Source organism: Cnephaeus nilssonii, assembly GCF_951640355.1.
Source record: "Cnephaeus nilssonii genome assembly, chromosome: 24".
NCBI classification, from domain to species: Eukaryota; Metazoa; Chordata; class Mammalia; order Chiroptera; family Vespertilionidae; genus Cnephaeus; species Cnephaeus nilssonii.
The window spans coordinates 4,297,847-4,437,932 of NC_137095.1; the positions used below are offsets into that span (position 1 = coordinate 4,297,847).

The following is a 140,086-nucleotide window of genomic DNA, read 5'->3' on the forward strand; positions in this document are numbered from 1 at the left end:
ATAAAATATATTTAAAAAATATATATATCTCTATTGATTTCAGAGAGGAAGGGAGAGGGAGAGAGAGAGACATCCATGATGAGAGAGAATCATGGATCGGCTGACTCCTGCAAGTCCCCTAATGGGGATCAAGCCCGCAACCCAGGCATGTGCCCTTGACTGGAATCGAACCTGGGACCCTTCTGTCCGCAGGCCTATGCTCTATCCACTGAGCCAAACCAGCTAGGGCAAAATATATATATTTTTATTGATTTCAGAGAGGAAGGGAGAGGGAGAGAAAAACCCATAATGAGAGAGTATCATTGATCAGCTGCCTCCTGCACGCCCCCCCACTGGGGATCGAGCCCGCAACCCAAGCATGTGCCCTTGACCGGAATGGAACCTGGGACCCTTTAGTCCACAGGCTGATGCTCTATCCACTGAGCCACACCAGCCAGGGCTGCACCTTATTTTATACATTACTAGAGGCCCGGTACACGAATATTCGTGCACTGCGGGCCAGAAGGGTTCCCTCAGCCTGGCCTGCCCCCTCTCACGGTCCAGAAGCCCTGAGGGGATGTCCTACTATGGGGAGTGGGCCTAAGCCACAGTCTGGACTCCCTCTGTAGGAGGCGCCGGGACAATTAGGGGAAGGCGCCGCCCCCATCACCCCACTGCAGCTGCCACTGTGGCCACCACAGCGGCCGGCCCTCCTCGGCCCTCGCAGCCACTGCAGCTTTGTCTGGAAGGATATCCAGAAGGATGTTTGGAAGACGTCCGGTCTATCTGATCTAATTAGCATATTACCCTTTTGTTAGTATAGCTAGAGGCCCGTTGCACGATATTCGTGCAGGAGTAGGGCTTCCGTCCCCTGGCTTCACTTCCAGCCGCCTGGGAGCTGGCAAGTCCTCATTCCTGGCCGGAGCACCGCTCCTGTAGCTCCCTCCTGGCCCCTCCCCCCCCAACAATAGCAGGTGTCCTGCCCCTCGCCTGCATATGCAAATTAACCCGCCAGCTTTGTTGGTTTAATTTGCATACTCACTCCTGATTGGCTGGTGGGCGTTGTGAAGGTACGGTCAATGTACCTGTTTGTCTGTTATTAGGTAAGATAAGCAAGGGAGGAGGTGCGATGAAAACCCTTGATTAGGGAGGCGAGGCGGGAGAAAGCAAAAACAGGGAAATCTCTGAGATTAGATAACAAGTAAGACCAAATAGGATACATACTCCTTAGTGTTAACACCTAACAATCAACGTGATGCTCACAAGGCGGGGTTTTGTGGTCTCTGCTCTGGGGCAGTGATTGGGCCCTGAGGGGGTCCGGGAAAAGGAAATGACCCTCACCTTTCAAACTGTAAAGAGGACGATCAATAGGCTGCATGCAGGTAAAGATTGGCCTTTGACAGGGACGATACCAGCCGGGACAGGACTGGCCACCCTGGCTTGGTTTTGGTTAGAAAGTTTTTTGTAAATTTATTTATTTATTTATTTAAATATATTTTACTGATTTTTTACAGAGAGGAAGGGAGAGGGATAGAGAGTCAGAAACATCGATGAGAGAGAAACATCCATCAGCTGCCTCCTGCACACCCCCTACTGGGGATGTGCCCACAACCAAGGTACATGCTCTTGACCAGAATCGAACCTGGGACCCTTGAGTCTGCAGGCTAACGCTCTATCCACTGAGCCAAACTGGTTTGGGCTGTAAATTTATTTATTGATTAAGGTGTTACATATGTGTCCTTATTCCCCAAATCTCCCCCACTCATGCTGTCACCCGCCTGGTGTCTGTGTCCATGGTTAGGCCCATAGGCATGCATACAAGTCCTTTGGTTGATCTCTTCCCCTTACCCCCACCCTCCCCTACCTTCCCTCTGAGGTTTGAAGGTCTAATCGATGTTTCCCTGTCTCTGGATCTGTTTTTGTTCATCAATTTATGTTGTTCATTATATTCCATAAATGAGTGAGATCATGTGGTATTTTTCTTTCATTGCCTGGCTTATTTCGCTTAGCATAATGCTCTCCAGTTCCATCCATGCTGTTGCAAATGGTAAGAATTCCTTCTTTTTTATAGCAGCGTAGTATTCCATTGTGTAGATGTACTGTAGTTTTTTTAATCCACTCATCTGCTGATGGGCACTTAGGCTGTTTCCAAATCTTAGCTATGGTGAATGGTGCTTGAATGGTGCTGCTGTGAACATAGGGGTGCATATGATCCTTTCTGACTATCTCTTTGCATCTAGGATAACACACCCTTGAAATGTCTGGGTAAACTAACTCCCCTTTTTCCGGACCCCTTGGGGCACAACCAAATGTGCTGGGCGCCAGGACAGAGACCACAAATCCCTTCATTGTCATGTTAATAGTTCCTGCACCCACCTAAGTGTGTGTCCATCATTTTACTTTTTATCCAATCTCAGGGGGTCCCGTCTACCCTCCACCCCCCCTCTGCCGGCTTTGCTTTATCCCATTTCCTTAATCTACCACCAATGGATTTCATGGAACCCACCTATGTCCCTCCTTTGATTGCAATGTGTAAATACAGATGTAACCTGCCATTCTCCGGAGCATTATCTCAATTCTTTGAGGTTCTGCTTCCCGGCATATGTCGACACTCTGGCTCCAATAAACTCACAAAAATTCTTTACAGGTTTCCATGTGTTTTTTTTTACGTTAACACCGCCTTTCTGTGCAATTCTCACTGTGCACGTATTTTGCAGCTGAGCCAACTAGGGACTTTTGAAACAGGAGAGCGACGTGAGGCCCTGCATACACGTGGCGTGTTTTGTGCACATCCCTGGAAATCGGTGACGAAGGCTGCAGGAGCAGGGTGACGCACCGCACGCCTAGGGGCTCCAAGGCCAAGCTCGCCCCTGCAGTCCCGCGGGACCGCCTCGAACCCCTGGGATCCGCAGGCCACGTGGACTAGCAGGGAGCCTGGATCGATGATGGTGGGTCCCGTCCAGGCCTCGGGACCCTCGCGCTGCCCACGCCCTTTCCTCGCAAGCCGCCTCGCAAGCACCACGTCCTGGGGGCCCGCGGCCTGCACACACTGGGCCTTTCCCGCTCTTTATCGCCCCACGAACCTCCTCCCTCCCGCACCCCAACACCGCCCAGAATCAGGGGATGGGGGGCGGGGCGGGGGAAAGCGGATGAGGAGTGGCCCCGGAACTACACTTCCCGGGATGCCTCGCGCGGCGCGGCGCAGAGCGCGTGCGCGGCCGGGGGCGGGGCGGTTGGCAACGCGGCTGCGCACTCGCGGCTTCTGTGAGGTGTTTGGGCGCCGGCAAATCGCGCCCGGGATGTAGAGCGGGCGCTGCCCTCGGCGTCTGACGCGCAGCTGGGTGGGGTGGCGAGTGGGGGGCGGTAGTCGGGGTGGTGGGAGAAGGAGGAGGCGGCGGCGGCGAATCCCTATAAATGGCGCCGAAGCAGGACCCGAAGCCTAAATTCCAGGAGGGTGAGTGTGGGCCCCGGGCGAGGCGGCTAACGGCGGCGGGGCGGCGCGGGGCCGGCGGCGCTTTGTGCGGAGGCGCATTGCGGCGCGGGGCCGGGCGCGGCCCGGGGAGGGCGCTCCGTGGGGGTCGGGGGAGGCCGAGGGCCCGGGGGGCGCGGGCGCGGCGGGCCTCTCCCGGCGGCTGTTGTGTGTGAGGCGGCGGCGGCGCGGCCGAGGGAGCGGGCGGTGGGAGGGCCGGGCGCCATGGCGGTGCGGAGGCGGGAGGCGGCGGGCGAGCGGACAACGGCCGCGGGCTCGGGGCGGCGACGTGGGTGGGGGGGGTGGGGGAGGGAGGAGGATGCGGGGCCCTGCGGGGCGGGCGGGGCGCGCGGGCGGGAGAGCGGAGCCGCGAAATGGCCGCCGCAAGATGGCGGCCGGCGCCTCCCGCGCCCCCTCCCCGCCGGGCGGGCGCCGCTTTGTGCTGCCCGCGGGGCCCCGCTCTCGGCCCGGGGCGGCCGCTCGGGGAAAGCGGGGAGGAAGCCTTCCTGCCGCCCTTTTCAGATAACGGGGCGGGCGGGCTCCCGGGCGGTGACATCTGAGGAGCAGTGACTGGGAAGCCCCGTGAGTTTATTTCATTTTATTTTTTAAAATCTGTGTTTTACTGACTTTCTCAGAGAAAGCGGAAGGGGGTGGGGAGAGAATCAAGGGTGGGCCGCCTCCTGCACGCCCCCTGCTGGGGGCCGAGCCCGCTACCCGGGCGTGTGCCCTGAGCGGGACTCGAACCGGCGACCCGCGGGTTCCCGGATGAACGCCGAACCGCTGAGCCACACCGGCGGGGCCCAGGGAGTATGTTTATTCATTGGCTTTTTATAGAAACTTTAAAAAAATACGTTTATTGGTTTCAGAGAGGAAGGGAGAAGTAAAGAGAGAAACATCCATGATGGGAGAGAATCATGGGTGGGCCGCCTCCTGCTGGGGCCCCCTGCTGTGGGGGCCGAGCCCGCTACCCGGGCGTGTGCCCTGAGCGGGACTCAACCGGGGACACGCTGGTTCCCGGATGAACGCCGAACCACTGAGCGACACCGGCCGGGCCCTGGGAGTGTGTTTATTCATTGGCTTTTTTTAAACTTTGAAAAATATATATATTTGTTGATTTCAGATAGGAAGCGGGGGAGAGAGAAGCATCCATGATGGGAGAGAATCATGGATCGCCTGTCTCCTGCACGCCCCCTGCTGGGGACCGAGCCCGCTATCCAGGCATGTGCCCTGAGGGGGACTCGAACCGGGGACCCGCTGGTTCCCGGGTGAACGCCGAACCACTGAGCGACACTGGCCAGGGCTGTTCATTGGCTTTTGGTGGGCAGGGTTTTGGGCCTAGGGTGCAACCTGGCCGCCCCCCTCCCCCACCCACCTCGCAGGGCAAGACAGCGCTTTGATTTCACAGTTAAGGAGGGGAGGCCTGGTCGTGGGCTAAAGTGGCAGTAAAACGCTTTAAAATTCCCTTTGTTGCTGGGCATGTGGGTGTTTGCTTACCATCGAGGTCCAGAGGGCGGCGGAATATGTTCCTAGTCGCGATTTTCAGACTTGGGTGTGCTTTAGGATTGCTTATAGGGTCCTATATCCCAAACCTAAGTATGTTGTAAAACTGAGATATTTAAGAAGTTTTTAAGAAAAATTAAAAAATACATGTTTTTGCCCTGGCTGGTTTGGCTCAGTGGATAGAGCGTCGGCCTGCGGACTGAAGGGGGGTCTCAGGTTGGATTCCGGCCGGGGGGCAGGTGCCCAGGGTGCAGGCTCCATCCCCAGTGTGGGGCGTGCAGGAGGCAGCCAATCAATGATTCTCATCATTGAGGCAGCCAATCAATGATTCTCATCATTGATGTTTCTGTCTCTCCCTCTCCCTTCCTCTCTGAAATCAATAAATATGTATTTAAAAAATACATGTTTTTATTTTTTTAGAGAGGGGGAAGGGAAAGGGATGGAGAGAAACGTGAATGAGGAGGAACATCCTGGAGCGCCCCCTACTGGCGATCAGCTCGCGACCCGGGCCTGTGCCCCGACCGGGAATCCAACTGGTGGCCTCCTGGGTGGATGCTCAACCGCTGAGTTGAGTTATACCTGCGGGGGTTAAGGGCCATTTAAAAAGAAAAAACTTTTATTGACAGACAGGAAGGGAGAGGGATAGTTAGAAACATTGATGTGAGAGAAACAGCGATCGCTGGCTGCCTCCTGCGCGCCCCCTACTGGTGATCGGCCTGCAACCAGGCATGTGCCCTTGACCGGAATCGAACCCCGGGACCCTGCAGTCCCTGGGCCGACGCTCTATCCACTGAGCCAAACTGGCCAGTTTGTTTTTTCTTTTTTGTTTGTTTTTATGATTGGCTCCCTCCTGTGGATTTATTTTTCTTCGTGTTTTAGAGCAGGGGTTCTTAATCTGAGTCAGTGCAGATAATTCAGAAGATTCGCAAACTTGGGCTGGAAAAATATTACCTAACTGAAATTCATTTTAGTATTTCAATTAGGAATGTGGCATCCCACCCTCCTCCCCCAAACAACCCAGTAGTATTAAGTAGTATTAGCGGTATGTTTTCATATTCTTAGTATTAAAGCTGTTGAAGATATGTGCTCCTCATGACTTCAGAATGTTCTGTATAAACTGAATTAATGCCATAAATAATGTGCTGTTTTGCTAACCATGTCAATGTAGGTGGTTTCCTTGGTAATACTGTGCGCTACGTTTTTATGAAACATTCTAGGGAAAGGCTCGTGGGCTTCGTCCGACTGTCAGGGTGAGGGACAAAAACCCCTCCTGTGGGAGGGAAGGCGCAGGAGGCATGGTCTTCCCGAGAAAGTGCTTACATTCTAAGCTACACTGAGTGGCCAGATGATGATCTCTGAACGCATAATAATCTGGCCACTCAGTGTGTGTGTGTGTGTGTGTGTGTGTGTGTGTGTGTGTATTAGAGGCCTGGTGCATGAATTCGTGCATGGGTGGGGTCCGGCCAGCCTGGCCAGTGGGGGTTGGGTGGGAGGGGGACATGGGCGGTTGGCTGGCCTGTCTGCTGGTCGAACTCCTGGTCGAGGGGACAATTTGCATATTAGCCTTTTATTATATGGGATATACACTGAGTGGGCAGATTATTATGCGTCCAGAGATCATCATCATCTGGCCACTCAGTGTAGAGCGATGTAGGGTGAGGGGCGTGGATGACAAAGGAGAATCCCTGTGCTGCTAGAGTGGTGTTTTATTTTTTAAATCCTCACCCAAAGAGTGAGGATATTTTTTCCATTGTTTTTTTTGGGGGGGAGGGAGGAAGGAGAGAGAGAGTCACACACATCAATGTGAGAGAAATACTGGTTGCCTTCCGTAGCACCCCACCAGGGGCGGGGATGGAATCTGCAACCCAGGTATTGCCCTTGACTTGGACTCGAACCCGAGACACTCCCCTGTGCAGGCCTGAACCACCACAGTGAGGCTACAGTGGTGAGTTAGAGGAAAGTGGGAACCAGGTACCTTTAAGCAAGGCTTTGAAAACTCCGAGTCCATCACTTCCAGATGTTTTCTACTCTCGTGTCAGAGCTGAGTTGCATAAGTAGCATTAAGAAATTACAATTGTTTATGTGACAAGTTCAGAGGATACCTTGTAAGGAAAAGGAGCGTTCCAACAGTTGTAATAAAACACTGCCGAAGAATTGACCTTATGTAATGCTGCAAATACGAATGATCAGAAATAGTATTTTTTGTAATTCCTTTAAACTTGAAAGTGTTTTTCTCATTTCATAGTGGTACAGCATATGTTATGTAAGCAGTTTTTAAGCACAGTATTTTGCACCGGACTTGGTCTTCGTGTAAAGAAAACTGTGGGGCCCATTTTCGGGGGTGGGGGGTCCCTGCCTGGCCAGGACTTGGGACATGGCCGACGTTGGCCTCGAAGTGCTGCTCCTGGACAGGGAGCGGGGGACGGCAGTGCTGTGCATGGTGCAGTGGCGAGCATCGGGCCGGACCACAGTTGAGTTGGATACTAGAAAGGATTTCGAGTGGAGAAGGGTTTGAAATCAAACCCGATACAGCGGTTGGCTCCCTCCAATCACCAGGCTTTCCCTCCGCTTCCATGAAAGGGAGGCATTTGTTTTCCTGGGTCCCACTCCTCAGCCAGCTTCCATTGATTTTCACCAAATTGTTAGGGCCCTGCAGCTAGAATGGGGTCAGAGGGCTTTCGCTTCAGTGCAGCTGTCTTGGGCAGCAGTAGCCGAGAGGATGGGGGGGTGAGGCCTATTTTAGGGTGCCTTTGAAGTTTCCCTGGAGAGAAATTGAGACACAGGTCAGATCTTTGGTGCTGCTGCTGACTAGCTCTGTACCTTACCTGTGCCCTGGGCTCCTGGCCCACAGTGCTCAGCGACGGCTCTAGCCCAGGCCTCTCAGCCCCAGGCGGGCACTCAGTGCCTGCTCCATGGCTCCATAGCATCGTCCACGATGGACCTGAACCCCCTCCCCCCTCCCTCCCGTTCTGGTTCGTGCTCAGCAGCCCGGAAGGCCTCCTGCACGCAGTGCTCTGCTTCGCTGTCCTGACTTCTCTCGGGGTTTGGTTCGGGCGCATTCAGCGACCCCGGCTGCTGGAGACTCCTGTGACCGCTCCCTGTCCAGTCTCCACGGGGAGCTCTGAGGGGCCCCCAGCCCCAGGCAGTGTCCTCAGAGAGGACCCCTCGCAGGAGTCACGTAGCGAACGTTAATCAGTAAAGCCACTGAGTCTCCTTGGAGAGGTTCTAGTATGTTCCCTGTGAGGCTTCTGGTCAGTCATTTTAAACACTGCTCCTGGAGATCTGGTCAGAGTTGGGAATCCTGTGCAGAATCAGGTCCACGTTTCATCACGTGACATGGAGGCATTCCGTGGTCTGTAACTTGCACGTCTACCTTTGCACGCTTACCCGATGCTGTAGTGACGGCGCATTGCTCCTACTGAAAGAGGAGTGTCACTCAGTATGTCTCCCTCCACTTGGACCTTTGCCTTGACCTTGGCAGCAGCTCCTCAGTCCCTCTCACTGTTTATGAAGATAGTTAACATGAAACCCGGGGCTTGTGTGAAACCGTCCGCTTACCTATCCCGGCTCCCCATCAGCCTGACCGCGCTACACAGGCAGGTGCACGGAGGACCCGGGTGACAAACCCCGGCTCCCTATCAGCCTGACAGTGCTACACAGGCAGGTGCATGGGAGACACTGGGTGACAAACCCCGGCTCCCCATCAGCCTGACAGCGCTACACAGGCAGGTGCATGGAAGACCCGGGTGACAAACCCCGGCTCCCCATCAGCCTGACAGTGCTACACAGGCAGGTGCATGGAAGACCCGGGTGACAAACCCCGGCTCCCCATCAGCCTGACAGTGCTACACAGGCAGGTGCATGGGAGACACTGGGTGACAAACCCCGGCTCCCCATCAGCCTGACAGTGCTACACAGACAGGTGCATGGAGGACCCGGGTGACAAACCCCGGCTCCCCATCAGCCTGACCGTGCTACACAGGCAGGTGCATGGAGGACCCGGGTGACAAACCCCGGCTCCCCATCAGCCTGATAGTGCTACACAGGCAGGTGCATGGAGGACCCGGGTGACAAACCCCGGCTCCCCATCAGCCTGACAGTGCTACACAGGCAGGTGCATGGAGGACCCGGGTGAAGGTGTTGAAAATGAACAGTCAGGTTTGCTGTGATATTTAGGTTGAAGGTTTTTAAGTTGTAATTTTTGAAGACTTAAAAGCAGCAGTAATGTGTTTATATGGGGAAACTGCTCTAGCCTCTCCAGAATTGAGCGGGTGGGCTGTTTTAATTTAATTTAGACCTAAAGGACCTGAGTGTGTGGGACGGCCTGTCACCGGTGGGTCTGTTGAAACCACGTGGAGAAATATGCTTCTGCTACAGTAACATGTGATGTGGCGCTGCCGGGAGCCGCCTGCCTGAGTGACCGGCCTCCTCCGGTCCCTTACGTGTCAGTCTTGCAAGTCTTAACGGCAGGTTCCCGTAGCGTGTGAGCTCCAGAGGTTGGGATTCTTGTGTATTTTGGGTTCATTGAAGCAGCCCAGTGTCCAGAACATGGATGATTAACACACGGAAGTCATGAACATGAGCCTCTTTAAAAACAAACCCCCAGCCATTTCTGATTCACACGGACATTTTAATGTGTAGGTTGCTTTACTGATTTTAATTAATAAAAAGTCTGGAGGCGGAGCTATAGAGAGAGCATGTGGTTCTACACGTGGATACGTCTTCGCCATTGAAAACACAGCCAGCCGCCAGCAGGCAGGTGCCGGTTGTGTTTGCCTGCAGTGATAGGCGGGTGGTGACTTAAACAGATGGGCATTCGAACACGCTGTGCTTGTGGTTGCAGCAGATACCGAGGTGTGATGTAGGACACTGATTGTTTGTGAAGGCAGCTAAACTACGAAATACTGAAGTTTGCTCCGAAGTGGGGCTCCGGGCACAGCCGCTCCCGCTTCCCTGGCTTTGTGAGGAAATGCCGGGTACAGGTGTGAGGGCTCCGTGTGACTCTTCCGTGTGAGGAGGAGTGACCGCTCACCCCCCGCTCTTCCCTTTGCAGGTGAGCGAGTGCTGTGCTTCCACGGGCCCCTTCTCTATGAAGCCAAGGTAGGCAGCCCGCTTCCTGTCGGGACTTCCGGGAGCTGCTGGTCTGGGCTAAGGCTCTTTCCACAGGCGTGGGGTGTCTCCCTCCTGTGACTGGGCGTCCTGCTAGCTGGAGGGCCTGCCCCCTTCACCCGGGAGTTGGAAGGAGCATTTGAGGAGAGAAGACTGGTTATTGATCTGAGGAGCAAGAGCATTTGTAATTCAAGACTTGTGAGAAAACACTACCAAGATCAATTTTATTTATATATCTTTAAATATATCTTATTGATTTTTTACAGAGAGGAAGGGAGAGGCAGAGAGTTAGAAACATGGATGAGAGAAACATCCATCAGCTGCCTCCTGCACACCCCCCACTGGGGATGAACCCGCAACCAAGGTACATGCCCTTGACCGGAGTCGAACCTGGGACCCTTCAATCTGCCGGCTGACACTATCCACTGAGCCACATCGGTTAAGGCTCAATTTTCTTTTTAAATCCTCACCTGAGGATATTTTTCCATTGATTTTTTTAGAAAGAGTGGAAAGGAGGGGGAGAGGAAAACATCGATGTGAGAGAGACACATTGATTGGTTGCCTCCCACATGAACCCGACCAGGGTCAGGGATTAAGCCTGCAACCGAGGTACATGCCCTTGACCAGAACTGAACCTGGGATCCTTCGGTCTGCGAGCAGATGGTCTACCCACTGAACCAAACAGTCTAGGGTCCAAGGTCACATTTATTTTTATTGTATTTTCCCCCCAAGGTCAATTTTATATGCAATATGCTAAGTATGCACTGAGCTAATTAAATTATGTTAAAGCTAACATTAGGAATGAGTATATTTAACTTTTATTTGTTGTTTTGTTTGGCAAAGTTTGAATCCTAGGGGGCTCCCTTTCCTCGATCTGTGTGTGCTGAGATCATAAAAAACTGATTTTACAGGCAAAGATGAATGGGATAATGCGTTCCAAAGTCAAAGATATTTCTAGTACTTTCTGTTAACTTCTTTAGGACAAATAGTAGGATGTGACTATTTTTAACAATTGTGTGTTGTTGTTTTTTTAAGAAAATGAGTCACGGTACACAAAACAGCAAGCTATATATGTTTAATACTTTCATTGATTATTTTTGAGAGGGAGGAAAGGAGAAGGGATAGAGAGAAGCATCCATCAGCTGCTGCCTCCTGCACGCCCCCTGCTGGGGATGGAGCCCACAGCCCCGGCTTGTGCTCCAACCACCGGAGCCACACCGGTCATGGCACGGAACAGTTCACATTTCTGAGTTCCTCTTTGTAAAGAGTTTTAAATTAGAAACCAGCCTGCTGGTGGGGCTCAGTGGTCGAGTGTCGGTCTGAGAACCAGGAGGTCACGGTTTGATTCCCGGTCAGGGCGCATGCCTGCGTTGTGGGCTCAACCCCTGGGGAAGGGCGTGCAGGAGGCAGCCGATCCATGGTTCTCTCTCATCACTGATGTTTCTCTCTCTCCTCTTCCTTCTCTCTGAAATCACTTAAAAAAATATAAACAATAAATCTAAAACCAGATAGTTATCACTTGTCATAGTTAACAACCTCCTGTGTCCATTCTAATTTGTTTGGCTGGTTTTAAGAACAAAAAACATTTTTACTGTATCACTTTGCAAGTTGCTGATATTCTGCACCCAAACATAAAAAAACTTTTTTTTAATGTATTTTTATTGATTTCAGAGAGGAAGGGAGAGGGAGCTAGAAACATCAGTGATGAAAGAGAATCATGGATCTGCTGCCTCCTGCACGCCCCACACTGGGGGTCAGGCCCACAACCTGGGCATGTGCCCTTGACTGGAATCGAACCTGGGATCCTTCAATCTGCAGGCCGGCGCTCTATCCACTGAGCCACACCAGCCAGGGCCTAAACATTTTATAGCCTTTCCATAAGCTAGGGAAACTGTCAGATGTGTTGTAAATGTTTGTCTTCAGCTGACTGTGGTTTTGAAATTACAGTTTCTGGCTACTTGGACTTTGAGAAAGTGGAGACTAACACTCACGAGCTGTTCTTGGGGAGCTTGTCCAGCCCCTGGTTCAGGGTTAGGGCCCCTCGTGCTTATGGCTCTTCGCTTTGCTAGACTGACTCCAGCAACTGGTGACATTTCGGCAGTTTTAGAATTGTTACTGCTTACAAAGTTTCCATAATGCTCTTGTAGAGAGTCACGTTGTGGGGGTTCATTTTGGCCACCTCAGAGTTTAAGTGTAGAAAGAATCTTGGAAAGATTGGATACTTTAAAATCATCTCTTCTTCTTTAATATCTCTGAGTGACATTTTTTCTTTTTTATTTCAGTGTGTAAAGGTTGCCATAAAGGACAAACAAGTGAAATACTTTATACATTACAGCGGTTGGAATAAAAAGTGAGTATTAGATCTTTAAAAACAATCTTCTATTTATAATTTTTAAAGTAACGTGTATCATAGACTGGCATAAACATGCTTCTTAATTGTACAGTTTTAACATGACATGTTTTGCAGCAAGGGTGAGCCATTGAGTATGATGGAAATAGAATAGAAATTAGGGTGCAGCCATTTTATTTTACATTTTTTGGAGTAATTCTTGTGTTCTAGTGTAATGTCTCTGATCATCATTGGTCAACCAGCTAACCTTTTTTGGGTTTTGGTACACTTTATTTTACATTTATTTAATTTCTCCCCATCACCATTTACCCACTCTGCCCCCCTACAATCACCACACTGTTGTCCATGGGTGTCTCTTTTTTTCTTTTTTGCTCAATCCCGCCACCCTACAACCCTCCCCTTCCCCGCAATCCTCCCCTCCCCTACACCCCCCTCCCGTTTTGGAATATTTTAGGATAGTTTGATACATATATATTTTTTGCCCTTAGCACAAACTCAGTCACTATGTATGTTATGTCGAGCAGTTACAGTCAAAGTGAGTCGGACTTTTCTACCTAGAAAAGGGAAAGGGATAGAGATTGTCTGATATCCAAGTAATGACCAACTTAGGTTGACAGAATGTGATTTCATGTATTTCAGTTTTACCACATGGCTTACTACAGACACGGGCATTTCATTACAGAACTTAACTCTCCACCTTGAAAAGTTAGTGTTGTTTTTAAGATAGAAGATTTTTATTGATTTCAGAGAGGAAGGGAGAGGGAGAGAGAGATTGAGAGAATCATGGATCGGCTGCCTCCCACACGCCCCACACTGGGGATCTAGCTCACAGCCTGGGCATGTGCCCTTGACTGAAATCGAACCCGGGACCCTTCAGTACTCAGGCTGACCCTCTATCCACTGAGCCACACCTGCCAGGGCGAGAGCGTCTTTTTAGCGGGGGTGCGTTGGTCTGAGCTGGGTGTGGACAGTGGGTAGATTGAACACCTAGAACGCCCAGCTGGTGTCCCCTCAGTGACAGCCCTTGCACCCTGGGGCCCACAAACACCACGTCTGATGATTTACTCCTTGGGGTTTTGACTGGGAGAGCTTTTCAGTGACTCAGTCAGTGATGGCGTTTCATCTGCAAAGGGGGGGCTTCGTGTGCCTGAGTGTGCGTGGCCCCCGGGCTCCCCGTGGCACTGCCCCCTGATTGGCTGGTGCTCCTGCTGGGGAGGGAGGCTCTGTGAGGATGCCCGACTGTGGTCTTGTTCCCACAGTCCCCTCTCCAGGGGACCACCCCGGGGGTTAGGTCCTGAGGAACGTTTCCACAAATGCTTTTCGCTGAAAGGAGAAAGCACAGCAAAACAGAAAGCAGACCCTGAGCCTTCCTCCCACTGGTGAAGTCGTAGAAAGGGGGGCACCTAGAGGCAGTTCTGACACATTAGGGAGTCACCCAGGTAACGGTAATGGAATACTTCTAATGATGACAGGAGGTAACGGAACTCAGTGCCTTTCGCTGGGAACACCGCTTCTGAGCTTAACTCTTTCACGTGTAAGAGCTGTTTTGCATAAAACGATGTGTGGGTGTGTACAGCTTAGAGGATGGGTTTTAAGTGGTGTTTATAGTTTAAGAAATTGTGAAAATACCAAATTCTTATAGTTTCTCATTTCACTGCTTCAAAATATATTGAGAACACTTTTTCCTTTGTAATGTTATAGACCAGTTTTCAGCTAATTTTACATCAAATATTAAGTGGTTCTTTGAAATAGAAGAAAAATGGCAATAAATATTAGAGAGCTTTATTAATACCTGTGTAGATACACTGAGGAATCTTAATATATCAAGGTGTGCTTTGTGGTTGATTTGGTATGGAGGTAAATAGGTGTAATTTTGAAAATGTTCATCCTTAGTATTTAGGGGAGCCTTAAGGAAGCCCGTCTGAGGGGGTGGTTACTCAGTGCCCGCGTGTGGGGTGCTCGGTGCTGTGTGCGCAGGGCCAGCCTCACTGGCTTTGTGGGCTCCTCCGAGCGGCCTTCAGAAAACCCCTGAATTCTCGTGCACGTCATCTACACGCAGAGTTTGAGTGTTTGCCCTTTAGCTACGACCTTAATAATTAGCCATCGATGTTCCTCAGAGCAGAACATGGCCTTCCATTTCCCTGTGGTTCAGCGAGGGTGATCAGCTCCTGGCAGACAAAGAAACTCAGAGCTGATTGCGTTCTTTAGATCAAGGTCCTTTTTAAAAAAATTAAAAAACTTTAGGTAGGGGGAGAGAGAAAGAAAACACTCGTGTGGTTCCCCTCACTGATGCATGCACCGGTTGACTCTTGCGTGTGCCCTGACCCGGGATCGAGCCCGTCCCCTGGGGAATCGGGGAGGCTCTCGGCTGCAGTGCTCCCTGGCCAGGCCCAAGGTGCTCCTTGTCAGAGGGGGAGGGGTTTGCAAGGTTCTGAATGAACTTTGTGGTAAGTAAACGGCGGCCAGTTCCCTTGAATTGAGAGAGAATTAGAACAGCTGTAAGTAGAGGTAAATAAAATCCTCATTTCCCAAATGGTTCGTGGGGTATCTCACTTTGAGAACATTATGCAGCGAAAGCTCCACTCCACATTGGAATTTCCTTAAACTGCAGTCAGTGTATCCGTGGTTCTGTAAGCTCGATGGGTAAGATCCCTAAGTCTCCAAGCCTCCCTGGGACTGGTTGACCCCGACGTTAAGTTGTGCCTGAATCTTAAGCCTCGGCTTATTGTGCGCTGGTTACTGAGACTCTGTGCTGTGCTTCTGCATCAGAGGTGCTGGGCGGCCCAGGCGCTCTGAACACGCGTGGAAGACACGTGAGGATATTGTAGCCCTTTTTCCTGTTCCTGAAGGAGCTCCCTCAGTACACCACCCCCTCCTGACCTCTAGGTAAATGCATGTTTTCACCTTTTTCTAGGCATCGTGGAGGGTGGTTTTAGTCCTTCCCCTTTGGCTGTCTTCCCTCAGAGGTCAGGGGGCAGCCACTGACTGGGGGCTCGAGGACACGCCTACCGGTGTCACGAAGGAGCTCCCTCAGAGGAGGAAAGAGGCCCTGGCACGGCTAGCGAGCCCCGAGGGAGGCGCTGCTCCCTCCCCGCGGGCAGAGCGCGGCAGGCCCGGCGCCGTGGCCCCTGGTGGAGCGGCGGCTGTGAGCCGGGAGGTCACCATGCTGTTCCTGGCGGGCCAGGCATCATGTCTTGTTTTTTAAACCATTATTACCTGAGGATATGCTTTTCATAGAGTCCAGAGAGAGAGGAAGGCGGGGGGAGACATCTATTTGTTGCCTCACGCACACACCCAGACCAGGGACCAACCCGGGACCCTTTGGTGCATGGAGTGACGCTCTAACCACTGAGTCCACCCGCCAGGGCAGAAACCCTATTTTGAAGAAGCTTTTTTTAAAAAATATACTTTATTGATTTTTTACAGAGAGGAAGGTAGAGGGATAGAGAGTTAGAGAGAAACATCGATCAGCCGCCTCCTGCACACCTCCTACTGGGGATGTGCCCGCAACCAAGGTACATGCCCTTGACCGGAATCGAACCTGGGACCCTTGAGTCCGCAGGCCGACGCTCTATCCACTGAGCCACATGGGTCAGGGCAAGGAGCTTTTTTCTAGCGGCCAGCACGCCTTAGCAGCCAGCTGTTTCAGCAGAGTGGGCGGGGCTACGTTTTGATTGGAGAAAGCCCTCTTTTCAGTCACACCGTGGAAGCCAGTATATTCCTTTGTGAGTGAAGGTTAGAGGATGTGGTCTGATAAGCCATTGTATGCGATGCTTTCATTCACAGCGTTAGCCCGATCCATCTAGTGGTCATGAATATTGTATGTCTCCTAGTATGTTGCTCACACACCTCGAGTGTTAATTTTTTTTGTGTTAAACTCTCACGGGTTTTACCTGCTGTGGCGTGGGTACTGTTATCCTCATTTTAAGGTGATGGAACGAAGGCACAGAATTCTATAACTTTGCTATTACAGCTAGGAGCCACTTGGTTTTCTTTAAAAAGGCAGCAGATCGTCTCCTGGCTGCTTTCTTTTTTTAAAATTACAGTTCGTTAAGGTATCTTCATTCTGTGAGATAACTGTTTAGGGACATGCCACCTGGTTCCTGAGGTTGCTCTGTGCTGGGCTTCCTAATCCGAGGTGCTGTGGGGCCCAGGTGCGCTTAACACACTGTTACATGCCAGACTGTTACATGCCAGACTCTTGGTATGTGCCAGGCTCTGTTACATGCCAGAATCTTGGTACATGCCAAGGTCCATTACATGCCAGGCTCTGTTATATGCCAGGCTCCGTTACATGCCAGGCTCTTGTTACATGCCAGGCTCTTGTTACATGCCAGGCTCGTATGCTGTTTTGAAAAATGATTGAATAATTTGCTTTGCACTCTGGCAGTTAGAGTTGGAATGTTGCTTTTGAGAATAGGAAGTTTACTTCCTTCACAGAAGGGAGACTTCCACTTGAGTCCCCGTTCACCCAGAGTCTTGCCTCGGGGATTTCTAAAGAGTAACTGGATAGAGTCTGCGTGGAGGTGAAGATGCTTGAATGACGTGGTCTTTTCTCTTTGCAGCTGGGATGAGTGGGTCCCAGAGAGCAGAGTGCTCAAGTACGTGGACACCAACCTGCAGAAGCAGCGCGAACTGCAAAAGGCCAATCAGTAAGTGCGGTGGCAGCATGAGAACAAGGAGATACGGCTTTAGGTTAATGTTTGGGAATGGAGTGAACAGTAGACACCATGCTGGCGGCCTGGCTTCCAGGTGATTCCTGGCGCTTGTCAGTCGCTGTGGGACGGCTTTGGCCTCAGGCAGTCAGAGGCCTCTCCTGGGAAAGCAGGCAGCACAGCTCTGAGTTCCCGAGTCCGTCCTTGGAGGAGGTGGGAACACAGGGTGTCGCTGGAAATTCTCGTAGTTGGCAAACACTGTCATCTGCTCTTGTCGGCTCGGGAAGGCGCAGCTGTGTGGGAGGTAATTAAGGAGAGGGGGCGCCCCATTATTAACCTGCAGCTGTAGAAGCACCCTGAGAAAAGGAACCCAGAAGACGGGCGGTCTATTTTCTTTTCATTTCAAAGCTGAAACGTAGGTCAAAATTGAAAATAAAGAGATCAAATAAAACATTGGGATTAGTGAATTCCAAAACAAATGGAATTTTCAATCATGTGAGATAATCTATACTAATAAAAGAGTAAGATGCAAATTGACCATACCTTCATGACACCCACCAGCCAATCAGGAGCGAGTATGCAAATTAACCCAACAAAGATGACAGGTTAATTTGCATACCCAGGCGCCCGAGCGGCCCAGGGCAGGTGTACCGCACCGCCCCAGCTGCTCCGGGCCTCTGGGCAGCGTGGGAAGGCAGAAAGGCGGCTCCGGCCAGAGCGAAGGCGGTGCCGGCAGCCTGGGGAAGGAAGGCCCATTCTTGCATGAAGCTTGGTGCATCGGGCCTCTAGTCTATTATAATCACCTTCTACATTTACTTTAATTTTGGTAGATACAGAGAGCAAATTCTTAGGCCTTTTAGTCTTCTTGAATGGTTTCACTTCTGTAAATATATCATCTGTTTGTCCAACTTGTGAAAACTATGTATCAGAATATGTATCTATACGCTTGGTATAAATTTCAAAATGGAATCAATTATTTTTCCATCTAAGGGCTCATTTTACGACGACTACATTGCACTTGTTTTGCAGGGAGCAGTATGCAGAGGGGAAGATGAGAGGGGCGGCCCCAGGGAAGAAGACGGCGGGACTGCAGCAGAAGAGCGTGGAAGTGTAAGCCTGGCTCCCTGTGTCCCTGTGCGCACGGCGCTACGTGAGCGGCCTGTCCGTGCCGTCACCCTGTGCTAGGGCTTATGGGTAATAGAAGCTGGAATAGGGTAACTTTCTTTTCTTTTCTTTTTTTTAATTCTCACCTGAGAATATTCTTTTCCATGGACTTTTAGAGAGAGCAGAAGGGGAGGGGCAGAGAGAGAGAGAGAGAAACATCGGTGTGGAGGGGGAAGGGGATTTAACCAGCTACCAGTAAGAGTCCTGTGTCTGAGCAGGAAACTCCTCCTGGCCTGATTTTATCATTCAAGGCCGTATTTCCCTAGGAACTCATCCCTGATAAAAAGGAGTTGGAACAGAGGCAGTTTTACTAGCAATAATTATGTATCTTTTTCCCTTCTCTTTTCAGGAAAACAAAAAAGAACAAACAGAAAAGTAAGCATATTTTGTTAAAATTATTTTACTTTTATAATATTTAATTTTAAATTGATTTAAATTTAAGTTAGGCAAGTTTTTAAAAGTCATTTACTTAATTATTTTAATGTTTTATTAATTTCAGGAAAGGAGAGGGAGGGAGAGATGGAAACATCGATGGTGAGAGAATCATTGAATGGCTGCCTCCTGTAGGCCCGCTGCTGGGGAATTGAGCCCCAACCCTGTGGGCCATGTGCCTTGACCCACGCCTGGGGTCACAATTGTGACCTCCCGGGTCAAAGGTCGATGCTCAGCCACCGAGCACACCGGCTGGGCGTGAGCTTTCGTTGGAGTGAGCTCCTGTTTATCGATGGTCTCAGATGTGACTCATGGTGGTGCAGAGCGGCACCGTGACCTGACACCGTTTTCCAGGGAGGAGCTGAGCAGTATTTCCATCATGGTCATTCTCAGGGACGCGCCCTGAGGATAGCTTGTAGAGGGCAGTGTTACAGATGTTCATAAAGGTCACATTTGTGGTGGGAATGGGATTCTTTTTTTAAAAATATATTTTTATTGATTTCAGAGAGGAAGCGAGAGGGAGAAGGAGATAGAAACATCAATGATGAAAGAGAATCATTGATTGGCTGCCTCCTGTACCCACCCCCCCCTGGGGATCGAGCCCGCAACCCAGGCACATGCCCTTGACTGGAATTGAACCCGGGACCCTTGAGTCTGCAGGTCGATGCTCTATCCACTGAGCCACACCAGCTAAGGCGGAATGTGATTCTTTAACATAGATTCAGTAACACCTATGTCATGGGAAAATGACATGAAGGGTGTGTTATGAGAGCTTTTTCTTAGGAATTTGTCATTTAATCACTTAAAAGTCTCTCTCACCCTCCCGTTTCTAGCACCTGGGAATGGAGACGGTGGCAGCACCAGCGAGACCCCTCAGCCTCCTCGCAAGAAGAGGGCGCGAGTGGATCCGACTGTGGAAAACGTGAGTGTCCTTCATCTGAGCAACAGCAGGTCAGCGTGCTGGTCTCCGCTCCTGTTGCAGCACAGGGGAGCGGCAGGACTCGTCTCAGAGCCCGGCTCGCGGGTGCTCACTGTCATGGAAACACTCCTCCTGTTGGGACAGAGGGGGGGGGTGTGGGGGTGTGTGTGTGTGACAGGGTGTGTGTATGTGTGTGTGACAGGGTGTGTGTGTGTCACTGTGTGTGTGTGCGCGCGCGCGTCAGTCACAGGGTGTGTGTGTGTGTGTGTGTGTGTGTCTGTCACGGTGTGTGTGTCACAGGGTGAGTGTGTCACAGAGTGTGTAATTCTAGGTGTGTCTTGGTTAGATACCCCCCTCCCCCAGCTCATCCGATGTTGGTGAGTGTTGGGTTTCTGCACACGATTAAATGTGTCTGCGGTGTTGGCTGCATCGGGCCTCAATAATGTCCTTTTGTTAAATGGGCGGAGACGCCGTGGGAACGGAACTCCTGTTTATACCCATTTGCCTGCAGTGCAGCTGGTTTTATTTTACGTCGTTTTGCTCAAAGTCGGGAACTTAATGACCTTGAGGACTTGCAGTGTGGATTGAACAGGTCACACTCAATGGCTTAGTGTGGGGCAGGATGGCTTCATAAACCCAGAGAACTATTAATTGTGTGTGTGTAATAGCTTTGAATTCTTAAAAAAAATTTTTTAAAAAATATTTTTATTGATTTCAGAGACGAGAGAGAGGGAGAGATAGAAACATCAGTGATGAGAGAGAATCATCGCTTGGCTGCCTCCTGCACGCCCCCCAGTGGGGATCAGCCACAGCTGGGTATGTGCCCTGACGGGATCAAACCATGACCTGGCTCCAGGGCCTGGTTCCACTGTCGAGTCACATGGGACAGGCAGCAGGGATGTTACTCCTAGCTGACACAGTTTACATTTCTGATGCTACGGTTACATGGCAGTGGTGTTCTTACGCACGGCGTGTTCTGGAAACAGGCACTGTGAGGAGCCATTGAAGGCTTCACTGGTGGTCAGTACACTTAGTTGTATGTTGTGCATTTGAGTGAGTGTGTTTGGGATGGACATTGAATATCAACAAATATGGAAACTTAGGAAAAGCACAGCAGTCAACACACAGAGCGGTCACTTACAGAAGATCAGGAACTCGCTGAGGAATTGTTGCCTGCACATGAAAAAGCACCGAATTAACTAATTTCCTGTCCAGAGGACATTCCTGTTTCCCGGCACCTGATGTCTTTTCATTCTGACTTTGAAGAGACATGAGGCGGCCTCTGTGAGCCCAGGAAGGCTTACACCCAGGGCCTCTCCGGGCGAGGCAACGCCTGTTGGTGGAGGAGCTGCCGGGGCAGCCAGAGGAGACCGTTCACAGACCTTTCTCCTGCAGGAGGAGACGTTCATGAACAGAGTTGAGGTCAAAGTGAAGATTCCTGAGGAGCTGAAACCATGGCTGGTTGACGACTGGGACTTAATCACCCGTCAGAAACAGGTAACGGCCAACGCCTCTGGTCATGATGTGCGAGTGTGCTTCCCAGTGTGGAAGACAACCGCTCCTGAAGGAGCAGGTCGTGTAGACGGGGCTATTGACGGCATCCCTCCTGAATGCTGTAATTGAGAGAGCGTTGGAAGAATAAAAGTACATACATAAAGTTTGAGTTAAAATGATACAAAAAGATGGAGAGGATTCATTTTTGGAAGCCGCTAGAGCAGGAATTACCCTGAAAATTGCTAAAGACAAAGAAGTGCGTTTCCGGTCCTCTTATTGAAAATGGGACGTCCGTACGTGTGTCCCTGCTGGTGAGATGGAACAGGACGCGCACAGTGCCAGCTGCAGGCAGGCACGGCCCCCACAGAACCAGGACCGGGGCCTCGTGAGGAGGTGCCCGTGTCCCCCCACAGCTGCTCCAGGAGAGACTAGGACAGAGGAGCCGGTGTCCTGTGACGAACAACGTGGGGGCGGGGGTGACGCCTGAGAGACCCGGGTCGTGGACAGCATGTGGGCTCCACTCATTCTTGGCGTGGGTCTGGCCACACCGCCAGGGTGGAAACCGTGGCTCCACCATTTACCCTCTGGGGTGGCACAGGTTGCTCAGGCACCTTAGTTCCCACATTTCGGGGAGCAATGGCCCCGGCCTCAGAGCTGATGAAGGAGGCGGAGAAAGAATTGGGCGTAGTGTGCACACGGGAGTGATGGACAGCATGGACGTGCATCTGTGTGCGGGTCCCACATCCAGGGTAGCTATGGGTGTCCAATGGGAGCCACTGGCCACGTTTGGCTGTTGATTTGAAGTTAGTGAAATGACGTTTCCTTGGCCACATGAGCCACGTTTTAAGGGGTGGACAGTGCTTTTACCTATTTTGTAGTAAATACTATTGAGTGATTTCTTTAAAACACATTTTTATTGATTTCAGAGAGGAAGGGAGAAGGAGAGAGAGAGAGAGAGAAACATCAATGATGACAGAATCATTGATTGACTGCCTCCTGCACGCCCCCTTCTGGGGATCAAGCCTGCATCCCAGGCATGTGCCCTTGACCGGAAATCGAACTGGGGACCCTTCAGTCCACAGGCTGACACACTATCCACTGAACCACACCGGCCAGCGCTTGAGTCATTAAAGCTTTGCCAGTATAATTTTTCTGTAAAACAGATAATGCTAGAACAGTGGGTCCTCGGGTTACGTCGGAGGTACGTTCCTACGACAAGACATAACGTGATTTTCGCCGTGAGTCGGAACCCACCTACATAAGCACCTACGTCACTCACATGGAGCACAGACACAGCAGTGATGAAGTGAAACAGTAAAAAAAGTTAATGGAAAGATAGCAATTCCTGACCTTTCCTTGTGGTAAATAAATAAAACATAAAGCACATATGTACACACATCAAAGCGACGGAACTTCCTTCCTATCTAATAATAGACAAATATGCAAATTGACCATACCTCTGACACCCACAAGCCACGCCCACCATCCAATCAGAGCGAGTATGCAAATTAACCCAAACCAAGATGGCTACAGCCACAGAGAGCAAGGTTTCCTAGGTAACAGAGGAAGCCAAGCTTTCTGCCTGCCCTTGCCAGGCCTAAGCCTCCACTCAAGCTACAAAGTTTCAATTATAGAAGGTAAACAAATGGTGGCAGAATGGAGCTTGAGAGAGCAGGCCAGGGTTGCCGCTGGCAACAGGGGAAGCAAAGCTTTCCGCACACCCTGGCCGGGCCCACCTGCTTAAGGCTACAAAGTTTCAATTATAATCCCAACAAAAATGGCTGCCGGCCTCGGAGGGAGCCCCAGGCTTGGCTCCGCTCCAGGCTACAAAGTTTCAGTTGTAGAAGGAAAATAAATTCCAGATACCAGGGCCTCCACTTGGGTTGCCAGGGGACGTGGCCGGCCTGCAAACCACCACAGGCCCCTCGCTCAGGCCGCCCCACACCCCAAGGGAACCCCCACCTGATCCTGGACGCCCTTCAGGGCAAACCAGCTGGCCCCCACCCCTGTACCAGGCCTCTATCCTATCTAATAAAAGAGTAATATGCAGATTGATCATCACTGCAACACACAATATAGCTGCCCCCATGTGGTCAAAGATCCTGCCCCCATGTGGACATAGGATGGCCACCATAAGATGGCTAGCAGGAGAGGGCAGTTGGGAGGCACCTGGCCTGCAAGGGAGGGCAGTTGAGAGGGACCAAGCCTGCAAGGGAGGGAGGTTGAGAGGGACCAGGCCTGCAAGGGAGGGCAGTTGGAGGTGATCAACCCTGGAGGAGAGGGCAGTTAGGGGTGACAAGGCCAGCAGAGGAGGGAAGTTGGGGGCAAACAGGCTGGCAGCAGAGTGGTTAGGGGGTGATCAGGCTGGCAGGCAGAAGCGGTTAGGGGCAATCAGGAAGGCAGGCAGGCAAGCAGTTGGGAGCCAGCAGTCCTGGATTGTGAGAGGGATGTCTGACTGCCCGTTTAGGGATCCGACTGCCCACCGGGATCGGGCCTAAATGGGCAGTCGGACATCCCTCGAGGGGTCCCATATTGGAGAGGGTACAGGCTGGGCTGAGGGACAACCCCCCTCCGTGCACGAATTTCATGCACCGGGCCTCTAGTTTTTTATAAATAAATGGGAGATGGCGACGTAACCACGAAACGACATACATCAAGGCTGATGTAACCCGGGGACTGCCTGTATTTAAGTGCGTTTCTTGTTTTACAGCTCTTTTATCTTCCTGCCAAGAAGAATGTGGATTCCATCCTGGAGGATTACGCAAATTACAAGAAATCTCGTGGGAACACGGATAATAAGTAGGCTTATAGTATACTCATGTGTGAATAATATCCAAAGATACTTCTTTCAGCTTCTTTTCAAATAGTCTTATTTCCAAATACATTACGTGAAATGTGTACCTACTTAAAAAAAATACTATCAAACACTAGCAAAATAGAATTTCACTGGCTTGACACAAGGGTTTGGCTGGCAAGCTTTTTGTTACAGAGCAGATAGTAAAATTTTAGGTAAAAAATATAAAAACCACTTTTAGCCTGAGGGCTTTATTTGTGGAATTGGTTTTTTGGGCTCTTGCTAGATCCCTTTTTAAAACTGTTTAGTAAAGATTTCATCTCATTTTATATATACACATATACATATACATATATATAACATATATATATATATATATATATATATATATCTTTTTTTTTTTTTTTTTTTTTACCCTAACCCTCATCTTATTATCTAACCTTTTACTTAATCCCTGGTACGCATGTTGATTGAATTAATTCCCATCTCAGTTCTTTTCAGTGGCTGTTTTGGGTGTAAATTGTTTTTGCTCGTTTGTCAGGGAGTATGCTGTGAATGAAGTGGTGGCCGGGATCAAGGAGTACTTCAACGTCATGTTGGGCACGCAGCTGCTCTACAAGTTTGAGAGGCCGCAGTACGCCGAAATCCTTGCGGACCACCCTGACGCGCCCATGTCCCAGGTGTACGGAGCGCCGCATCTACTGAGACTATTTGGTAATGCGCCATTTAGGAAACAAAATGCCACTCTTACCTCCCCTCCCCCCTCCTTGAGCCTTTAATTAAAAAAAAATCCTTTTATTGATTTTTTGTTTTTTTTGAGAGAGAGGAAGGGAGAGGGATAGAGAGAAACATCCATTAGAAACATCATTAATGAGCTGCCTCCTGCACACCCACTACTGGAGATGGAGCCCGCAGCCGGGCATGTGGCCTGACGGAATGGAACCGTGACCTGGTTCCTGGGTTAACACTCCTCCACTGAGCCACACCCGCTGGGCCTTTAATCTTCTTTTCTTTCCTCATTGATATCAAGGAGTAATACAAAATAACATTCTAAAACATTGCATTCCCATTTGAACTTGTGCCTATTATTATTATCGAAGTTTAAAAGTAGAGTCTCTAAAGTTACGTCTTTAAAAGGAGTTGGCGATGGTTGTGTTTGCTGCCATGTTTAAAGTAGGCGCGTCGTGCTCCTGGGTGTAACTTTGACGAAGTTGTTTTGTCTGAACAGTACGCATCGGCGCCATGCTGGCCTACACGCCTCTGGACGAGAAGAGCCTGGCCTTGTTACTGAATTACCTGCACGATTTCCTCAAGTAAGTCCGGGCGGGTGCGTGACGTGAGAACCAGAGTGCGTGCAGTCCCAAGTGGCTGGGGGGGACGGTGGGCCTCTCACGGCGGAGGTGGCCGTAATGGGGAGGGACGGCAGCAGCTGGCTGGTCTGGAGGAGACGGATCTCAGATCCGCGCTGTCGTGCGTGAAAACTGGTGAATCGAACACTTCCAACTATTAGGGTAGCAAAGGGGAAAACGTAGCGCAATATTTATATGATTTTTGTGGTGAGAATGGCCTTTCTAAAAAACAATAGAGGAAATGGTTGATAAATTTGACTACAAATACTTCGAATTCTACGTGATGAGACTCTGCTCTTAAAGGTGATGGGTGATGGGGTGCTGCGGAGGAGAAAGGGCCTGGTACCTGAATATACAGAGTTTTGCTATGAAGAGAAGATGAGCGAAGCATGACAAATTCAAAGACATGGAAGTCCACGGGGATGTTAACATGACGACAGTGAAAACATTGCTGGTCAGATTAGCTCAGAGTGAGAAGATTGAAGGCCTGGGGGAGACTGTTCTACTTGTGCAGGTTTTGGGGCGTTTTGGCCGTGCATATTCCGTTTTCACCCGTGCGTCCTCCTTGAGTGGAAAGTCATGCTTTTGGAAGCTTATCCTGTAGAAATATGTGAATGCACCACGATTTCCAAGCAGGTGGTAATGGAGAGGGCGCTGTGACTCCCCTCATTTGTAGAGAAACATTTTCAATCTTTTTTTTTACTATATTTTTATTGGTTTCAGACCGGAGGGTAGAGGGAGAGAGAGAGAAACATCCATGATGAGAATCATGGATCGGTTGCCTACCGCACGCCGCCCACTGCTGACCGAGCCCACAACCCAGGCATGTGCCCTTGATGAGGATCGAACCGGGACCTTTCAGTCCGCAGGTTGACGCTCTATCCACTGAGCTGAGCGGGGTAGAGCAATATTTTCAATCTTTACAAACATCTGGGGAAGTCCAGTTCAACTTGACAGTGGATTATTTCATGGTGTGGTACTGGGAAGAAAGGGTGACATTTTCTATTGCTACTTCATACATTCCTGTATTTGAATTTCCTTAACACCCTAGCCTATATAATAAAAACTAATATGCAAATTGACCTCACTCCAACTCACAAGATGGCCTGCAGGGGAGGGCAGTTAGGGGTGACCAGGCCTGCAGGGGAGGGCAGTTGGGGGTGACCAGGTCGGCAGGGGAGGGCAATTGGGGGCAATCGGGCCAGCAGGGGAGCAGTTAGGGGTCGATTAGGCTGGCAGGCAGGCGAGTGGTTGGAGCCAGCAGTCCTGGATTGTGAGAGGGATATCTGACGGGTCCCAGATTGGAGAGGGTGCAGGCTGGGCTGAGGGACACAAACACACACACACACACACACACACACACACACACACGTGCACGAATTTCGTGCCCCGGCCTCTAGTTTCTGTAATGAGGGATTTGTAACGAGGAACTTGTATTTGTAGGTATCTGGCAAAGAACTCGGCGACTTTGTTCAGCGCCAGCGACTACGAAGTGGCCCCTCCCGAGTACCACCGGAAAGCCGTGTGAGGCGCTTCCCTCCCGCTGGGATCTCGGCCTCGCTTTCTGTCCTTAGTCCTCCTGTACAAACGCTGTACTTCGGAAACGTTAGTGTATAACAGAATCGATGTTGTTTTCTGTTGGATTTTAAACAGAGAAAATAAAAGGGGTTCCAGCTCCTTTTTTCTTTTCCTTCTCTCTCTCTCATTTTGAAGTTGCTGCCAGTGTATCGACGGACAACAGAGAGACGTGCTCTCGCGTCTCCTATGCCTAGTTGACAAAGCTGCTTTAATGCTGGTGGTCCTCCTCCTTTGACACTGCGCACTTTTATAACACGTGTGATGTGACACACGCTGACTCCTAGTGCCAAAGGTTCGCTCCGTGTATAACCGCCCGTCATCCGTCTGTGCTCCTTTTTTTTACGGTGCTGACAGTAACGAGCTTCTCCGCAAGTCGTCCCCATGGTTCCTGGGGCCTGTGTCGGCTCCGATGGCTGAGGATGGTGGCTTGTTCATGGTTTTGTATTTGTGTCTCATGCACGTTCTCCCACGATAGACGCAACGCATTGTGTAGCTGCGGTTTTCTGGAAAAGCCAATCTTTTAGGAATTGTTTTTCAGATCTTCAATAAATCTTTTCTTTAAATTTCAAAGAGCGGCGTGCTTGTGTGGATGCGTTTACACGACCTCCGTGTCTGCATGTTCCCCCTCGTGTTGAGACTGGTCTCAGGTGGTGGTCTCCCTTCCGGCTTGGCCTCCAGGGGCCGAGAAGCGTGGCGTCGGCACCTGCCCCTGACCCGCAGCAGCTCTGGCGGCTTGCGCTCACGTTCTGTTGCGGTCCGGCTCTGAAGTTAGAGGGTCACGTGGCTATGGCTGTGTTTTTCCTAAACTGTCATTAACTTAGAGCAGTGGTCGGCAAACTCATTAGTCAGCAGAGCCAAACATCAGCAGTACAACGATTGAAATTTCTTTTGAGAGCCGAAAACCGACTTCTGGGCATGGGCCACGAAGTTTCAATCGCACTGTACGTGCGCACCCACACGTGGTATTTTGTGGAAGGGGCCAAAGAGCCACATGTGGCTTGCGAGCCGCAGTTTGCCGGCCACTGACTTAGAGCACTGAGGGGATTTTCACTGTGTGACAGCTTGCCGTCAGTCCGTTTGTTTAGGGTGTTGACCACATTCACGGTGCCTGAGATCCCGGGTTCTTCTTCGTCCACTAAGACCCCCCCCACCGCTTAAATGTAGTTCAGAGCAGGACCCTGACAGGTGTGCCCGTTGGTGCTAAAGAAGGCAGTGTCTCCCCTGGACATAAAATCTGTGAAGTGGTTTTAGTATTTTTAAACTTAGTAACCCTTTTTTTTAATTGTTTTTTTTTTTTTTAAGAGGGAGGGAGAGAGAGAGTGATCCATGTGAGAACATCCACCAGCTGCCTCCTGCACGCCCCCTACCAGGGATGGAGTCTCGTCCAGGGCTGACTAGTAATTCTTTTTTTTTTTTTTTTTAATTTTTATTGATTTCAGAGAGGAACATGGATTGGCTGCCTCCTGCATGCCCCCTACTGGGGACCAAGCCCACAACCCGGGCACATGCCCTTGATCGGAATCGAACCCAGGGCCCTGGAGTCCACAGGCGGATGCTCTCTCCACTGAGCTACACCATCCAGGGCTGAGTAGTAATTCTTCACGTGACTCCAGAATAACTTGTGCGATAATAAGAACACCAGAGTTAAATGTAGGTCAAGATGGTCCTCATGTTACTTACCATAAACCGAAATGGGATTCATATTAAAACCATTCTGTGAGGTGCTGACACACTAGTATCAGGGGAACACCATGACTTGATACTGAGGACAGATTGTGACATGATGAGGACGTCTAACATCCATCAACATACATAGTTACAATTTTTTGAGCCATTTTGTTCTAATGTACATTTTTTAGAAAACCTTGGTCTTCTAAATAATTGCACTTCCTAGTATTTGTTAAACTAACCAGCTCGGGTTGCGTCACGGCCATGTTGGAGACGTTCGCATTAGCTTCCTCGCGTCCCGCGATGTAGAATTTGTAGGGTTCAGCCTCCTCCTCGAGCTGGTGATCCAATCGAAGGACAGGGAGGTGCCTTACCGATGACGCGGCTGCATTTAAGACTAACCATCTCTCGGTGTCCACCCCCATCTCGTTACTACTGCTCAGGGCTGCTCACCAGTGATGTTTTCTGACCGTTTTCCTTGCTATACAGGGTGGGGCGACAGGAGGTGTACAGGTGTTTGTGTGGAAAATAATACAATCTAGAATAATAAAAGCATAATATGCTAATTAGACCGGGCATCCTTCCAGGTGACCTTCCAGACGAAGCCAGGGCTGCGAGGGAAGTCCGGGTCCCGGGTGCCTGCCAGCGGACAGAGGGAAGCCGGTGTCACCAGCTGGGGGAAGGAAGGCCTACTCTTTTTAAAATATATTTTATTGATTTTTTTACAGAGAGGAAGGGAGAGGGAGAGAGAGTTAGAAACATCGATAAGAGAGAAACATCCATCAGCTGCCTCCTGCACGCCCCCCACTGGGGATGTGCCCACAACCAAGGTACATGCCCTTGACCGGAATCGAACCCGGGACCCCTCAGTCTGCAGTCCGACGCTCTATCCACTGAGCAACACCGGTTAGGGAGGAAGGCCTACTCTTGCACGAATTTTGTGCATCGGGCCTCTAGTAAATAATAACAGGAATAAGCTTTCACTACTCACAGCTGTGACCCTCCTTCAGCCCCACCCCGGATAGTGGACATACATGGTCTTCGGATCAGGTGTCCCGCACAGGGCGTGCTTTCCCATGTGCACTAACAGGCGGTGTTTGTAAGAGTTAACTTTTCAGACCATGGTTGCTGAAATGGCGCCCTGGGTCGCACTTCAGCACGGTCTTAGTAGCACTCGCTGTACACGCATGTGGAGAAACAGGTGTGTAAAGTCGTAGGCTGTTCGTTTGTCATCAGGGGCGAGATATGCGTGTGGAACAGCGGGGAGTGTCAACACACCCCGTCGCATTCGTGTGTATCCCTGGACTGGTCCCTGTGTCACGTAGTAGGCACTTTTCAGACGTTTTGTCTTCCTTAAGCAGCGGTGATATTGTCACAGGTTTGAAGTTATTTCCTTAAAATGGAGACCTTTTGTTGTTGCTTTTTCAGCCCGTCGCTGCCGTTGGTCCTATGGGCCCTGGTTAGCAGCGGCCCCTGCTCTGCAGTGCGTGCCACAGCCGGGAAGTCACGGTTCCGTGGGTTAAGGCACGTGGTTATCTAACTCAACACCCCCAGCCGCACTCCTCCCACTCTCCAGCCACACAAACATCTGTCCGTTCTCAATCCCCGAGTCTCACTAAGTCTTCTTGTGTGTCTGTCATGGAGTGTGTATTTTTTTTTTAGTATATATTTTATTGATTTTTTACAGAGAGGAAGGGAGAGGGATAGTGAGTTGGAAACATCGATGAGAAACATACATCGATCAGCTGCCTCCTGCACGCCCCCACCTGGGAATGTGCCCGCAACCAAGGTACATGCCCTTGACAGGAATCAAACCTGGGACCCTTCAGTCCACAGGCCATCGCTCTATCCACTGAACCAAACAGGTTAGGGCAGGGATCATGTACTTTTTTTTTTTTTTTTTTCTTATAAGGTCTGGAGACTTGTTTCAGAGCAGTATAGTAGTTTAAGATACATCATTTGTTGAAACTGCTCCAACTACAGAATGCCTAGAAATGCAAGATAAAATGTATTACCTTAAAAGAAAATCTATTTTTTGCCGAAACCGGTTTGGCTCAGTGGATAGAGCGTCGGCCTGCGGACTGAAGGGTCCCGGCTTCGATTCCAGTCAAGGGCATGTACCTTGGTTGCAGGCACATCCCCAGTGGGGGGCGTGCAGGAGGCAACTGATCGACGTTTCTCTCTCATCGATGTTTCTAACTCTCTATCCTTCTCCCTTCCTCTCTGTAAAAAATCAGTAAAATATATTTAAAAAAAAGAAAAAAATCTATTTTTATTGATTTCAGAGAGGAAGGAAGAGGGCGAGAGAGAGAAACATCCATGATGAGAGAGAATCATCGATTGGCTGCCTCCTGCAAGTCCCCCATTGGCGATCGAGCCCACAACCTGGGCATGTGCCCTTGACCGGAATCGAACCCGGGGCCCTTCAGTTCGCAGGCCGACGCTCTATCCACAGGGCCGTACCTGCCAGGGCTATTTTTACTTCCTTGTAAAGATGTAGATGAGCACAAAAAGGAGAGACTAAATGAGAAATGAAACCCCCCCGCACCCCCCAGTTTGTCTGTCCCTAGAAGACACAGGGATATTGTGTATAAAGCCTCTAAAATGTTTGGAGAGAAAAGGATTGTGATCGTGAGGAAGGGAGCAAGGTCGGCTTCCCAGAGGCACCGTGGGAGGGACGGCCCCTTGGCGGTTCCATCCCGCCTCCCACTGAGCGTCCTGGGAAAAGGTGCAGAGTCCCATGAGGTGCCTGAGGCGGTGCAGATGGAGAGGCAGGCTGGGGAGGACCTGGTGGGCCGGATCTGCGGGAAGACGGTCCAGGGACGTGGGCCCGTGTTCAGTGCTGCCTTTATCTCACAGGTGTTTGCCACGGTCACTGTGCGCCTGGCAGGCAGGCGGGCGCTTTTGACAGTCTCACTGGGGCTAAAGGGCGTGAGGTCGAGGGCCCGCCCAGGAATTAGGACCCCTCACGGTTCTCCCTTAGGCCTACGGGTGAGTCGTTATTTCTTCAAAGGATTTGCACATAGAATGTTCAGCGCGTAAGAACAGCAAGGCACGTGAGACAAAGTGTGATGAACAAATTACAAGCATCTCTTTGAGAAACGGGCTGACCATAACAAATTGGTGCTTGAACACCCTAAGTCATCCTATCTAATAAAAGAGTAATATGCAAATTGACCATTACACACTCGCACAAGATGGCCGCCCCCATGTGGTCAAAGATGGCCGCCCTCATGTAGACACAACATGCCCGCCACAAGATGGCCTGCAAGGGAGGGCAGTTGGGGGCGATCAGGCCTGCAGAGGAGGACAGTTGGGGAGGACCTAGGCCTGTAGGGGAGGGTACTTGGGGGTGACCAGGCCTGCAGGGGAGGGCAGTTCGGGGGAACCAGGCCAGCAGGGGAGAGAAGTTAGGGGTGACCAGGCTGGCAGGGGAGGGACGTTAGGGGCAATCGGGCCGGCACGGGAGCAGTTAGGTGTCCATCAGGCTGGCAGGGGAGTGGTTAGGGGATGAACAGGCTGGCAGGCAGAAGCGGTTAGGGGCAATCAGGAAGGCAGGCAGGCAAGCAGTTGGGAGCCAGCAGTCCTGGATTGTGAGAGGGATGTCCCAGATTGGAGAGGGTGTAAGCTGGGCTGAGGGACACCTCCCCCCCCCACCTCGTGTACAAATTTCATGCAGTGGGCCTCTAGTCCTATATAATAAAAGCCTAATATGCTAAGTGTCTGGTCATCCAGTTGGCCGTTCAACCAATCAAAGCATAATATGCTAATTATATATTAACCCTTTGCACTCGCTTGCTTTTTTCTCGATTCCTTTATTCTACTCGGGATTTAATTTTTTAAATACCCCAGATTTTACAAAGCGCGGCAGTAGAATAAAAAACTGGAGTTTCTTTTCATACAAACTTATTTATTGGGATTTTTTTATATTTTAAATTATTGATACATTCAGAGTATAAAAAGAGCTGCTACCGATACTAACCGTGTCGAGTCTCACTTGACATCCGAGTGCAAAAGGTTAAGGCTGCTCAACCGCTATGACGTGCACTAACCACCAGGGGGCAGACGCTCAATGCAGGAGCTGCCCCCCCCCCCCCCCCCCCCCCCGTGGTCAGTGTGCTCCCACAGGGGGAGCAAGAGCGCAGCTCAGCCAGAAGCCGGGCTCACGGCTGGCAAGTGCAGCGGTGGTGGCAGGAGCCTCTCCCGCCTCCGCGGCAGCACTAAGGATGTCCGACTGCGGGGAGCGGGCCTAAGCCTTCAGACGGACATCCTCTGAGGGCGCCCGGGCTGCAGGAGGGCTCAGGCCGGGCTGCAGGACCCCCTCCCACCCCCGAGTGCACGCATATCGTGCTCAGGCCTCTAGTCCTTTAATAAAAGTCATTCAGGTAGTGGAGCTATAACACTTTAAAGATAACGATGCAGCCCTGACTGGTGTGGCTCAGTGGATAGAGCATCAGCCTGCGGACTGAAGGGTCCCAAGTTCGATTCCGGTCAAGGGCATGTACCTTGGTTGCGGGCACGTCCCCAGTAGGGGGTGTGCAGGAGGCAGCTGATGGATGTTTCTCTCTCATCAGTGTTTCTAACTCTCCCTCTCCCTTCCTCTCTGTAAAAAATAGTAAGATTCAAACCTAAATATGTAAATAATTGAAAGTAAATGGCTAAGTGCTTCCATCCAGAGATGGTCGAACTGGTTAACAAACCAAACCAGCTGTTTGCAAGGGACACGTCTGTTCCAAGGGTGACGATGGCAGGAAAAGGGACGGGGTTTAAGTGATGCCTCGTTACCTGTTGTGTCCTTCACCCCAAAACTCAGTCGGCTTACCACGACGCTCTATTCCTCAAGCTCCCGGGGTTTGGCGGGGCTTAGGTGGGCAGGTCTGCCCTGCTCGTGTGGGGTCACTTTGAGCCAGAGCATCCGGTAGACCTATGAGAATCCAGGGGCTGGCCGCCACGTGGTGATGTTCTTGGAGGGCGGGGGGAGGAAGGCAGTGGTCTGGGGCCAGTGGGGATGTTCCCGTCAAGGTCAATGCAACTGGCAGAGCTGCTGGCACTGATTGTCTGGCAGCTGAGAGGGGCCTGCACGCTGGGCCTCTGCATGGGGGGCCCCTCAGACCACGCTGATGCGCTGATGTTCGCCGAGGAGCCCAGGAGGCTGCCTCAAGCAGGGCTCTCAGCAAGGACTTCTCTGCATTATATACACCGAGTGGCCAGATGATGATGATCTCTGAACGCATAATATTCTGGCCTCTCAGTGTATATCCTATTGAATAAAAGGCTAATATACAAATGGTCCCCTTGACCAGGAGTTCGACCAGCAGGCAGGCCGGCCAACCACCCATGTTCCCTCCCCTTGGCCAGGCTGGCCGGACCCCACCCATGCACGAATTCATGCACTAGGCCTCTAGTACACACACACACACACACACACACACACACCTAAATATGTTTCTAACTCTATTCCTCTCCCTTCCTCTCTGTAAAAAAATCAATAAAATATATTTAAAAAAAAAATAGATGAGAGAGAATCATGGATCGACTGCCTCCTGCATGCCCCTAGTGGGGATGTGCCCGCAAGCTGGAATCGAACCTGGGACCCTTCAGTCCGCAGGCCGGTGCTCTATCCACTGAGCAACACCGGCCAGGGCCCTTCAGTCTCTGAATGGGTGCTGTGCTCATGCATTGATTCATAGCTCACCGTCCAGGTCCCCTCTGTCAGCGACCATGGCCACCCCGCCTCCTCCTTCCCCCTGATGCTGGGGGACAGAGATGATCTGGGGCCATGGCTGTCCCTCTGTGTCTGCCGGTGTGGCCCTGGGTCCCCAGGTTCCGGCTCCCGGGCCCTGGCCGCGAGGTCAGCAGCGAAGCAGAGACCTGTTTGGTCTGGGGGCTCCTGCGCCCAGCACCCCGGGGCAGCAGGTGTGTGTGTGGTTGCAATAAAGTCCAGTCTCCCGTTCGCATGCGAGCCCAGCACTGTTCCTGCGGGTGCAGCCCCCCGGGCTGTTCCCTGGGGCCGGGGCTGAGTGCAGCGTGCAGCCCCGTGGGCACCCCGCAGAGGGAGGCACAGCGTTCGGCCGTCCTGCTCCTGCCGATGAGCCCTCTGCCCCGCGGTGGGCGGGGGGCCCGGCTGGGCTGGTCCCAGCGCCCGTCGGGAGGAGGGAGAGCCAGGGAGACATTTCTTGGGGGGTGTTTCTTGCTTGCGTTTCAACATCGAGAAGATTGGGAACAATAACAGCCAAAGAGGAAATGAAAAGAGGAAGGAGACACGAGGGCTCGAATGGTTTCAGAACAGGTGGACGTGGCTTCCGCCTGGAGGGACAGACGGACAGACAGACAAACAGACTGACTGGGTGGCTGAGCCGGGATGCGGTTCCCGCTCCCGGGAGGGGTGGCGCCCGCTGTCTGTGTCCGGTCCGTGTCCAGGCGTGCTTACGGATGAGCACACGGCTGAGCTGTGTGTGTGAGCGTCAGGTGAGGGGGCAGTTTGCTTTGCCCTTGACCTGTGCTCGGCACGAGCTCCGACCTCCCTGCGGGCCCTGTACTGCTGACCCCCAAAGCGGGGACCCCCCCAGAGCCGGATGGAGGGCTGGCCTGGGACTCAGGACCCCGACGTGATCTGGGTGGTGACGAAAGGGGCCACGTGTGACCTGATAGCTCAGGGGGTCCTGCGTGGTGGCCTTGCAAACTCAGAGACCTAACGTCACCCCACAGGATGGTCTGAACTTAAACGTGAGCTCTAACCTGTGTCGCTCAATGGATAGAGCGTCGGCTTGCAGACTGAAGGGTCCCAGGTTCGATTCTGGTCAAGGGCATGTACCTTGGCTGCGGGCACATCCCCAGTGGGGGGTGTGCAGGAGGCAGCTGATGGATGTTTCTAACTCTCTATCCCTCTCCCTTCCTCTCTATAAGAAATCAATAAAATATTTTAAAAAAATAAAGAAAACACGTTCCCTGAACTTACTGCCTGCGGGTGGGAATCGGGCAAACAACCATTCGCTCAGCGTGTGGACCAGCTGGGCGTTGCCGTGTTAGAGAACCTGGGGGGTTGGTTGTGAGGGGAGCCCGGAGTGAGGGTCTCATGGGTTTAATGAGTGTAACAGAAACACGCCTGCGCTCCCGCCGTTGGGGCACCTGCACGCGGTGCACGCGCTGGCTCGCCGTCTGTGGAGGAAGGAGCGTGTGGAACGATCTCCGGGTTTGGGCCTGGTGGCGGTTTTGTGGAATAAACTAAACGCGCTGGAGGGTGTGCTGTGGGGGTCGGGTGCCCGCTGGCGGGCTGTAGTGGCTCCTGGGCTGGGCTTTATCCCACGTCACCCCAGGGCTGAGAACAGAGTGTCTGGCCCTAGCTGGTGTGGCTCAGTGGATAGAGCGTCGGCCTGTGGACTGAAGGGTCCCAGGTTCAATTCCAGCCAAGGGCACATGCCTGGGTTGTGGGCTCAATCCCCAGTGGGGGGTGTGCAGGAGGCAGCTGATCCATGATTCCCTCTCATCATGGATGTTTCTATCTCCCTCTCCCTTCCTCTCTGAAATCAATAAAATATATAATAAAAGCCTAATATGCTAAGTGCCAGGCGTCTGTTCAATCAAAACATAATATGCTAATGAGATGCTAAGGCCACTCAATTGATCGCTATGACGTGCACTGACCACCAGGGGGCAGAAAGTCGACTGGTTGACCAGTCGCTCTGACATGCACTGACCACCAGGGGGCAGATGCTCCGACTGGTAGGTCAGCTTGCTGCTGGGGTCCGGCTGATTGGGACTGAGCAAGATGGGCCCGGACATGCCCTGGAGCCCTCCCATGGCCCCTCCCCCAGTGGGTCCCCATTGGGGGTGGGGCCAGCCAGACCCTACCTGTGCACGAATTCGTGCACTGGGACTCTAGTAAAATATATTTTAAAAAACAAAAACAACAACACGGTGTCTGCACAGGAAGGTGGTGGGAGGGGGGATGAGAGGCCCCAGGCCCCAGGCACATGTGTCATGAAATGCTCTCCCACTGTCCCCCAGCCAGACACCTGGGCAGCCCCTCGTGCCCCCCTCCCTCCCCCTCGAAGGCCGGTGCCCCCAGGGCAGGCCCGTCGGGGTCCCCGTTGGCCCCAGACTGAAGCACACAGCGCAGGCCCAGCCGGGAGGTGCTCGCTGAGCGTTTATTGGGGAAAGGCCACGGGAAGGCCCAGCACGCCCTACTGGGTGCACGAGGCCTCGGGGATAAAGAATATCCTTGGAGCCGGTTAAATCCAGGCCTAAGGCACGGCTGGTGGTCAGCTTTGGCGGGAGGCAGGTGGGCTGGTGGCTGGACTCCTCTTCCTCAATCGGGGGTGAGGACGCAGAGCGAGGGCTGGGGGCTCCCCCACGTTCTCCCCGGCTGGAGCAGGGCATCCCCCAGCGGCCCAGTGCCCGGCGCCCCATCTCCGCTAGCGGTCCCTGCTGCAGCCCACGGGCTCACACCTGCGGGATGGGGTAGGAGGCGCAGGCCGCCAGCCCGCACATGTTCTTCCCGCGCTCGATGAGGAAGTACCTGTGAGAGGGGAGGGCGGGCTGAGGCCTCACCCAGACTTTTCCAGGGTGTCTGCGGCTCCCTGAGGCCTGACTCCACAGATTAGCCCCTGAATTGATGCTAAAACAGCGGCCCTGGGCTTGTTTATTCTCAGGAAATCACTGACCTGACCAGGTGACCTCCACCTTTTTCTCACTTCTCCCAGAATTCCCTGAGGGCCCCCGGAGAGCCCTCCCTAGCTGCCCCCTCCCCCCGTAGTTATTTCATTACCACCGGGTCCCCCCCAAAGTAAGGACATGGACAAAGTCTCCTCAGGGGTCCGGCCGGCGTGGCTCAGTGGCTGAGTGTCGACCCATGAACCAGGAGGTCAGGGTTCGATTACCCATCAGGGCACGTGCCCGGGTTGCGGGCTCCATCCCCAGTGGGGGACGTGCAGGAGGCAGCCGGTCCATGATTCTCTCTCATCATGGATGTTTCTCTCTCCCTCTCCCTCCCTCTCTCTCTAATACAGCGGTTCTCAACCTTTCTACTGCCGCGGCCCTTTAATACAGTTCCTCCTGTTGTAGCGACCCACAGGCTGAGGACCGCTGCTGTAGAGCCTAAGACCATCGGAAAACACAGATATTTACATTACGATGCATAACAGTAGCAAAATTACAGTTATGAAGTAGCAACGAAAATAACTTTATGGTTGGGGGTCACCACCACAGGAGGAACTGTATTAAAGGTTCGCGGCATTAGGAAGGTTGAGAACCACTGCTCTAATATCAATAAAAACCTTAACATACACTGAGTGGCCAGATGATGATGTCTGAACGCATAATAATCTGGCCACTCAGTGTAGATCTATATATATTAGAGGCCCGGTGCATAAATTCGTGCATGGATGGGGTCCCGCCTGCCTGCTGGTCGAACTCCTGGTCGAGGGGACCATTTGCATATTAGCCTTTTATTGTATAGGATCTACACTGAGTGGCCTGATTATTATGCGTTCAGAGATCATCATCATCGGGCCACTCGGTGTTCATGCCTAGGCCACTGGTTCCAGCCCTCCTCTCCCACAGGAGGGGCTGTCCACCACCATCAGGGACAGACTTGCTGCCTGGACCGAGTTGTTCAGATCTCGGCCCAGGACAGGGCCAGGCGAGGGGCTGCTAGAGGGGCCCTGGCGGGGAGGTCTCCTTCTCCGCCCCAGCCCCCCCCTCCCCCGCAGGGCTCCCCGACCTGAGCAGGCCCCTCCCCGTCCCCCCGCCCCCCAGCACAGGGACCTGCCGGCCTACCCGTTCATCCCCCACTGGGGGCCCCAGGAGTTCTTGACGATCCAGTAGGGTTTCCCGTTCTCTTCTCCGTACCCCACAGCCAGCACCGCGTGGTTGACCTTGTCTGGGGTTTTATGGCAGGAAGTGCTGGGAAACAGACGGAAACGGGCTGACAATGCGGCGGGGAGGGGGGATACGCTCCGAGTCAGTTCCAGGAGGGGGGCCTGGCGGTGAGTGGCTCCTCCACTCGGGGTGCACAGACCCTGCTCTCAGCTGTGTGTGCGAAGGGGCGCAGCGCGCAAAGGGGCGCAGCGCGCAAAGGGGCGCAGCGCGCAAAGGGGCGCAGCGCGCAAAGGGGCGCAGCGCGCAAAGGGGCGCAGCGCGCAAAGGGGCGCAGCGCGCAAAGGGGCGCAGCGCGCAAAGGGGCGCAGCGCGCAAAGGGGCGCAGCGCGCAAAGGGGCGCAGCGCGGGAGCCGCGAGGTACTGGCCCCGCCCTCTCCCTGCCTGGCCCCGCCCTCGCCCTGCGGGGGGGGGGGGCCCTCTCCTGGTCCCTCTCCCTGCCGGGCCTCTGGACGGGGCGGGGGGCGGGGGCTGAGCAGGGCGGTCTCACCTGGAGTAGATGCCCTTCCGGTACTGCATGAAGTCGCTGGTCACCTCGAAGGCGAAGCTCACGGGGTTGTACAGGGCCACCGCCTCCACCATGGCCTCCTCGTCATTCTGTGGGCGGACGGGGGCGCACGGGTGGACAGGGGTCCCCTCCCCGCCCCACCTCCAAGCTGCAGCTCTTCCACCCACGGCCGGTCTGTCGGTGGGTCGGGCAGGACCGTGCAGATGTGCCCTTGGGGGGAGGGATCGGGGTGGGCAACCTTTTCTCTCCCAGGGCCTGGATGTCTGTCACATCCCGGAAGGCCATTCAGAGTCATCCCTTAAAGTTACAAAGGAGCCTGGTCCACTGGGTCAGCATTTAACCAGCTCACCCCGGGCCCGGCCTGGGCGGGGCCAGTCCCCCACCCTTGTTTTATTTTTATTTTATTCATTTATTTTAAAATATATTTTATTGATATTTTACAGAGAGGAAGGGAGAGGGATAGAGAGTTAGAAACATCGATGAGAGAGAAACAGCCTCCTGCACACCCCCACTGGGGATGTGCCCGCAACCAAGGTACATGCCCTTGACCGGAATCGAACCTGGGACCCTTCAGTCCGCAGGCCAATGCTCTATCCACTGAGCCACACCGGCCAGGGCTCCCCACCCTTGTTTTAGACCAAGAGGCAGCCACAACGGGCAGCCAGCCGCCCCTCACAGCAGATGTTGGGGGTAGCGTGGGGGCCCCCACTCTTATTGCCGGAAGGGCTAGGTCACGCTGGGTTTTCTGTCTGGCCCCCCCCCTCGCCCCCCCTGCCCCCCGCACTGTTGCTGGGGAATTTGCACCCAGTCACTCCTGACCACTTGCTGGGCCCTCATGAGCCACGGACTGCGACCCCCCTCCCCCCCCACTGCACCCCCACCCCACAAAGCCAGGCTGGGGAGGTCTCATGGGGGACCCAGGGTTACTAGCCAGGAGCTGGTAGGACCTGGCTGAGGGTGGGGGGCGTGCGAGGAGACCCAGCCAGGCCCAGTTCCTGGAGGAGACATCCCCTGTCCCCTTTGGCGGCCGCGGGAGGAAGTCGGAGGCTTTGGGTCCAGGGGTGGAGGGGGGGGGTGGAGCAAGGGGGGTGCGGGGGGGGAAGTTTATAGGAAGTCCCCGAGCCCAGGCCGCAGCCCGGCAGTGTCATCGGCACCTCGGGAGGCACCCTGGGAACCCACGGGAGTCGCTGAGCGAAGGAGCCGTGCCCTGGCTGGGGCTCGGGGAGGGGACTTGGGGGTGGCGGTCAGCTGAGCTGGGGCCAGTCCTGCCCCCCTGGCCCGGACCGGTCGGGGCAGACGGAGGCCGGGAAGGCAGGCGGCCGGCCGGCCCAGTGGGAGCGAGTGCCCGCATTCCTGCCCGCATTCCGGCGGCCCTGCCAGAGGGCCGGATGCCAGCGCTGGCCGGGCCCACAGGCCAGGGACACGGCTCCCCCGGGAACCAGGCAGAGGGGTTCCGCGGAGCCCAGATGCCCCCCGAGCAGGATATAAACACCCCGAGCCGCCCGGCCTCGGAGGGCGCGTCGGAGGGAGTCGGCTGTGGGGTGTGGGGTGGCGTGGGGTGTGGGGTGTGGGGTGTGGGGTGGCGTGAGCCGGCCCACCACAGCTTCCCCTCGGAGCTCGCTCCTGCTCTGTGAGGCGGGGTGACCGTGGCTCTGCCTCCCAGGCCGTGTCCTGGGAGGGGATGTGCGGGGAGGGGGGGGGCACAGCGCCTAGACGTGACCAGCTGTGTGGTCGCTGCTGCTGCTGCACAGACAGGAGCCCCACGCGTCTGTGGGCACGCGTGTGCTCGGCCGGGCGCTCCCGTGTGCACACGTCACGCCTACCAGGGACACACCCATGGAACATGCTCTGGGCCTTCACATGCATCCTCCCCCGCCCGGCGGGGTCACGGGGGGGTCACGGGGGGCCGCTCACCCTGCCCGCAGCTCCCCCGGGGGAACGGGGCGCCTGCACCTCCCCAGCCCCGTGGGTCAGGCCTGGCTGGGAGACTTTGGGGGTCGTGATGGGCGCACCCCTCTGCCCGCGTCCTGGCCCGGCCCTGCCTGAGCCGGGGCGTGCCCGCGAGAGAGGCTGACACCCCGCGTTTGGCCACACAGGCCGGGCCCCGTCGCCGCAGCGGGACCTGCTCGTCCTCTGGGACGCGTTCCTGCTCAGCGAGGTCACGGTGGCGCTCTCCGGCCCGCCACACCCTCACACCCCGTCTGCAGGGTGGCGACGACTGATCCCATTTTACAGACAAGAAAACTGAGGAAACTTGCCCTGGCCGGTGTGGCTCAGTGGATAGAGCATCTGCCTGCGGACTGAAGGGTCCCGGGTTCGATTCTGGTCAGGGCACATGCCTGGGTTGTGGGCTCGATCCCCAGCGTGGGGCGTGCAGGAGGCAGCCGATCCATGATTCTCTCTCATCATGGATGTTTCTCTCTCCCTCTCCCTTCCTCTCTGTAAAAAAATCAATAAAAAATGTATTAAAAAAAAAGAAAAGAAAAGAAAACGGAGGAAACTTGGGTGTGCAGACTCGGTGGACCCGGGGCAGAGCGTCTGCCCACCGGCGGTCCTGCCCCGCTTCTCTCGTGGGCCCAGTCACCACGATTTAAGGGACGTGAGACCGCCGTGCCCGTGGGCCCGATGGCAGTGGCCCCCGCGTGGAACGGAGGGCGCGGTGCTCACCAGGGTGATGTTGGCCACGTCCTTGACGAACGCGATGGCCTTCTCGGGCTGGAACTTGCACTTGCCGTCCTGTTGAGGGCAAAGGGCAGGGGCCACAGGTGAGGGTCTCCCCCACGCAGCCCGGCAACACGGAGGAGCAGACGCTGCGTGGGCCGGGCCTGGGGTCGGCGCGGAGCCTGCGAGGCGTGGGTTTCCCAGGAGCTCACAGTCCGGCGGCAGGAGACTCGGTGGGAGCTGGGGGGGCGGGCGCGTAACCCTGCCCCGGGACACGGGGAGATGGAGCCCAGGGCACGGGGTGGGGGATGCACCAGCCTCAGACCGGGAGCCACAGAGGAGGGAGAGGAGGCCAGGTGATGAGAGGCAGGACCCGGCCCGGCTGGTGTGGCTCAGTGGCTGAGCATCGACCTATGAGCCAGAAGGTCACGGTTCGATTCCCGCTCAGGGCACAGGCCCGGGTTGCGGGCTCAATCGCCAGTGGGGGGCGTGCAGGAGGCAGCCGATCCATGACTCTCTCTCATCATTGAGGTTTCTCTCTCTCCCTCACCCTTCCTCTCTGAAATCAAAATATAATCCTATATAATAAAAGCCTAATATGCTAAGTGTCCGGTTGTCTATTCAACCAAAGTGTAATATGCTAATGAGATGCTAAGGCCGCTCAACTGCTCGGTATGACGTGCACTGACCACCAGGGGGCAGACAGTTGACTGGTCCACAAGTTGCTATGACGTGCACTGACCACCAGGGGGCAGATGCTCCAACCAGCAGGTTAGCTTGCTGCTGGGGTCCGGCCGATCAGGACTGAGCAAGATGGGCTGGACATACCCTGGAGCCCTCCCGCATCCCTCCCCGGTCCCGATCGTGCACCAGTGGGGTCCCTCGGCCTGGCCTGTGCCCTCTCGCAATCTGGGACCCCTCGGGGGATGTTGGAGAGCCGGTTTCGGCCCGAGCCCACAGGCCAGCCCAAGGGTCCCCACTGGTGCACGAATTCATGCACTGGGCCTCTAGTAAAAAATATAAAAGAGGAGGAGGAGTGGCCCTGGGGAGGCAGAGGGTGCTGCGTTCCAGCGGGCGGGGCGGCCCTGGGCCTGAGGAAGGGGTGGGGAGGGATGTGTCGGGGTCGGGGAGGCGCACGCGGAGTTACCTGGCCCTTGTAGGGGTAGGTGTCCTCGCCCATGATGCCCTTGTTGTAGCGGATGTACTCGAAGGCCTGGCTGGGGAGGCCCCTGCGAGAGGCACACACAGAGTGGCAGGCGGGCCTGCAGGCCGGAGCTCCAGGACGCTCACCCCTCGAGGCCCGGCTGGGCCCGGGCACAGGGCATGTCAGGCAACCCTCCCTCCCCACCCGGGCCCTGGCTGGGCCCCTCCCAGGTCCCCTCGGAGCGCTGGGCGGGGAAGGAGGGCGGGGCCTCCCGTCGGGACGTACCCCTGGCAGCCGTGGTTGTTGAAGTTCTGGGCGCAGTCCACCAGCTGCTGCTCCGCCTGTGGGAGCACACACCGGCCGTGAGCGCGGTGGGGCTCCGGCACCCGGCGCCGAGCCGCCCGCGGAGCCACACCCACTGCCTCTGGGCCCAGAGACAGAACACGTCCCCGAAGGCAGGGGCCGTCCCTGTGTCTAAAGTGCCCACCCCCCAGCCGACTGGTGTGGGGAGGGGCTGGGCGGCTGTGGGCGTGCACATGCATGTGGTCACGGGTCCGTGGTGGCACACGGCACAGGGAGGGGTCTGCTCCCCTTCTCCCCTGGCCCAGGTACCCACACGGGAGGGGGGCTGGCACGGCCTTCAGGGTGGGGCCCTCATGCCCAGCTCTGTGCTCTGCGGACAGCCGGGCGGCCTGGCATCCGTCGCTGAGGCCCGGGAGCCGCACGAAGGGCCCACCTGTGCCCCCACCCTGTGGCCAGCCACTTACCAGCGAGAGCATCTTGCCTGTCTGGATGGCGATGGCGGACTCCAGGGCCCCCGTGGTGGAGAAGGTCCAGCAGCTGCCACAGCCGCCCTGGAGGGGGGCGGGGTCCGTGACTGGGCACCCGTGTGAGGCCGGCCCTCGGGACCCGGGCTCCCGCCCACCTCCGTCCCTCTGACCCCCACCGCCACCTCCCATCGCATTCCACCCACAGTCCTAGCTTTAACCGCTCCCCAGGCCCGGCCGGCGTGGCTCCGTGGCTGAGCGTTGACCTAGGAACCAGGAGGTCAGGGTTCGATTCCCGGTCAGAGCACATGCCCGGGTGGTGGGCTCCATCCCCAGTGGGGGACGTGCAGGAGGCAGCCAATCCGTGATTCTCTCTCATCATGGATGGTTTCTCTCTCTCCCTCTCCCTTCCTCTCTGAGATCAATCCTATATAATAAAACCCTAATATGCAAATCGACCGAACGGCAGAACGACCGGTTGCTATGACGTGCACTGACCACCAGGGGGCAGACGCTCAACACAGGGGGAGCGCCGCTCAGCCAGAAGCCGGGCTCACAGCTGGCGAGCGCAGCGGCGGTGGTGGGAGCCTCTCCCGCCTCTGCAGCAGGTGGACATCCCCCGAGGGCTCCCGGACTGCGAGAGGGCTCCGGGGACCCCCCACCCCCCAGTGCACGAATGTCATGCACCGGGCCTCTCAGAAAGATATATTTGAGCCCTAACCGGTGTGGCTCAGTGGATAGAGCGTCAGCCTGCAGACTGAAGGGTCCCGGGTTCGATTCCGGTCAAGGGCATGTACCTTGGTTGCAGGCACATCCCCAGTAGGGGGCATGCAGGAGGCAGCTGATGGATGTTTCTCTCTCATTGATGTTTCTAACTCTCTCTCCCTCTCCCTTCCTCTCTGTAAAAAATCAATAAAATATATATTTTTAAAAAAAGATATATTTGAAAAACAAACAACCCCCATCAACTCCCCACACCCTACCTCAGCCTGCCCAGGCCCAGCCGGTCTGTCTGTCTCCTAGACAACCCCCCGCCCCCCACACACACACCCAGACACCTGACCCCACCTGTCCCGCCCCGTCCTTCCACCCCAGCAGCCTCTGCTGTGGCCCGGCCGCTGCCCGGCCTCCTCGCCCACGGTCCCCGCTCCCCGTGGCGGCCCTGCCCCCCCAGCCCTGTGCCCGGGCGGTGCCGTCCTCTCTGTACCCCGGTTTCATCACCTGTTTAACGGAAGGACGGTGCTTGCCTCACGGGGCTGCGGAGGGGCGATAAGGCCCTGCCCGCCCCCGGTTCGCCACGGGGCTCGGCGCGGGCGCTCGGGAAGGGGTGGGGGCGGGGGGCCGGGCGTACCTGGTTTTTCACTTTGGAGACAAAGTGGCCTTTCTTCCTCCAGTCCACAGAGGCGGGGTAGGGGCCTCGGCCCCGGAGGTAGTTACTCTTGGTGGCCGAGCAGTTCTGCAACAACAAACGCAACCTTTTAAAACATTTTATTTATTTATTTTTAAATATATTTTATTGATTTTTTTTACAGAGAGGAAGGGAGAGGGAGAGCGCCAGAAACATCGATGAGAGAGAAACATCGATCCGCTGCCTCCTGCACGCCCCCCACTGGGGATGTGCCCGCAACCAAGGTCCATGCCCTTGACCGGAATCGAACCCGGGACCCTCCAGTCCGCAGGCCGACGCTCTATCCACTGAGCCACACCGGTGAGGGCAAACACAACCTTTTTCACAGAAATACAGGTCCTTAAAATGGAATCCCCGCCTGCCCGGCCGGCGTGGCTCAGCGGTTGAGCGTGGACCTGTGAACCAGGAGGTCAGGGTTCGATTCCCGGTCGGGGCACAGGCCCGGGTTGCGGGCTCGATGTGTGGGAAGCCGCCTACTGTCTTCGCTAGCAGAGAGGTGTGGACCAGGAGCCCGGAAGGCTGGTGACCCTTGAGCCCTGGCAAAGGTCAGAGCTATGCACCCGCTGTGTAGTGGAGACCACGGTGGCTGAAGCGACTTCCCCACCAGACGGTCACGTAAATCCTTCCTGATAAGACAGTCTGCCTGTTGCCGAAACCGGTGTGGCTCAGTGGATAGACCGTCGGCCTGCGGACAGAAGGGTCCCAGGTTCGATTCTGGTCAAGGGCATGTACCTTGGTTGCGGGCACATCCCCAGTGGGGGGCGTGCAGGAGGCAGCTGATCGATGTTTCTCTCTCATCGATGTTTCTCTCTCATCGATGTTTCTGACTCTCTATCCCTCTCCCTTCCTCTCTGTAAAAAATCAATAAAATATATTTAAAAAAAAAAAAAAAACAGTCTTCCTGTTACTGGAATTGCCTGCCTGAGGGCAATCGGTGGATCCCAAACTGAATAAAAGGATGGTGCTCCCGCCTGGCCCCCCGATTTCCAAATTATTATTTCTTGTCTCTGTTATTTGCGTGCGGCCCCTTCCCCAGATCCCGAACCCAGAACCTCGCGGGACGTGGGTCTACCCAGCGATCCCCAGTGGGGGGTGTGCAGGAGGCCGCCGATCCGTGATTCTCTCTCATCATGGATGTTTCTCTCTCTCTCTCTCTCTCTCTCTCTCTCTCTCTCTCTCTCTGAGATCAATAAAAAAGTATATATTTTTAAAAAGCTCCCGAGAGCCCAGGCTATCCGGACGTAGTGAGTGGGGGTACAGTCCCTCCAGTTAAACCTGGATTTCAGGTAGAGGAAGACTAGCTCTGGGGTGTACGTCCCATCAAGGCTCAGGATACACTTGGTCTAAAATATCATCCTTTTTTCCCTTTTCATTTGAAATTTCACTTTTAGCTGGGCATCTGCCTGTTACCCAGCAACCCTACGTTCAGGGTCCGCGTCGCTGAGGCCGGAGCGTGGGCTGAGGGGCTGCTGGGAGCTGGCCTCTCGGGCCCCGCCATGGACCCGGGCCCCCCCCCCGCCCCCCCGCCAGCGGCGGCCGGGTCAGTGGGGGGTAGAGGGGGACCGTACGGTTATTCCCAAGGTCGGAGCAAAAGGACTCGGGGTCGGTCACGGCGCATGGCACCCACCTGAGGCTCTGACCACAGATACTTGTGCTTAAATTCCGCGAAGGTCATGTCTGAAAATGGGTTTATTCCCACTGAACAAAAGGAGAGAAAAACAAAGGCCAAAATGAAAAATGGAAACAGAAGACCAAGATGTGAGCACGAAGAGAGAAACAGAACGGAAGGAGCCCCATGCTCCCTGGGTCCGCTTTACGCTACGTGGACCCTTGGCTGCGTCACATTTATCAATGTCATAACGGAGAGCCCCAAGGTCAGCTCAGTGCCCCAAGGTCAGCTCAGTGCCCCAAGGTCAGGTCAGTGCCCCAAGGTCAACTCAGTGCCCCAAGGTCAATTCAGTACCCCAAGGTCAAGCCTGGCTGTGCCTCAGAATCCCCCTGGGGGCCCTGGCCAGTGAGGCTCAGTGGATGGAGCATCGGCCAGGGGACCAAAGGGTCCCGGGTTCGATTCCAGTCCAGGGCATGTTCCCTCGTTACAGGCTCCTCCCCGGGCCGGGCCCTGGTCGGGGTGCATGCAGGAGGCAACCCATCGATGTGTTTCTCTCCCATCGATGTTTCTCTCTCTCTGTCTCTCCCCCTCCCGTCCACTCTCCCTAAAAGCCAATGAGAAAATATCCTCGGGGGAGGATGTTTTAAAAAAGAAAAAATCTTATAAAAGATAATAATAGGAAGGAGCGGTGTCACTGATGGGTTTCCTCCCAGCACCCGGGCGTTCCTTCTCCCCCGAGGGAGCCAGACCTGCAGCCCAGCCCCCCCCCCCCCCCCCCCGCCCCACGTCACGTACTTGTAAACGTGTGGTTCCTGGCGTTGTGGGCCGCGACCCTCCTCCGGTTGTTGGCGAAGGTCTGCAGCCTGTGCTGGTACTCGACCGTGCTGTACGCCTTCTGGTGCTAGAACAGAACGCCGCGGCGCTCAGCCCCAAGTCCCGGGGCCGGGTGGCTCAGTCCCGGGGGCCGGGCGGCTCAGTCCCGGGAACCGGACGGCTCAGTCCCGGGGGCCGGGCGGCTCAGTCCCGGGAACCGGACGGCTCAGTCCCGGGGGCCGGGCGGCTCAGTCCCGGGAACCGGACGGCTCAGTCCCGGGGCCGGGCGGCTCAGTCCCGGGGGCCGGATGGCTCAGTCCCGGGGCCGGGCGGCTCAGTCCCGGGGGCCGGATGGCTCAGTCCCGGGGCCGGGCGGCTCAGTCCCGGGGGCCGGATGGCTCAGTCCCGGGGCCGGGCGGCTCAGTCCCGGGGGCCGGATGGCTCAGTCCCGGGGCCGGGCGGCTCAGTCCCGGGGGCCGGATGGCTCAGTCCCGGCGGCCGGACGGCTCAGTCCCGGCGGCCGGATGGCTCAGTCCCGGGGGCCGGACGGCTAAGTCCCAGGGGCCGGGCGGCTCAGTCCCGGGGGCCGGACGGCTCAGTCCCGGGAAACAGACGGCTCAGTCCCTGAACCGACGCGGCTCCCGGAGGGGTTGGCGCTCTTTCCTAAGAGTTTGGTGGATGGAGGGTATTTTTGCGGACAGCCATTCTCAGGCCCGACCCCAGGCAGCTGTGTCTGCCGTCCGGGGTCTCAGATGCCAACATCAGGACGTTAAAGGGCAACTCCCAGCCCCCAGGGACCTGCGGCCAGGATGGAGCCCAGGAGGCCACCTGAACGCCCCCCCACACACCCCAGGGGCCCCAGGACAGGGACCTGCCCCGTGCCGTCAGCCGTGGGCACCCCCGCTGGTGATGGTCAAGTTTACGGCAAAGTGCCCAGCCAGCGTGGCTCAGCGGTTGAGCCTTGACCTAGGAACCAGGAGGTCAGGGTTCAATTCCCGGTCAGGAGCACACGCCCGGGTGGCGGGCTCCATCCCCAGTGTGGGGCGTGTAGGAGGCAGCCGATCCAGGATTCACTCTCCTCATGGATGTCTCTCTCTCTCTCTCCCTCTCCCTTCCTCTCTGAAATCAATCTACACTAATAAAAGAGAAACATGCAAATTACTGTCACTCCGCCACGCTCAACAGCCAATCAGAGTGGGCATGCAAATTAACCTGAAAAGATGGCGGCAGCCCCGCCCCCCCAGCCGCTCCGGGCCTGTGGGAGTTGGAGAAGTCGGGCGCCAGCGCCTGAGGCCCGGGAGACAGAGAGTCCTGGATTGTGAGAGGGATGTCCGACTGCCGGTTATCCCCTGAGGGGTCCCAGATTGGAGAGGGTGCAGGCCGGGCTGAGAGACCCCCCATTCCGCCCGCCCCCCACCCCCTGTGCATGAATTTCGTGCACCGGGCCACTAGTAAAAATATATTAAAAAATGTAGAATGAACCCTGAGGCTTGCAAGGCTGGCTGCCGGCCCACGTCCCTCCTGGGGACTCAGCCGCCGCTTCCCTGCAGATGGGAAGACCCGGAGGCCACGGCTGGAAACCCCCATCCCCTCTCCCCCCCCCCCCCCCACCACTGCCTCCCATCTGGTAGGGCCTGGCCAGAGAACAGGAAGCGCCGAGGCATGAGAAACCTCAGAAAGAAGAAGTTGGGCACTGACCTGCAGCATCCACGACTTAAAGCGAACCGTCTCTGTGGAAAGAGAAAGAGGAGTTAGGCGCGGGCGCCGGGCGGGAGGCGTGTGTAATGATCTGTGTCCTTCTCTGCAGGAGACTCTCAATAAGAAGTTAATTTAAAAAATCTATATACGTCCTCCCAGCCAGCGTGGCTCTGTGGCTGAGCATCGACCTAGGAACCAGGAGGTCAGGGTTCGATTCCCGGTCAGGGCACATGCCCGGGTTGTGGGCTCCATCCCCAGTAGGGGGCGTGCAGGAGGCAGCCGATCCGTGATTCTGTCTCATCATGGATGTTTCTAACCCTCTCCTTCGCCCTTTCCCTTCCCCTGAAATCAATAAAAATACACATCGAGTGGCCAGATGATGATGATCTCTGAATGCATAATAACCTGGCCACTCAGTGTGTATCCTATAGAATAAAAGGCTAATATGCAAATTGTCCCCTCAACCAGGATTTCGACCAGCAAACAGGCCGGCCAACCGCCCATGTCCCCTCCCCCTGGCCAGGCTGGCCGGACCCCACCCATGCATGAATTCATGCACCGGGCCTCTAATATATACACACACTGAGTGGCCAGACTATTAGGCGTTTAGAGATCATCATCATCTGGTCACTCAGGGTATATTTTTTCTTCTTCTTCTTTTTTTTTTTCGTCGAGAGAGAAACATCGATCAGCTTCCTCCTGCACACCCCCCAGTGGGGATGTGCCCGCAACCAAGGTACATGCCCCTGACCGGAATCGAACCTGGAACCCCTCAGTCCGCAGGCCGACACTCTATCCACTGAGCCAAATCAGTTTGGGCTCAGGGTATATTTTTAAAAAAATCTATATACTCCCAACGATGTGCAATTCTTGCGTGGAAAGGATCGAGAGTACGTGTCCTAGACTTTGCACAATCCCCGTGGTCTATGTCACCGCCACTCAGCTCGGCCCTGGCCACGCCGCTGGGTGTGTTCCTGCTAAACCCTATTTACAGCTCTGGCCGGTGTGGCTCAGTGGATAGAGCGTCGGCCTGCGGACTGAAGGGTCCCGGGTTCGATTCCAGTCAAGGGCACATGCCCGGGTTGTGGGCTCAATCCACAGTTGGGGGCGTGCAGGAGGCAGCCAATCAATGTTTCTCTCTCATCGTTGATGTTTCTATCTCTCTCTCTCCCTCGCTCTTCCTCTCTGAAATCAATAAAAACATATATTTTTAAAAAATTTTAAAAATAAACCCTATTTACAAACACGGGCCTGCCCATTGTCTGTGGGCCCCTCCCTGTCTACCCCCATAAGTTCTCTAAAAAGTCATTTCTTTTTAACCCTCACCCGAGGGTATTTTTCCCCCATTTATTTTTAGAGAGAGAGGAAGTGAGAGGGAGAGACAGAAAGAAACATCGATGTGAGTGAAACACATTGACTGGTTCCCTCCTACACACACTCCAGACGGCCAGGGCCTGGACTGGGGAGGGGCCCACAAGCCAACCGAGGTACATGCCCTTGACCGGCATCGAACCCGGGACTCTTCGGTCCACAGGCAGGTTTTGCAGATGCTCTATCCACTGAGCCACACCGGCCAAGGCTCTAAGCATTCATTTCATTTTTATTTTTATTTTATTATTTTAAAAATATATTTTATTGATTTTTTTACAGAGAGGAAGGGAGAGGGAGAGAGAGTCAGAAACATCGATGAAAGAGAAACATCGATCAGCTGCCTCCTGCACACCCCCTACTGGGGATGTGCCCGCAACCAAGGTACATGCCCTTGACGGGAATCGAACCCGGGACCCTTCAGTCCGCAGGTTGACACTCTAGCCACTGAGCCAAACTGGTTAGGGCTATTTTTATTTTTTTTAAAAATATATTTCTTTATTGATTTCAGAGAGAAAGGGAGAGGGAGAGAGAGAGAAACATCCATGATGAGAGAGAATCATGGATCGGCTGCCTCCTGCATGCCCCCCTCTGGGGATCGAGTCCGCAACCCGGGCATGTGCCCTGACCGGGAATTGAACCCGGGACCCTTCCCATTCATTTTAAATGGGAAGACCTACCTGCAAAGGAGACATTCCCGCTTCATGCGCACAGTGACATTGTGAAATCAGACTGACATCACGTGACGGGCGGTGGGCAGTAAGTCCTGGTGATTTAACACCCAGCCCCAGTCACACGGGCAGCCCCTTCCTGGCAGCGTCGGACGTCTTACAGTTTCTCTTCCTCCTGAACCCCATCTGCACCCACACGCGCCTCAGAACTTCGCCCCAAGGGACCATCTGTCTGTACCCGATCTCCGGCCCTCACCTCGCTCCGTGCAACAGGACAAAACGTGTATATTTCCGTCGTGTTTACCACCACCCCCCCCCGCCCCCCGAGACGCATGGGGCTCGGAATGGTATAAAGATTTGCTCTGGGCCCTGACCGGTGTGGCTCAGTGGATAGAGCGTCGGCCTGCGGACAGAAGGGTCCTGGGTTCGATTCCCGGTCAGGGCACATGCCCGAGTTGCGGGCTCGATCCCCAGTAGGGGGTGTGCAGGAGGCAGCCAATCTATGATTCTCTCTCATCATTGATGCTTCTCTCTCTCTCCCTCTCCCTTCTGACATCAATAAAAATAAAATAAAATAACAATAAGCCATGAAAACATTATTGCTTATGTTGGGACCAGGAAGGCCATTAAAAAAATAATTCTTTCTTGTTGAAAATATTACACACTCATGTCTTCTTTTTCCCCCCGTGGACCCCCTCCAGCCCATCCCCACCCCCATCCCCCACCCCAAGCCCTCATCTCCCCACTGTCTGTGTCGGGGGCCATGCATACACCGAGTGGCCAGATGATGATGATCTCTGAACGCATAATAATCTGGCCACTCAGTATATATATATATATATATATATATATATATATATATATATGAGGCCCGGTGCATGAATTCGTGCATGGGTGGGGTCCGGCCAGCCTGGCCAGGGGGAGGGGACATGGGCGGTTGGCCGGCCTGCCTGCTGGTCGAACTCCTGGTTGAGGGGACCATTTGCATATTAGCCTTTTATTCTATAGGATCTACACTGAGTGGCCAGATGATTGTGCGTTCAGAGATCATCATCATCTGGCCACTCCGTGTAAGTGCATACAAGGTCCCGGGTGGATTGCGTCCCTCCCACCGCCCTCCCGCTCGGGAAGTCCATTTTTAGCACAGTGTTGCTCAATGCCAGGCATTCCTCGCCCCGCCCGAATCACATGGCGCCCTAACACTCAGCCCTGCTCCTGGGACCCCATCAGCTGACACCGCTGAGGCCCGCCCTCCTGAAAATCAGCTTCCTTCCTTGAAGCACGGACCCAGCCTGGATCTGTCGAGGGCCCGGAAGTCGGGGGCCTGGAAAGGGACCCCCAGTCTGTGCGGGATCCCCTGGAATTTCCTTACGTCCCCCTGCGGATCCGCGCCCCGCCCCCCGTCCCCCCAGTTTGAAGACCTCTGCTGTTCAGAATCTAGATCTCGCTCTGGGGGTCACAGACCCGTCCCGGAAACCTGGGAGGACATGCACGGCCCCCCGACTCCTGCCCCGAGGCGGGTTTCAGAGGGAGGTCTGCAGGCCGGGTCGCGGGCAGCTGCGGGTCTCAGAGGAGGCTCGGGGCCAGCGTTGGGAGCAGGTGGAACTGGGGGACCACCGGCTGGCGTTTGCTGGCCGCTGGGGGGCTTTAAAAGCAACTCGTGGAGCCCTGGCTGGTGTGGCTCAGTGGATAGAGCATTGGACTGTGGACTGGAAGGTCCCGGGTTCGATTCCGGCCAAGGACACGTGCCCAGGTTGCAGGCTTGATCCCCAGTAGGGGGCATGCAGGAGGCAGCCAATCCATGATTCTCTCTCATCATGGATGTCTCTCTCTCTCCCTCTCCCTTCCTCTCTGAAATCAATAAAAATATTTTTTAAAAAATCAACACGTGGGTGTGAAAACCCGGGACATGGGAGGTCAGTGGGAGAAGCCAGGGAAACCCCGGGGCGGGGCCCCAACCCCAGCTACACCCATCGCCACAGACCGTGATTTAGGGAAGAAGGGGGGGGGGGAGGGGGAGACTGCCTGGGGACGGTCTAGAACAGGGGTCACCAACCTGGCCTGCTTCCTGATTTTATCCCATTTTTCCAGGTCTTTTTAAAAAATCCTCACCCGAGGATATTTTTCCATTGATTTACAGAGAGAGTGGAAGGGAGAGGGAGAGAGAGTTAGAAACATCGATGAGAGAGAAACATCGATCAGCTGCCTCCTGCACGCCTCCCACTGGGGATGTGCCCGCAACCAAGGTACATGCCCTTGACCGGAATTGAACCTGGGACCCTTGAGTCCGCAGGCCGGCGCTCTATCCACTGAGCCACACCAGTTAGGGCTGCATGAGCCTCTTTATTGAAAATATATTTTTATTGATTTCAGAGAGGAAGGGAGAGGGAGAGAGAGAGAGAGAGAGAAACATCGATGTGAGAGACACACACCCACTGGCTGCCTCCTGCACGCCCGCCCCCTGCCCAGGGCTAGGGATGGAGCCTGCCACCGAGGTACGTGCCCTGGACCGGAATCGAACCCGGTATGGAACCAGGTATCGATTGAGCGCTATCCACTGAGCCACACTGGCCGGGGCCTGTGTTGACGGTTTTGGCCAGTTGGGGGGGAATTAGAGTGTGTGGTCCCTGGAAACCATCGGAGAACTCAGATTCCGGCCCCCACAGTGATGGCCGGCGAAGGCAGGACCTCACGCATGTTACCTAGGTCTGTGGCTGGGTTAGGGGGCTGCCCCGGGACCCGCCCCATGGCCCACCGAGCCCCCCATATTTACCCTCCTGCTGGCCTTGCATAGGAGAGGTGTGCGCAGCCCAGCCCTGGAGTTAGAGGGGTGCCTGGCCCCCCCTCCCCGGGGCAGGCCTCCCCACCAGGGCCAGGCACAGTTCTGGGGGTGGGGGGGCGGCTGGGTCCCGGTTTGCCGGATTGGGGTTTTTCTTGTATGAATGGGGTCGCGGGGAGGAAGGCAGGGTCCTAGGCAGGCCGGACCCAGCCTCAGAGATCTCCTCCTGCCCGAGGGGGGGGAGGGGAAGGGGCCTGGGGGTGGGGGTGGCTGAGGCCCAGCGCAGGGCGGGCAGTGGGGGAGGAGGGGCTGGGGGGGGGAGCAGCTGAAAGGGGAGCCCTGGGGCTCGCCTGGACCCCGGGAGCCCTCCGTGTTCAGGGCTGAGCTGCAGTCCCTCCACGCAGCCGGGAGTCCCGCCCCTTCTGCCCACGGGCCGGGGCGCGCCTGGGGATTCCCGGGCGCCGGGTCTGCCGGGAGCGGCCGGGAAGGCCCCGCGGGCGCAGATCGGAGCCCCCCGCCGCCCCCTGCCCCCCAGGTCGGGGTGGAGGGCACAGGGGGCTGCGGGCTCCCTCGGCACCCTCGCCGCTGCACCCCGCTGGGAGGGGGGGCCCTGGGCACCCGTGCACCGCTCCTCGGGTCGCGCACACCCCTCCTCCCAGCGCGGCGCACCCTTCCCGTCCCGACCCAGCGCCCGAGGCCGGCGGGGGCTCCCGACGCGGGGTCCCCCCTCCCTCGCCCGGGGTGCGGGTGTGGATTTCGGGCCCCGGCCCCCTCCCCGCACCCCTCTGTCCCCCGCTTTGCACGCCTCCCCCCCCGCCCCGCACGCACCTGGGAAGCCCACGAACAGCCCGGCGGCGCCGTGGGTCAGGGCGCCCAGCAGCCAGGCCCCCGCGCAGAGCAGCGGCAGCGCGGACCACATCGCAGCGGCGGCGGCAGCTCCGGCTCTGCTCCGCGCGCCCAGGTCCGGGTGAGGGCCGAGCGCGGGGGCGGGGCCTGGCGGGGAGGGCGGGTCTCCCGGCTCTGCTCCGGGCTCAGGGAAGTGGGGGCGGGGTCTGGGTGAGTGGATGGATGGATGGATGGATGGATGGATGGATGGATGGGCAGGTGGGTGAGTGATGGGTGGGTGGGTGGAGTGGAAAGATGGATGGATGGATGGGTGGGTGGATGGATGGATGATGGATGGATGGATGGATGGATGGATGATGGATGGATGATGGATGGATGGATGGATGGGTGGGTGGATGATGGATGGATGGATGGATGGATGGATGGGTGGATGGATGGATGGATGGGTGGATGGATGGATGGATGGATGGAAGGATGGGTGGATGGGTGGATGGATGGATGGATGGGTGGATGGGTGGATGGATGGATGGATGGAAGGATGGGTGGATGGGTGGATGGATGGATGGATGGTTGGATGGGTTGATGGATGGATGGGCAGGTGGGTGAGTGATGGGTGGGTGGATGGAGTGGAAAGATGGATGGATGGGTGGATGGACAGATGGATGGATGGGTGGATGGATGGATGGGTGGGTGGGTGGGTGGATGGATGGATGGATGGATAGATAGATGGAAGGATGGGTAGATGGATGGGTGGGTGGATGGATGGTTGGATGGGTTGATGGATGGATGGGCAGGTGGGTGAGTGATGGGTGGGTGGGTGGAGTGGAAAGATGGATGGATGGGTGGGAGGATGGGGGGATGGACAGAGGGATGGATGGGTGGAAGGATGTAGAGGTGAGTAACCAGAGAGTCTGTGGAGTGAGGAAGGAGTGAATGCAGGAGGTGCATAAGGCTGTCGCTGGAGACCTTGTATGATACATCCCCGTCCCACTTGGAAATGCCCTCCCACCCCGTTCCTCATCAGCTGGCCGGTGAGCCCCTGTCCCACACTCAGCTCCGTCCCATCCCTTCCCTCCTGCCGTCCTCTCCCAGCCACGGGGCACTTCCTCTCCCTGAACTTCCCGACGCCTGCTCCTCGGAGCACACGGTCCCGCGTGCCCTTCACCTGCCGGCGGGCGTGACGCTGAGCTGTACCCGTGTGGCCGCGAGCCTGAGCGGTCCGCGCCTGTGCCGTCCTGGCGGCTAAATATTTTGAAAATCGTGTTTCCTGCCCAGCCAGTGTGGCTCGGGGGTTGAGCATCCATCTATGAGCCAGGAGGTCAGGGTTCGATTCCCGGTCAAGGCCCATGCCCAGGTTGTGGGCTCCATCCCCAGTGGGGGGCGTGCAGGAGGCAGCCGATCCGTGATCCTCTCTCATCATGGATGCTTCTCTCTCTCTCTCTCTCCCTCTCCCTTCCTCTCTGAAGTAAGTTAAAAGCTATTTAAGAAAAAGAAAAGAAAGTCGTGTTTCCTGTATCTTGCCCTCCTCCGTGGCCCGAAGCGGGCAGGCCGCCACCCTCATCCTGAGACAGCTGAGGGGCTCTGGGCGGAGGGGGGGGGGAGGTGCTGCACTGGCCGCCTGACATGCCCGTGGGGCCAGGAGGCTCTGAGAGGGGCGGGCAACAGAGGGACAGTGAGCAACAGCCCCTGCCCCTGCCCCTCCCCCTGCCCCCTGCCCCTGCCCCTGCCCCCTCCCCCTGCCCCTGCCCCCTGCCCCCTGCCCCTGCCTCCTGCCCCTCCCCCTGCCCCCTGCTCCTGCCCCCTGCCCCTGCCTCCTGCCCCTCCCCCTGCCCCCTGCTCCTGCCCCCTCCCCCTTCCTCCCTCCTCTCCCCGCTGCCCCCAACCTCCTCCCCCTGCCCCTGCCCCCAGCCCCCAGCCCCCTGCCCCTGCCCCTCCCCCCTGCGTGAGCTGGGCCTTCCCGCCGCCCTTCCCGGCAGGGAGAAGTGAGCCCTGAGTGTTTCTGGGTCATGAGTCACGCGTGTGGGTCCTAATTGCCCAGCGAACACACCTGCTGGCGTGAGCGATGTAAGAGCTGATAAAGGGCCGCGGGAGGAGACGGAATCAGGCCGGGCCTGAAGGAGCCCCAGCGATTTCGCCATCCCCGCCGGGTGCTGGCACCTGCGGTGACTCCCGGCCACCGGACACCCAGGGCCCTGCCAGCCCCTCCCACCCGCTCCCCGGTCTCACCCGAACCCTGAGCGGGGCTGTCACTCATCGAGTCTCGCCGCCCTCCCCTCCCCAGCCAGGATCCTTGCTGTCCCCCCCCCCCCACTCCCCCACAGGCCCAGTTAGAGACACTTTTCTGACCAGCAACCCCCCTCCCCCCTTTAAAAAAATTTTTTTAGCCCGGCCGGCGTGGCTCAGTGGTTGAGCATCCACCTAGGAACCAGGAGGTCAGGGTTCGATTCCCGGTCAGGGCACATGGCCGGGTTGCGGGCTCCATCCCCAGTGGGGGGCGTGCAGGAGGCAGCCGATCCATGATTCTCTCTCATCATGGATGTTTCTCTCTCTCTCCCTTCCTCTCTGAAATCAATAAAAATATATTATATATTACAAAAAAAACTCGGGCCCTAACCGGTGTGGCTCAGTGGATAGAGCGTCGGCCTGCGGACTGAAGGGTCCCGGGTTCGATTCTGGTCAAGGGCATGTACCTTGGTTGTGGGCACATCCCCAGTAGGAGGTGTGCAGGAGGCAGCTGATGGATGTTTCTCTCTCATCGATGTTTCTAACTCTCTCTCCCTCTCCCTCTCTGAAATCAGTTGCAGAGAGAGAGAGAGAGATAGAAACATCAATGAGTGAACAATGAGAGAGAATCATCGATCGATAGGCTGCCTCCTGCACGCCCCACACTGGGGATGGAGCCCACAGCCAGGGCATGTGCCCTGACCGGGAATCGAACCCTGACCTCCCGGTTCATACGTAGGTCGAGGCTCGGCCCCTGAGCCCCACCCGGCTGGCTCCTGTTGTTTGTTGCTAACTGGGGTGATGAAATCTACGGAACATACAATTAAGCAATCTGAGGTGTGCCATTCAGACTCCTCCCACCGGCTGGCCTGACTGGTGTCCGGTCACGAGGACTCTCCCATGGGCAGAGGGCTACCTTCAGCTCCTTCCCTTATTTGTTTTTCTTGGGGTTCAGTTCACATCACGTGCAATCAAGCATTTTAAAGTGTCTCCTTCTGGGGCGTTGAGTGCCGTCACAGTGTTGTGCAACCACCCCCTCTCTTTATATTTTAAATATATTTTACTGATTGTTTACAGAGAGGAAGGGAGAGGGAGAGAGAGTTAGAAACATCGATGAGAGAGAAACATCCATCAGCTGCCTCCTGCACACCCCCCACTGGGGATGTGCCCGCAACCAAGGTACATGCCCTTGACCGGAATCGAACCCGGGACCCTTCAGTCCGCAGGCCAACGCTCTATCCACTGAGCCACACCGGTTAGGGCCACCCCCTCTCTTTACTTTTAAAAAATATTCACCCCAAAAGAGTACCCCTCACCCAGCCAGTAACCGCTAATCTGCTTTTTTGGGGGTACTTTTTAATATATATATATATATATATATATATATATATATATATATATATATATTTACTGATTTCAGAGAGGAAGGGAGAGGGAGGGAGATAGAAACATCCATGATGAGAGAGGATCATGGATCGTCTGCCTCCTGCACATCCCACACTGGGGATCGAGCCCGCAACCCAGGCATGTGCCCCAACCGGGAATCGAACCCGGACCTCCTGGTTCCTAGGTCGACGCTCAACCGCAGAGCCACGCCTGCTGCAGGGGTGAGCAGGACGACCTCGCCGGGACCCGGTGACCCCGTGGAGGTGGCGGCACGGTGACCTCCGGGGTTCCGGCTGGCACACCCGGGCGGGGCGGGTGCGGGTGGAGGTGACGAGGTCAGCGGGTCCAGCTGAGTGTGAGGAGGCGGAAGGGCACCCACGTGGGGGTGGCTTCCGGGTGGTGGGCAGCGAGGGCCTGGAGCCTGCAGGGCGGTGAGGGCTGGAGCTGGAACGGGGGGCTCCATGCTTTGTGGGTGTCCCCCCTCGCTGGGCACGCGCCCTCGGCGGTCAGGGAGTCAGGCCCGGGGTCGGGTGTGTGTGTGTGCGCGTGAGAGTGCATGTGTGTGAGGGTGCATGTGTGTGCATGTGGGTGCGTGTGGGTGCATGTGGGTGCGTGTGGCCGTGCGTGGTGAGGTGTGGACGCCACACGCAGGGCCTGATGATGCCTGGGTGGCACCTCATGTTCCTGTGACAGCCACCACCTGGCCTCCAGCCCCCAGGGCATGGAGGCCTCCGCAGGCACCGTTGGGAAAGGGACCAGGATCGGTAAGCACAGGGCGAGGCCCGGCCAGTGTGGCTCAGTGGATAGAGCGTCGGCCTGCGGACTGAAGGGTCCCGGGTTCGATTCCGGTCAGGGGCATGTACCTGGGTTGCAGGCACATCCCCAGTAGGGGGTGTGCAGGAGGCAGCTGATCGATGTTTCTCTCTCATCGATGTTTCTGACTCTCTATCCCTCTCCCTTCCTCTCTGTAAAAAAAAAAAAAAAAATTAAGAAAATATATTATTGATTCTAGAGAGGAAGGGAGAGGGAGAGATGATGAGAGAGAATCATCGATCGGCTGCCTCCTGCACGCCCCGACTGGGGATGGAGCCCACAACCCGGGCCCGTGCCCTGACCCGGAAGCGAACCCTGACCTCCTGGTCGACGCTCAACCACTGAGCCACACTGGCCGGGCTAGAAATTGTTTGCAGCCATTAAACTGTGGAGCGATTCTTTTCTGGCCTCACAGGTAACGGAAGCCACCTCCCTGGAGAGACCGGGAGTCCCCACAAAGCAGGACCGTGACCTCGTCCCTTGGGGTCTGGTCCCAATGCCCCCCTACCCCCCCCATAGGGACCTAGTGCCCCCACGTCCCCTGCGGGAATGAAGGACACCCACCCAAACTCACTGTTCACCCTGAGATAGAATAGATTTATTTAGCAAGAGGTAATCAGGAAACATTGATCTTTACAAAAATGGAAAGTTCTTTTTCTGTGTTTTTTTGTTTTTTTCTCCAAACGAGCCGGACGTGGGTAGAGTGTGTGGGACTGGACACAGAATCCTCAAACCAGTGGGTATTGCTCACGCAGGCGTGGCCCGGGGCCGCCACGGCGCCTGCCCCCCCCCATCCCGTGTCCCGTGTAGAAAACAGGGTCGTGTTCACAGGTTCCTGCGAGGGGCCTTCGGGAGGACAGCCGTGGGCGGGCACACACACGCGGGGACGGGTTCTAATCGCTGCGGCGGGAGCTACTGTCACGAGGCAGAGACGGACTGGGAGCATCTCACGAAGCTGGGGGGCGGGGGGGGGGGGCCACGAGGCGTCTGACGGAGGAGAAGTGGCGTGCGCGTGTGCGTGTTCCGGCTTGCAGCGACCTGGGGCAGCGATCGGTCGGCAGGCATCGACTTGGCGATGTGACTGTTTTCCTTGTTGAGTTTCGGGGCCTCGTGCCCGCTGTCCATCCGTCCGTCCGTCTGTCCGGTGTGATTCCCAGAGCGAAGGAGGACAGGGTGCCAGGTGGGGTGTCGGTGCGGCGGAGCCTGGGTCTCCCCGGGTGGGGATGGGGGGGGGACCCCCTGCGTCCAGGCGCCTGGGAGACGGGGAGCGACGAGTCCCCAGGCCTGCGACTCTGGCCGCCCACGGGGAGATGGGCCGATGGCTGGGCTTCAGGGCATGGGCCCCCCGTCCCACCTCCCCGACCCCGCCCCACCCCGTTGTAGCAACTACATGGACATGCTGGGAGCTGCTGGTGGGCCCGGCCCGGCCCGGCGGGGGAGGACAGAAGCCGGACGTTTCTGAAGGTTCGTGAGTGCAGGGCCCTGCTGCCCGCGGGGCCGGGTCAAACGCGAGGGGCTGGGGCGCACGGACCAGGCCCCACAGGTAGACGAGGGCTGGCGGGCGGCGTGGGGGGGACGGGGGGCTGGTGCAGTCACAGTCCGGGAACTAAGACGGGGGCCGGGTCTGTGTTCTTGGAGAAGCACACGGAGGAGGAGGATCCAGAGACGGACGAGTATGTACAGCACGGCCCGGCGGCCTCCGGGGAGCGCGGGCGGGGGGCGGGCGGGCGGCCTCAGGTGGGGAGCTTGGGTTCGATGCGGAGAGAGGACTCGTAGAGGCTCTCCTCGTCCATCACGCAGGACTGGTCCAGCAGGTACTGGGTGACCTGAGGGAGGGAGGGAGAGGGAGAGGGGGTGGCGGGAAGGGCCTCCCGAACCCGTGACCTTGGGCACCAGGGTCTCACGGGAGCCGGGCACTCCTGGGGGCACCGGCGGCCGAAAGGGGTGAAGCGGGGTTTTGTCTTATTATTAATCCTAGAAGCCCGGTGCACGAAATTCGTGCATGGGGGGGGTGTCCCTCATCCCAGCCTGCACCCTCTCCAATCTGGGACCCCTCGAGGGATGTCCGACTGCCCATTTAGACCCGATCCCGGTGGGATCAGGCTTAAACGGGCAGTCGGACATCCCTCTCACAATCCAGGACTGCTGGCTCCCAACTGCTTGCCTGCCTGCCTTCCTGATTGCCCCTAACCGCTTCTGCCTGCCAGCCTGCAAGCCTGGTCCCCCCAAACTGCCCTCTTCTTCAGGCTTGATTGCCCCCAACTGCCCTCCCTTGCAGGCCTGGTCCCTCCCAACTTCCCTCCCCTGCTGGCCATCTTGTAGTGGCCATCTTGTGTCCACATGGGGGCAGGATCTTTGACCACATGGGGGCAGCCATCTTATGTGTTGCAGTGATGATCAATCTGCATATTACTTTTATTAGATAGGATAGAGGCCTGGTGCACGGGTGGGGGCCAGTAGGTTTGCCCTGAAGGGTGTCCCAGATCAGGGTGGGGGTTCCCTTGGGGCGTGGGGCGGCCTGGGCGAGGGGCCTGTGGCAGTTTGCAGGCCAGCCACAACCCCCGGTGACCCAAGCGGAGGCCCTGGTATCTGGGATTTATCTTCTACAATTGAAACTTTGTAGCCTGGAACAGAGCCAAGCCTTCTGCTCACTCTGTGGTGTCAGCCATTCCTGTTTGGATTTATGTATCTTCTATAGTTGAAACTTTGTAGCCTTAAGTGGAGGCCTGGACCGGCCAGGGTGTGCGAAAAGCTTGGCTTCCTCCATCACTGGGGAAATCCAAGCCTCCCTCCTGCTCTCTCTGTGGCTGCAGCCATCTTGGTTGGGTTAATTTGCATACTCGCTCCTGATTAGTCAATGGGTGTGGTTTGTGGGTGTAGCAGAGTGATGGTTAATTTGCATTTTTCTTTTTCTTTTTCTTTTTAGATGGGATTACTAGAAGCCCAATGCACAAAGATTCCTGCAAGAATGGGCCTTCCTTCCCCTGCCTGCCGGCACCGCCTTTCCTCCTTCCCACGCTGCCCAGGGGCCCGGAGAAGCTGGGGTGGTGCAGAACACCTGCATCCTGCCCCCGGCCGCTCAGCGCCTGCATATGCAAATTAACCTGCCATATTTGTTGGGTTAATTTGCATACGCACTCCTGATTGGCTGGTGGGTGTCACGAAGGTACGGTCAATTTGCATCTTTCTCTTTTATTAGTGATTAGTAGAGGCCCAGTGCACGAATTCATGCACAGGTGGGGTCCCTTGGCCTGGCCAGTGATTGGGGCCGATTGGGGCCTGTCTCACCCAGTCCTGATCAGGGGCTAGGAGGTTGGCCAGCCACGGGAGGTTGGCTGTGGGAGTGCACTGACCACCAGGGGGCAGCTCCTGCATCGAGCATCTGCCCCCTGGTGGTCAGTACATGTCATTCTGTTGACTGGTCATATATATATTTGTTGTTGTTCGTCCTCACCCGAGTCTATGTTTTCCATCGATTTATTTTTAGAGAGAGTGCAAAGGAGAGGGTGAGACGGAGAGAGAGAGAAACATCGATGGGAGAGGGACGCCTTGACTGGCTGCCTCCTGCCCACGCCCCAACTGGCGCCAGGGATGGAGTCTGCAACCAAGGCATGCACGCACCCTGGACCGGAATGGAACCTGTGACCCTTCCATCGGTGGTCCTGGCGCTCTAACCACTGGACCGTGCCGGCCAGCTGGGAATCTCCTGATGGCTCCCTTAGAAAAATCACCTCTTGCCTGGGCTGGTCGCACAATGGTTAGAGCGTCAGCCTGCACACTGAAGGGGTTTGTTTTATTATTTTGTCTGGTCAAGGTGCCTGCCTGGGTTGCAGGTGTGATCCCGAGCCTGGGTTTGTGTGTGTGTGGCGACCAGTCGATGTCTCTCTCTCTCTTCCCCTGCCCTCCCTCCTGCTCCCTCTAAGAATCAGTGGGAACAATGCCCTCCAGGGAGGATTAACAATAAAAATCAATTGAATGGGGGCCTTCTGCCTGCGGGCTGGCTGCCGTGGGAGGGGTGTCGAGGTCTCCTGGGCTCAGCGGTTATAGGTCTGCCTGGTGGCTCCCGCCGGCCCCTGCAGGCAGACAGCTCAGATGGGGTCTGAGGAACTCGTAACCCCTGAGAAAGGCGTCTCGCAGCCCTGGGAGGCAGACTCGTCTTTCACAGAGGTCTGCACCCTCCCAACCCCTCCTCAGTAGTGAGCTGGCTCAAGGTCAAATCTCTTTCAAGGTTATGTCCCTCAAGGTCATCTCCCATTAGGGTTCTACTTTAGGGGGTGATAGTCGAAGCTGCCGGTTAAAGGGTCTGAAAGAGCAGTGAGGGGCCCAGGCCCAACGCAGAGCCTGGCGCATAGTAGGTGCTCAGTGAATGTGGGCCGAATGAGAACGAATGAATGCCGAGCCAGGAAGATGTGGCCCAATGGTTAGGCCGGCGATGTTCAGCCGGGGTGCCACAAGAATTTTTAAGCCCGGCCAGTGTGGCTCAGTGATTGAGCATTGACCTATGAACCAGGAGGTCAGGGTTCAATTCCCAGTCAGGGCACAGGCCCGGGTTGTGGGCTCGATCCCCAGTGGGGGACGTGCAGGAGGCAGCCGATCCGTGATTCTCTCTCCTCATTGACATTTCTCTCTCTCTCCTCCCTTCCTCTCTGAAGTCAATAAAAAACATTAAAAACCCACAAAAAAGAACGAAAGCGGACGTGACGTCGACCCCTACCTTCGCCTGGTGCTCTATTTTGTAGGCGGTTTGCTGGAACTGGCGGATCTCTCGGATAATGTGGGATATCTGCGGGGAGGAAGGGGCTCTGGAGGGACAGGCTCCCCTCTCAGTGCCACCCCCACTCCGCCGGGCAGACGGGCACCCCACTCTGCAGGGCAGATGGGCACCCCACTCCGCGGGGCAGACGGGCACCCCACTCCGCAGGGCAGACGGGCACCCCCACTCCGCAGGGCAGACGGGCACCCCACTCCGCGGGGCAGACGGGCACCCCACTCCGCAGGGCAGAGGGCACCCCCACTCCGCGGGGCAGAGGGCACCCCCACTCCGCAGGGCAATGGGCACCCCACTCCGCCGGGCAGACGGGCACCCCACTCCGCGGGGCAGAGGGCACCCCACTCCGCGGGGCAGACGGGCACCCCACTCCGCGGGGCAGAGGGCACCCCACTCCGCGGGGCAGACGGGCACCCCACTCCTCGGGGCAGATGGGCACACCACTCCGCGGGGCAGACGGGCACCCCACTCCTCAGGGCAGACGGGCACCCCACTCCGCGGGGCAGACGGGCACCCCACTCCTCGGGGCAGATGGGCACACCACTCCGCGGGGCAGACGGGCACCCCACTCCTCAGGGCAGACGGGCACCCCACTCCTCGGGGCATACGGGCACCCCACTCTGCGGGGCAGACGGGCACCCCCACTCCGCGGGGCAGACAGGCACCCCACTCCGCGGGGCAGAGGGCACCCCACTCCACAGGGCAGAGGGCACCCCACTCCACAGGGCAGACGGGCACCCCACTCCACAGGGCAGACGGACACCCCACTCCACAGGGCAGACGGACACCCCACTCCACAGGGCAGACGGGCACCCCACTCCACAGGGCAGACGGGCACCCCACTCCACAGGGCAGAGGGCACCCCACTCCACAGGGCAGATGGGCACCCCACTCCACGGGGCAGACGGGCACCCCACTCCGCAGGGCAGACGGGCACCCCACTCCGCGGGGCAGACGGGCACCCCACTCCTCAGGGCAGACGGGCACCCCACTCCTCAGGGCAGATGGGCAGCCACAGCCTTGGCCGCAGGCAGGGTCCTGGCCAAGATTAAAGGCCTCCGCCTCCCTCGTGTCCTGAGGGCCTACTGTGTGCAGGCTCCCAAGAGGCCCCTCTATTAAGGAGGGGAGCCCGATACAGGCGGGGGCCCAGAGTGCAGGGAGGAGGAAGGAGGGACGGCGAGCAGCCAGGCGCCCCCTCACCCCGCTCTGGGGTCCCCTCTCCCCGAGAGCCCAGGCCCAGGCTGCTCGCTGGGACATGTGAGACCTCCGGGCCCTGGGAGGCGCTGCCCGTGACGCCCGCGGTCCCATGCACGGGGTGGACGGGCATGAAGGTGGGGCCGGAATCAGACTGACAGGGTTCTGGTCCTGGCTCTGCCCTGGACGGAGGGGTGCCCGGGGCAGGTCACGCCCGCCCCCCCCCCCCCCCAGCCTCGGTGTGCTGGTCTGTGGGGCGGGCAGCACAGTGGGAAGGCGGGAAGGCTGCCCGGGCGGCCAGATGCCAGCCGCTGGCTGCCCGGATCCCCGGTTCTCACGGGAGGGTCTGGGGGCTGGGGGCCGGGGCCGGGGCCGGGTGGGGCCCCGTGGGAGACGCACCATCCTCATCTTGGAGAAGTTGACCAGGCCGTCCTCCGTGTAGTTGGGGGTCCCCTCCTCGATGAAGGCCAGGTCCGTGAGGTACATGCCCAGGTAAGGGACGCAGGGCGGGTCGCAACTTGGAGGCAAACGGCAGGGACAGACGGTTTCACTTACAAACGGGCCCTCCCAGCACACGAGGCCGCTTCAAGGAGCCGGTTCCGTGGGCTCGGGAACTCGGGTTCGGCCGGCTCGGACCCAGTCGTGCGGAAGGAGGAGCCTCGGGGTTTGGGGAACAGGGACAGCAGAGCGTTTCACGCCCCAGCTCCTGACCCCTCGGGGGCGTTGAGATCAATGCAGTGGGCGTGGACCAGATCAAAATAAAAATATTTTTTTCTAGGAAAATGGTAGAATTTCCCGGCCGCCAGGGCTCTGTGATTGAGTGTCGACCTATGAACCAGGAGGTCAGGGCACACGCCCTGGGTGCGGGCACATCCCCAGTGGGGGGCGTGCAGGAGGCAGCCGATCGGTGATTCTCTCTCATCGATGTTTCTCTCTCTCCCTCTCCCTTCCTCTCTGTAAAAAATCAATAAAATATATTTAAAAAAATAGAAGAGAGGCTGGAGGGAGGGAGGGAGACTTGGGGTGCAGTCTTGGCTGGCAAAGGTGCTGGCACAACACCGAGTATTTTAGGGGAAGGGGCGGGAGGAGGAGTGGGGCCGAGGACTCGCAGGGAGACCCCTCCGGGCCTGTCTGCGCCCACGACGGCCCCCTCCCGCCCTCCGCCCGCTGTGCCCGCGCAGCTCGCTCTCTGGGAAACCGGAAACCGGAAACCTTGGGGCCTCAGGTGGCCCCAGCCTCGGCCCCCTCTGCAGGGCGGGGCGCGTGTCCCGGAAGTGAGCGCCCGTCCGCGCACAGGTCTGGGCGCCCATCCCACGTGCCCGTCGGCCCGCGTGGCAGGGACAGGCGCGGGGAGAGGCACTTACACGGCCCGGGGCCCTGGGGGAGGGGCGGGGAGGTGGGGACGCAGACAGAATGGGGCCCGCGGGCCGCGGAGGCAGAGGCGGCGGCCGAGAAGCCATGTGAAGGAGGCGGATGGAGGCACCGGGGGCGGGCGGGCGGACGGACGGACGCACGGGTGGTGAATGCACGGAGGGGAGCTCCCCACAAGCACAGTCCACGGGGCTCCGGGAGCCCGGGCGGGGGACACACGGCGGGCGGCACGGAGGGGCAACGCGGTCTGAGGACACAAACAGAGCGGGATGGTCAGGCCATGGACACGGAGCCGCGGACAGACCAGACGGGAGGACACGGGGAGGGACGGGCGGACGGACAGGCGGGCCGGGGTGGGGGGCTCAGGGCCACCGTGCGGGCCCAGTGCTGACGGCCCGAGGGGTGCTGATCCCGGAGCGGGGCTCCCCATCGGCAGGCACCCGCGGGCCCCTGGAGAGACGGGAGGCGTCCTGGTTTCCATGGTAACCAGGCTCTCCCCGGGTCTCTCCCTGGCCGGGGGCAGCCCCCTCCTGTGAGCTGGGGCCGCGTGTCCGGGCCCCCCGCTGCCTGGGCTGGCCCAGGGTCCTGGCGGGGGGCGCAGGAGGGGCTGTCCGGGCAGGGTGGCCTCCGGGGGCGTTGGGCATGTCTGGGCTCTCCTGGGGTCGACACTGGGGGCGGGTCGCTCAAGGAGGGGTCGCTCAGGGTGGGGGTCGCTGGGGAGGGGTCCCTGGGGGCGGGGTCGCTCAGGGCGGGGTCGCTGGGGAGGGGTCCCTGGGGGTGGGGTCACTCAGGGCGGGGTCGCTCAGGGTGGGGGATCACTCAGGGCGGGGGTCACTCAGGGCGGGGTCGCTGGGGAGGGGTCCCTGGGGGTGGGGTCACTCAGGGCGGGGGTCACTCTGGGCGGGGTCGCTGGCATCTGGTGGGCGGGGCCAGGAGGCTCCCAGCCGCCCCGCAGGGCACAGGCCCCGCCCCCAACAGGGACCTTCCTGCTCTCGGGACCCGTCTGGGCTGACAGCGCCTCAGGGGTACGTGGGTGACTTGCAGGAGCTGGGGGGAGGGGGGCCTGCAGGCCGAGGGGCAGCTGTGGGTCGAGGGGCGTTGGTTTGATTCTCAGATGCACCGTCTGGGAAGGTACTTTTTTAAATCCTCACCCGGGCTATTCCCCGTTGACCTCGGGAGAGAGCGGAGAGGAAGACGGAGAGAAACATCGATGTGAGAGACGCATCGACTGGCTGCCTCCCCCGCATCCCGGCCAGGACTGGGGAGCAAACCCGCCACGGAGCCCTGGCCAGTGTGGCTCAGTGGATAGGGCATCGGCCTGCGGACCCGAGGGTCTGGGGTTCGATGTGGTCAAGGGCACGCACCTCGGTTGCAGGCTCCATCCCCGGCCGGGTGCATGGGGGAGGCAGCCAACGGATGTGTCTCTCCCACATCGATGTTTCTCTCTCTCTCCCCCTCCTTTCCACTCTCTATATAAAAAAAAAAATCAATGGAAAAATATCCTCAGGTGAGGATTAACCAAATAAATAAATAATCTTTAAAAAAATCCACAACTGAAGTACCTGCCCTTGACCAGGAATCGAACCTTCGGGCCGACGCTCTAACCACTTAGCCACACCGGCCAGGGCGGCGCTTTTGTTTTGAGGCCCGATTCCCAAGTAAAGGAAGTAAAAACACACTCCTATTCAATACAGACGTCGCTTTAAGACGCATCCCAGTGTCAGAAATACTAAAATGTAAAAAAAGAAAAAAAAAATCCCCAAACCGTGCATTTTAGAATCAAGGACTCCGGGGGTCCTCCCTGAGCCTGTCCCCCGGGAAGGGCCCCCAGACTGAAGTCTCTCGGGCAGAGGATGGAGGACGAGGTGGAGGGGGGTCTGGGACACCCTGGGGGTCTGGTGGGGAGACAGACAGACACAGACACACAGACACACAGACTCCTGCTCAGCCAGATGGGTGGGGGGGGGTGGATGCCGCGCGGTGCAGTCCCACGGGGGGCGGTGACGAGGGCGGGACCCACACTCACTTCTTCAGGGCTTCTCGCAGGTTCTTAAACCTGCCGTCCGAGGACACGAGCTTCTGCAGCTTATCGATCAGCGCTTTAGTCTGCGAGGAATTGAAGCGCCACTAGCCCGCGGCCTGCGCCCCACGGTCCCCACGCCGTGCGCCCCACTCCACGCGCGCTGACTCCACGCGCCCCCACTCCCCGACTCTGCGCCCCCCCCACTCCCCATGCCCACACTCCGCGCGCCCTGACTCCACGCACCCCCACTCCACGCGTCCACACTCCCCACTCTCCCACTCTGCGCACCTCCCCTCCCCACGACCCCCACCCCTTCAAGTCTGGCTCCAGGACCACGTGTGCTCTGCCCTCTGTGGGTGGGCAGACTCAGGGGCTCGGGCCTTTCCTGGGCCTGGGAGCCGTGACCCCAAACTCCTGAGGATCCTTGTGCCCACACACATGCCCTCCACACACATACACACACACACACGGAAGTGGGGTGTGGAGGGACCCCGAGACCCGGAGGTTGGAGGAGGACCCGGCACGCAGAGGAAGTGACCGGCTTCTCACACCTTCACGTTTCTCTTTCCCGACCCGCCCACGTTTAGGAATTAAGGAAAAGACGGCAAAAAAAGTCCCCAGACGCTCTGGCTGTGTTGCTCAGTGGTTAGAGCGTCAGCCCTCGGACCGAAGGGTCTCGGGTTCAATTCCCATTCAAGGGCATGTACCTTGGTTGCAGGTTCGATCCCCAGCCCTGGTCGGGGGTGTGCAGGAGGCAGCCCATCGATGTGTCTCTCTCACATGGATGTTTCTCTCTGTCTCTCCCTCTCCCCTCCACTCTCTCTAAGAATCAATGGAGCAACATCCTCGGGGGAGGATTAAAAACAAAACAAAACAAAAAGTCACGGGGCCTTGGAGGCTGGTGGCCTCTGTGGGGCCCACCCTGCCCCCTGCACGCGCGCCCGCTGTGGCCGGGCACCCCCAAGGACGTCCCTGCTTTCAGAACTGCCGCTCGGACCCAGGGCCGGGCACTCAGTCCCCGGGCAGGACCCTCCGACGGGTCTCCAGAACCGGGGTGTGAAGAAATCAAGATCGAGCCCCCATTGAAGATCGCCAACTGGCCGACGGGCAGCCGGGACCCACGAGTGCTCTGGTGGGAGCTCGGGTCCTGAGGAGGTGTGGGCCGGGTCCCCGCGGAGCCCCACGCTGGTCCCAGCTCAAGGAGAAGACTGTTGGGACCCAGAGTCACGGCCTTATAGTCCCCACTTTGGGGTATTCATTCTTCACGTGGGGGCGTTACAGACGCCCGGCTCCTGTGCGCACTGTGGGCCTGCTCCCTGGTCCCAGGCGATGCAGGAGCAGAGGTTCTCCCTCGTACCCGGGAGTGCTGGCCCCCAGCCTGCCCTCCGTCCACCTACGGCTGACCAGTGTCCAGCGCCCTGAACGTCCTGCCCTGGCCCGGCCCACCCAACCCAGCCCGGCCCACCCAACCCCAGCCCCAGCCCCAGCCCCAGCCCCAGCCCCAGCCCCAGCCCCAACCCAGCCCAGCCCAGCCCCAACCCAGCCCGGCCCAGCCCAGCCCAGCCCCGGCCCCAACCCAGCCCAGCCCCGGCCCCAACCCAGCCCAGCCCCGGCCCCAACCCAGCCCAGCCCCGGCCCCAACCCAGCCCAGCCCCGGCCCCAACCCAGCCCAGCCCCAGCCCCAGCCCCAACCCAGCCCCAACCCAGCCCAGCCCCGGCCCCAACCCAGCCCGGCCCCAGCCCCAGCCCCAACCCAGCCCCAGCCCCAGCCCCAGCCCCAACCCAGCCCAGCCCCAGCCCCAGCCCCAACCCAGCCCCAACCCAGCCCAGCCCCAGCCCCAACCCAGCCCGGCCCAGCCCCAGTCCCAACCCAGCCCGGCCCAGCCCCAACCCAGCCCCAGCTCAGCCCCAGCCCCAACCCAGCCCGGCCCAGCCCCAACCCAGCCCCAGCTCAGCCCCAGCCCCAGCCCAGCCCCACCCCAGCCCCAGCCCCAGCCCCAGCCCCAGCCCCAACCCAGCCCAGCCCAGTCCAGCCCCAGCCCAGCCCCAGCCCCAGCCCCAGCCCCAGCCCCAGCCCCAGCCCCAACCCAGCCCCAGCCCCAGCCCAGCCCCAGCCCCAGCCCAGCCCAGCCCCACCCCAGCTCAGCCCCACCCCAGCCCCAGCCCCAGCCCAGCCCAGCCCCAGGCGCCGGGTGCCAGCCGCCGCCCACACCTGCTTGGAGACTTTGAGCCAGGTCTTCTTCAGCCGGAAGATGGCGCTGCGGTTCATGGAGGACGTGATCTCCAGCACGGCGTTGTAGTTGTGCAGGCAGCGGCAGATGTCGGCCACGGCCACCCACTTCTCGATGGCGCTCACCCGGGCGCTGATGTCCTCGTTCCGGATGATTTCGGAAGCAATCAGGTTACTGATCTTGAAGCCCACGCGGTGAGACAAGAAAGAAGGGGGAGAGGAATGAGTGTCGTCAAGATGACGGGTCGCCGTGACCTGCAGACGCTCTGAAGATCCCGAGCGAACGCTGAGGGACAGCTGATGACCCGTCCACAGACAGACGGGAGAAGCTTTCCTCAGGACGAGGAAGGCCAATGAGAGGGCACCATGAGCCTGGCCGGTGTGGCTCAGTGGAGAGACCGTCGGCCTGCGGACTGAAGGGTCCCGGGCCGATTCCAGTCCAGGGCACATGCCAGGGTTGTGGGCTTGATCCACAGTAGGGGGCGTGCAGGAGGCAGCCGATCCATGATTCTCTCTTATCAATGATGTTTTTCTCTCCCTCTCCCTTCCTCTCTGACATCAATAAAAATATATTTTATTTTTTAAAAAGGACACTTGCAAATCACCTGTTAAATGAGTAAGAAACACGTCTTAGAATGTCTCCCCACTGAAATCCTGGGTTACGCTGCTGTCCTTGCTGCCGCTGTAGCTAACTTGACCGTAAGGAACCCACCTTTTAATATACGTAACGTCCCTTTTTTTCTAAGCTCCCCTCATTGTACTGAAAAGTGTAATAGATGCCCGGCCCGCGTGGCTCAGTGGCTGAGCATTGACCTAGGAACCAGGAGGTCACGGTTTGATTCCCGGTCAGGGCACAGGCCTGGGTTGTGGGCTCGATCCCCAGTGTGGGGCGTGCAGGAGACAGCCGATCCATGATGGATGTTTCTCTCTCTCCCTCTCCCTTCCTCTCTGACGTCAATAAAAATGTATTAAATAAAAAAGTGAGCACAGCAAGGGGCCCTCATCCCTGTCCCCCCAAATCTCCTTCCCTCACGCGGGCGGTCTCACCGGGAAGCTGCTCAGAGGAGCAAGATGTGGCGGAGGGAGGGGGTGCAGGGGAGGGTGTGCGGGGGGGGGTGGCCATTCTCCCCCCAGCCCCTCGCGGGTCCTGCCGGGGCCAAGCCAGAGAGAGAGGAGGCCACCGCCCACACTCACGTCGTTGAAATGCTTTGTGGTTTTCATGATGTAGGGGGTCCTCTCGTTCTTCTCCAGTTTCATCCAGCCTTGTCCGAAGAACTCCCTGTGGGGGGGGGGGGGGGCGGTCAGGTGGCCCTCCTGATCCCTTTGCTGTTGAGGCTGTCATTAGGGGGGGTGGGGGAGGGGAGGCCGGCACCCGCCCCCCCACTCACTCGTAAGGGATCTTCTTGAAGACCAGGTGGTCCAGCAGGGTCAGCTGCTCCGCAATCTCCAGGGCGGAGTGGCTCTCAAAGGGCTCGGCCTTCACGCCCGCGGCCTGAGGGGGCAGGTCCCCGTTAGCCCCGCTTAGCCCCTGGGGATCTCCACAGACTGGGGGGGGGGCCGCCTGGCAGACGAAATGGGAGAGGAGGGCCCAGGAGGGCTGGCCTGTCGGGGCCAAGAGCCCGGGGTGGGGGTGGGGAGGCCTGGCTGGGAGAAGGTGGCTGGGCAGGAGGGGAGACTCCGCCCCCTCGGCTCCCCCCTTCTTTTATAACCTACATTCTTTTAAAAAAATGTATCTTTATTGACTTCAGAGAGGAAGGGAGAGGGAGAGAGAGAGACAAGTATCATGATGAGAGAGAACCATGGATCAGCTGTCCCTGCACGCCCCACACTGGGGATCGAGCCCGCAACCCAGGCATGTGCCCTTGACTGGACTCTAACCCGGGACCCTTCAGTCTGCAGGCCGACGCTCTATTCATTGAGCCACACCAGCCAGGGCTTCCTCTGCTCCCTTTGCTGGGGCCTAGGAAAGAGGGTGAGCCTAGGAGCAGAGGCGGGGGGCACAGCCTGCTCCCCCTTTCGCAGGGTAGGGGGAGCCCTCACAGCAAGAAGGCGCTCTGAGCCACCGGGGCTCCTGCAAGCGGGCCAGGCCGCTCACGGGCTCCCAGGGCCCGGGCAGCTCAGGGCACTCGGTGGGGAAGGGTCGCAGGCCTTTGCCCTCCAGGGTGCATAGTCCAGCCAGACCTCATCTGCGGGCAGCTCACCAGCTGCGTGATCTCCTCCAGCGTGATCTGGTTGTCCCCAGGGTCCTCCTGCGTCAGCGTCCTGGGGGCCAGGCGAGGAGATGAGCTGCCTGCACCCACCTTGCCTCCAGGCACCCATCTCCCCCAGGCTGTCCTGCCTGGCTGCTCCAGGGGTGACCGCCCCGGCTGCTGACCACCCCCGTGGGTCAGCGGCTGGCTAATCCCAGCCCCCCCCAGCCCCCCGGCTCTTCCAGCCCGGGGCCCCACCGCACGATGTTGGCAGCCGCCTTCCGCTCCTGGGTCAGCAGCTCGGGGTTGCGCGTCACCTCCTCCAGGAAGCCCACCACCTTGCTTTTGAGCTCCTTGTTGGTCTCGAAGTCCTGCGAGAGAGGCGCCGGGCTGTGGCCACTCCATCCCAGCTGCCCGCGGGGTCCCGGCTCAGGCCCGGGAGGCGGCGGTGGTTTCCAGTCCCACCCGCGGAGGCGCCCCCTCACTCCCTTCTCACGGGGCCTGGCGGGGCACCCCCCCAGCGGCTCCTGCAGACCTCCCGTGAAAGGCACATGGCGCGGCTGCCTGTGCCTGGGAGGCCGGGCCTGGGCCGGGGCCCTGGGAGGTGCAGACCTTCCTTGCACCCCAAGAGACAGGAGCCCAGCCAGCCCGGCTTCCCACGTCCTGGAGGCTGGAGTGCGCCTGCCCTTGAATGTCCCTGTTCCCCTCCCTGGGGTCTGAGACGGCAGCTGGCGCCCTGGCTTCCCCTCCCGCTGCCCCCGCCACCCCCTCTCCCCAGATCTGTGCCCACCCCCCTGTCCCCAGCCCGCGCCAGGCCCGGCCCACCACCGGTCCCCATCTCCGCCGTCCGTGGTCCCCCCCCACCCCGGCCCCGCCCACCCGCGCGTGCTTGGACACCCAGTGCCCGGCCCCGCCCACCTGTCCCAGGCCCCGCCCACCTGCATGTGCTTGGACACCCAGTGCCAAGCCCCGCCCACCTGCGCGTGCGTGGACACCCAGTGCCAGGCCCCGCCCACCTGCGCGTGCTTGGACACCCAGAGCCAGGCCCCGCCCACCTGCATGTGCGTGGACACCCAGTGCCAGGCCCCGCCCACCTGCGCGTGCTTGGACACCCAGAGCCAGGCCCCGCCCACCTGCGTGTGCTTGGACACCCAGAGCCAGGCCCCGCCCACCTGCGCGTGCTTGGACACCCAGAGCCAGGCCCCGCCCACCTGCATGTGCTTGGACACCCAGAGCCAGGCCCCGCCCACCTGCGTGTGCTTGGACACCCAGTGCCAAGCCCCGCCCATCTGCCCCCGGCCCCGCCCCCTGAGCGTGCTTAAACACCCAGTGCCCGGCCCCGCCCACCTGCGCGTGCGTGGACACCCAGAGCCAGGCCCCGCCCCCCTGCGCGTGCTTGGACACCCAGAGCCAGGCCCTGCCCACCTGTCCCGGCCCCGCCCACCTGCGCGTGCTTGGACACCCAGTGCCGCAGCACGTTCAGCACGCGGTTGGTGGCCGCCCTGCGGATCACGAACTCCTTGTCCCCGTTCCTCTGGTCCGGGGGGAACCCTGGCGGCAGAGGGCAGAGGGTCACGGGGACACGGAGCCGGCCTCCCACGCGCCTCACCTTCTGCCCCAGGGCTGGCGGGCTGGGCGGCTCGTCCCGTCTGGTGGGACTGCTGACATCCCCGCCCACCGGGGGCCCCCACGTGCGCGGGTGGGAGGGGGTGACTGGCCCGTGGGTTGCGGGCCTCCCTCTGGACACAGGCTGCGCACGAGGAGAGCGGGTGGCGGAAGGAAGGGGCCCCCCCACCTCCCCCCCCCCCCCCCCGTGAGCCGAGCCCCCCGCCCCGCACCTGTGCTGGCCAGGGACAGCCTCCGGTACTTCTCCTTGTTGGGGGTGCCCTCGTTGGCGCCCGAGGTGGCGATGGCGAAGGCGGAGGCCGCCGACAGGCCGCTGCGGCTGTTGTCCAGCTCGCGACAGGACCGCATGACCACCCCGTTGTTGTAGGAAAAGAGGGGGAACTCTGGGGAGGAAGGAAGGCCAGGGTCCCAGGGCGTGTGCTCTGCACCCCCCCCCCTCCGCCTTCTCCATCTCCCCGACCCAGTCGCCGCTGAGATCCAGCCGGGCACAGGCCGGGCACGGCGGGATACAGAGCCCTGCAGTCGCGTCCTCCCCTCCGTGCTGTGTGGCCTCGGGTAGCTACTTAACCTCTCTGGTCTCAGTAGGCAATCTCTGGATAGTGGGGGTAGGACCCCCCTCAAGGAGGGACGTGAAGGTGAAAGGAGGTATTGGGACCGTACAAAAAGCTCTGTGTCTGCAGATGCTATCAATAATGACTGTTAGGCCCGGCCCGTGTTGCTCAGTGGTTGAGCGTTGACCTGTGAAACAGGAGGTCACGGTTCGATTCCCCATCAGGGCACAGGCCCGGGTTGCGGGCTCCATCCCCAGTGTGGGGCGTGCAGGAGGCAGCTGATCAGTGATTCTCTCTCATCATGGATGTTTCTATCTCTCTCTCCCTCCTCCTTTCTTCCCTCTGAAATAAAAAAGGAAAAAAAAAGGAAAAAAAGAAAAATGGGAGTAACCTGGCCCCTCGATGGGGCTCCCAGGAGTGGCCCTGGGTGCTGGCCCTGCCGTCCCATGTGGGGCGGGTCGCGCATCCCGCCTGGGGCCAGGGATGACTGCTGGGTGTAAGAGCAGGACCCACCCAGCCCCCCATGGTCACCCCGGGTTACGGGGCGTGGGGCACACTGGCGCTCTCTCTCTCTCTCTCTCTCTCTCTCTCTCTCTCTCTCTCTCCTGGGCTCGGCCACCTGGTCCCTGCTGAGCGGTACCTGAGGGATTTTTGCTCTTGACGGGCTTGGGTGTCGTCGGGATTTGGTGGGCGACGTCTCGGGGTCGGCCTCGTCACTCTGGTTCTGCTCCGTGTCCGACTCCTCCCGCACGGAGATGTCGGAGCCTGGGAGGGGCGGGGACGGTCTCACGTCTCCCAGACGGTCCCCGGGTTTTGGATTCAGGCCTGCAGTTACGGATGAAACAGAATTCAGTGGATTCGCCGTGGGGGAAGGCTGAGCGGCTCCTCGGGCCCCTCCGCCCTCGCATGTGGGATGGGGCGCTGTGACCTCCCGGCGGCTCTGCCCTCCTCCCGGGGCCCCTCACACCTGCCGGCACCCCTGGGAGCGTGCCGGCGGCAGAGCCTGAGCAGAGGGCTGGGCCGGGCTGGGCCGGGCCTGCGTGTCTGACAGGCCCCCAGGGCGCCCCGGCTGGTCCACGCCGCACCGGGAGCGGCGAGGGTGTGTGAGAAGCACCTTAGGCACCGGGGCCTGGCTCCCCCACTTTGGGGGGAGCTGACGGGGTACACTGAGAGTCGGCTCCTGCGTGGGGGTCCTGCTCAGAAAGTGGCCTCCCCGGCCCTCAGTTTCCTCAACTACAGAGCGAGTGGAGTTGCACCTGGACGCGTTAGAGAGCGCACGGGACGCCAGGTCTTCTCCTTAGAAAACGGAGTCCAACATGTGTGCACGCACATGCACACACATGCACACACAAACACATGTGAACATATACAATCATTAATACTCATGCACACACAGCACACACATGAACAAGCACACATACACACAAAGCACACACATAAACACACAAGCACACACAAACACGAACACACAAAACACACTGACACATACACAAATACATACATGCACACACTGCCACACAGACATGTGCACATGCACACACATACAAAACACACACGAGTACATACACACACGTAAGTATGTGTGCACGTGGGCACATGTACATGCGGGCACATGCACACACACTTGCATGCACACACACCCAGTCTGGGGGGGCAGGACCAGGTCTGGTGGTGACTGTGGCCTGGCCCCGGATGTGTCCCCTGTGGAGATGGACACCCCAGGGACTCAGAGGGCCCCCCCTCCGCTTGTCCCCCCCCCCGGGGCCAAGGTGGGGTCCCACGTGTCCACTCACTCTGCTTGCCGGGGGCCGGGGGCTCCTCCAGCTTCTCGGCGGCCGCCTCGGCCTCGTCGGCGATCTTGCTGGCGAAGCCGCCGGACACGCAGAGCTTGCCGGTGTCCAGCGCGGCCTTGCCGAGGGGCGCCACGGCCGAGTAGCCGGGGGAGTAGCCGTTGGGGCCGCAGCCGAGCGTGGCCAGGTCCAGGGCCTTGCCGCCGGTGATGATGGGGATGTTGAGGGACAGCTTGCGCCGGCGGCTGGGCGAGGACGTCTTGGTGAGCGACAGCGGGGGCGGCGAGGAGAACTTGCGGGTGGCACGCGGGGACTTGGGGGGTTCCCCGTACAGCAGCTTGTTGTTCTGGCCGCTGGCGAACAGGAGCTCCAGCGACCTGCGGGGGGCGGGTGGGAGGAGGGAGGAAGGTCGGCGTGGCCCCGGGTGGGCCTGGGGTCCCCCGTGCCTGCTGGGCCCCCGGGGTCTCTCCTGCTCACAGGGCCCCTGGGGGGCTGATGCCGAGGTCAGAGCCATCCGTGAGGCCCGAGCAGGTGGACAGTGGGTGCAGGCGGGGAGCGCGGGCGCACTGGGGCAGGGGCTCAGGCCGCAGAGGTGGGGGTCCCTGGTCCTCCTCATGCCTCCGGCTGCTTTCGGGACCAGCCCGGCCTCCCCGGGGCCCTGGACGGTGGGATCGTGCAGGAGGCCCGCTCCCGACAGCCGGGGGCCCAGCTCCAGCCCCTGGGGGGACGGGGAGCACAGCGCCCACACTGTCCCCCAACCTCGGCCGGCCGGGCACCAGTGGGCTCAGCGAGACCAGGGCCCCGGGTGCAGGCACCCGCTCAGCCACAGACTCCTCTCCGGGCCTCGGGGGCGCGTCACAGGCTCAGGCCTGCCGCTCCCCACCCCCCTTCTTGCTGAACGGCCCGGCTGTGCCCATAGGGAGGGACCCCTCTCCTCCTCAGAGCAGGATGCGGGCTCAGAGAGTGGGAATACGTTTCCTGTCTCCTTCCTTCCATCCCTTCCTTTTTTGTTCTTTAAATATTTGTATTGATTTCAGAGAAGGGAGAGGGAGAGAGTGAGAGAAACATCCACGATGAGAGAGAATCACAGATCGGCTGCCTCCTGCACGCCCCCTACTGGGGATGGAGCCCACAACCCGGGCCTGTGCCCTGACCGGGAACTGAACTGTGACCTCCTGGTTCATAGGTCGACGCTCAGCCACGGAGCCAGGCCCTCAAATGGGGAAGGTGTGGAACGCTGGCCCTTGGAGAGGGTGGGCCCAGCTTCACGGAGCGGCTGAGCGGTGAGGCCGTGGAGGACAGAGCCCGGTGCCCGCCTGCAGCTGACCCCACCCGGGAGCCCGAGGGAAGAGGGGTCAGGGCCCCCCGTGTCCCCCCGCTACTGCTCCGCTTGGTTCCGGGGTGCCCGCCTCCCCTGCTCAGGCCACGGCTGGCCTCTCCGGGGCCCGGGAGAGAGCGTGTGGTTCCTGGGGGGGCGGGGGGGGGAGGCGGCGGCCGGGGCGGGCCGGGGCGGGCGCCCACCTGGCGGGGATGGCGCTGATGGGCCGGCGGTAGATGGCGATGAGCTTGTCCAGGACCACGACGGCGGAGGTGAAGACGCGGTAGGAGTGCAGGAAGGTGTTGAGGAAGTCGATGCTCAGGAAGCGCAGGTCGGTGAGCCGCTCCAGCAGCCGGCCCACGCTGGCGTAGCGGATCTGCAGCACCTTGCAGGAGTTCATGGTCTTGCTGAAGCGGATGTCCACGTCGTCACAGTACAGCGAGGCGTCTGACCTGCGGGGGGGTGGGGGGATGGGGGAGATGGGGGGCACCAGGTCACACCGGGGGCTCGCCACGGGCTCCCGGCGGGGGGGCAGGGGGCTGGCTGTGGCCCACCCATCACTCTCTCCCGAGGCACTGACAGCTGGGACGGACAGACAGACGGGATGGACAGACAGACAGGCTGCTGAAGGACTGGCTGCTCACGGAACAAGAAAAACTTTGGGGGAAGGACACTGAGGAAGAAGGGGCTGCAACTTATTTATTTATTTACTTATTTTTGGCAACGATATTCTTAGAAACCGGCCATTATTATTATTATTTTTAAAAACGTTTTTATTGATTTCAGAGAGGAAGGGAGAGGGAGGAATAGAAACATCAACGATGAGAGAGGCCTGGCCGGTGTGGCTCAGTGGATAGAACAGCAGCCTGCAGACGGAAGGGTCCCGGGTTCGATTCCCAGTCAAGGGCACATGCCCAGGTTGCAGGCTCGATCCCCAGTGTGGGGCGTGCAGGAGGAGGCCGATCCGTGATTCTCTCTCATTATTGATGTTTCTCTCTCTTTCTCCCTCTCCCTTACTCTCTGAAAAAAAAAATACACACACACACACTAGTGGCCCGGTGCCAGCCTGCACCCTCTCCAATCTGGGACCCCTCAGGGGATGTCCGATTGCCGGTTTAGGCCAGATCCAGATATGGCCTAAACCGGCAGTTGGACATCCCTCTTGCCATTGCTGGCTCCTAACTGCTCACCTGCCTGCCTGCCTGATCGCCCCTAACCACTCTGCCTGCCGGCCTGCTTGCCCCCAACTGTCCCCCCCCCCCCACTGGCCTTCTCAACCCCAACTGCCCCCCCTTGCCGGCCTGATCACCCCCAACTGCCCTCCCCTCCTGGCCTGATTGCTTCTAACAGCCTCTGCCTCGGCCCCGCCATCATGGCTTTGTCCAGAAGGACGTCCAGAAGGTCTCCCGGTCTAATTAGCATATTACCCTTTTATTAGTATAGATGTATACTTAAAAAAACGATGAGAGAGAATCATGGATTGGCTGCCTCCTGCACGCCCCACACTGGGAATGGAACCCACAACCCGGGCATGAGCCCTGACAGGGAATCGAACCCTGACCTCCTGGTTCCTAGGTCGACGCTCAACCACTGAGCCATGCCAGCTGGGCTCTAATGTTACATTTTAAACAGCCTCATGCAAAAATCCACGGAGCCAAAGCCCTCTTCCAAACAGACATGAACTAGCCCTGAGCGCGCGGCTCAGTTGGTTAGAGCGTTGTCCCCGTACTCCAAGGTCACGGGTTCGGTCCCCGGTCAGGGCACGTACAAGAATCAAGCAACGAACGCATCCATCCATCGGTGGGACAACACATCGATGTTTCTCTCTCTCTCTCTCTCCCCCCCCCCCCCCCACCGCTTTCTCTCACAAAACCCAAACAGATATAAACTCCGAACAGACAACAAATACCCCAAAGACGAGAGCTGGGCGTCGGAGCCAGCACGCCGGCCCAGCCTCCCCGCCGCGCCTCCCCGCCGCTCCCCGTGGCCCCGCGCCGGCCGACGGGCCAGGGCACTCACTTGATCATCTGGGGCACCGTGACCTTGGAGTTCTCCTCGAAGGCGTTCATCATGAGGCCGTTGCAGCGGATGTTGTCCACGCACTGGAAGCACAGGGGCCCCGCGTCAGAGCCCCGCCCCCACCCCCAGCGAGAGCCGTGCACCTGGCCCTCTCTCCCCGGGACGCAGGGGCCCGGCCCCCGAGGGCGCCGTCCGTCCGTCCGTCCATCCGGGCAGGGGCAGGGTCGATGCACAGCCACCCGTGAATGTTGGTCAGAAGTGGGGGTTCCCCCGACCTGCCTGAGCCTCAGTTTGTCTACCTGCAAAATGGGGACAAACTGAGGCTGGGCGGTTTGCAAAGTCTGCTTTGAATGGGAGTACCCACACGAACCCAAAGAAAAGCTACATCTTGGGGTGTGTGTGTGACCTTTCCCCTTTCACTGTCCTCTGCCCAGGCCCCCGTTTCCGCCCGGAGAGGGTTCCTCCTTGGCGGGGGGCCCTGTACTGGGCCACATCCCAGAATCCTCTAGTTTGAGGATGCTCGTGGTGGCAGTGGGGACGTCACTGGGGTGCGGCAGACAGGCAGTGCGGTGGGAGGTCAAGGCTGGGACCCCCTCCTCCCCAGTTTTGCACCCCACACTCCCGGTCCCTCCCCAGCCCGGCTCCTGCTGCACCCTGACATGCATCACCGGGCGGCTGACCCAGAGGCAGGGTTCCCAGGCTCTCGGGAACAGGCGCGGCTCACCTGGCTGATGTCGCTGGTCCAGGCGGCCTTCTCCTGCCGGGACGAGGCCACCAGGATGACGGTGAAGGGCGGGGCCTCCTTGGGCTCCACCCCGATCTTGAAGTCCAGGTGGTCCATGTCCTGGCCGGACCCTTTGGCTTCCAGATGCAAAACACGCAGCCAGTCAGCCCAGTGGGCGTGGGCGGGGCGGGGCCGGGACCCCTAACGCTCTGCCCGCTGGGGAGGCGGGGTGTCCGGGGTACAGGCCTCTGGCTGCTTCTGGGTCCAGAAAAGGGGCTGGCCCCTCCAGCCCCCCATTCCCCACCTCCCTGGGCCCACAACCGGGCCCAGCCTTTGGGTGAGTGTGTATGTGTGCGTGCATGTGTATCTGTGTGTGCGTGTGTATCTGTGTGTGTGCATGTGTGTATATCTCTGTGTGCGTATATTTGTGTGCGTGAACGTGTGTGTATCTGTGCGTGCGCGTGTGTATATCTATGTGTGCGCATGTGCATCTGTGTGCGTGCGTGTGTATATCTGTGTGTATATTTGTGTGCGTGTGCATATATTTGTGTGTGCGTGCGCGCGTGTATATCTGTGTATATGTGTGTGCGTGTATATTTGTGTGCGCACATGCGCGTGTAAATGCACGAGCAGCTCCCACGCCTACCTTCCTCCTCCGTGCTCTCGGGGTCCTCCAGCAGGGTGCACTCAATGAGGGACACCACCCCGTTCTGTAAGAGAGCGACCAGGGCCCGGGGGGGGCCGTGACCGGGGCAGCCACGGTGTGTTACGTTCCGAGTGGCATTGAAAATGCATTTCTATTAACTTCATCCATGGGTGTTCTGTCTCTTAGCAACATCAGTGATGGGAGAGAATCATGGATCAGCTGCCTCCCGCACGCCTCCCACTGGGGATCGAGGAGGGTTTTCCCACGGAGGGGTTCTCACCCCCATTATGTAGATCCGCACACGGAGGCTCAGGGGGGCCATGTGCCGTGTGGGAGGTCTGGGCAGTGACACTGAGAGCCCCGCCCGGCCCTGCCCACCGGGGTCAGGGGCAGCTTCCCCCCTGGCCCCGCCCACCGGGGTCAGGTGCAGCTCCCCATGGCCCCGCCCACCGGGGTCAGGTGCAGCTCCCTGCCTAGCCCCGCCCACCGGGGTCAGGTGCAGCTCCCCATGGCCCCGCCCACCGGGGTCAGGTGCAGCTCCCTGCCTAGCCCCGCCCACCGGGGTCAGGTGCAGCTTCCCCTGGCCCCGCCCACCTTGGTCAGGTGCAGCTTCCCCTGGCCCCGCCCACCTGGGTCAGGTGCAGCTTCCCCCCTGGCCCCGCCCACCTGGGTCAGGTGCAGCTTCCCCCCTGGCCCCGCCCACCGGGGTCAGGTGCAGCTCCCCATGGCCCCGCCCACTGGGGTCAGGTGCAGCTCCCTGCCTAGCCCCGCCCACCAGGGTCAGGTGCAGCTCCCCATGGCCCCGCCCACCGGGGTCAGGTGCAGCTCCCTGCCTAGCCCCGCCCACCTGGGTCAGGTGCAGCTTCCCCCTGGCCCCGCCCACCGGGGTCAGGTGCAGCTCCCCTGGCCCCGCCCACCAGGGTCAGGGGCAGCTCCCTGCCTAGCCCCGCCCACCAGGGTCAGGTGAAGCTCCCCGCCCAGCCCCGCCCACCGGGGTCAGGAGCAGCTCCCCCCCTCCCCCCCACCTTGGTCAGGTGCAGCTCCCCTGGCCCCGCCCACCTTGGTCAGGTGCAGCTTCCCGCCGGAGCCCCGCGTGCAGATGATGAGGTGCTTGGAGAACAGGAAGCACTGCCGCTCGCCCTCCTTCCGCAGGGACAGCGACCCCAGGCGGCCCCGCGGGATCTTGCCCTTCTCACTCATGGGCACCTGGATGAGGGACCCTGCGGGCAGAGGAGAGAGGCCCGGCTGACCCCTGGCTGACCTCTGGCTGACCCCTGGCTGACCCCTGACTGACCTCTGGCTGACCCCTGGCTGACTCCTGACTGAGTCCGTCTCTGGAGTGACCCCTGGCTGACCCATCTCCAGGTTGACCCTTGACCCCTGTCTAACCCCTGACTGACCTCATCTCCAGGGTGACCCCTGACTGACCTCATCTCCAGGCTGACTCCTGGCTGACCCCTGGCTGAACCCATTTCCAGGGTGACTCCTGGCGGACCCCTGGCTGATTCCTGTCTCCAGGGTGACCCCTGACCTCTGGCTGACCCCATCTCCAGGGTGGAGGGGCCCAGGGGTGGAGGGGTCAGCCTGACTGACCCTGGCTGACCCCGTCTCCAGGGTGGCCCTGGCCTCTGAGCACCGTGGGAGTCGAGCGTGGGACTGAGCTTAGGATCCGGGCGACCCCAGTCCTGGCAGCAACCCTGCTCCCGGGCCACGCCCTCCACCCCTCCCCCGCGGTCACTCCCCCCAGCCCCTCCCCCGCGGTCACTCCCCCAGCCCCTCCCCCGCGGTCACTCCCCCAGCCCTGGGGACCCCGCGGTCACTCCCCCCAGCCCTGGGGACCCCGCGGTCACTCCCCCAGCCCTGGGGACCCCGCGGTCACTCCCCCCAGCCCTGGGGACCCCGCGGTCACTCCCCCAGCCCTGGGGACCCCGCGGTCACTCCCCCCAGCCCTGGGGACCCCGCGGTCACTCCCCCCAGCCCTGGGGACCCCGCGGTCACTCCCCCAGCCCTGGGGACTCCGTGGTCACTCCCCCAGCCCTGAGGACCCCGCGGTCACTCCCCCCAGCCCTGGGGACCCCGCGGTCACTCCCTTAGCCCTGGGGACCCCGCGGTCACTCCCCCAGCCCTGGGGACCCCGCGGTCACTCCCCCCAGCCCTGGGGACCCCACGGTCACTCCCCCCAGCCCTGGGGACCCCGCGGTCACTCCCCCCAGCCCTGGGGACCCAGCGGTCACTCCCCCCAGCCCTGGGGACCCCGCGGTCACTACCCCCAGCCCTGAGGACCCCGCGGTCACTCCCCCAGCCCTGAGGACCCCGCAGTCACTCCCCCCAGCCCTGGGGACCCAGCGGTCACTCCCCCCAGCCCTGGGGACCCCGCGGTCACTCCCCCAGCCCTGAGGACCCCGCGGTCACTCCCTTAGCCCTGGGGACCCCGCGGTCACTCCCTTAGCCCTGGGGACCCCGCGGTCACTCCCCCAGCCCTGAGGACCCCGCGGTCACTCCTCCCAGCCCTGGGGACCCCGCGGTCACTCCCTTAGCCCTGGGGACCCCGCGGTCACTCCCCCCAGCCCTGGGGACCCCGCGGTCACTCCCCCAGCCCTGGGGACCCCGCGGTCACTCCCCCCAGCCCTGAGGACCCCGCGGTCACTCCCTTAGCCCTGGGGACCCCGCGGTCACTCCCCCAGCCCTGGGGACCCCGCGGTCACTCCCCCCAGCCCTGAGGACCCCGCGGTCACTCCCCCCAGCCCTGGGGACCCCGCGGTCACTCCCCCCAGCCCTGAGGACCCCGCAGTCACTCCCCCAGCCCTGGGGACCCCGCGGTCACTCCCCCCAGCCCTGGGGACCCAGCGGTCACTCCCCCAGCCCTGGGGACCCCGCGGTCACTCCCCCCAGCCCTGGGGACCCCGCGGTCATGCGGCAGGAGCGGCGGCCACAGCAGCCGGAGGGGCCGAGTGCCCCCCCAGCCCCCCCCGGCCCAGCGCGGGGCCCACCTTGCCGCACGAAGGTCTGGCTGGTGTCGAGCAGGATCTCGCAGCCCTCGATGATCATGCGCTCGATGGCCAGGTTCTTGCGGATGTTCTCCGTCTCGCTCACCTCGTCATGCATGATCCTGCGGGGACGGGCGGGGAGCCGCGCGGTCGGACACAGCTCCGGCGGCCACGCCGGGAGGGATGGGGGCCCGGCCCAGCCAGGTCTGGGGAGAAAGCCTGGAACCCCCAGTTCTCAGCGTGGCCCCCCAAAGGGGTCGGCAGCAGGAAGGAGCCCAGTGAGCTGGGCACGGAGAGGTCCGATCTCACTTTACCTCCCACAGCAGGAGGCGGGATCGTGTGTCAGAGAAAAGGAGACGGAGGTGACAGCTAAGGCCAGGCCTCTGGGATTTAAATGTCTGAAACGTGCCCGGCCGGCGTGGCTCCATGGTTGAGCATCGACCTATGAACCAGGAGGTCAGGGTTCGATTCCCGGTCAAGGGCACATGCCTGGGTTGCGGGCTCCATCCACAGGGTGGGGCGTGCAGGAGGCAGCCGATCCATGATTCTCTCTCATTGTTGATGTTTCTCTCTCTCCCCCTCTCCCTTCTTTTCTGAGTCAATAAAATATATATATATATATATATATATATATATATATATATATATATATATATATGTCTGAAACGTGGGAGGCATAGACAGCAGCATGGGGAGAAAGACGGGCTACAGGAGACATCATGAGCTCATTAATCAGCCCCCCGTACATCCAACCACCAGCTCTGTCCACCCACAGAAGAGACTGACGTTTCTAGTATTTCTGCCCCAGGACCTTTGCACGTCCTGTGCAGTGGCCCTCGACGCTCTCTATGCGGCCGTGTTCGTAATAATGGGCCTGGAGTGGCTTATTCCTGGAGAACAGGGCACTGCAGCCGGCTCGGGGAACACCGACTTCAGTTATTTCTGTGAATTCTGGCTCGTCTGAGAGAGAAATAGGACACAGCCCCGCCCCCCCCCCAACTGTCCCTGTTCTGACGGCTGCAATGCCGCTTGTGTCCACGAGGTGGCGCCATCTACCTGCTTTTTTACAAATACTGCTGGGTAAGTTTGGACTTTGCTCAGAGCCTCCATGAGTTCCCAGGAGCCTTAGGAAAGGAGTGGGTCATTTGTTGGGGAAGCGGGGGTGGGGGTGGGGGCAGAATCCGGAGAAGGACCCCAGGGCCTTTGCACTTGCTGCTTCCCCCTTCTGAGCCCTTCTTGGGGCTGTTTCCTTTATCCTGGCTCTGGGATGGCTTATTGTTGGAGGACCCGGCTCAGGCAAGAATGACTTTAGTTAGTTCTGTGGGTTCCGGTGCGTCTGGAGGGAAGCCGGCCGGCCTGGCTCAGGGGTTGAGCCTCAGCCTAGGGGCCAGGAGGTCACCGTTTGGTTCCCGGTTAGGGCACAGGCCCGGGTTGCCGGATCGATCCCCAGTGGGGGGCGTGCAGGAGGCAGCCGATCCATGATTCTCTCTCATCATGGATGTTTCTCTCTCTCCCTCTCCCTTCCCATCCCTCCTCAGGGCTTCTATACCTGTAGTCCCATCCCCACTGAATTCTCTTATATGGCTGTTTTTAAACTTATTATTATTTTTTTTAAAATATACTTTATTGATTTTTTTACAGAGAGGAAGGGAGAGGGATAGAGTCAGAAACATCCATGAGAGAAACATCGATCAGCTGCCTCCTGCACGCCCCCTACTGGGGATGTGCCCGCAACCAAGGTACACGCCCTTGACTGGAATCGAACCCGGGACCCTTCAGTCCGCAGCCCGACACTCTATCCACTGAGCCACACCGGTTAGGGCTAAACTTATTATTTTTAAAAATAACACTTAAGTTGACTTTTAGAGAGTGAGGAAGGGAGAGGGAGAAATAGAAACATAGATGAGGGAGGAACATCATGAATCGGCTGTCTTCTGCACGGCCCACCCCGGGGATCGAGCCCGGGACCTGTGCCCTGACCGGGAATCGAACCCGCTACCTCTGGGTTCCTGGGTTGATGCTCAGCCGCGGAGCCACGCCGGCCGGGCTCCAGCTGTTGTTTTAAATCCTGGCTCGGGCTTGGCTTATTGTCAGAGGCCAGGGCGGTGCCGCCGGCTCAGGGACAAACCCACTGGGGTGAGTTTTGTAGGTGCTGGCGAGGCTGGGAGGGAACCTGACTGGGTACCACCCCGTCTGAGAGAAGCTGATCAAGTCCCTCTTGTTTCCTTTCTGCCCCTGCAATACCTCTCCTGTCCACATGGTGGCAGCACTCACTCACTTTGGGGAAAAAATCCCCGCACAAGTTCCTGGCCAACTTTGCAATCTTGATTGGTTTCAAGTCTCCTGCCAACTCCTTCTCCGGGCCTTTGTACTTGTCCCCCCACCTGTCCGCAGGCCGACGCTCTATCCACTGAGCCACACCTGTCAGGGCTAAACTGGATTATGACAGGGGGCCTGGCGATCAGCTGTGGCTCAGCTGAGTCTGACCTCCGTGAACTGTAGGGACAGGCAGGTGTGGGAGGGACGCTCGGCACAGCTGGTTCCTAATCCGAGATACAGAGCCTGGGACCCTTCAGTCTGAGGGCTGGGGCTCTATCCACTGAGCCACCCGGCCAGGGCGGTCCCGGCACATTAGGGAGGGAGGGGGTCACCTTAGCTCCTGATCCAAGACGACAGAGTGGACTGCATGCCGGGACCCGGGGGACGGGGTCAGCATCTTAGGCCACATTCCTGGGCAGCTTGGTGCTCCCTGCACCTGTGCCTGCCCTGTGCCTGCCCTGTGTCTGCCCTGTGCCCACCCTGTGCCCGCCCTGTGCCCGCCCTGTGCCCTCCCTGTGTCCTCCCTGTGCCCTCCCTGTGTCCGCCCTGTGTCCGCCCTGTGCCCGCCCTGTGTCCGCCCTGTGTCCGCCCTGTGTCCGCCCTGTGCCCGCCCTGTGCCGCCCTGTGTCTGCCCTGTGCCCGGTGCCCTGGGTCAGGTGTCCCTCAGGGCCAGGAGCCCCCGCTGGAACGGGTGTGGGATTTGGTACCCGGGTTCGTGGCCCCCTCCTCCCTGCACACCCTCCCCTACTCTTCCCGTGGGCTCACCCCACCCTGACTGGACCTGGCTCCGTCCCCACACCTGACCCATCAGAAACCCAGAATCAGACCCCCTGCCACCTCCCCTGCCATCGGTGCAGGCAGCGCCCTCCCTGCTCCCCGGCCCCTCTGCCCTGCGGGAGGCCCCGGCCTCAGGAGCTGAGGGGGCCTTGACTGCTGGGGCTTTGGGCTCACGAGGGCCCGCCCCAGGCCCCCTCGGGACATGCTGACGGGAGGGTGTGAGCCGCGCCTGTCCACCTGTCCGGAAAGGCGGCCCCGCCTCGGACCTGGCCCCAGTGTGCTGGCCTTCCCCCGTGCCCACGAGGGCCTGCGCTGTGAGCCAGGCACTGCCCCCCCCCAATCCTACCCTGCACGGGAGCTCCCCTGGGGGCTCAGCACACGGGGGGCGGGCACCCGGGCGGGGGCTGCGCTCACCGGGACAGCTCCTCCAGCTTGGACTTGGCGTAGTCCAGGCTGTTCCGCTCCACGTGCTCGTAGGGGGTGTGCGCCAGGAGCTCGTGCAGAGTCAGGATGTACCTGGGGATCTGGGGGGGGGCGGGGGGGGAGGGATGGGGAGGGACAGAGCGGCATTGGGAAGGGTTCGCTGAGCTCCGAGGACACCTGCAGGGGCAGGGCCTGGGGGTGCCTGGGGACCAGGAGGGACAGGGCCCTGAGGGAGCTCCCCCTCGCCTTCCCACTACGCCTGCTCTGTGGGCAGCCCCGCCCCCGCCCTGTTCTCCAGCCCCAGCAGGCATGGCAGGGCCGGGCCTCTCCCTGCGTGGCTACGGGAGCCCCACAGGACCCCCGGGCTGGCGGACTGGCTCCCTCCTGGCAGAGGCCGGGCGGCCCACCTGGGACGGGGGAGGCGGGGACGCCCTGGGACGGGGAGGTGGGGACGCACTGGGACCGGGAGGTGGGGACGCACTGGGACAGGGACGAGGGGACGCACTGGGACGGGGAGGTGAGGACGCCCTGGGACAGGGAGGTGGGGACGGGGAGGCGGGGACACACTGGGCCGGGGGGCCGGGGGAGGCGGGGACGCCCGGGCACGCAGGCGCACCTGGAACATGGGGTAGGTGAGGAAGGTCTCCAGCGTCCGCTCCTCGCAGTCGGGCTTGGCCTCGTAGTGCTTGAGCAGCTTGTCGAAGTCGCGGTTCTGCTTGCAGTGCGCCAGGATCTGCAGGCTGTACTGGTGGTTGCGCACGAACTCCTGGTAGATGTTCAGCATCGGCAGCAGGATGTCGAACAGGTCGGCTGTGGGGCAGGGGCCGCGGGGTCAGCGGGGTCGGCGGGGTCAGCGCCTCCCCCCGGGAGACAGACAGGCGCCCTAGGTCCCCCCCCCCCACCAGAGAGACCCTGCCTTTGGAGGGGACGCTGGCCAGGGAGGTGGCCCCCGACGTAGGGGTCCCGTCAGAATCTCAGATATGTGTTTGTTAATCCTCCCCAGAGATGTTTCCTCATTGACATTTAAGAGAGAGTGGAAGGGAAGTGGGGGGAGAGAGAGAAAGATCGATGGGAGAGAGACACATCGACTGGTTGCCTCCTGCACCCGCCCCGGCCAGGGCCGGGGATTGAGCCCGCCACGGAAGCACATGCCCATGACTGAAATCGAACCCGAGACCCTTCAGTCCACGGGCCAATGCTCTAACCACTGAGCAACACCGGATTTTGAGAGCCGGGCCCTGTCGAGTCTGACACGTGCCCCGGGGGACAGGTGTAGGGGGTGCTGTGCTGTGCACCCTGCCTTCGGCAGCACACAGACCCGTTACAAATGCCCGTGGTGAGACCCGAATTCTACATGCAGTGCGTTCGCAATCACGGAAAACGGGGGAAAACAACCATGCTGGGAGCAAACCCCGTGTTTACAGCGGGGTCCTGGGGAGGCAGAGCCAATGGGGGCATTTTTAAACGTCTCCTCCTGTTTTGAGGATTCTCGAGTTTTTACCCATGGGTACATGGACATTATTAACAACTAGAGGCCCGGTGCACAAAATTCTTGCACGGAGCAGGGGGTCCCTCAGCCCAGCCTGCACCCTCTCCAATCCAGGACCCCTCGGGGGATGTCCGACTGCCTCTCGCAATCCAGGACCGCTGGCTCCTAACTGCTCACCTGCCTGCCTGCCTGATCGCCCCTAACTGCTCCCCTGCTGGCCTGATTGCCCCTAACTGCCTCTGCCTCGCCCCGCACCTGGGACCCAGGATTCCCTCCTCTGGCCAGTCGCAGGCACCCGGGACCCGGGCTTCCCTCCCTCTAGCTGGCCACAGGCACCCAGGACCGGGCCGGCTTTGCCAGGGCCAGCCGCAGCCGCAGGGGCCTGTGGGTGAGCGGCTTGTCCCTCTCCGGGGCCACAGCTCATTTGTGCCTGGCTGGCTCCCATTCCTCTCTCCCGAGCTCATTTGTGCCTGGCTGGTCCCCATTCCTCTCTCCCGAGTTCATTTGTGCCTGGCTGGCCCCATTCCTCTCTCCCGAGCTCATTTGTGCCTGGCTTGCCCCCATTCCTCTCTCCCGAGCTCATTTGTGCCTGGCTGGCCCCCATTCCTCTCTCCCGAGCTCATTTGTGCCTGGCTGGTCCCATTCCTCTCTCCCAAGCTCATTTGTGCCTGGCTGGTCCCCATTCCTCTCCCGAGCTCATTTGTGCCTGGCTGGTCCCCATTCCTTTCTGCCCAGGGTTGAGTGTCTGGCCTTATGGCATGAAGGCGTGAGGGCGTGAGGACCATTTGCATATCCGCTCTTTATTGTGTAGGATGGGAGAAGCGGATAAAGAACGAAGGCTATGTCGCCTCCTCCAGTAACAGCTCCATCCGACGTGTCGGTCCTCCCGGGCTCCCTCTCAGGGCTTCCGGGGGCTCCTCAGGGGCCGCTGGGTGTCCCCCCGGAAGGAGGGACGTGCCCTGGCCTGCAGGGTGGCCCTGGAGGGGGGACCCCGCGGGTGGGGGGTCGGGACTCACCCAGGACCAGCGTGGGCCAGTTGGAGATCCGTGCCTTCAGGCCCTGGTAGAAGATCTGGTGCAGGAACATGATCGTCTCACTGAAAGGGAAAGCAGGGGTCAGGGGGGGCCCCCAGAGTCCTTGCCCTGGGGTGCCTCCCCCCCGAGGTGTACACAGCTCGGGGGTCCCGGGGAGACTCCAGCAGCAAACCCCTTTCGCAGCGAGACCTGCTGTGAAAACCCCTTGGGTCCCACGGACTGTAATTTGGGTGGGCCCAGAGCAGAAGGAATATGGGAGCCCCCTGATGAAAAAGGACTAGGAATTTCCAGGGGTGACATCAGAGCGTTGGGGTCACCCGCCTGGGAGGGAGGTCCCCCGAGGGGCTGAGGCAGAATAGCAGCTGGGACCATCACAGGCTACAACTGGGGTCGAACCTGGTTGTTACTAGCTGGCCAGGGCGAGGTTTTTGTTGTGCATCCTCCCCCGAGGATATTTTCCCATTGATTTTTAGGGAGAGAGGAAGGGAGAGGGAGGGACAGAGAGAAACATTGATGTGAGAGAGACACATCTATAGGTTGCCTCTTGCACGTGCCCCGACCAGGGCCCGGGCCGGGGAGGAGCCTGCAATTGAGGTCCCTGCCCTTGACCAGAATCGAACCCGGGGCCCTTGGGTCTGCAGGCCAACGCTCTAGCCACTGAGCCACACCGGCCAGGGCAGTTTTTTCATTTTAATGTACCGATTTGGGGGAGAGAGAAACATTGATTTGTTGTCCCCCCAATGGACACATTCATCGGTGGATTCTTGTCTGTGCCCTGACCGGGGATCGAACCCGAACGCTTGGCGCATCGGACCGACCCTCCAACTGACTGAGCAGCCCAGCTGGGGCTAAATGGTCAGTTTTGACAGAGACCCACTGGCCCACATGCTTACTGCCGGGCCTCTCACGGAAGCTGGGGGGTCCCCGGTCTGTGGGAGGGGAGCCCCTGACTTGTGCACCTGCCCCCATGGCCCTGTCTCTGCCCACAGCCCCATCACAGGCCCGTGGGGACCAGACAGGAAGGACACCACCGCTCAGGTGTGGTGGCTGCGGCCACAGAGGGGCCCGGCCGCGTGGCTCAGGGGCTGAGCGTGGACCTAGGAACCAGGAGGTCCCGGGTTCGATTCCTGGTCAGGGCACATGCCCGGGGTTGTGGGCTCCATCCCCAGTGTGGGGCGTGCAAGAGGCAACAAAAGATCCATGTTGACGTTTCTCTCATCGATATTTCTCTCTCTCTCTCTCCCTTCCTCTGTGAAATCAATTAAAAAAATATGTATTTTTAAAAAGTCCTCAAACATCGACACATGTCCCCTGATGGGGGGAGGGAGGCCGATACTGGCCGTGCTCAGAACCGGCCCTTAGATGTACACCGTGGGGGCTGACCCCCTTTGCCCTCCTGCACCCCCAAACCACATGGTTGGGGGGGGCGTGGCTTCCTCCACGTGACCTGGGCACCGCCTTCCTCCCGGGCCTCGGTTTCCTCCTCTGCACCCACCTCTGCACGGGTGGGACCTGGCTGCAGGCCGGGGTCCCAGGGAGGCCTGGCTCGGGTGCGCCCCCACCCCCAGGTGGGGCGCCCCTGTGGGGGGCGGGGGCCCACCCACCTGTTGAGGAATATGCTGCTGACGTCATCGTGCGTGATGGGCGGCCGCTTGGAGCTGGCGGCCATGCGCAGCGGGCGCAGGAAGTTGTTGACCAGGATGTGCAGCTGCTGCACGTACTCGGCCTCGGCCTCCAGCATGCTGAACACCAGCTGGTTGCGCTTGCGCATGCTGTCGGCGTGCGGCGACCGGATGTAGTCCTGGATGACCGTCTTCCACTTGCGGCGGCACAGCCAGCCGCGCAGGAAGCTCTGCACCTGGGCGCGCACGGGGCGGGGCCTCAGTGCTGCAGGGCCGACGGGGTGGGCAGGGAGCCCCCCCACCCCCCAGAGCGGGACGACCGAGCTGCCTGCCGCATGCCCGCGGGTGCGCGGGGACCAGGGTGTACGCTGGGTCCAGGGCTCGCAGGGAGGCACAGGCGCTGGGGGGGGAGGGGAGGGACCAAGGAGAGCAGGGACCAGGGCGCACACGCAGGGACCAGGGCGGACACACAGGGACCAAGGTGAGCAGGGACCAGGGCGCACACACAGGGACCAGGGCGTACACACAGGGACCAGGGCGCACACACAGGGACCAGGGCGCACACACAGGGACCAGGGCGCACACACAGGGACCAAGGTAAGCAGGGACCAGGGCGCACACACAGGGACCAGGGCGCACACACAGGGACCAGGGCGCACATGCGGGGACCAGGGCGCACACGCGGGGACCAGGGCGCACACGCGGGGACCAAGGTGAGCAGGGACCAGGGCGCACACACAGGGACCAGGGCGCACATGCAGGGATCAGGGCGCACACACAGGAACCAGGGCGCACACACAGAGACCAGGGCGCACACACAGAGACCAGGGCGCACACACAGGGACCAAGGTGAGCAGGGACCAGGGCGCACACACAGGGACCAGGGCGCACATGCAGGGACCAGGGCGCACACACAGGGACCAGGGCGCACACACAGGGACCAAGGTGAGCAGGGACCAGGGCGCACACACAGGGACCAGGGCGCACATGCAGGGACCAGGGCGCACACACAGGGACCAGGGCGCACACACAGGGTCCAGGGCGCACACACAGGGACCAGGGCGCACACACAGGGACCAAGGTGAGCAGGGACCAGGGTGCACACACAGGGACCAGGGCGCACACACGGGGACCAGGGCGCACACACAGGGACCAGGGCGCACACACGGGGACCAGGGCGCACACGCGGGGACCAGGGCGCACACACAGGGACCAAGGTGAGCAGGGACCAGGGTGCACACACAGGGACCAGGGCGCACACACAGGGACCAGGGCGCACACGCAGGGACCAGGGCGCACACACAGGGACCAGGGCGCACACACAGGGACCAAGGTGAGCAGGGACCAGGGCGCACACACAGGGACCAGGGCGCACATGCAGGGACCAGGGCGCACACGCAGGGACCAGGGCGCACACACAGAGACCAGGGCGCACACACAGGGACCAGGGCGCACACACAGGGACCAAGGTGAGCAGGGACCAGGGTGCACACACAGGGACCAGGGCGCACACACGGGGACCAGGGCGCACACACAGGGACCAGGGCGCACACACAGGGACCAGGGCGCACACACAGGGACCAGGGCGCACACACAGGGACCAAGGTAAGCAGGGACCAGGGCGCACACACAGGGACCAGGGCGCACACACAGGGACCAGGGCGCACACGCGGGGACCAGGGCGCACACGCGGGGACCAGGGCGCACACGCGGGGACCAAGGTGAGCAGGGACCAGGGCGCACACACAGGGACCAGGGCGCACATGCAGGGACCAGGGCGCACACACAGGGACCAGGGCGCACACACAGAGACCAGGGCGCACACACAGAGACCAGGGCGCACACACAGGGACCAAGGTGAGCAGGGACCAGGGTGCACACACAGGGACCAGGGCGCACATGCAGGGACCAGGGCGCACACACAGGGACCAGGGCGCACACACAGGGACCAAGGTGAGCAGGGACCAGGGCGCACACACAGGGACCAGGGCGCACACACAGGGACCAGGGCGCACACACAGGGACCAGGGCGCACACACAGGGACCAAGGTAAGCAGGGACCAGGGCGCACACACAGGGACCAGGGCGCACACACAGGGACCAGGGCGCACACGCGGGGACCAGGGCGCACACGCGGGGACTAGGGCGCACACGCGGGGACCAAGGTGAGCAGGGACCAGGGCGCACACACAGGGACCAGGGCGCACATGCAGGGACCAGGGCGCACACACAGGGACCAGGGCGCACACACAGAGACCAGGGCGCACACACAGAGACCAGGGCGCACACACAGGGACCAAGGTGAGCAGGGACCAGGGTGCACACACAGGGACCAGGGCGCACATGCAGGGACCAGGGCGCACACACAGGGACCAGGGCGCACACACAGGGACCAAGGTGAGCAGGGACCAGGGCGCACACACAGGGACCAGGGCGCACATGCAGGGACCAGGGCGCACACACAGGGACCAGGGCGCACACACAGAGACCAGGGCGCACACACAGGGACCAGGGCGCACACACAGGGACCAAGGTGAGCAGGGACCAGGGTGCACACACAGGGACCAGGGCGCACACACGGGGACCAGGGCGCACACACAGGGACCAGGGCGCACACGCGGGGACCAGGGCGCACACACAGGGACCAAGGTGAGCAGGGACCAGGGTGCACACACAGGGACCAGGGCGCACACACAGGGACCAGGGCGCACACGCAGGGACCAGGGCGCACACACAGGGACCAGGGCGCACACACAGGGACCAAGGTGAGCAGGGACCAGGGCGCACACGCAGGGACCAGGGCGCACATGCAGGGACCAGGGCGCACACACAGGGACCAGGGCGCACACACAGAGACCAGGGCGCACACACAGGGACCAGGGCGCACACACGGGGACCAGGGCGCACACGCGGGGACCAGGGCGCACACACAGGGACCAAGGTGAGCAGGGACCAGGGTGCACACACAGGGACCAGGGCGCACACACAGGGACCAGGGCGCACACGCAGGGACCAGGGCGCACACACGGGGACCAGGGCGCACACGCGGGGACCAGGGCCCACACACAGGGACCAAGGTGAGCAGGGACCAGGGTGCACACACAGGGACCAGGGCGCACACACAGGGACCAGGGCGCACACGCAGGGACCAGGGCGCACACGCAGGGACCAGGGCGCACACACAGGGACCAGGGCGCACACACAGGGACCAGGGCGCACACACAGGGACCAAGGTGAGCAGGGACCAGGGTGCACACACAGGGACCAGGGCGCACACACGGGGACCAGGGCGCACACACGGGGACCAGGGCGCACACGCGGGGACCAGGGCGCACACACGGGGACCAGGGCGCACACACGGGGACCAGGGCGCACACACGGGGACCAAGGTGAGCAGGGACCAGGGCGCACACACAGGGACCAGGGCGCACACACAGGGACCAGGGCGCACACGCGGGGACCAGGGCGCACACGCGGGGACCAGGGCGCACACGCGGGGACCAGGGCGCACACGCGGGGACCAGGGCGCACACGCGGGGACCAGGGCGCACACACGGGGACCAGGGCGCACACACGGGGACCAGGGCGCACACACGGGGACCAAGGTGAGCAGGGACCAGGGCGCACACACAGGGACCAGGGCGCACACACAGGGACCAGGGCACACACACAGGGACCAGGGCGCACACACAGGGACCAAGGTGAGCAGGGACCAGGGCGCACACACAGGGACCAGGGCGCACACACAGGGACCAGGGCGCACACGCGGGGACCAGGGCGCACACACAGGGACCAGGGCGCACACACGGGGACCAGGGCGCACACACAGGGACCAAGGTGAGCAGGGACCAGGGCGCACACACAGGGACCAGGGCGCACACACAGGGACCAGGGCGCACACGCGGGGACCAGGGCGCACACACAGGGACCAAGGTGAGCAGGGACCAGGGCGCACACACAGGGACCAGGGCGCACACACAGGGACCAGGGCGCACACACAGGGACCAGGGCGCACACACAGGGACCAAGGTGAGCAGGGACCAGGGCGCACACACGGGGACCAGGGCGCACACACGGGGACCAGGGCGCACACACAGGGACCAAGGTGAGCAGGGACCAGGGCGCACACACAGGGACCAGGGCGCACACGCGGGGACCAGGGCGCACACGCGGGGACCAGGGCGCACACGCGGGGACCAGGGCGCACACGCGGGGACCAGGGCGCACACGCGGGGACCAGGGCGCACACACGGGGACCAGGGCGCACACACGGGGACCAGGGCGCACACACGGGGACCAAGGTGAGCAGGGACCAGGGCGCACACACAGGGACCAGGGCGCACACACAGGGACCAGGGCACACACACAGGGACCAGGGCGCACACACAGGGACCAAGGTGAGCAGGGACCAGGGCGCACACACAGGGTCCAGGGCGCACACGCGGGGACCAGGGCGCACACGCGGGGACCAGGGCGCACACGCGGGGACCAGGGCGCACACACGGGGACCAGGGCGCACACACGGGGACCAGGGCGCACACACAGGGACCAAGGTGAGCAGGGACCAGGGCGCACACACAGGGACCAGGGCGCACACACAGGGACCAGGGCGCACACACAGGGACCAGGGCGCGCACACGGGGACCAGGGCGCACACACGGGGACCAGGGCGCACACACAGGGACCAAGGTGAGCAGGGACCAGGGCGCACACACAGGGACCAGGGCGCACACACAGGGACCAGGGCGCACACGCGGGGACCAGGGCGCACACACAGGGACCAAGGTGAGCAGGGACCAGGGCGCACACACAGGGACCAGGGCGCACACACAGGGACCAGGGCGCACACACAGGGACCAGGGCGCACACACAGGGTCCAGGGCGCACACACAGGGACCAGGGCACACACACAGGGACCAGGGCGCACACGCGGGGACCAGGGTGCACATGCGGGGACCAGGGCGCACATGCGGGGACCAAGGTGAGCAGGGACCAGGGCGCACACGCGGGGACCAAGGTGAGCAGCGACCAGGGCTCGGGAGTGCAAGGTCCCGGGCAACGTGCTGGATGCCTGAGCCTGTTGGTCCCCTGGACTCGAGGCGTGGTCCACGGGCGGGGCAGGGGATCAGGAGGACCCCCACCCCCCACCCCCGCCGCGGGCGGGGGGCGGGGGTGAGAGTGGGGTGAGGGAGGGTGCAGACCTTCTTAATCTTCTTGATGTCGCTGTCCTCGTCGCTGGGGGCGGCGGTGGTCTGGGTGGACTGGATCCGCTCGGTGTCCTTGAGCAGGGACGCGATCTGCGACAGACGCACAGGTCAGCCGCCCCCAGGGTCACGGCCGCGTGGGAAGCTGAGGCCCCTCGCTCCGTGGGAGGTCGCTGAGCCAGACGTCTGCGTGGGCCCCGGTCTGGGGGACCTGCCCAGCTGGGTCCCAGGCCGCTGGGCTCTGGCTCTGAGTGACCTTGGGCAATGCCCTTCGGCTCCCTGGGCTGCAGGCAGCACCTGTCCCCCGTCCCCTGGGAGCCTGGCCTGAATCTGTCCCCGTTGCCTCAACCATGGCTGCCTTTACGCTTGGATTTTCTGGGTTTTTTTTTCTTGTTGTTTTTTAATGTAACATTTAAAAAATATATTTTATTGATTTCAGAGAGGGAAAGAGAAACATCCATGATGAGAGAGAATCATGGATTGGCTGTCTCCTGCACGCCCCCCCACTGGGGATCGAGCCTGCAACCTGGGCATGTGCCCTTGACCAGAATCGAACCCGGGACCTTTCAGTCCACAGGCCATTGCTCTATCCACTGAGCCACACCAGCCAGGGCAATGCTTGGGTTTTTATTGGGGTCAGATGTCTGCAACATAAAGTTTGCCATCTTAGCCGGTTTTTAAAAAATGTTTTTATTGCCCTGGCCAGTGTGGCTCAGTGGATAGAGCGTTGGCCTGCGGACTCAAGGGTCCCGGGTTCGATTCCCGGTCAGGGCACAGGCCCGGGTTGCGGGCTCGGTCCCCAGTGGGGGGTGTGCAGGAGACAGCCGATCCATGATTCTCTCTCATTGATGTTTCTCTCTCCTTCCCTCACCCTTCCTCTTTGAAATCAATAAAAATATATTTTAAAAAAATAAAAATATGTTTTTATTGATTTCAGAGAGAGGAAGGGAGAGGGAAGGAGAGAGAGATGGAAACATCCATGATGAGAGAGAATCATGGATCGGCTGCCTCCTGCATGTCCCCCACCTGGGGATGGAGCCCGCAACCTGGGCATGTGCCCTGACCGGGAATCGAACCCTGACCTCCTGGTTCATAGGTCGAGGCTCAACCACTGAGCCACGCTGGCCGGGCTGCTAGTCTGCTTTCTTAACAATTTTTGGGATTTGCACCTGGCACCCTTTTCCCTTTAGTTGGGTGACGTGTGTGTATGTGTGTGTGCGCGTGTACATGTACACGTGTGTATGTGTCCCGTGTGTGCACGTGTACATGTCCCTGTGTGCGTACACGTGTGTGCGTGCATGTGTATGTATTTGAAATGGGTGCAGTCCTCTAAGGGAGAGGCATTCTAGGACATCCACGCAGCAGGACCAGGGAAAAACAGGTGCAATTAGGCCAGGCGCCCCACTCCGTGCTCAGCAACGCGGGCGGCCCGGAGCCTTAGTTAAGCATCAGGCGGGCGGGCAGAGCTCTGCAGAATGGGGAGCGAGGTGGGGAGGGGGGAGGGGGCCCTCCAGGGGTCTGGACCACCCAGGGCCCACGCCTGGGAGGAGCCCCGGTGAGCTCAGGGAGCCAGCCTTCCTCTCGCCCTGGCAGGCCCCCTCGGGGGTGGATGGGCCGGCTTTGGACCCTGGTTTGCTCGCTTGGCATTGAGGGCTGCCCTGCCGACCTCGTCAGTGGCGGCCGTGGTGCGCTGGGACTGGCTCCCAGCCCAGCTCACCGGCGAGCGCCCGGCTCTGGCTGCCCCGTGCAAATGGGAAGGGCTTTCCAGAAGAGGTTTTGCAGGGCAAATAGGAGCCCGACGGGTGGCTCTGGCACAGGAGGAATTTGAGCAGAAGGGATGGTGTGAACCTGGCGTCTCAGTTGCCTACTTGTCCCCCCCTACCCCGCCCCCAAGACTGGCTTTCTTTTTTTTAATATATATTTTTATCTATTTCAAGAGGAAGGGGAGAGGGAGAGGGAGAGAGAAACATCCATGATGAGAGAGAATCATGGATCGGCTGCCTCCTGCACGCCCCCTTCTGGGGATGGAGCCTGCAACCCGGGCATGTGCCCTGACCAGGAATCGAACCGTGACCTCCTGGTTCATAGGTCAATGTTCAACTACAGAGTCACGCCGGCCGGGCCTAACGTGCACCCTTTAATCCGCCGACCTCCGCAGCGGGGAGAGGTAACTGGCAGGGGGTCTGGGCCCGGCCTCCAGTGCTGACGGGGACCTGTGGTCCCCAATGTCTTCAGAGCCCTCCCAGCTCTGACCTGGTAAGACCTCGTCTTGGTCACGGGGCCGCCTGTCACTCCCCGGCTTCTCAGTGCCTCCTGCCACCTGGCGGCCACTTCCTGGGCCCCGGGCTCTGTGCTTCCGCGTCCTGGAGCCGGGCCAGAGCGGACAGTGCCCTGCGCCCTGCGGGGTGTGTGTGCGAGAGACAGAGAGCGAGGGTAGCCCTAGAGCTGGGCCAGCCGGCCCTGCAGTCTCCTTGAAAAAGAATCTCTGCCCCGGAGGGCGAGGCGCTCAATTGGAAACATTGCTGCCCAAATTCCCGCAAATGGACCCAGCCGGCGTGGCTCCGTGGTTGAGCGTCGACCTAGGAACCCGGAGGTCACAGGTCAATTCCTGGTCAAGGGCACCTGCCCGGGTTGCGGACTCGATCCCCAGTGTGGGGCGTGCAGGAGGCAGTTGATCCATGATTCTCTCGCATCATGGATGTTTCTCTCTCTCTCTCCCTCTCACTTCCTCTCTGGAATCAATAAAAACATTAAAAAAAAGAAATTCCCACAAATGGGCTTCCCCTGCCACACACGCTCACAACCACCCCTGCACCCACCCCTTCTCTGTCCTCCAAACCCCTGAATCCGACCCTGGAATCCCTTTAGGGCAGAAGCAACACCAGCCCACACCCACGTTGGCCTCGAAATGACTCACTTCCGGAGCCGGGTGCCCCTGAGCTCCATTCTTGTGCCAGTGGCGCTCGGTGATCCACAGTCAGACCTCTGCTTCTCTAGTGCCCACCACAGAGCCAGACACCCTTACTGAGCACCTACTATGTGCCCAACACTCTTACTGAGCACCTACCATGTGCCCAACACCCTTACTGAGCACCTACTATGTGCCCGACGCCCTTACTGAGCACCTACTATGTGCCCGACGCCCTTACTGAGCACCTACTATGTGCCCAACGCCCTTACTGAGCACCTACCATGTGCCCAACACCCTTACTGAGCACCTACCATGTGCCCAACACCCTTACTGAGCGCCTACCATGTGCCCAACACCCTTACTGAGCACCTACTATGTGCCCGACGCCCTTACTGAGAACCTACTATGTGCCCGACGCCCTTACTGAGCACCTACTATGTGCCCAACACCCTTACTGAGACCTACTATGTGCCCGACGCCCTTATTGAGCACCTACTATGTGCCCAACACCCTTACTGAGACCTACTATGTGCCCGACGCCCTTACTGAGCACCTACTATGTGCCCGACGCCCTTACTGAGCACCTACTATGTGCCCGACGCCCCTATTGAGCGCCATGTGTCTAATGACACCCTTATTGAGCACCTATGTACCAGACGCCCTTATTGAGCACCTACTATGTGCCCAGCGTCCTTATTGAGCACCATGTGCACAACACCCTTATTGAGCACCTACTATGTGTCTAACACCCTTATTGAGCACCTACTATGTGCCCAACGCACTTATTGAGCACCTACTATGTGCCCAATGGCCTTATTGAGTGCCATGTGCCCAACGTCCTTATTGAGCACCTACTATGTGCCAGGCTGGGGGTCAGGGCAGGGAGTCCCCAGGAGGGGGCCTCTGAGCCTGGGAAGGTTACCCAGGCCTGGACGCATGGGGGTGACAAGGGAATTGCAATTGGGTGCCGGCAGGTCCAAAATCCAAGCAGCGCCCACCCCCGGAGTCTTGGGCTGGTAACGCGGAAGGCTTACTCAATGGGTGTGTCATCACAGAAACTAGGAATCTACCCAGAGGGTTAGATGTAAAAAAGCCCATAAGAAGGGGAGGCACAGATGCCTGGCTGGGGGGCGCGGCTCAGTGGTTGAGCGTCGACCTATGAACCAGAAGGTCACGGCTGAATTCCCAGTCAAGGGCACATGCCCGGGTTGTGGGCTCGATCCCCAGCATGGGGTGTGCAGGAGGCAGCCAATCCGTGATTCTCTCTCATCGTGGACGTTTCTCTCTCCCTCCCTCTCCCTTATTCTCTGAAATCAACACAAATGAGTTAAAAGAAAAAGAAGGGGAGCACACAGAGGTTAGGGGTTCGCTCCAGGTTGCAGGTTTAGGTGGCAGAAGTGGGATCTGAATCCACATCTGACCCCAGGACCTTCCCACTCGGCCAGCAGCACTGGTTTCAGGGGTGGAGGCTGGCAGGGCAGCGGTGGGGAGCTGCCCCCCGGCCCATCCTATAGCCCTCCCCCCCCCCCGCCCGATCCCGAGGAACCGGGGTGCCAGGCGTGGGGCCCGGCCCCGGCCGGCAGTCACCTCTGCCTTCAGCCGCTCGATCTCGACCTCCCCGTCCTCGATCTGCCTCCGCAGCTGCTTGGCCACCGTCTTCTCGGTCTCCACAATCTGCAGCAGGTGCAGGTACTTCTGCATCAGCGCCTCGTGCTCCGTGGCCAGCGTCCGGTAGCTATGGGCACATGGCGGCCGCGGCGGGTCAGACACGGCCCGCTCGGCCCCCGAGGTCCCACCGCTGCCCTCGGGAGGGGGTCCCGCCGCCGGGCACGGTGCTGGGCCTCCCCCGGACGCTGCTACAGTCACCCAGTCCCTTCCCCGCACTCTGACCTCTGCTTCTCCCACGGGCCCTGGCCCCCGGCCCCACCCCGGACACCGCAGGGCCTTTGCACAGACAGATCTTCTGTCTGAAGCATCCTCTGCCCCCCCCCCGCCCCCTTCCCTGGACCAGCTCCGTCCTCTTTCCTCGTTTACCTCTGGGTCCCCGGAACCTTCCCTGCCCCCGCCTCCCGCCCCGACTGGGTGGAGTGTCCCAGAAACACCCTCGGCTTCCACTACCATAGCATCGGCCGGACTGAGACATATTTTTTAAACTTTTCTTTCTTTTTTCCTTATCCTCACCCGAGGATATTTCCCCATTGATTTTAGAGAGAGTGGGAGAGAGAGGGAAAGACAGAAACATCGATGTGAGAAAAACACATCGATGGGTTGCCTCCTGCATGCGCCCTGACCAGGGCCCGGGCCGGGGAGGAGCATGCCACCGAGGTACGTGCCCTTGACCAGGAATCGGACCCGGGACCCTTAGATCCGCAGGCCAACGCTCTATTCACTGAGCCACACCAGCCAGGGCCAGACTTATGTCTGGTTTTTTTAGGGGGAAGAAGGGGGGAAGGTCCAGTTATTTCCATCCTGATGATTAGAATGTGTGACGAATGAGAACGCTGTCATCTCCCGAGCCCCTTCGCATACATGATGTCATGTGGTTCTCAGAACAACCCTGCTGGCCCCGGCTGGTGTGGCTCAGTAGATAGAGCGCCGGCCTGCGGACCGAAGGGTCCCAGGTTCGATTCCTGGTCAAAGACACATGCCTGGGTTTTGGGCTCGATCCCCAGTTTGGGAGCGTGCAGGAGGCAGCCAATCCGTGATTCTCTCTCATCATGGATGCTTCTCTCTCTCCCTCTCCCTTCCTCTCTGAAATAAAAACAAATCTATTTAAAAAACAAAAACAACCCTGCTGGCAGTGCCGGGGAGTCTGGGGTCCATCGGCTGCCCCTGGATCTGGGTCTCCCCACTCGGCTCTGTGGTCCCCGCGGCCAGCAGTTCCCACTCCAGATGGCAGCTCTGATCACCCCACGCCCCTCCACTGGTGTAAAACCTTCGATGGTCCCCACTGTTCACGGGAGAGTGAGCAGACACCTCAGCTGGGTATACAAGCCCAGTTGCCCCGGCCACTCTGGCTCAGGGGTTAGAACCTCGGCTTGAGGCCCAAAGGGTCACAGGTTCAATCCCCGGCCCTGGTTGGGGTGAGTGCAGGAGGCAACCCATCGATGAGTCTCTCTCATGTCGATGTTTCTCTCTCTCTCTCTCCCCCTTCATCTGTCTGAAATCAATAAAAGTAAATAAATAAAGACTGCTTAGGATGGGGTTCCAGGCCAGTGTCCAACCTCATGTACCTTCTTCTTCCTCTTTTTTAGAGAGAGAGTGGAAGAGAGAGGGAGAGACAGAGAGAAACATCGATGTGAGAGAGACACATCCATGGGTTGCCTCCTCCCTGAGTCCCGACCAGGTCCGTGGCCAGGGAGGATCCTGCAACCAAGGTCCGTGCCCTTGACAGGAATGGAACCCGGGACCCGTCGGTCCCCAGGCCGACGCTCTATGCACTGAGCCACACCGGCCAGGGCGAACCTCACGGAACTTCTGATGCCCAGACGTTGTCTCTGTCAAGCTCCCATCGCCCCCCTCTCCTCCGCTGCCTCCCTTTCTCGTCCTAAGGCGTGGGTTTGCCCGATCGGGCCGTCGGGCTCGGGTTCAGCCGCTCATGCCCGGACCCCGGGGCTGAGGGAGACCCACCTGGCGTGAGCGATGGCCGCCACCCACTCGTCACAGTCCTTGGCATCCTCCGTCCGCAGCTCCAAGGCCTTCTGGTTCTCGTGGCTGAAGTTCACGGTGAAGTAGTGCTGCACCGAGGAGAGATGTCCGGTTACCGGGCGTCCCCGGAACCAGCGGCGCCTGCCCAGCTAGCTGTTGGCAGAGCGCTCGCTGCCACCCCAGCCGGGCACAGGTTCCTTCTCCGCGGCTGAAGGGACGCGGGCCTGGGGAGCACGCTCACCCTCTTGATGAGCGTCGACCTATGAACCAGGAGGTCAGGGTTCGATTCCCGGTCAGGGCACATGCCTGGGTTGCAGGCTCCATCCCCAGTGTGGGGCGTGCAGAAGGCAGCTGATCCATGATTCTCTCTCATCATGGATGTTTCTCTCTCCCTCTCCCTTCCTCTCTCTGAGATCAATAAAAATATATTAAAAAATAACATCCTATATAATAAAAGCCTAATATGCTAAGTGTCTAGTCGTCGGTTCAACCAAAGCGTAATATGCTAATGATATAATAAGACCCCTCAACCGCTTGCTATGACGTGCACTGACCACCAGGGGGCAGATGCTCCGACTGGTAGGTTAGCTTGCTGCTGGGGTCCGGCTGGTCGGGACTGAGCGAGTCCTCCCCGGCCCTGATCATGCACCGGTGGGGTCCCTCGACCTGGTCTACGCCCTCTCACAATCCGGGGCCCCTCAGGGGATGTCAGAGAGCCAGGTTCCGCCCAATCCCACAGGCCAGGCCGAGGGACCCCACTGGTGCACGAATTCGTGCACCGGGCCTCTAGTTAACTTATAAAAAAAGAAAAAGAAAAAAGAATGGGGCTGAGGGGCCAGCCTTTTAGCCGAGAGGGAACTGGGAGTCGGGGTGGCCGGCCACGTGCTGGGGCAGCCTGTGGGGGCCCCTGGAGAAACCAGAGGAGACAGGCAGGCAGTGGGGGGCAGGGCGGGACCCTCAAGCCTGCCCAGCCATCCGGAAGAGGTCATGGCGGGGCCATGGGTCAGAGAGGGCGCCATCCTGGTCCCCCGTTTCCCCTGGGTGTCCGGGCGGCAGGGAGCAGCAGGCCGAGGTGGGGCGTGTAAAGTCCTTCAGCTCCTGCTGACATTACTGCATTCCTGTTAATTGTCAGTCTGGGTGGCAGCCAGGGTGCGTGTGTGTGCGTGTGTGTGTGTGTGTACGGGTATGTGTGAGCGTGTGGGTTGCTGCAGTCACTGTCTCTCACTTGTTTCCTGGGAAACAGATAACTGGGGCTACAGCATGAAACGTTGTCCGCTGAGTTGGGGGCCTCCGGTGGGCGCCCCTCCCCCTCGAGACGGAAGCAGGGAGAACACGGGGCTGTAGGGGGGTCCCCAAATGCTCCCCCCTCTCTCACGCTCTCACGCTCGTCTCCCGGGGTCTGTGCATTCCCACCTTCCCCAACTGGAACCGGTATGACTGTCTGAGGCTCAGAGAGGTTGAGCCACCTGCTTAAGGCCACACAGCGAGAAGGCAGAGAGAGGAACCAGGAGGACAAACTTTCCCCGGGCTCCCGCCGCCCTGTCAGGCCCCTTGGGGTGTGAAGGGGAAGGAGGCTGTGGGCAGGTGAGGCTCGGGGTCCGCACTCGGCCCGGTTCCGGGGGGCGGGGGGGGGGCAGAGGGGCGGGCACCGGGGAACTGGAGCGGGGGAGGGGCGGGGCGGGGCGACTGCTTGCTGTCCAGGCCTCGGAGACTCGGGTTCCAAGAGAGCCAGTCCTCGCTGTCGCTTAAGCGGCTCTGATCGGGCTCCCGTTCCTTCAAATGAGATTCCTGACCAGGAATTGCTGCCCGCTGGGCACCCAGCCATGGCCAGGACCCTGGGAGCCTTCACCTGCCGAGCAGCCATTCACCACCACACACAGGAGCCGAACTTCCTCGTTGATTGACAGCAAGAGCCACAAGCAGGGGGCACTGAGGTGGCCCCTCAGGTGTGGGTGGTGACAGAGGCCAGCGGGTGTGGGGCGCCCAGGCTCCATGAACCACGCCTGCCACGCTCAGTCACTGTTCCCAAACTCGGTTCCCCATGGAACCCTGCTGCTTGCATCTTTTTGGAAGATCGATCCCATCGCACCAGTGTTCCCGGGAGTCCCATTGGGGACTGGGGTTCAAGTTTATTATTATTATTATTATTATTTACATTTCTTTATTGATTTCAGAGAGGAAGGGAGAGGGAGAGAAACATCCATGATGAAAGAGAATCATGGGGGTGTGGGATGGGAATGGGGGGATGAGGACAAATATGTGACACCTTAATCAATAAAGAAATTAAAAAAAAAGAAAGAGAATCATGGATCGGCTGCCTCCTGCACGCCCCCCACTGGGGGTCGAGCCTGCAACCTGGGCATGTGGCTCTGGCTGGAATTGAACCCGGGACCCCCCAGTCCATAGGCCGATGCTCTATCCACTGAGCCACACCGGCCAGGGCTTGAGTTTATCATTTAGGTCTCTTCACTCCTGCATTTCCTCTCTTTCACCAATCAGGGAGCTTATCGCCCACCTCGCAGATCATACCGTGAGGTTGGGGGTCGGCGAAGGGGGGATGCCCTCACTCGTGGTCCCCCCTGCCCCTGACCAGGCCCCACTCCAGAGCCCAGGTCAGCCAGGGCGGCCTCTCCCCACCGGTCACCTCGGGGCTGCGGTCCCAGCTGGCACTGCCTCAGCCAGCCCTCTCTACCTGATGCTGCCCCACGTCCCATGTCAGTGTGTGTGTGTGTGTGTGTGTGTGTGTGTGTGTGTGTGCATGCGCACACATGCATATATGTGTGCACGCACATGCCCTGGCCTGGAGTCCCTCTCTCTCCTCCCCCCCTCACTAAGGGGCCATCCATGCGGGTCCTCCTTGCATCCTCCCAGACACCCCAGGTCCCCTGTCCACCTCACCCTTAGGGTCCCAGGGGAGCCTTGTAGGGGGAGCCCATCCTGACCCCAGCCAGGCGCCCCCAGAGCGTCTTCCGACCTCTCACCCCTTTTCCGGCCTGCTCCTCGCTGCAGCCCCTCCCGGCCTGGCCGCCTGCCCGGTGCCTGGCACACAGTGGGGCCTCGGGCACAGCGTGTCCCAAAGGCCTGACCCCTCTGCCCCCCACCCCCCACCAGATATGGCCGCACAGGGGGGCTGGGCCCACTCCATGACCCTCTCCCTCCGCTCGGAGTGGCCTCGCTCTGTCCGCCTCCGAGTTCTCAAGTCTGAGACCCCCCAGCACTCGGCGTCCGAGCTGAGTGCCTGGCTCAGCCCCGTCCAGCTCCCAGGCTCCCCCCGGGTCTGAGCGGCCGCTGCTCTACCCGCCACCCGCCCGGGGCTGAGCCCTGCCGACACCTGACACTCACACAGCGGGAGGAGGTGAGGAGGGGCTGCGATGTGAGTGTTGACCTATGAACCAGGAGGTCGCGGTTCTACTCCTGGTCAGGGCACATGCCCCGGTTGTGGACTCGATCGATCCCCAGTAAGAGGCGTGCAGGAGGCAGCTAATCGGTGATTCTCTCTCATCATGGATGTTTCTATCTCATTCTCCCTCTCTGAAATCAATAAAAACATACATATTTATTTTATTTACTTATTTTAAATCCTCACCCGAGGATATTTTCCCATTGATTTTGAGAGAGAGTGGGAGAGGAGAGACAGAGAGAAACATCGACGTGAGAGACACACATCGATGGGTTGCCTCCTGCACGTGCCCCGACCAAGGCCCGGGCTGGGGAGGAGCCCGCAACCCAGGTACTATGTGCCCTTGACCGGAATTGAACCCGGGACCCTTTGGTCTGCAGGCTGACACTCTATCCACTGAGCCACACCAGCCAGGGCAAAACATCTATACTCATAAAAGGGTAATATGCTAATTAGACCAGACATCTTCCAGGTGACCTTATGGACATCCTTCCGGACAAAGCCACGGTGGCAGGAAGCCAAGGCAGAGGTGGCTAGGGGCAATCAGGCCGGCAGGGGAAGGCAGTTAGGGTCCATCAGGCTGGCAGGGGAGGGCAGTGAGGGGCGATCAGGCCGGCAGGGGAGGGTAGTTAGGGGCGATCAGGCCGGCAGGCAGGCGAGCAGCTAGGAGCCAGCGGACCCGGATTGGAGAGGGTGTAGGTCGGGCTGAGGGAATTTCGTGCACTGGGTCTCTAGGGCATATATATTTTTAAAACGCCCCAGCCCTCAGGGTCAGCCTTGGAGGAGGCTCGACCCACAGCCTGTGGGCCTGCTGAGTGGTCTCATGTTAATGTGTACTGACAACTCCAGACCCCAGATATCACACCCAGCTGGTCCCACGCCCACATCTGCCCGTCTGTCATCCCGCTCACAGCCCGCCACCCCCTTCCTCCAGCCGCCTCTCTGGATGTCTGTGGAACGCACTTGCCTGGACACCTCTACCCTTCTGTGTGTAGAAGCAGGAGATACCGCTCACTCGTGCTTCTAAAATTAATTTTGAACGGCTTTTATTTCCAGGTCTGAGTTGGATTTTCCAATTCGAAAAACATTAAAAACTCCGCTCGGAAGCACCTTGTTGAAAACAATTATCTCACTCTTCAGGGGGAAGATTGGTTCTGCATGCGCTTTGCCGGATTAGTGAGATCGAGTCTTTTTTAAAAAAAATATTTTCACTGCCCTGATCGGTGTGGCTCAGTGGATAGAGCGTCGGCCTGCAGACTGAAGGGTCCCAGGTTCGATTCCGGTCAAGGGCATGTACCTTGGTTGCGGGCACATCCCCAGTGGGGGGTGTGCAGGAGGCAGCTGATCAATGTTTCTCTCTCATCAGTGTTTCTGACTCTCTCTCCCTCTCCCTTCCTCTCTGTAAAAAATCAATTAAAAAATATGTTTTTATTGATTTCATAAGGAAGCGAGAGGGAGAGGGAGAGAGAAACATCGAGGATGAGAGAGAATCATGGATTAGCTGCCTCCCACATGCCCCACACTGGGGATCGAGCCCACAACCTGGGCATGTGCCCTGACCGGGATTTGAACCGTGGCCTCCTGGTTCACAGGTCGATGCTCAACCGCTGAGCCATGCCGGCCGGGCCAGATCCAGTCTTGATTGTGGGTGAATGGCTGAGTTTAGCCGTCGGCCTGGGTGTCCATTCATCGGAAGGCCCGGAACTGGGAGGCCCGGTTCCAGCTCTGACTCTCGGGGCCTGGACGCAGGAGACCCTTCATCCGTGGAGAGATGAGCTCCATCTATCTGAGCACCATGTGCCAGACGAGGGGCCTGTCTCCCTACGCCCCCCAGCAACTGCAGGGTGGCCGTGGTGCCGCCCAGACATGCTCACCCCGATAGGGGTGCCACCTGCAAAGGCGCTTATCTGGGTGGCGGCTGGACAGGAAGGCACGGACACGCACCTGGGGCTCTCACGGGATGTGAACCGGATGCTCCCGCCACTGCCCACGAAGCTCAGCGTGCGGCTTAGTTGTCACTGCAGCAGAACCCAGCCCGTCCTGACTAATACACCTAAGTCCAGATGGGAGCCTGGGCTAGAGCAGTGGAGGGAGAGAGGGCTGTACGTGGGCGCGTCTGAGAGAGACTCAGGAGGTCGGACGAACAGGCTGGCGGTGGTGTGGCCACCAGGGAGGAAGCAGGCTCCCCCAGCACCCCCCTTTCCTCTTGTGGCAGCACCTCGCTCAGACTTTTCCAGAAACCCACGGGTTCTTTATGTTAAGACTAGAGGCCCAGTGCATGAAATTCATGCACATGTAGTGGCTACCTGTCAGGGCCTCCTTTCCACCAGCTGCCTGCCCCTCCTGGCTGGGGCGGGGCTGGCCAGGGGGAGGGGCCATGGGCGGTTGGCTGGCTGGCCCTGGCCCCTGGTCAAGGGGACAATTTGCATATTAGGCTTTTATTATATAGGATGTACCATTCTAGCCCGGCCGGCGTGGCTCAGTGGTTGAGCGTCGACCTATGAACCAGGAGGTCAGGGTTCGATTCCTGGTCAGGGCACGTGCCCGGGTTGCGGGCTCGATCCCCAGTGGGGGGCACGCAGGAGGCAGCCAATCCATGATTCCCTCTCATCATTGATGTTTCCATCTCCTTCTCTCTTTCTCTCTGAAATCAATAAGAAATATTTAAAAGCCCAGCCAGGTGTAGCTCAGCAGTTGAGCGTCCACCCAGGAACCAAGAGGTCACGGGTTCGATTCCCGGTCAGGGCACGTGCCCAGGTTGTGGGCTTGACCCCCAGTTGGGGGCATGCGGGAGGCAGCCAATCCATGATTCTCTCTCATCATGAATGTTTTTTTTTTTTTTCTCTCTCTCTCTCTCCCTTCCTCTCTGAAATCAGTAAAAATATATTTAAAATAAACACACACACACACACAACGTGCCAACCTCTCTTTATGTCCAGGGTCAGGGCTCAGCGTTGACCTGCCAGAGGCCCAGGTGAGCTGCTCTTCCCTGAGGAGGACCCGGTCGTCAGGTGGAAGCTGACTGTGTGCCAGCTGCCGTTTATCGAGAAGACCTACTGTGTGTGTGTTGTGCTGGGACTTGGCAAACAGCACCCAGGTTACTCCTCAGGACAGGGCTGCAGGCAGGCTCTCTTACGGCCTCCATCTCACCGACGGGGAAACTGAGGCCCAGGGAGCTTTGCAGGAGGCGGCAGACGCAGGACCCCAGGCCAGTCTGCGTGGCTGGAGACCCGTGGTCCGAGGCGGAGTAGCGTAGCTGCTCGGGGATGAGCGGGGAGCACAGGCTGTGCAATGGGGGAGGTGTGGGGAGGCGCGGCTGCAGGGCCCGCTCTGAGTGGGGGACGGGCAGCGGGGGCGGCCAGGGCTCCCAGCTGCTCCCTGCACGACGGCGGCCCTCCCGGAGGAGTCTGGGCGTTGGCAGCGTTCTGGGCCCCTGCCCAGTCCGCGGGCACAGCTCCCACATAAACACCGGGGGCCGAGCTCTGTTCTTGGCTGCTTGCACGCGGGCACCGGCTCCAGGCTCCCACGGACTCCGGGCATCGGGACCGGGGGCTGTGGACGCCTCGGCGAGTGTTCCCTAACACTCGTGGGACCCCAGCAGACACAGCAGCCACCTGGCAGAGGTCACGGTGACACGTTTTCCCGGCTGTTCGTTGTGTTTCTCTCCCCGCGCCCCTCTAGGTATCTTGGCAGAGAATGATAAACTCACACCGCGCCCCCAGCCCACGTCTCTATGTGGCCGGCACGTCAAAAGCTCAGGTGTTGGCCCTGGCCAGTGTGGCTCAGTGGATAGAGCGCCGGCCTGCGGACTGAAGGGTCCGGGGTTCGATTCCGGTCAAGGGCACATGCCCGGGTTGCAGGCTCGATCCCCAGTGGGGGGCGTGCAGGAGGCAGCTGATCCATGATTCTCTCTCATCATTAATGTTTTTCTCTCTCTCTCCCTCTCCCTTCTTCTCTGGAATCAATAACAAGATATTCAGCCCTGGACGGTGTGGCTCAGTGGATAGAGCGTCGGCCTGCGGACTGAAGGGTCCCAGGTTCGATTCCGGTCAAGGGCATGTACCTTGGTTGCGGGCACATCCCCAGTAGGGGGTGTGCAGGAGGCAGCTGATGGATGTTTCTAACTCTCTCTCCCTCTCCCTTCCTCCCTGTAAAAAAATCAGTAAAATATGTTTTTTTAAAAAGATACTCAAAACAAAACAACAGAAGCTCGGGCTTTGCAGTCAGGCAGCCGGGGTTCACCTGCGGGCTCTGTAACTGTGGACAAGGGCCGTGAACATCTCTGGGCCTCAGTGTTGTCATCTCGAACATGGGCCAACAGGGATAACCTCCCAGGGCTGTTGGGATGACGAAGGCAGGTGCCGTGTGTCAAACATGCCCTCCGGCGCCGGGCACACAGTAGGGCTGGGCACACAGTAGGTGCTCAATAAATTGTGTTTCCTGGGACCAGGTATGTTGGGTCTGGTTTTTGAAGCGCTCTGCTAACAAGATATACCCATCTAAGCCCGCACTCACGCCCCATCGGGGCTGAAGGGCACATAGAGTTTGGGCGCAGGTGACTTTTTATTTTTTATGTTTTTAAAATATATTTTATTGATTTTTTACAGAGAGGAAGGGAGAGGGGGAGAGAGTTAGAAACATCGACCAGCTGCCTCCTGCACCCCCCCCCCCCACCTGGGGATGTGCCTGCAACCAAGGTACATGCCCTTGACGGGAATCGAACCCGGGACCCTTCAGTCCACAGGCCGGGGCTCTATCCACTGGGCCACACCGGCCAGGGCCGGAGGTGGCTTTTTAAAACTAACAAAGAATGTGCACGTGGACCCCTGGTCCACGCTGCAGTCAGAAGCGGGATGCTCTGATTGACAGGTGTGGCCCGCAGCACGTGCCCTGCACATGCCTCCGCCATGAGTCTGCTCACGTGACCGGGAGAGAGGGGGCGAGCCTTTCCCGCCCTCACGCTGCCCCACTCTGATCTCGCGAGACCCTGAGACCTCACGAGACGGCTCGCGGCCGCACCTGGTCCGGCTGCGTGCGCCTCGCCGCCGCTCCAGCCGCCACCAATGCTGTGGGGATTGCGGGCGCCTGTGACCGGGGTCCCACCCGCTCCCTTCGGGCGCGTCCTGCCGGGACACAGCCCCCGAGGGTCTGCTCCGAGCCCCTCACACAGAGCGGCCCTGCGCCCCTCAGGCCTCGGTCCCTCACTGGCCCTGAGTTGCCTCAGTCGAGGCCGCGTGCCAGCTCGTGCGTGGACGGCCTGCATCCGCGTGAGGAACCCCCCCCCCCCCCCCCCGCATCGGTGAGTGAGCGCAGGGAGGAAGGTACCTGGAGGGCGCCGCGCGGAGGGGAGCAGCGGGGAGGCGGCTTGAGGTGAAGGTGTGGGGAGCGGGAACTTGGTCCGCCAGGGCTGGGGGCGGGGCCAGGCGTGTGGGGCGGGGCCTAGGCCGAGTGGGGGGCGGAACCAGGTGTGTGGGCGGGGCCTAGGCCGAGTGGGGGCGGAACCAGGCTGTGGGGCGGGGCCTAGGTCGAGTGGGGCGGGGCCAGGGCCGAGTGGGAGCGGGGCGCTCCGGCCCTGCTTCCGGTTTTGCTTCCTTTCCAAGGGCTGTGGTAGCCTCTGGTGGTTCGATGCCTGGAGGGTTACCGGATGGGACACGGGAGCGCCTGAATGGGCGGCTGGGTTGGGGGGACAGCTCCCAGCACGTGGTCATTGCTGAGAGGGACCCCCGAGACCCCCTCCCTTGGGAGCACTTTGATCACAAGGCTCGAGGCTTCCTAGTAATGGGACCCACAGGGCCCAGCGCAGGTGTGGCCCCGGTGGCCCCCCAATGTAGTCACACCCGTGTGAGGATTTAGGTGGGGCGGGGACCTGGCATTTCTTGCCCCAGTTAAGGTAAAATGAACCAAGCTGTGCAATGCAACCTGATTTCAGCTCAAGCAGCCTTTGGGGGTGGGTTGGGGAGAGGGGCACCCCACATGGTTAATCCTGGGGACCACAGGCCTTCGGGGCTGGCGTTTCCACGCTGTGTTGCTCTAAGCTCAACCTCTTCCCCTACATTGGGGTTGGCCTTTTCCTCAGTGGCCTAGAGGCTGGATGTGCGGGGTCAGAAAGCCAGAGAATGGCCCTAGCTGGTGTGGCTCAGTGGATAGAGCGTCAGCCTGCAGACTGAAGTGTCCCAGGTTCGATTCCTGTCAAGGGCACATGCTTGTGTTGCGGGCTCGGTCCCCAGTAGGGGGCGTGCAGGAGGCAGACGATCCATGATTCTTTCTCATCATTGATGTTTCTATCTCTCCCTCTCCCTTCCTCTCTGAGATCAACAAAAATCCTATCATGGATAATAAAAGCCTAATATGCTAAGTGTCCAGTCGTCCAATCGGCCAGTCAACCAATCAAAGCATAATATGCTAATGATACGCTAAGGCCACTCAACCGCTCACTGTGACATGCACTGACCACCAGGGGGCATATGCTCCAACTGGTAGTTTAGCTTGCTGCTGGGGTCGGGCTGATTGGGACTGAGCAAGATGGGCTGGACATGCCCTGGAGCCCTCCCTTGGTCCCTCCCTGGCTGGCCAACCACCGGCATCCCTCCCCGGCCGATTGTGCACCGGTGGGGTCTCTTGGCCTGACCTGTGCCCTCTGGCAATCTGGGACCCCTCAGGGGATGTCGGAGAGCCAGTTTCGGCCTGATCTCACAGGCCAGGCTGAGGGACCCCACTCGTGCACGAATTCGTGCACTGGGCCTCTAGTGTGTGTGTGTGCGTGTGTGTGTGTGTGTGTGTGTGTGTGTGTGTAAAACCCGGAGCATACATCTCAGCCACTGCCACCCTCCTCTGTAAACCAGGCACACTCACACACAGCCTTAGGGCGGCTGTCGATCAGAATCCACCAGGGAACCTGTCCTGTGTCCTGTGATGAGGGCCTGGAGTGACTACTTCCTGCCTCAGGGAAAGGCACCCACTGGGTGCACACACAGGAGGCACTATGGGTCCCCCAGCTTCCAGAACCCACAGCACTGCCCACGCTCTGGCTGAGGAAGCTGTCTGTGTCCCCTCTGTCCAACATGAATCAGGGACAGCCTGGGGTCCACATGTGACCCCTCTGGTTGGGGGTGAGGGGAGTGCCGGGGGTCCCCTCCCTGCTAGAAGCTGGGGCTGGAAGGTTTTTTCAGGGGGCTGGCAGTGAGGGTGAGAAAAGCCAGTTTGGGGTAACTCCATGCCAAAGGCAGGGCAAGGGATACCAAGGGTCAACCAGTAGGAAAGCTGAACCCAAACTCTTAAGTTCAGGGGCCTGTGCCTCCAGTATGTGGCTATAGGGCTCAGAGGAGAGGGGGGTCAGCACTGAGTGAACAGGGCCCAGGCCAGGGAGGGGCCTTGCAGCCGCCAGTGGGCACCAGGGCCTGGCCGTGCCAGTCTGGCTCCATGAGGCCTGGGGGTCTCAGACCTGAGCCCAGTTGACCCTTAAGACATAAAATGCAGAATTAGCATGAGATACACCAGCAAGTTCAGTTCAACAAGCATTTCCTGCGCACCTACTGTGCGCTCCATCCCTGACCCACTTCCTGCGCACCTACTGTGTGCTCCATCCCTGACCCATTTCCTGCGCACCTACTACGTGCTCCATCCCTGACCCACTTCCTGCGCACCTACTACGTGCTCCATCCCTGACCCACTCCTCCCATTGGGGTGGCTCCCAGCCACGGTTTGGTTTCTGTTCCTTCAGGAACTGTCCATGGCCCTTCGGGGTAGAAGCTGCCTGTTTACACCTGGATAAAAACCACATCTTGCTAACACCACGTCTTCACCAGATCCTAGCCAGTCCAGTCACATGGTCAGCCTCTTGAAGGCCTCCTGGTGTGGGTGCTAGGCCACGTGCCGGCAGGTTTGGAGCCAAAGGCTTCCTGGGGGCCCCAAGGCAAGGCAAACGCAGCCGGGCATCGGGCCAGGGCTCTGGGCGGTGTGTGTGTGTGTGTGTGGGGGGGGGGGGCGCATGGGGCACCCAGGCCCAGGAGAAACATGGAGCCGCTCACGGCTAGGGTCATCCATTTCACTCCAAGATTGAGAAGGGAACAAGCTGTACGTCTTTGTAGACACACACAGGCAAAAGGAGCCGGATCTTCAGAGACAAGGTGGCTCTGATGGGCATTTGCACCTGAGCTGGGGGCGCCAGGCCATCGCCCACTCTTCCGCCCCCGTTCTGTCCCCGTGCCGCCCGGCGCCCTCCCTGAACACGCCGAACCTCTGACTGGTGGGGTTCTGAGGAGAGGGCTCTGAACATGTGTGCGGACCCTCAGCGGGTTCTGCGCTCCTGCTCCTCCCAGAATCCTCTGCTGGCCGGAGCCAGGGCCTGAGCCCCGAACTGGATGGTTTGGAGTCAGCAGAGGACCTATCTCATCTTCAGGAATTCTTAGACCTGGGGTGGGATCCAGGGCTGCCACTGATGCCCCCTGTGACGCTGGGTAACTCCCTCCGCTCTCTGGCTGCAGTCCCTCTCTGCGAAACGGGAAGGAGGCCTGGCCGGCATGGCTCCGTGGCTCCGCGGCTGAGCGTCATCCTAGGAACCAGGAGGTCACGGTTCGATTCCTGGTCAGGGCACATGCTCGGGTGGCGGGCTCGATCCCCAGTAGGGGGCGTGCAGGAGGCAGCTGATCCATGATTCTCATCATTGGTGTTTCTATCTCCCTCTCCCTTCCTCTCTGAAGTTAATTAAAAATATCTATAATAATCTATAATAATAATAATAAAAGCATAATATGCTAATTAGACCAGACAGCCGAACAACCTTCCGGACGTCCTTCCGGACAACCTTCTGGACGAAGCTGGGGCTGCGAGGGCCGAGCCCCTTGCACGAATTTCATGCACCGGGCCTCTAGTCTATATATAAAAAAATGGGAAGGTATGGTGTGTCTGAGGTTCCTTCCAGCATGTACATTTTGTGCTTGGCCTTTATTCCCTGTCCAGGAGGATATAATTCAGACCCAACTGAGATGGATCTAGATCCAGCTAAAATGCGTCACGAGCGTATGGTCATACGTGTTATTTAATTGTATTCACAACCCCCCCCCCCAGAATGCTAGGTGTGGTGACCCCCATTTTGTGGATTACAAATGGAGGCTCAGAGAGGTTGAGTGTGTTCCCTGAGGTCACACAGCCAGGCAGTGGCAGAGCTGAGCAGCAGACTCAGGCCTGCTCCTGGCTTCCTAGGGGCTGAGCCCCACCGGACCTTAGCCTCCAACGCCCTCTCTCCCTGCCTCCCAGGGAGCTCAGCTCGGGCTCTGAGCAGGGGCTGAGGGCAGAAGTGGGTTCCCGCTGGGGCGGCCGGCCACCAGTGTTTCTTAGAGGTGGGGGGCTTTGGCTGGCAAGGGGTGGCGATGTTCTGGAAGGCTCGGAGGCTGCGGGAGGGGCAGGTCATGGAGAGCCGAGAGCAAGCCTCTCTGGCCGGGCCTGGGTCTGGCTCTCCCCTGGGGGGCCTCTAGACCCTAGTGCGCTGCGCTCTGCTCTGGAAGCAGGGAGCCCCTACCGACCCCATTCCCCAGCCCCCCCTCAAATATTCCTGTCCCCATCCCCTAGGCCCCCCCCCCCCCCAGGCTGAGGGCAGGGGAGGGAGAGGCAGCGTCAGCAATGCTTTTATTTCGGCCAGTCCAGCCCCGCTCTGCCCCCACCCCGTCTGTATGGAGCAAGGGCTTCGGAGAGTTGCTGGCAACACTGAGGCAGCCCCAGCTCCTGGTATGACCTGGGCAAGTGGTGTCCTGGGGGGCGGGGGGGGGGGGGCATGTGCTCACTGGGTAGTGACCGGCCTGCGGGGCTCCTGGGATAACTCGGACCCCTTCCCGCGCCACATGTCGGGGTCCATCCCGGAGGCAGGAGGGCGCGCCCAGCGCCTTTGGAGAGGCATCGAGCTTAAAACTGCTCTCCCCGTCTGGTGGTGCCCGCTCGGGCCTGCAGGTGCTCCTCCCTCCCTCCACACCGAGGGCGCACCCCCAACCCCCACCGGCCCAAGCCCCGCAGATCCAGGCCAGGCCCTTAGCCTGGCAGCTCAGCAAACGCGCGAGCGCAGCCCTGGAGCCGGGACTGCGGCGGTGGCGGCCACTGGTGGCGGCCGCGGAGGTGGAGACGCAGGGGGGGGGGGGGGCGCGGGGAGGAGGGCGCCCACTTGTCCCGCCCGCGGCCTCCGCCGCCGCAGCCCCGGCCCCCCGCGTCAGTGGGGCGCTTGGACCCCCTCGCTGTGTTGCTGGGGCAGGACCGGCTGGGAGACCGTCACCACGCGATGGCGCCCAACCGACCCCTGCGGGCTGCAACCCCGAACTTGGCAGAGCCCGCGAAGGCGCCCCCGCTCCCGGCTGGCTGCGGGGAGGCAGGGACGCGGCGCTCCGTGCATCCATCTCTCCCTTCCCCGCCACCGCGCGGGAGCGGCGCTCCCAGGTCCGGGCAGACAGTCAGGCTCTCCGGGGCGCAGGGGTGGCAGTGGGGGTGGCGAGCACCATTTTGGGCTGGATGTGGGTTCACATTCCTCCTCGCCGTCAGGCCCCCGGACTCCATCTCCCTCACAGCTCCCCGTCGCCATCCCCCGGTCCTGCCTCCCACAGAAGTGGCGGGTGAAGGGCAGCCGCACCCCCTGCCCGCTCCGCGCCAGGGGCACTGAGTACCGGGACCAAAGTTTGGGTTCTGCGGGCCGGCGGAAGGCCCTGAGCACCCCCCTCACCCCTCCCCCCCGCCCGCGCTGGTAGGTCAGGTGCGGCTCGGCCTCACCTGTTTCTCCGGCGGCTCCTTGGCGGAGAGCGCGGGCTTGGGGGAGGGCGCGCGGTCGCAGGCGCAGCCCTCCAGCAGGTAGAGCCCGGAGGGCCTGGTGCTGGAGTCGCTCTCGAAGTAGAAGAGCAGGTTGTGCAGCAGCGCGAACCACTTGGTTTGCCATTTTGTGTTGTCCGCGCTCCGCTTGCTCAGGTAGCCCTTGCGCGTGCCGTCCTTGCGCGCCAGCAGCCCCAGGGACGCGACGTGGCCATCGTTGAGCCGGATCCCCTTCTGCATGGTGCTCGGAGACCAGCCAGACCCCACGCGCTCACATCTTCCCCGCGCAGCCCCTGGTCCGTGCCCGCGGCGCGCTGCCTCTCCCTGGCGCTCGCTGGCTCCTTCTCACGCTCCCCTCCCCCGCCCCCCCCAAATGTCTACACTCCGGGATCTGGCGCCGAGCCACTGCCGCTGCAATCCAGAGGTACCATTCCGCTCCACAGGGCCCCGGGGCCCCGGAGATGCCGCGCGACCCTGCCCCCTGGCACCCGGGAGACGGAGGGAGCGGGGAGCTGCGCTGCGCGCTGGCGAGGGGCAGGCGGAGTCATGTGACGCGCGATCCCTCGAAGCGCCCGTTTCAGCGGCGCGGACAGGGACACACGCACGCAGCCCGCGAGGCGCAGAGCCACGCAGGCTGTACCTTGGCGCCTCCTCCCTCTCCCGGACACACTCGCACCAACGCAAACCCTGCGCACCCCGCCCTCGGCCTCCCTCCCCCCCTCCGGGGCTTAAAAAGCAAATCGGATCCATTTTGGTTAACCTAGCGGCACCCCCCCCCCCCCCCCGAAGGCTCGCCGTCCCAGAGCCGGCGTTCTCTTGACCCTTTGCTCCTATTCCCCAGAGGCTCCCCCCCCACCCCACCCCCGTGTGTGGCTCTGCTCCCAGGTGGATGGAGGAAGGTGCATGGCAGGTGCAGTTAAAGTGCCTTCACTGTTAGTCTTGGCGTGATCGCTGGGCTGGTCACATCCAGGTCGGCATCCAGCCCGCTCCGGCGGCTTCCCCAGCGGCATAAGGACCGTACAGGGGGGCGAGGCGGGAAGGGGGGGGCGCGTGCCTTTATTTTGGGTGTTGCCACCATGACCGGCGCCCCCCAGCGCCCCGAGGTCTGGCTGGCTCTGCGCTGCGGGGAGTTTTCTGCCAATACCCCCCGGAGCCCGAGGGCGGGCTCCAAACCCGGCGCTGGGGACCATGGGAGCCTTCAAATAGCTGCGCTGGCGCAGCGATACCTTAATGATAGATTTTCCGCTCTTATTTTTAGCTCTCACTCGCCTACACAGTTGCAAGGCGTTGATGCGAGAACGTCACGGCGTGCGCGTGCTGCACCGCACCGGGAGGGCTGCGGCGGCCCGGGCGCCGGAGCGGGGCGCGCTCCGCTGTCTGCCGCAGAGGCCGCGCTGTGCCGGGACAGGGGGCACCGGCCTCCCTCCGGTCTGCATGGGAAGGAGGGCCTGGCGCAGCCCGGGAGGGAAAGACACCATTTTCCAGCACCGAACCTGAACAAACCCGAGGCTCCTCTTCCTGGGAGGGCGCGCGCACACATGCACGCGCACACGCGCATGCGCACACGTGTACAACGCGCACACGCACACACGCATGTCTCGCGTGCCACCGGCCACCGAGAGACCCAGCATAGAGGACTTTCGGCTGCCCTGGTCTGGGTGCGATGGCGCAGGCCCGGATTCCCGGGGCGGGCGTGGGGCGTTCTCGGAGAGCTAATGACCCTGTGACCTCGGTCTTTCCTCCGGGTGTAAGGACCCCGGGAGGCTGATCTTCCTTCGGGCATCCGGGCATCCGGGCATCCGGGTGACGGACAGCGAGTTGAGAGCAGAGTTCCCGTATGAGGGGTAGCTGTTCCGAGCATGTGCGGCAGGCCCACCACCCGTGTGAGGAGTTGGTGCGTTGGCCAGGCCACGCTGGGTCCCCCTCTGCTCAGGCCTGCCCCACGCCTGGGGGCTGCTGTCGGCCCTGAGGGGCTTCTGGTTGGCTTTGGCCCAAGCAGAAACGCTTTCCTGGGGGGGAGGGGGGTTTGGTGCTGCGTCCCTGCTCTTGGGGGCGCTGTGCACCCAGCTCTGCCGCTAAGTTCCAGGGTCTGCTCCTCCGCGGCTCCTCAGGACCCGGCTGCGCCTCCCCAGGCCGGAGCGTCATCTCTGGTGGTCTCCCTACTCCCAGCCCAAGCCGTTGCAGCGTCCCTGGTATACACGCTTCTCTCAGATCATGCAGTTCGCTTGTTCACTCCTGGTTCCCGCTGCCCCGGCCCATTCAGAGCTGGTTGGAAAAGCAGCGTGCGTTCCCCCGGCTGCAGAGTTCAGGGCTGGCCAGAACCAGAATCCGGGCCTCTGGGGTCCCAGCGTGCCAGAGGCCCGGATTCTTGCCTCTCCAGCATCCTCTCTCTCTCTGGTTGAAACGTGTTGCCTACACAAGGCGAGGGGTGACTTATAAATGTGGGAGAATATGGAGCAGACGGCAAAGGTTTGGGACCCTCTTCACTGGGACCTGGCCCTGCTAATCTGATCTTTGGAGTCATTTTATTCTTTCCCTCCTTTTTTATTTTTTAAAAAATATGTTTTTTATTGATTTCAGAGAGGAAGAGGTAGAAACATCAAAGATGAGAGGAAATCATTGATTGGCTGGCTGCATCCTGCATGTTGGACCGAGCCCGCAACCCAGGCATGTGCCCTTGACCGGAATCAAACCCGGGACCCTTCCGTCCGCAGGCCAACGCTCTATCCACTGAGCCACACCGGCTAGGGCTATTCTTTCCCTTCTTATTTGTATTTTCTACTTCTTATAATAAGACAGGCAGGGACAAGCACACAGACTTTGGAGAAATGCTTTCAGTCAAAAACTCCCGGTGCTTAAAAGAGTGAGCCAGCTCACCAGCTGTTCAGAGAGTGTACCTGTCAGGGTGGAACAGTTCTGGAGGGTTCTAGGCTGTGCTGGAGGAGTCCTGGTTCAGAGGCCGTAGACGGATTCTGTGCCGTACGTTTGCGGCAGAGGCCGACACAGGAGAGAGAGGCGTTTAAGAGATGGAACTCGGCGGAATTTAAAAATCAACCTATTCATTAGTCTGGGTTTAGTATTTTAAGTAAAAAAAAGACGTGCCCTAGAGCAGTGGTCGGCAAACTCATTAGTCAACAGAGCCAAATATCAACAACGATTGAAATTTCTTTTGAGAGCCACATTTTTTAAACTTAAAATTCTTCAAACGCCACTTCTTCCAAACAGACTCGCCCAGGCCATGGTATTTTGTGGAAGAGCCACACTCAAGGGGCCAAAGAGCCGCATGTGGCTAACGAGCCGCAGTTTGCCGACCACGGCCCTAGATGGTGTGGCTCAGTGGACAGAGTGTTGGCCTGTGGACTGAAGGGTCCCAGGTTCGATTCAGGTCAAGGGCACATGCCTGGGTTGCAGGCAGGTCCCCAGTAGGGGGTGTCCAGGAAGCAGCCGATCCATGATTCTCTCTCATTATTGTTGTTTTTTTTCTCTCTTTCTCCCTCTCCCTTCCTCTCTGAAATCAATAAAAATATTTTTTAAAAAGTGAGGGGATTTATTTTTTTAAGTACGTATATTTTTTATGTTTTTATTGATCTTTAGAGAGAGAGAGAAAGGGAGAGGGATAGAGAGATAGAAACATCAATGATGAGAGAGAATCATCCATCAGCTGATCACACTGGGAATCGAGCCCGCAGCTCAGGCATGTGCCCTGACCAGGCATCGAGCCAGTTACCTCTTGGCTCATGGGTCAGCTTTCAACCACTGAGCCACCTGGGCCGGGTGAGGGGACTTCCTGTTATCAGCGACGGGAACAAGGTGGGTAGCCACGGAATAAATCACTTTTTAGGATGCCCCAGCCCAGTGGTCGGCAAACCGCCGCTCTCGAGCCACATGCGGCTCTTTGGCCCCTTGAGTGTGGCTCTTCCACAAAATACCACGGCCTGGGCGAGTCTATTTGGAAGAAGTGGTGTTAGAAGAAGTTTAAGTTTAAAAAATTTGGCTCTCAAAAGAAATTTCAATCGTTGTGCTGTTGATATCTGGCTCTGTTGACTAATGAGTTTGCCGACCGCTGCCCCAGCCTCCTAACCTTATACCTTGTGCACCCCTCGAGCACAAGGCAGGAGGCGAGTTTTCTCACGGGAATGAGTCCCCTAGTTCTAGCCGCCTCTCGCTGAGTAAGGGCTCGGTTCTCCCCAGTGACAGTCCCGAGGTGTCCGGGCCACGCCGGCTGCCGTAACAGGCGCCTGAGGTTGGTGGCTTGTCAACAACGAGCACTTGTTGCTCACTGTTGTGGAGGCTGGAGGCCCAGGTCCCGGGGGGCGTGTGAGGGCCCCTTTTCCAGTTACAGACTGCTGACCCCTCTCGGGGTCCGCTCATGACGGGGGGCGGGGCACGGGAGCTCTCGGGGTCTCCTGTGTAAGGGCCCTAATCCCATCCCTCGGGGCAGCACCCTCATGACCCAGCCGCTCCCCAAGGCCCCGCCTGACCCTCACTCACATCGGGCACTTGCGCTTGTGCGTTTCGGGGTGCCGACGGTCTGCACCCGTCTTCCCAACGTCCTGTCCCGTGACCCCATCAAGTTGGTGGCCTGACAGTGGCCACGGCGGGAGTATGTACACCACAGACACTGGGGACCCATCCCCACGGCCCCCAGAGCAGGTGGTTTAGCTTTTACCTGCACCCCATCCCCCACAGCTTGCTCCTGCCTCCGGGGAGCCCAGCTCTCTCTGTGGGTGAGCCGCTTCCTGTCTGCCCGGAGCCCAGGCTTTACAGAATCAACCTCCTCGCCACTCCCCGGGCAGCCCCAGATGGAGAGCCAGCCCTGGCCGGTGTGGTTCAGTGGGTAGAGCTTGGCCTGTGGACTGAAGGGTCCCGGGTTCCATTTGCGTCAGGGCACATGCCTGGGTTACAGGCTCGATCCCCAGGAGGGGGCGTGCAGGAGGCAGCCGATCAGTGATCCTCTCTCATCACTGATGTTTCCCTCCCTCTCTCTCTGGCTCTCCTGAGGGGCAGGCGGGATTCCTCTCACTTCGTTTTCTGCACCTTTTTCCTTAAGAAGAGCCTGCGGCGCCAGGAAGCATCGCCGAGGGGCCCACCCGGAGTTCCTCCTGCAGCACCCGGTCTGGGGGGGCTGGAGGGAAGTTGGACAGTCACTGCATTCACCGCCCCAAACTCTCAACAGTCCCCCACGCCGCCCCCGCCCGGTGCACGGCGGCCCTGCCCCGACCTCTTGGCTTCCGTAGCTCTTTATGCACAGACACCGCATGTGCTGTCTGGGAGGCTGGCTGCAGGAAACGCGCATTTCAGACATGTACGCGTCACACGAAGACCGGATGCCGCTGGCTCCAGCTCGTCACGGGGTGGGGGTGGGGGGGCGGGCTCTGAGCTCCCCGGGGGCGCTGGGAGAAAGGCCCCTATGGCCTCAGCCAGGCACCGCGCACAGCGAGGGGGACGGGAGCTCAGGGGTGCGCCCCCCAAAGCCCCAGTCACGGCTGCGTCCTTCTCCGAGGAGACAAGCCCGTGGCTGCTCCCACCCGCTTCCCAGCTCCCCCGTGAGGGGGTCACAGGGCGTGTCTGCAGGGGCCTGCAGGACGGGTACTGGAACGCAAAGAGAAGGAAGGTGCGGTTGGGGAGTGGCTCAGCGAATCCGTGCGAAGGGAAGGAGTGAGGTCTGGGAGAGCGAAGCCCTCATTCCCGCGGGCATTCATGCGCGGACGGATACAAGGATCAGTGCGACAGGATCCCCCTCTCCCAGGGCCCCGAGGCCGAGGCCGGTGGGAGAAGCAGGCGCGTCAGCAGATAGTTTTAGGGTCACACGGACAGAGGTCCAGGTGCCTCCGGGCACAGAGGGATCGGCCGAGGGGCAGGCGAGGCCCGAGAGCCAGCCGAGGGTCGGCCTCTGAGCCTGCGCCCCGATGAGGAGCTGGGCTGCCCGAGGAGGGGGTGCCTTTTTCTGACGGTGAAAAGCCTGTGGGGGGAGCCCGGGCCCAGCCTCAGCACTGCAGCCCATCATTTACATTTTCTCTTTATTTAAACTATATTTTTACTAGAGGCCCGGGGCACGGATAGGGTCCCTAGGCCTGGCTGGCAATCAGGGCCGATCAGGGTCCCCGCCTCCCCTCCTCCTCCTTCCTTCACACAAACTCCGGTCGAACTCCTGAGGGGACACTTTGCATATTAGCCTTTTATACACACTGAGTGGCCAGATGATGATGATCTCTGAACGCATAATAATCTGGCCACTCAGAGAGAGAGAGAGAGAGAGAGAGAGTGTGTGTGTGTGTGTGTGTGTGTGTGTGTATTGGAGGCCCGGTGCATGAATTTGTGCATGGGTGGGGTCCGGCCAGCCCGGCCAGGGGGAGGGGACATGGGCGGTTGGCCGGCCTGCCTGCTGGTTGAACTCCAGGTCGAGGGGACAGTTTGCAGATTAGCCTTTTATTCTATAGGATATACACTGAGTGGCCAGATTATTATGTGTTCAGAGATCATGATCATCTGGCCACTCAGTGTATATAGATTGATTTCAGAGAGGAAGGGAGAGGGAGAGAGAGAGAAACATCAATGATGAGAGAGAATCACGGATTGGCTGCCTCCTGCACGCCCCACATTGGGGCTCAAGCCTGCCGCAACCCGAGCATGTGGCCTGACTGGGAATTGAACCTTGACCTCCTGGTTCATAGGTCGACGCTCAACCACTGAGCCACGCCAGCCCAGGCTCCTTGTATTTTTTGAAATCCATTTCCCCTCTGGAACGTAAGCTCCGTGAGGACACAAGTCATATCTGTCTGTCACCGTTTACCCCCGTCCCCCGCCTGTGCGGGCACAGTGCCGGGCAGGGCGTGGAGAGCCATCCGTGCTGGCAGGAGGGGGTGGGCTGAGGGGAGAGGCATGTAGCTGACCAAGGTCCCCGTGGCCGCTGGCTGCCTGGAGCTCGGAGCTGGATGGCGACGCGGCTGCAGGAGCTGCCCAGGCCCTCACGTGGGCGCATCTGTGCCGACTCCCCTTGCTTGGTGGAACCTCCCGTGTCGCCCCACGTCACCGATGCTCGTCATTTATGGAAAGAATTGCTTTCCCTCGTGATGCAAAGCAAACACGGGAGGCCGCAGGCTGGACACGCTGTCCCTGCGGAGTTTCCGGAAGACAGGGCAGGGTACACAGGGCACATGTGGCTAATGAGCTGCTCGCCTCAGCACCGCCCACAGCCGGAGCTCCCGGGCCTGGCTCCCTCGGCTCGGGGCTGCCAGGGCCTGTGGTGGGCGCGGGCTCTGCCACCGGTGGACAAGGGTTATCGCTGCAGCGAGCTTTTATTTTTATTTTTTATTTATTTTTAAAAATATTTATTTTATTGATTTTTTACAGAGAGGAAGGGAGAGGGAGAGAGAGTTAGAAACATTAATGGGAGAGAAACATCGACCAGCTGCCTCCTGCACATGCCCTACTGGGGATGTGCCCGCAACCAAGGTCCATGCCCTTGACCGGAATCGAACCCAGGACCCTTCAGTCCGCAGGCCGACGCTCTATCCACTGAGCCACACCGGTCAGGGCTGCAGCAAGCTTTCAAGAAAAAATTTTTAAAAATCTTCATCGGAGGATATTTTTTGCAGTGGTTTTCAGATAGAGTGGAAGGGGAGAGTGGGAGAGAGACAGACAGACAGACAGACCTCGATTGGTCGATTGGTTGCCTCCCGCACACGCCCCGACCTGCTGGGAGGGAACCTGCAGCCGACATACTTGCCCTTGAGTGGAAATGGAACCCTGGACCCTTCTGCCCGAGGGGCGGTGCTCTAACCACTGAGCACCCGGCCAGGGCTGCAAAGAGCTTCCGTACCAGTTAATGAGAGGTGTCCCCGTGGGTGTGCGTGGCTCTGGGCCGCGGGGAGCTGGGCGGAGCCCTTCCTGGCGAGGACGTCTCTCAGGCCCCGGAGCGGACCCCACACCCGGCGGAGGGATCAGGTCCCATTCTAACCCTGCGCCAGGCCCTGGCGGGAGGGGAGCATCGTGATTGGCTCCGACTAATCAGGACCCTGGGGGGGCAGGGGAGCAGGTGGAGGGCGCAGGGGGAAGGCGGTGGGGGGGGGAAAGATGGGGGAGGCGGTGGAGGCGGAGACGCCAGCCTAGAGGAGAGGCTGGCCCCCGGGGAGGGTCCCCGAGGGGACGGGAAAGGCTGCCCGCGGGCCTCCAGCGCCACACCGGCCTGGCGTGCTGGGCTCCGAGAGCAGCCGCCTGGGCACCGGGAGGCGGGTGGCCGAGGCCTGGGCACCGGGGGGCGGGTGGCCGGGGCCTGGGCACCGGGAGGCGGGTGGCCGGGGCCTGGGCGCCGGGAGGCGGGTGGCCGAGGCCTGGGCACCGGGGGGCGGGTGGCCGGGGCCTGGGCACCGGGAGGCGGGTGGCCGGGGCCTGGGCGCCGGGAGGCGGTGGCTGAGGCTGCTCCGTGGGAGGAAGGAGCGAGGGCGCGGGGACCGCACAGCCTGTTTCAGACACTCATTACACACACACACACACACACACACACACACACACACACAGCACACACATAGCACACATACTACACACACACCACAATACTACACACACACACCACACACCACACGCACATACCCAACACACCACACCCACACACCACACGCACCACACACATACCTGACACACCACACATACACACCACACGCACATACCACACACACCGTGCACACGCCACACACATGCCACACGCACACACCACGCACATACCACATGCGCACACCATGCACATACCACACACGCGCCACACGCACATACCACACACACCACACACGGCGCACACACATGCAGCCTCGCCACCTGCAGTTGTCGCTCCTCAGGCGGCGCAGCGGCTCCGCCGGAGCAGCACAGGCCCGGTTCCCACCCAGGGACGTGGGGGGCGTGCCGGCACCCACTGTTCTCGTGCGCCCCCGCCTGGACATCTCCCAGCCCCGCCCCTCCGTGCCCCCGCGGCCAGGGTGCTGGTCCCTCCGCAGGGGGTGGGGGGCTTTGCCAGGGCGGCCAGCGGCCCAGAGGACCCAGGAGAGGAAGCTGCAGTCCTAGGCCCCGCCCCCCGAGGGGCCCATCCTCACGCCCCCCAGACCTCTCTCCACCCTCCCCTCCCAACCGGGACACACTGCTGCCCGCTGGCTGTGGCCATCACGGTCAGCCTCCCGTCTCCCGCCACCCCCGCACTGCGGGCGCCACCTCCGCCGTGAGCAGGGTGGTCTCAGGCCGTCTCATTCTGACCTGTGCCCTCCGTCTCCACGGAGGCCCGGACCCCCCCCCCCCCTCGCTCCCGCTGCGCGCCCCCCTCAGCCTCTGCGGCCGTGGGTCCCCCCCGTGCCCAGCGCCGTCGGAGGCCCGAGGCCCAGCGGGAACCCACACAAGACGCCGCCCGCTCGGACCCATCCCACCGACGCTCTGGTCCGCGCCAGCGATGTCCACCCGTCCCCCCCACGCACGCACCAGCTGGTCACGGACATGGGGCGCCCTCCACAGGACGTGGGGTGGTGTCTGCCGACGGGACAAAGAACAGGAACAGCGTTGGTTCATGTCACACCGAACGGCTGCTGTTGTGTTTGCCGTGATCATCTCTTTTTTATTTTTATTTTATTTTATTGATTTTTACGGAGAGGAAGGGAGAGGGAGAGAGAGTTAGAAACATCGATGAGAGAGAAACATCCATCAGCTGCCTCCTGCACACTCCCTACTGGGGATGTGCCCGCAACCAAGGTACATGCCCTTGACCGGAATCGAACCCGGGACCCTTCAGTCCGCAGGCCGACGCTCTATCCACTGAGCCACACCGGTGCGGGCTCCGTTGTCATCTCTTCATCTGACCCTCTAAGGAGAGGTCAGGGCCCTGACTAAGGAGTCAGGCATCGCATGTTCTAGAAGCTCCTGCGGCACACGGTCGGAAACCGCTGCTCCACGCCGCCCGCTTCTCCGTTTTCTCTCCGCCTCTCGATAAGGGGGACCACGTTTGCCCCGGTGCTGGTGCTGATTCTTTTAAAGGGGGACCAGGGTCAGCACCCGGGGCAGATGTAGGAGAACAGACTTCCTCCCTGGACTTGCTCAGATCCACCCTGCGGCCCTGACCGGTGTGGCTCAGTGGATAGAGCATCGGCCTGCAGACTGAAGGGTCCCGGGTTCGATTCTGGTCAAGGGCATGTACCTTGGTTGCGGGCACATCCCCAGTAGGGGGCGTGCAGGAGGCAGCTGATTGATGTTTCTAACTCTCTATCCCTCTCCCTTCCTCTCTGTAAAAAATCAATAAAATATATTAAAAAAAAAAAAAAGATCCACCGTGCGAACGCCGCTCACTGGGAGGCGGAGAGCCCACCTTCTGTTCCCGACTCTGCCCCCAACCCTGTGACCTCGGCCGCGTCACCTTGACTCTCACAGCCTCCCCCTTCTCATCTGTGAAATGGGTGCAGGGCCTGCCCCCTGCTGGCTTCCGGGAGGGGTTGGTGGCGCTGCAGTCCTCAGGCAGGACCGGCCCTTCTGATTCTCCGCGTTTCTCTCATTTCCGGCTCCCGGCTGCTCAGACCTCACGTTGTGCCTGCCCCACGTTGACACCCCGATTTCCTGCCCGCAACAGAGTGCCAACACGGACACAGCCACACGGGGAGCCTCGGGCCGGCCCCCTCCACGCAGATCAGAACCGCCCAACTCGCTGCCATGGCAACGCTGCTGGTGCTCCTTGCAAATGTGCCCCCCCCCCCCCCACTCTGCCCGCATTGGTGTCTTTCCCTGAGGATGTCTCTTTAAGGAATGTGACCGTCCCCCACCTCGGAAGGAGTTCATGATTTATCTCTTAAAAGAACCATTTTAAAGCGAAGTTTTGCCAACACGCCACATAAGGGCAAATACGGATTAAACATAAGAGGCTTAGGCCCGGCCGGCATGGCTCCGTGGCTGAGCATCGACCTACGAACCTGGAGGTCAGGGTTCGATTCCCGGTCAGGGCACATGTCCGGGTTGCAGGCTCCATCCCCAGTGTGGGGCGTGCAGGAGGCAGCCGATCCGTGATTCTCTCTTTGATGTTTCTCTCTCTCCCTCTCCCTTCCTCTAAAAATCAAGAAAAATATATCTTAAAGCCCTGGCCGGTGTGGTTCAGTGGCTAGAGCATCGGCCTGTGGACGGAAGGGTCCCGGGTTTGATCCCGGACAAGGGCACGTACCTGGGTTGCAGGCTCCTCCCCGACCCGGGCCCTGGTGGTGGTGGTGGGGGGGGGGAGGCTCGTGCAGGAGGCAACCCATGAATGTGTCTCTCTTCCATCGATGTTTCTCTCTGTCTCTCCCTCCCCCTTCCACTCTCTCTAAAAATCAATGGAAACATATCCTTGGGGGAGGATTAAAAAAAATCGGAATAAAGATTAAAAAAGAATAAAAGTGCAGGGACCCACTCGGGTCTCATCCATGCGCGGGGGGAGGGGGGAGGCTGTCCAGCTGTGGAGACCGGCTTGGCGCTCAGCAGGTAGGGCCGCACCCCACCCCCGCCTTGGAGTCACACATCCCCAGGGGCTGCCCCGTGTGGTTGCAAGAGCTGTTTTGGGGTCACCCCCGGTGCCGCACCGCCTCCAGCAGCGAGGGCATCGTCACAGCTGGCTGGGAAGGCGCCGGTGCCCGCCTGGGAGGGTGGGAAGGGGGAGGTTAAGTGCCGACTCGTCCAAATCGTGGCAGTAACTTTACACCAATTTGGGCCCTGCCTTTTCTCCCAGGAGTTAACCGCCAAATAGCTTTGCTGTGCTGTTGCCATGGCTACGGGGTCTAATGGCGCTTTTACTTTCTCTCCCCGACTCGTCTCCCCGGGTCCGGCCCGCAGGCCCGCTTTCCGCCGCTCATCAAAGTCGGAGGCAGACGCGGGGCGGGGGTGGGGGGTGGGGGGACAGTGACGGGCCCTGAGCGAGCCCCCGCTTTGCTTTGATTCAGGACGCCAGGATGCGGAACCGATTCCTGAATGCTCCTGAATGCGGAACGCCATCGCCCGGTCCCACAGAGGGGACAACGTCGCTGCCCTGACAGCCACGCAGTTTTCATGTTCAAATTTCTGGAGTTATTTTTGGTTCGCTATAGGAAAAAAGGCGAAAATGCAAATGATTAAAAACACACACCCAGTCCCTTCGTACATGCGTCTCGCGCATTTAGGGGCTGCGCCCTACACCGAGTGGCCAGATGATGATGATCTGTGAACGCATGATCATCTGGCCACTCCGTGTCTATCCTATAGAATAAAAGGCTAATATGCAAATGGTCCCCTCGACCAGGAGTTCGACCAGCAGGGAGGCCAGCCAACCGCCCATGTCCCCTCCCCCTGGCCAGGCTGGCCGGACCCCACCCATGCACGAATTCATGCGCCGGGCCTCTAATATATATCCTATCTAATAAAGAGGGAATATGCTAACTGACCATCACTCCGTCACAAAGATGGCTGCACCCACAGCTGAGGCCAAGTTCCCTTAAGGAGCCTTAACGAGCCATCAGCGGGGATCTGAGGCTACGCCCTCCCCCGACCCTGTGGGGCTTGACAGGGGACCTCAGGATGCACCCCCTGCCCGGCAGGGCTTGATGGGGGACCTCAAGGTGTACCCCAGTGCTGGGTAAGGGGAACTCAGGCTGCACCCCCCTGCCGGTGGGGCTTGACAGGGGACCTCAAGGCATGCCCCCCGCCCCGGTCTGGGCTGGGGGACCTCAGGCCGTGCCCCCCATCCTGGCACCAGGCCAGGGGACCTGAGGCTACACCCCCTGCCCGGCAGGGCTTGACAAGGGTGGGACCTGCCAAGCCTGGATCTAGCCCAATGCGGGTGGGCAGGGTCTGGGTCTCACGCGATTTTGAGGTGCATGTGGGTGAGCGGGGACTTGACTCTGGGTCCCGTGGTGAGCCCCAGAGTCTGACAGGGGGAAGGTTTTCATATACATTTTACTAATTTTCTTTCACCTCTGACACTTCTATTATAGAGAAAGGGCAAATAGCAATATTAAATTATTTCCTCTAATCCCCTATTAATGAGCATGAATTTCGTGCACCGGGCCCTAGTATCCTCTCTAATAAAATGGTAATATGCAAATTAACCATCACTCCACTACATAAGCCATGCCCACCAGCCAAGCCACACCCACCAGCCAATCAGGGCGAGTATGCAAATTAACCCCAAACCAAGATGGCTACAGCCACAGAGAGCAAGGTTTCCCAGGTAACAGAGCAAGCCAAGCTTTCCATAGCCGTTGCAGGCCTAAGCCTCCACTCAAGCTACAAAGTTTCAATTATAGAAGGTAAACAAATTCGAACAAATGGCAACAGAATGGAGCTTGAGAGAGCAGGCCAGGGTTGCCGGCGGCAACAGGGGAAGCAAAGCTTTCCGCACACCCTGGCCGGGCTCACCCGCTTAAGGCTACAAAGTTTCAATTGTAGAAGGTGAATTAACTGCCACAGAAATGGCTGCCGCCCCAGAAATGGCTGCCGCCCCAGGCTACAAAGTTTCAATTGTAGAAGGAAAATAAATTCCAGCTACCAGGGCCTCCCCTTGGGTTGCCAGGGGGCGTGGCCGGCCTGCAAACCACCACAGGCCCCTCGCTCAGGCCACCCCACACCCCAAGGGAACCCCCACCCTGATCCGGGACACCCTTCAGGGCAAACCAGCTGGCCCCCACCTGTGCACCAGGCCTCTATCCTATCTAATAAAAGAGTAATATACAGATTGATCATCACTGCAACACACAATATAGCTGACCCCATGTGGTCAAAGATCCTGCCCCCATGTGGACACAAGATGGCCAACACAAGATGGCCAGCAGGAGAGGGCAGTTGGGAGGCACCCGGCCTGCAAGGGAGGGCAGTTGGGAGGGACCAGGCTTGCAAGGGAGGGCAGTTGGAGGTGATCAACCCTGCAGGAGAGGGCAGTTAGGGGTGACCAGGCTGGCAGAGGAGGGAAGTTGGGGGCAAACAGGCTGGCAGGGGAGCAGTTAAGCATCAACCAGGCTGGCAGCGGAGTGGTTAGGGGGTGATCAGGCTGGCAGGCAGAAGCGGTTAGGAGCAATCAGGAAGGCAGGCAGGCAAGCAGTTGGGAGCCAGCAGTCCTGGATTGTGAGAGGGATGTCCGACTGTCCGTTTAGGCCCGATCCAGGATCAGGTCTAAACGGGCAGTCGACATCCCTCCAGGAGTCCCAGATTGGAGAGAGTACAGGCTGGGCTGAGGGACAACCCCCCGCCGTGCACGAATTTCGTGCACCGGGCTTCTAGTATATACATATATATGAGTGGCCAGATTACTATGCGTTCAGAGGTCATCATCATCTGGCCGCTCCATGGATTTTGTTATCGGGCGGAACGAGGCGGTGCCCTCAGCCCGTGGTGCCCAATCCTCGGCCTCGGGTCGTGGGCGTCGTTGTCCGTCCTTCTCCCTCCCAGGCAGGGGGGCCGGGCCCCAGGCACACACTTCCCTCGCCGTTCCCGTGGCGCCCTGGCCTCTCTTGCAGCCTCTCTGACGTGCCTTCCCAGGGGTTTCTGGTGGGGACCACCCACATATCCTTGTCCCTGGAGGCACAGGAAGCAGGCACCCCCACAGGGAGCCCCGACCCTTGACTGCATCGTGAGCATTTTTTAAAGAAATATGTTTTTATTGATCTCAGAGAGGAAGTGAGAGGGAGGGAGAGAGAGAGAAACATCCATGATGAGAGGGAATCATGGATCGGCTGCCTTCTGCACATCCCACACTGGGGATCGAGCCCGCAACCTGGGCATGTGCCCTTGACCGGGAATCGAACCCTGACCTCCTGGTTCAGAAGTCAATGCTCAACCACTGAGCCACGCCGGCCGGGCCATCATGATTCTTAATAGGCCTTCTCTGTAGCTGCCTCTTTTTCCTTGTTTGTTTTGAAACAGAGATCCAGAGGATTTGGGGCTGAGGGGTCATGGGGACCCGTTCCCTGACGTCTGGCCCGGCGTACCCATTTCACAGATGTGGGGACTGAGGTTCAAAGACAGCACAGGAGGTGGCAGCCTCTGGTGGGAGGGGGGTGTGGGTAGGTTTCCCGGTTCTCTCATCACATGGAAAGAATTGAATGCTTTATCGGATTGTATCGCGTGGCAGTGCAGCGTGCACATCGTTGAGTAGAGCTCAGTGAAGCTTCGTGTATGCACACGGCCGTGCAACTACCATGCCGTCAACACGGAACATGGCCTGCGCCCCAGCGGGCTCCCCGTGCTCCCTCCGGACCCACACTCCACCAGAGAACCACTGTCGCCCGCGATGAGCTTTGCTTTCAGTGTGTGGTCACCACCGTTTCCCACGTGAGCAATCTGTGTAACAATAGCATGTAGTACGTGCTGACAGCTTCCTCTGTGCCAGGCACTGTGCACACGCACACCTCATGGCCTTATGGAACGCTCAGAACTCTGGGAGGCAGACACAGTTACCACCTGGTGTCTGTCGATATCCATCCATCCTCCATCCTCCATCTATCACCCATCCATCCATTTATCCATCATCCATCATCCATCCATCATCCATCCATCCATCCACGCACCCATCCATCATCTACCCATCATCCATCCATCCACAATCCATCTATCCATCCATCACCTATCCATCATCCATCCATCCATCCATCATCCATCCATCCATCCATCCATCCATCCATCATCCATCCATCATCCATCCATCACCCATCCATCCATAATCCATCTATCCATCCATCACCTATCCATCATCCATCCATCATCCACCCATCCATCCATCCATCATCCATCCTTCCATTCATCATCTATCCATCCATCCATCATCCATTCATCCTTCCATCCATCATCCATCAATCCATCCATCCATCCATCATCCATCCATCACCCATGCATCCATAATCCATCTATCCATCCATCACCTATCCATCATCCATCCATCCATCCATCCATCCATCCATCCATCCATCCATCCATTTATCCATCATCCATCCATCCATCATCCATCCATCCATCCATCATCCACCACCATTCTACTTAACCATTCAGTCTTCCATCTACTATTCATCTATCTATCTATCATCTATCTATCTATCTATCTATCTATCTATCTATCTATCTATCTATCTATCATCTCCACCATCTGTCTGTCTATCCATTATATACCTATGCATACATCATCTATCTGTTCCCCTGTCTGTCTGTCTTGCAGGGGGTTGACCTTGACATGTAAGGTTGGTCGAGCAGCCTCTGTAAGGCTGTTGCATCCGTGCTGGGCTTTGGATTCCACGGAGCAGGCCGTGGGGAGGGGAGCTGGGTGGAAAGTGGGGGAGAGCGAGAACAGAAACCCCCTGAGCGTGATCTGGGACCAGGGGGCCCACGATCCTGTCTCCCCAGGACTGAGGGTCCACGGGACGGGAGACTCACTGTTCCAGTTGGGCACGTGCACGTGAGTCCCAGGAGGCGGTCCCCAGTGGGAAACCAGGCGGGGGCTGGACACACAGACCCGGCCTAGGGGTCAGGGGAGCTGGAGGGGTGCCGGGAAGGTGGGGCACACCGGAGCTGAGCCCTCAGAGCAGCGATGGCCTGCGTGAGCCACCCAGGGCCAGGCAGGGAGCACAGTGCCTCCCGTGTCACTCACACCCCCAGGGCCCCCACTAGGTCTCCCGTGGCCACTCCAAGCAGAAGTCCACAGAGCAGAGAATTCTGGGAAATGTAGTTCCGCTTCACCCAAGTGACACACCACAAAGCCTAGAGGCCCGGTGCATGAAATTTGTGCACGGGGGGGGGGGGTGTCCCTCAGGCCAGCCTGCACCCTCTCCAATCTGGGATCCCTCTCACAATCCAGGACTGCTGGCTCCCAACTGCTTGCCTGCCTGCCTTCCTGATTGCCCCTAACTGCTTCTGCCTGCCAGCCTGATCACCCCCTAACCACTCCCCTGCAAGCCTGATTGATGCCTAACTGCTCCCCTGCCAGCCTGTTTGCCCCTAACTGCCCTCCCCTGCAGGCTTGATCGCCCCCAACTGCCCTCCCTTGTAGGCCTGGTCCCTCCCAACTGCCCTCCCCTGCTGGCCATCTTGTGGTGGCCATCTTGTGTCCACATGGGGGCAGCCATCTTGTGTGTTGGAGTGATGGTCAATCTGCATATTACTCTTTTATTAGATAGCATAGAGGCCTGGTGCACGGGTAGGGGCCAGCTGGTTTGCCCTGAAGGGTGTCCCGGGTCAGGGTGGGGTGTTGGGGTTCCCTTGGGGTGTTGGGTGGCCTGGGTGAGGGGCCTGTGGTGGTTTGGAGGCTGGCCACGCCCCCTAGTGACCCAAGCGGAGGCCCTGATATCTGGGGTTTATTTATCTTCTACAATTGAAACTTTGTAGCCTGGAGCGGAGCCAAGCCTTCTGCTCGCTCCGTGGTGGCAGCCATTTCTGTTGGGATTTATGTATCTTCTATAATTGAAACTTTGTAGCCTTAAGCGGAGGCCTGGGCTGGCCAGGGCTGCAGAAGCTTTGCTTCCTCCATTGTTGGGGGCAACCCTTGCCTCCTGCTCTTCCCAGCTCCTTGGCTGCTGCCATTTCTGTTTGGGTTTATGTATCTTCTATCATTGAAACTTTGTAGCCTTGAGTGGAGGCCTAGGCCAGCAAGGGCAGGCGGAAAGCTTGGCTTCCTCCATTGCTGGGGAAACCCAAGCCTCCCTCCTGCTCTCTGTGGCCACAGCCATCTTGGTTGGGTTTATTTGCATATTTGCTCCTGATTGGCTGGTGGGTGTGGCATGTGAGCGTGGCCTGTGGGTGTAGCGGCGTGATGGTTAATTTGCATATCACTCTTTTATTAGATAGGATTAAGGTATTACATATGTGTTCTTTTTCCCCCATTACCCCCACCTCCCATTCATGCTCCCACCCCCCTGTTGTCTGTGTCCCTTGGTTAGGCCCATATGCATGCATACAAGTCCTTTGGTTGATCTCTCCCCCTTACCCCTACCCTCCCCTACCTTCCGTCTGAGGTTTGACGTTCTGATTGATGTTTCTCTGTCTCTGGATCTATTTTAGTTCATCAGTTTATGTTGTTCATTATATTCCACAAATGAGTGAGATCATGTGGTATTTTTCTTTCATTGACTGGCTTATTTCGCTTAGCATGATGCTCTCCAGTTCCATCCAGGTTGCTGCAAATGGTGAGAATTCCTTCTTTATTTATAGCAGCGTAGTATTCCATTGTGTAAATGGACCATAGTTTTCTAATCCACTCATCTGCTGATGGGCAATTAGGCTAAATCGTAGCTATGGTGAATGGTGCTGCTATGAACATAGGGGTGCATATATCCTTTCTGATGGTGTTTCTGGTTTCTTGGGATATATTCCTAGGAGTGGGATCACTGGGTCCAATGGGAGTTCCATGTTTAGTTTTTTGAGGAAACTCCATACTGCTCTCCACAGCGGCTGCACCCGTCTGCATTCCCAAAAGCCACCCTCTTGTATAGACGGGGAAACTGAGCCCGGAGAGCCTGTGAACACGCCCAGGCCCACCCCGAGCGTCCTGTCAGCCCGGGCTCTGCCGTACCCGGAGGCCAGGGGTCTGCTGTGGTGCCGAGCCGGCTGTGCAGCGCCGGGCAAGCTCCTTAGCCTCTGCCAGCCTCAGTTTTCCAATCCACCAAATGGGTCCACCACCGTACCTCCAGCGAGGCAGGCGGTCCGGGGAAGAGGGGAGGAAGGCCTTCCCGGGCTGGGAGACGGGGAGGCAGCGAGTCACGGGGGCCCAGCCCCAGGCCCTCCCTCAGCCCACAGTTCCCCGCACAGGGCGGTGGGGCTGGTGGGCGCCCCTGCCAGCCCTGGGACACTGAGCTCCCGTGAGGGGTCTCACCTGCCCCGTCTCTGCTCCTGCCATCGGGCGCCCCCCCCCCGTGAGTCACAGCGGGTTCCCGGGCATCGGGACGGCCCGGCAGAGCGGGAGGACCGAGCAGCCACCTCGCACGCAGCCCTCGGTGCGGGGTGCTGGGCCGTGCACCAGTTTCCCGGCGTTTGGTGCCAAATTTAGAACCGGTGTCTCGGGGAGCTCTGTCCTCCTTCGGCAGAGGCGACACCCAGGCCTGCTGACTCCACCTGCCGCCCGTGTCTGCGCCCCGCATCCTGGCCACCCCTCTCCGTCCGGCAGGCTGTGCGACCGCCACGCCAGGGCCCGGGCCCTGGGGCTGGAGAGCAGAAGCGCTGCCGGGAGGACTGACCGCGTGCTCACGGGGCTGACTGACCGCGTGCTCACGGGACTGACCGCGTGCTCACGGGGCTGACCGACCGCGTGCTCACGGGGCTGACTGACCGCGTGCTCACGGGGCTGACTGACCGCGTGCTCACGGGGCTGACTGACCGCGTGCTCACGGGGCTGACTGACCGCGTGCTCACGGGGCTGACTGACTGCGTGCTCACGGGGCTGACTGACTGCGTGCTCACGGGGCTGACCGACCGCGTGCTCACGGGGCTGACTGACCGCGTGCTCACGGGGCTGACTGACCGCGTGCTCACGGGGCTGACTGACTGCGTGCTCACGGGGCTGACTGACCGCGTGCTCACGGGGCTGACTGACCGCGTGCTCACGGGGCTGACTGACCGCGTGCTCACGGGGCTGACTGACTGCGTGCTCACGGGGCTGACTGACTGCGTGCTCACGGGGCTGACTGACTGCGTGTTCACGGGGCTGACCGCGTGCTCACGGGGCTGACCGTGTGCTCACGGGGCTGACTGCGTGCTCACGGGGCTGACTGTGTGCTCACGGGGCTGACTGCGTGCTCACGGGGCTGACTGTGTGCTCACGGGGCTGACTGCGTGCTCATGGGGCTGACTGTGTGCTCACGGGGCTGACCGCGTGCTCCCGAGGCTGACCGTGTGCTCACGGGGCTGACTGCCTGCTCCGGGGCCTGGGTCAGTGGCGGGGGCGGGGCCCGCTCTGCACCCGGAATGTGTCTGCTGTCTGGACTTCACATCGAGTGCAGGTTCCCCCTCACGGCTCTGGGGCCCCCGGGTCCCTGTCTGTCGGCTTTAGGAGACCAGCACCTCCCCGAGGGCAGGGCACTTTCCCTGGGAGTCAGGCGGGGAGTCCTGCGCACCTACTGTGTGCGAGGCCTGTGGACGCAGGAGCTGCCTGTTCGCAGCAGTGCTTAGAAATTAGGAGTTGCACCCGGCCCTTGAGCGTTGACCTGTGAACCAGGAGGTCAGGGTTCGATCCCAGGTCAGGGCACATGCCTGGGTTGCGGGCTCGATCCCCAGTGTGGGGCGTGCAGGGGCAGCTGATCCGTGATTCTCTCTCATCACTGATGTTTCTGTGGCTTTGTCCCTCCTTCCTTTCTGAAATGAGCAAAAATATATTTAAAAAAAGACACGAGGGGTTGCCACTCATTAGGGGGCCGTGATGCTAGGCAGTGGTCGGCAAACTCATTAGTCAGCAGAGCCAAATACCAACAGGACAACGACTGAAATTTCTTTTGAGAGCCAAATGTTTTAAACTTAAACTTCTAACGCCACTTCTTCCAAACAGACTCGCCCAGGCCGTGGTGTTTTGTGGAAGAGTCACACTCAAGGGGCCAAAGAGCCGCCTGTGGCTCGCGAGCCGCGGTTTGCCGACCATGGCGGCTAGCGGATCCCGAGCAGCATTTAAGGAAGTGGAAGAACATGGACGAACTCAGAGGCCACTGCAGGGAGGGAGACACTGTCCCCCAAACGCTGGCCCCTAGCCCCCCTGAGTCCCCGGGGCGACAAGGCCTTCTCACGCCGGCCTCCCCCTCCCCACAGGGTGGGTGGCGCTCAGATGCAGGTGTTGGTGACAGGTGGGATCCTGTTGCCATGACAACGAGGTGGGGCGGCCTGCCCCGGCTCAGGCTGACCAGCCTCCCTGTACGGGTGTCTCCGGGCCCGATGCGTGAGGGCGCCCAGGCCGGGACGGGGACCTCAGAGGAGGGTCAGATGGGGGGGGGCTGTTGGGGGTCTGACCTCAGGGGCTGCTCCTCCTCACCCGGACCTGCCGCCTCAGCCGCCCGAGGCCACCCCTGCCTGTGACTCGGGTTTCGGGGAGTCAAGTGCGTTCATGCCACGTGACCCGTGGGCGTGGGCTGTCGTGGTCCCGGCGACATCACGGGGCCCTGGGACACAGAGGCCGCCCGAGTGGCCAGCCAGGCCTCACGGAGCCTGAGCCTCGCCTCCCCCATCCTTCCTCGGACCCACGCCCTCCTGCCCCTCCCACCTCCTGTTTGGGCGATGGAGGGAGGGGAGGGAGGGGAGGTTAGGGAAGTGAGGGGAGGGGAGGGAGCGGAGGGTGGGGCAGGGTGGGCCCTCTGACAGTCCGTCCGCTCTCAGTTCACCCTCCTGCTCCCCCCCCTGCTCTCCACCACCCGCCCTGCCCCAGCGTGGGGGCAGCTCCTCCCCGCAGAATGCCCCCCCCCACAGGGAAGTTCTCTCATCGCGAACCGAGAACCGGGCTGGGCCGTGGCCCTAGTTACCCACAAACCACGTAACAGCGCAGAAGCGGGCTTAGGGCCCGGCTGCCTCTGTGTGTGTGTGTGTGTGTGTGTGTGTGTGTGTGTGTGTGTGTGAGTGTGTGTGTGTGTGTGTGTGAAGGGAGGGGGACCATGGTGCTGTCCCCCTCGGAGGGACGGAGGGACGGAGGGATGGAGGGACGGAGGGCCGGCGGCTCAGGTGGCCCCGACAGGCCGATGCAGGCCCCCCAGAGGTGACTCAGGCAGCGGCCTCGCCCCTTAACCTGTTGGCGGTGAGTCACTGCGCCCCGCGGCCGGTGCCCTCAGCTGTGAAATGGGGATCAGGGTGACGCTGGCTGCCTCCCCGGGTGTGAGCGAAGGCGGTGAACCCTACACACCACCCAGGGAGCCGTCTCTGCTTCCTGGTGCTGAGCTGGGCTCTCAGGACAGACTGCGCCCCACCCCGCCCCCCGCCCTGGGGTGGGGGACGCTCTCGGGGTGGGGAACACTCTCGGGGTGGGGGTGGGGGGCGCTCTCGGGGCCTGAACAGAGGGAGGTTGAGGCCCAGTGGAGGATGTCGGACTCCACTCGCTTCTAAAAT

At 59.5% G+C, this 140,086-nt stretch overlaps 3 protein-coding genes across 4 annotated transcripts; 1 reads left to right on the forward strand and 2 right to left on the reverse strand.

Moving 5' to 3' along the window:
* The first annotated feature begins 3,281 nt into the window (after positions 1-3,281).
* Positions 3,282-26,903, forward strand: MORF4L1 (mortality factor 4 like 1). 2 transcript variants are annotated; one of them, XM_079764136.1, is made up of 13 exons: positions 3,282-3,433; positions 10,002-10,048; positions 12,340-12,407; positions 15,177-15,293; positions 16,973-17,059; positions 18,092-18,172; positions 18,576-18,601; positions 19,492-19,580; positions 20,973-21,074; positions 23,782-23,870; positions 24,407-24,579; positions 25,094-25,178; positions 26,658-26,903. In XM_079764136.1, the coding sequence occupies exons 1-13, from the start codon at positions 3,394-3,396 to the stop codon at positions 26,740-26,742; spliced, it is 1,089 nt and encodes a 362-aa protein (XP_079620262.1). In that variant the 5' UTR covers positions 3,282-3,393; the 3' UTR covers positions 26,743-26,903. The 2 variants fall into 2 exon arrangements, with proteins under 2 accessions (XP_079620262.1, XP_079620263.1); XM_079764137.1 differs by lacking the exon at positions 15,177-15,293 and having other exon boundaries at positions 3,284-3,433.
* Positions 26,904-36,586: 9,683 nt separating this feature from the next.
* Positions 36,587-54,740, reverse strand: CTSH (cathepsin H). The gene is made up of 12 exons (XM_079764145.1): positions 54,591-54,740; positions 48,945-48,976; positions 47,229-47,334; positions 46,452-46,522; positions 44,768-44,872; positions 43,417-43,503; positions 42,935-42,990; positions 42,653-42,734; positions 41,512-41,580; positions 38,827-38,933; positions 38,238-38,363; positions 36,587-36,978 (listed from the first exon to the last, which is right to left on the reverse strand). The coding sequence occupies exons 1-12, from the start codon at positions 54,679-54,681 to the stop codon at positions 36,903-36,905; spliced, it is 1,008 nt and encodes a 335-aa protein (XP_079620271.1). The 5' UTR covers positions 54,682-54,740; the 3' UTR covers positions 36,587-36,902.
* A 4,946-nt stretch (positions 54,741-59,686) lies between these two features.
* Positions 59,687-118,330, reverse strand: RASGRF1 (Ras protein specific guanine nucleotide releasing factor 1). Its single transcript, XM_079764054.1, is given in 28 exon segments — positions 59,687-60,856; positions 63,745-63,813; positions 65,392-65,509; positions 68,390-68,469; positions 70,599-70,796; positions 71,811-71,895; positions 72,005-72,108; positions 72,818-72,878; positions 73,064-73,176; positions 74,250-74,356; positions 74,644-74,814; positions 75,623-75,664; positions 75,667-75,747; positions 76,776-77,149; positions 78,294-78,542; positions 80,110-80,192; positions 80,834-80,970; positions 81,480-81,543; positions 82,539-82,699; positions 84,470-84,588; positions 87,977-88,086; positions 88,602-88,795; positions 90,491-90,570; positions 92,113-92,366; positions 97,332-97,427; positions 101,833-101,980; positions 103,876-103,982; positions 118,040-118,330. Coding segments are annotated over 28 exon segments (3,774 nt in total). The 5' UTR covers positions 118,316-118,330; the 3' UTR covers positions 59,687-60,763.
* Positions 118,331-140,086: the final 21,756 nt, after the last annotated feature.

Bases quoted from the DNA above. Each gene is read 5' to 3' on its own strand.
- MORF4L1 (XM_079764136.1), top strand. From the start codon at position 3,394: ATGGCGCCGAAGCAGGACCCGAAGCCTAAATTCCAGGAGG. The intron at 3,434-10,001 runs GTGAGTGTGGGC...TTCCCTTTGCAG, and splicing joins GAAGCCTAAATTCCAGGAGG to GTGAGCGAGTGCTGTGCTTC. The intron at 21,075-23,781 runs GTAACGGCCAAC...CTTGTTTTACAG, and splicing joins TAATCACCCGTCAGAAACAG to CTCTTTTATCTTCCTGCCAA.
- CTSH (XM_079764145.1), bottom strand. From the start codon at position 54,681: ATGTGGTCCGCGCTGCCGCTGCTCTGCGCGGGGGCCTGGCTGCTGGGC. The intron at 44,873-46,451 runs GTGGGTGCCATG...TTGTTGTTGCAG, and splicing joins ATCTGTGGTCAGAGCCTCAG to AACTGCTCGGCCACCAAGAG. The intron at 38,364-38,826 runs GTGAGACCGCCC...TCTGTTTCCCAG, and splicing joins CGGAAGGGCATCTACTCCAG to CACTTCCTGCCATAAAACCC.